The sequence below is a fragment of the Manihot esculenta genome, chromosome 16 (genome assembly GCF_001659605.2).
Source record: "Manihot esculenta cultivar AM560-2 chromosome 16, M.esculenta_v8, whole genome shotgun sequence".
In the NCBI taxonomy this organism is placed as follows: domain Eukaryota; kingdom Viridiplantae; phylum Streptophyta; class Magnoliopsida; order Malpighiales; family Euphorbiaceae; genus Manihot; species Manihot esculenta.
Genome location: NC_035176.2, coordinates 24,574,107 through 24,718,285, shown reverse-complemented (window position 1 = coordinate 24,718,285; position 144,179 = coordinate 24,574,107). Strand labels below are relative to the sequence as shown.

The 144,179-nt window shown below is 37.4% G+C and overlaps 5 protein-coding genes across 6 annotated transcripts; 3 read left to right on the top strand and 2 right to left on the bottom strand.

The window, feature by feature from the left end:
• The first annotated feature begins 48,911 nt into the window (after positions 1 to 48,911).
• On the top strand, positions 48,912 to 50,189 carry LOC110604108. Its single transcript, XM_021742208.2, has one exon. The coding sequence runs from the start codon at positions 49,100 to 49,102 to the stop codon at positions 49,994 to 49,996; it is 897 nt and encodes a 298-aa protein (XP_021597900.1). The 5' UTR covers positions 48,912 to 49,099; the 3' UTR covers positions 49,997 to 50,189.
• A 9,175-nt stretch (positions 50,190 to 59,364) lies between these two features.
• Positions 59,365 to 60,180, bottom strand: LOC122722090. Its single transcript, XM_043951746.1, has one exon. The coding sequence runs from the start codon at positions 60,178 to 60,180 to the stop codon at positions 59,365 to 59,367; it is 816 nt and encodes a 271-aa protein (XP_043807681.1).
• An 11,648-nt stretch (positions 60,181 to 71,828) lies between these two features.
• Positions 71,829 to 84,709, top strand: LOC110604116 (dehydrogenase/reductase SDR family member FEY). Of its 2 annotated transcripts, XM_021742215.2 has the most exons (8): positions 71,830 to 72,203; positions 73,324 to 73,444; positions 73,586 to 73,703; positions 78,754 to 78,890; positions 80,253 to 80,354; positions 81,331 to 81,423; positions 82,802 to 82,874; positions 84,115 to 84,709. In XM_021742215.2, exons 1-8 carry the CDS (start codon positions 71,980 to 71,982, stop codon positions 84,375 to 84,377), a joined length of 1,131 nt encoding a protein of 376 aa, XP_021597907.1. In that variant the 5' UTR covers positions 71,830 to 71,979; the 3' UTR covers positions 84,378 to 84,709. The 2 variants fall into 2 exon arrangements, with proteins under 2 accessions (XP_043807823.1, XP_021597907.1); XM_043951888.1 differs by lacking the exon at positions 81,331 to 81,423 and having other exon boundaries at positions 71,829 to 72,203.
• Positions 84,710 to 102,164: 17,455 nt separating this feature from the next.
• LOC110602919 (subtilisin-like protease SBT2.2) lies at positions 102,165 to 134,684 on the top strand. The gene is made up of 10 exons (XM_021740520.2): positions 102,165 to 102,805; positions 103,258 to 103,411; positions 103,651 to 104,048; positions 114,263 to 114,358; positions 115,432 to 115,504; positions 131,295 to 131,577; positions 132,339 to 132,670; positions 133,154 to 133,424; positions 133,514 to 133,795; positions 134,003 to 134,684. The coding sequence occupies exons 1-10, from the start codon at positions 102,591 to 102,593 to the stop codon at positions 134,428 to 134,430; spliced, it is 2,532 nt and encodes an 843-aa protein (XP_021596212.1). The 5' UTR covers positions 102,165 to 102,590; the 3' UTR covers positions 134,431 to 134,684.
• On the bottom strand, positions 116,964 to 120,613 carry LOC110602920. Its single transcript, XM_043951806.1, has 4 exons — positions 118,772 to 120,613; positions 118,548 to 118,681; positions 118,383 to 118,458; positions 116,964 to 118,270 (listed from the first exon to the last, which is right to left on the bottom strand). Exons 1-4 carry the CDS (start codon positions 120,441 to 120,443, stop codon positions 117,228 to 117,230), a joined length of 2,925 nt encoding a protein of 974 aa, XP_043807741.1. The 5' UTR covers positions 120,444 to 120,613; the 3' UTR covers positions 116,964 to 117,227.
• Positions 134,685 to 144,179: the final 9,495 nt, after the last annotated feature.

Genomic DNA, 144,179 nt, shown 5'->3' with positions numbered 1-144,179 from the left:
GTTCAAGAATTATGTGGAACCCAGGATGAACAATATGTCTTGGGGAGAGTTCGCCAATGAATTTGCAGGGTGGGCTTTTCCTGATAGCTCCAGGGAGATGAAAGTCATAGAGTTCGAACTGTTGCGACAGACAGATGAGATGAACGTTGATGACTTCACAGATAAGTTCCTGGATTTGCTTCAGTACGTGGGTCAAGCCTATGATACTGATCAGAAGAAGGCAAGGAGATATACTATGAGATTGCATCCCAGGTATGCTTCCTTGATTCTTCCAGCAGAAAAGGAGAGTTTCCATACCATAGTGGACGCAGCCAGGAAAATGGAAGCTAGTGCTAATATTCAGAAACAGTCAAAGGCACAGGCTTCGGGTTTAAAGGCCCCCGGTTCAGCAGCCGCAGGCAGTAAGAGATGGGATAGAGCAAAAGGAACAAAGAGTAAGTTCTGGAGTAAAGTGAAGTCAGGTCTGGGAATAGGTAGTGGCTCAAGCTCTGGCACAGCTCCAGTCTGCAGAAGATGCGGAAAACCACATGGCGGAGTTTGTCGGTTGGGATCTACAGCTTGTTTTAAATGTGGACAGGAAGGGCATATTGCTCAGGATTGTCCGCAGGTGACTTTTGCACCGTCCCAGCAGATGAGTTCAGGCAGTGTGGTACAGCCAGTTGTACGGCCAGCAGCTCCAGTCATGCCTCAGAGTAGTGGCAGAGGTAGAGGGAGAGGGGCAGCCTCTACTTCAGCAGCAGGTTCCCGAGGTGGAAATTCGGTAGCCCCAGCACGGATTTTCACTGTGACACAGGAAGAGGCTAACATGTCGAACACAGTGGTGTCAGGTAATCTCATCATTGGGTGTTCAGATGTGTATGCTTTGATGGACCCCGGTGCTTCTCATTCCTTTATTGCTTCGAGAGCCATAGAGCGTTTGGGGTTGATCAGTTCTGAGTTAGAGTATCCTCTCTGGGTCAGTGGACCTAAATGTGACCCATCAGTGGCAGTGTCAGTCTGTCGTTTCAGTCCAGTGTTTATAGAGGGTAGATACCTTTCAGCTGACCTTGTGGTTCTAGATTTGACGGATTTTGATGTCATTCTAGGGATGGATTGGTTATCTACATATAGTGCTACTTTGGACTGTAGAGAGAAGATAGTGAGTCTCAGAGACCAGGATGGGTCAAAATGTGTCTTCAGAGGAGACAGGAGAGGTACACCCAGAGGTATGATTTCAGCCCTTCAGGCTCGCCGTTTGCTTCGGAGGGGTTGTCAGGGGTTTCTAGCTCATGTGAGAGAGCTAGACCGTCAGGTTAGGGAACCAGCCGCAGTACCAGTAGTCCGAGAGTTTCTTGATGTTTTCCCAGACGAACTTCCAAGACTACCACCTGGTAGGGAGATAGAGTTTGAAATAGCATTGCTGCCTGATACCAGACCTATCTCTATTCCTCCCTACAGGATGGCGCCAGCAGAGTTAAAAGAGTTAAAAGAGCAGTTACAGGACTTGGTAGATAAGGGTTTCATCCGCCCTAGTACCTCACCTTGGGGTGCTCCAGTGCTTTTTGTCAGAAAGAAGGATGGATCCCTCAGACTTTGTATTGACTACAGACAGTTGAACAAGGTCACTACCAAGAATAGGTATCCTTTACCTAGGATTGATGATCTATTTGACCAGTTAGCTGGAGCAGGGTGTTTTTCTAAAATAGATCTGAGATCCGGGTATCATCAGTTGCGAGTCCGAGAGGCAGATGTGCCGAAGACAGCTTTCAGAACTAGATATGGGCATTATGAGTTCTTAGTAATGCCGTTCGGGTTGACTAACGCCCCTGCCGCATTTATGGATCTAATGAACAGAGTGTTCAGTGAGTTTCTGGATCACTTTGTCATTGTTTTTATCGATGATATTTTAGTGTATTCCAGAGATGCAGAGGAGCATGCCCAGCATCTGAAGATAGTTCTGCAGACACTGAGAGAGCATGGTTTGTATGCCAAGTTCTCGAAGTGTGAATTTTGGTTGAGGAGCATTTCCTTCTTGGGACATGTGGTATCAGCAGAGGGTATTGAGGTAGACCCCAAGAAGATAGAGGCTGTAGCTAACTGGCCCAGACCCACTACAGTGACTGAGATTAAAAGCTTTTTGGGACTGGCAGGTTACTACAGGAGGTTCGTTCAGGACTTCTCAAAGATAGCGGCTCCTATGACCAAACTGACTCAGAAAAACCAAAAGTTTGTCTGGTCAGACCAGTGTGAAGCGAGCATTGAAGAGCTCAAGAGGAGATTGACCACAGCACCGGTGTTAGCTCTGCCTGTGAGTCATGAGGATTTCACAGTGTTCTGTGATGCATCTCGAGTGGGATTGGGTTGTGTTTTGATGCAGAGTGATAGGGTAATAGCTTATGCTTCTAGACAGTTGAAGAAGCACGAGTTGAATTACCCCACCCATGACCTAGAGATGGCAGCAGTTATCTTTGCACTTAAGATGTGGCGGCATTACCTCTACGGGGTTAAATGCGAGATCTTCACCGATCACAAGAGTTTACAGTACATCTTGAGTCAGAGAGAGCTGAATTTGAGGCAGAGAAGATGGGTCGAATTGCTCAGTGATTATGATTGTAAGATCCAGTATCATCCGGGTAAGGCGAATGTTGTGGCAGACGCCCTAAGCCGGAAATCACTAGGCAGTTTAGCCCATATAGCAGCAGAGCGGAGACCAGTAGTGATGGAGCTTTACAAGCTCTTAGAAGAGGGCTTACAGCTCGAGTTGTCTGGTACAGGTGCGTTGATAGCACAGATGAGAGTGACACCTGTGTTTCTGGAGCAGATAGCTCAGAGACAGCATGAGGACCCTGAGTTAATGAAAATTGCCAGGACTGTTCAGTCAGGCAACAGTGCAGAGTTCAGATTTGACAGCAAAGGGATCCTTCGTTGTGAGAGTCGACTTTGCGTACCAGATCGTGTGAAGGAAAACATTATGAGGGAAGCTCATAATGCGAGGTATAGTGTTCACCCAGGAGCCACCAAGATATACCAGGATCTGAAAAAGGTCTATTGGTGGCCAGCCATGAAGAAAGAAGTGGCGCAGTTCGTGACAGCCTGTGAGGTTTGCCAGAGGGTGAAACTAGAGCATCAGAAACCAGCAGGAATGCTTAACCCATTACCGATTCCAGAGTGGAAATGGGAGAACATAGCCATGGATTTTGTAGTGGGTTTACCAGCAGCGTCCAACAGGATAAACTCGATATGGGTGATTGTGGACAGACTCACGAAATCTGCTCATTTTCTTCCAGTTCGGAGTACCTATTCTGTGGATAAGTTGGCACAGGTCTATCTAGATGAGATAGTGCGATTACATGGTGTTCCAATATCGATAGTCTCAGATAGAGGACCTCAGTTTACCTCTAGATTTTGGCAAAGTCTGCAAAGTGCGATGGGTACGAGATTAGAGTTTAGCACTGCTTTCCACCCACAGACTGATGGACAGTCAGAGAGGACCATCCAGACCATAGAGGATATGCTTCGACTATGTGTGTTAGACTTTGGCGGTTCTTGGAGGCAGCATCTACCTTTGGTGGAGTTTGCCTACAATAACAGCCATCATGCTAGCATAGGGATGGCTCCTTATGAAGCTTTGTATGGGAGGAAGTGCAGATCCCCTATTTGCTGGGAAGAGATAGGAGAGAAGGCTCTTGCAGGGCCAGAGTTAATAGAGATTACGAGTCGAATGGTGCCCTTGATCAGAGATAGAATCAGGATAGCTCAGAGTAGACAGAAAAGTTATGCAGACGTTCGCAGGAAGCAGTTAGAGTTCCAGGAAGGTAGTATGGTATTGCTGAAAGTGTCTCCGATGAAGGGAGTGGTTCGTTTTGGGAAGAAGGGTAAATTAGCTCCACGGTACATTGGACCCTTTGAGATTGTGCAGCGGATCGGAAATGTATCATATAAGCTGGATTTACCTGCTTCTATGGAGCGAATTCACCCGGTATTTCATGTTTCTATGCTACGACAGTTTATGTCAGATCCGAATCAGGTTCTGAGTGAGCCTGAGGTGGAGATTCATACAGATCTCACCTATATAGAGCAGCCAGTGCGGATTGTGGACACACAGATCAGACAATTAAGGAACAAGGAAATTCCAATGGTAAAAGTCCTGTGGAACCACCATAATCTCGAAGAGTGTACTTGGGAGACGCGGGAGTCGATGCTTCAGCAATATCCATATTTGTTTTGAGGTTAGTTTCCTCCTTTTTGTGTTTTTGTTTGTTTATTTTGGAACATTCGAGGACGAAAGTTCTTAAGGGGGGGAAAATGTAATACCCGGCGTCGGAATTCCTGTCTTCCGGTGGAATCCGGGATGTCAAAGGTCTCCAGACGGGTAGGAGTTCTTTGTTGTGTGTGACTAAGTGTTTTCCTGTGTTATACTGTGTTTTAAGGATAGTTGATTTGAGTTTGAAGAGATAAGTCTATGGAGACTTTTGCCAAGTTCGGCCGCCGAAGGTAAGTTCGGCCGCCGAAAGTGCCCAATGTTCGGCTACCGAAGTTCAGGTTCGGCCCCCGAATGTTGCATGGTTTTGCATGCGATTCGGCAGCCGAAGCTGAGTTGCTCAGCCAGCTGTTGTGCCATCCTTAGTCAGCATTTTGGACAGGTGTTGGCTCCAACCCCTGTCCAGAAGATTGGCCACGTCTCCCATGACTTATCTGCACCTCTTTACCAGCTCATGCAACGTTTTGGTGTGTGGTTAAGGTGTTTGAAGGTTTTGAAGTTCCAAAGTTCAAGGTTGTGAGTTTAGTGAGTTTGAAGAGAAGTTGATCCATTTTCTTTGTTCAGCCCGTTTCTCTTCTTGTTTACACGAGGTAAGTGACGATCGTGAACTTGTTTTCATGGTTTACAGAAGGTTTCGAAAGGTTTTGGGTAGAGATGCATGCTTAAGGTCAAAAGGATATTTTTGATGATTTATGCTTGTAAGCATGATTATGTGTTATGTTTGATTTGTTTGTTGGGGTGTTTAGGTAGTTTTGGACCCCTATGTTCATAGGAATTGAAGTATGCATGTTTGGCGAGGTGGAAGGGAAGGAGGAGCTTGTGTACCATCGGGGCTGAGTTCTGGATGAACTCAGGTTCGGCAGCCGAAGGTGCATTCGGCCGCCGAACCTCTTGCATGGTAGCTTTGACTGCCACAGCTTGCCCCCAAGAGTTTTGATGTTCGGCTCTGTTTGGGGGATTCGGCCGCCGAAGGTACCGCCGAAGGTTAGAGACTTTCGTCTCTGGAGTGCCTTGTGGCCTCCGAAACTTGCCCCCGAAAGGGTTCGGCCGCCGAACATAGAGATTCGGCCGCCGAAGGTGCTTGAGTTTCGTCTTTGGAGAGGACTTTCGGCCGCCGAACCTGCCGCCGAAAGTGTTCTGTCCAGCTTTCCTTTGCATGTTTTGCATGGTTATTAGAGTGAGTTTAAGGGGATTCTTGGGGAGGTTAAATAGAGTTAGTCATAAGCTAGTTTGGTCCCTCATGTGCGTCTATCTGTATAGGTACAGACCAGAGAAACCAGAGAGAGCAGCAGTGAGTTCTGCTCCAGAGCCTGCAGAGTCAGTCCAGTTAGCCAGAGGTGAGTGGAACTACACTTACTGCTTTTAAAGTGACCAAATGACATGTTTTAGCATCTCTCATGCATCATGATGATACCATAGGGTGATTGCATTAGTATCCACGACTCTGTTGCATTGCATTGTTATTTGATGATGTGAGTAAATGCTGAATGATCCCATAGTCACAGACAGGAAGTCCAGGAGCCTTTGACTACGCCCTGGCAAGTATAGAGAAGTCCAGGAGCCTTTGACTACGCCCTGGCAGGTATATAGTAAAGTCCAGGAGCCTTTGACTACGCCCTGGCAATGGTAAGTACAATGGTGTTATAGACACATATACATATATGACAGGAAGTCCAGGAGCCTTTGACTACGCCCTGGCATAGAGTTACTAGGACTATGTGGTGACAGGTTTACTCTTGATGTGAAATGTTTGTGTTATGACGCATTCCATGAGATCATGTTTTAATGAATTGTTTTACTGTTCTACTCACTAGGCTATAGAGCTCATCCCACTTCCTTAACCCCAGTTTTGCAGGTTCAGTGTACAGTGTACAGGGACAGTCCAGCAGAGTTCAGAGAAAGAGTAAAGAGACATGTATTAGTATAAAGTGGACATGTAATGTTAAAGAGATGTAATAGCTATAGATGTGCTTGACTTAGTAGTTGTAAATCTATTGTTCTGTACATGATCGGTATATGTATATGTTTGACTGTATGTGAAGAACCAGGCTCAACAGATATGAATGAACCCATCTAGAGCAAGCTCTAGTCAGGGGTACAGAGTACAGAGTACAGAGTACAGAGTACAGAGATAGTGCATGCACAGGTTAAGCCTTGGTTCAGAAAAGAGTTTTTTATTTTTCACAAAAAATGTATGATCATGTATGAGATTTACAGGTACACAGAGAGTATAGCAGGCTTGCTACGGGTTCTGGCGGCCTTAAGCCGACCTGAATCCTAGCGCCGGTGACGGTCCATTTTGGGATCGTTACAAATATGATGTTGGTGCGGATGAACATTGAATGATCCATTAGCCCTCGTATGTTATGACATGATATAATGATGATATGATATAGAAGTCCAGGTGCGCCTGCACTACGCCCCTGGCACTATGTAAGAGAAAGTCCGGGTGTGGCCTGCACTACGCCCCCGGCACGATTGGATATATATGATATGATATGGAAGTCCAGGTGTGCCTGCACTACGTCCCTGGCATGATTGGACTGTGTAGAGGGCCAAATGGTGACAAGTTCATCCTTGATGTGATTTGGTTGTGATGTGATGCATTCCATGAAAGCATGAATTTTAAATATAATGTTTTATTATTCTGCTCACTGGGCTCTAGTAGCTCACCTCACTCCCTTAATCCCCCAGGTTTGCAGGTACGGGCTAGTCCAAGAAGTCAGCAGGATTAGAAGTCATGTTTTATGTAATAGCTAGTTGTGGACATGAACATGATGTAATGTAAAACATAGTACAGTAATGTAATGTAATGATGTCTATTGAGGTTTATAGTTGTGCTTCACCCTAGTATGTTGGTTAATCCCTTTGTACATGGTATATAAAATGTTTTATCATTGTTTATGTAAACCAAGCTTATTATATGTTAAGTTACCCCATTGGAGTATTGATGAGGACTCCAGTGTAGGGTTGATGGTTATGCTTGAGTTGTGCATGCACAGGATAAGTTTGGTAAATGAATGTAAAAGTTCAAAATTTTTATGTATATGTTGACCATGTATGGGATTAAACAGGTATACAGGTTGTATGTGAGGTTTGCTACGGGTCCCGGCGGCCTTAAGCCGATCTGGATCCTAGCGCCGGTAGCGGTCCGATTTCCGGGTCGTTACAACAACTGAATAATGGTATATTAATTTGTTATATAGCATTTGAGACTACAAGTATTAATAGATCATGTATCTTTCTTTGGAACATTACTTCATTAATTAAATAAGCATATTCCTATATCTTTTTATACTGTAATTCTATAGCTATGTATGCATGAGATTTGTGTGTTTGTCAAAATATAGATGAAATATTTTGAAAGGTAAAGGTTTGGATAAACCTTTTTAATATTTATTTGAAATGAATTTATTTACATTATTGCTGTTAAAAATGTTATCTTATATAATTAAACCGTAGTCATAAGTTAATAATAACAATTTAAAATTTGATGCATTTATCTACACTGTCATAGCATAAGGCGATAGTTTTACTTATTGTTTTATTACGGATAAAAAGTACTACTAAAATTATATTTTTATTTAATATAAAATAAATTATTTATTAAAATATATTATTATATATAGTGAAAAATTAAATTTTTTTTACAATAATATCAAATTATTTTCAAAGTTGTTATCTTAATAATATAATATAATAACTTTATAATTATTGTTGTAATAGTGTTATATAAATTTTAAAATTAGTAGTGTAATCATATACCTCATATTTGGAATAAAGATTTTATGAAAATTTAATTTAATTCAATTTTTTTAATTTTTTATTTGAAATGAAAGAATTTAATATTTTTTGATTTAAAATTTTTCATTTAAAAAAAATTAAATACTTATATGATTTATAAAAATTTATTTAATTTTTTTTATAAAATAACTCAAGACAAATAAAGGTAGGGGCGAGCAGTATTCGGTTCAAATCGAAAAAATCGACCGAATCAAATTAATTTAAAATTTTGATTCGATTTTTTATTTATTTCGGTTCGGTTTAATTTTTAATTTTAAAAATTTTAGTTATTTCAATTCGATTGAGTTCGATTTTGATAAATAAAAAAAACAAAAAAAAACAAAGCGAACCGATTAGTGATAATAATATATTATTTTTAATAATATAGAAAAATTATATCATATTAAGATTAAAATATTTTAAAATATTAAAAATAAAAATAAAGTGTAAAAAATAAAAAATTTATTAAAAATTAAAATCAATTAAACCGAACCGAATCGAATCATATCAATTCAGTTCGATTCAATTTCTAACTAAAATCAATTAAATTTAATATTTATAAATACTAAAATTTTAATTTTTAATTTATTTAATTCGATTCGATTTTAAAGCAAATCCATCAAATAAGCAACTTCCTTCACAGCCTGATTCATCAGTATGTAGGCAGTCTCTTCAACTTACAAAACTTGGACCAAAAGAATTTCTGAAATTGACACTACAGGTTGTCAGATGATGATGTGTTTAGGTAGCAGAAGTGAAGAAAGTATGCACTATCAATACAAGAGGACCAATTTTCCTCTATCAATGGGTAAATAATGATTCCTTTCTTTCTTAAGTGTTTTTTTTTTTTAAAGGATCATTGTACTGAAAAAAGTTTCAATGGTTGGCGAAGGGTTTGGTCCACAGGTATCACATAAATATTGGTTGGCTTACCCCTTTCACTCCCTTTTCATTCTCTCCTCATGCTTACTATCATTAATACATCAGGGCTTGGGCTGATTGTACCTCAAAAATTAGGTCGCAGAAAAAATAACTGAAAATAACTTATTTTTTTAAGTGCTCTCAATACTAAAAATATATGAAAAATATTTTTTTATGTATTTTGGATATATATTTAATTATAATTCATCATTTATTTAGACTATAATTATTAATTAGTGTATAATTTTATATATTTTTATTTTATATAATATATAATATATCTAGCTATTTTGTATCTAAATTTATATCCATATTTTTGTATTTTTAATTTAAAAAATTAATAATTTAAACATAGAAATATACACATATTTCTGACATATATATGCTGAGTCTAGATAACATAGATAGAGGATTATATCAGCGGAGTTTGTGTTAAAAATTAATCAAAATGATATCTTTTATTGAATGTTAAAATAATAAATTTTTTATACGCTAAAACTTTAAGAATAAAAAATATATAATTTGAAATTTTTTTAATGAAATTTGGTATATTTAATTAGTGATATAGTTATATTTATATAAATCTTTATTAATTATATACTTTACTACTTTAAAAAAAAAAAAAAAGAGATGGAAGTTACATAATGGAGGCGGTTGTACCTTCAATGGGATAATGCTTTGTCCTATAGTTTGGCAACATTGAAAAATAAAATTAAATAAATAAATAAAAGCAAAGAGGGTCCTTATCAACCCAACAAAATTTAAAAATAAAAAAAAAAAACAGAATCATTTGAAATTTCTTTTTTAAAAAAAATTATTATTATTGATGTTCTGAAATTTGAAAAATAAGATTTACGGTGATTGTATGAGTTTGGATGAAGAAAAAGACGTTTTTTGCCTTTTATCTCTTTTTTTTTTCTGCTAGTAACGTCTAACTGCTTTTATATTATAGTGATATATGTCTCTGTCACTCAGATTCGTATGTACGGATGTGTCAAAGTCTCTCTTCACGTCAGGCGGCCATTTAATTTATTTCGACGCGCTTGTGAGTAAAATTGCGAGATTACTGGATCTGCCCTCTATTTCTTGTCACATCACCGGACTATGACTTTTTTTATACGAATCCATTCGCGTGACTTGTCCGATCTGCTTCACGTTACTGGACTGAAATACGCAATGTGCACTGGTTTGCTTAAGTAAGATCTGATAAATTTTTTATCAGCGTTGACCTTGTTTAGGTATAGAAAGTCCAGCGGTTATAATAATAATAATAATAATAATAATAATAATAATAATTATTATTATTATTATTATTATTATTATTATTATTAAAATGAGAGATTTTGATTATTATTATTATTATTATTATAATAAAGAGAGATGTAGATGGAGATACTTTTATTAAGAAGATGGAGATGCTTAGGCTCTCAATCCATTCCAATGACCAACTACCAAGAAGTAGCCCACCTCTTTTCCTTTATTCTGTTCCCTTCCTTGATTGATCATTATTTTACATATACTCTTGGCCGCAAGTGACTATCAAAAAAAATTATTTAATTATTAAAAATTATTAATTTAGTTTAATTATTCTACCGTTTCATAATTTTTATTTATTTTATTTTTTTATATATATTAAAAATATAATTTTTTATTAATTTTTTAATTATATATATTTTAAATATATTAAATTTTATTAAATATTAAAAAATATTTTAAAAATAAAATAAAATAAAGTAAAATTATAATAGTCAATAGTCTAAACTAAGAAAGTGGACCAGAATTTTAAAACAACTGAAAAAATAATAAAAATTATGAGATACATAAAATATTATTATTTAAAAAATTTCAGTCACACAAATTTTAAACTTTAATTTTGTTGATTATTTTCTATTTAATTTTACTTATAATTATATATTTAATTGAAATTTAAAATTTCAAATAAATAGTATATATTTTAGATTTAGTATTTTATATATATTTGATATAATTAATAGTCTTGGATTTTGAAATATTCTGCTTTGATTTTTCAATTAAATATTATTGCAGGTATTCATGATTGAATAATAAAATATTCTCATAGTGATTCACAAGTGCATAATGATGATCTAAGATTCAGAAAAATAGGGTTTTACAATGAGTTCTGTAAAATTTGAAAAAACTTAGACCTAGAGGAGAGTATTTCTCCTTTTATATGTTTCCTTTTGTCTGCTAGTGACGTATTAACAGAACGTGTATCATTGGACCACCTGTCCCTGCTACGTTGATATGGATATACGAGGGAATCAGATCTCTGTCCCATGCGTAACATCCCCTGATTCTCCCAGACGCGCGTATGGGTGGTCCCAAGTGAAGCATGGGTAGGTCTTCTTCCTGATTCCGGGCTGGGCCGAATGATATGATATGGGCTGAACCCGGAAAGGCTTTTATTCATCCGGCCCAAAGGGCTAGGCCGGCCTGATTGAGGAGATTGATGGGAGTCCGACCTTCAGGCTGAGTGGGCCGGACTTGATGCATGTGATGAGGCTTGAAGGCCCCTAGAAGAGGTGCTAGTGTCGTGGGCCTGGCCCCAGACCGGGGTGGAGAAATTCAGCGGTCATCAATTGCCCCTCTACCTTCTCATCAGTTATTGCCCGACTAATGAGGGGGTAGATATCAAGAGTAATAATGACCGCGCCGCCCAAGGATAAAACTGCTCAAAACATCTTTTTGCCTCTTTATTGTTTCAAATTTCACTTCCCGTCGGTCTTCCCAGAACGTTGGCTCTTCTCTGTTCTACTGCTTTCTTTGCTTCTCTCTGCTCACTTGCCCTAATCAATTTCCAGGTACGCCTCTTCCCTTGCCATGGATAGCTCTAGTCTCCCCGACGTCGTTCACCAGGAGTCTAGCATCACCCCGTCTAACATTAGAAGTTTCATCTCTAGGGAATATCTGGATACCCCTCTTTACCACATCAGGGCTCCTTACCGGAATGAGAGGATTGTTCTTCCCGATCCTTCTCCCCCTGGCTTAATCGACTCTCAAAAGGACGTCAGTTTGGTCTTCTTTATCAAACAGAGGGAGTACGGTCTGTCCTTCCCTTTTTCTTCTTTCTTCAAGGAGGTCTTTCAGTATTTCAAGATTACCCCTCGGATGCTAACCCCTAACTCCATTCTTTTCATGTCTTGCTTTGAGTCTGCGTGTCTGAGCTGGGGATTTACACCCACGGTTCATCTATTCGTCAGTTTTTTCAGACTAGTCAAAGTGAGCCAAAAATTTTATTACTTTGCCCCTCGCGGAGGGTTATCCATTTTCACGGGTTACAAGGACTCCATCAAGGGTTGGGTAGAAGGGTTTCTGGTGGTGGAGTTGAAGAAGAATACGGGATTGGCTTGGGAGCTCAATCTTGACTGGGAGGATGTCTCCCTGGGTTGCAATGACCTCCCCCAGTTGGGCCTTACCGAGCAGGTCGGGTTCCTTCGACTGACTTCTGTGGATAGGAAGTATGACGTCGAAAAGTGCTTGTTCGCGTCCAACCTTAGGGATATTAAGGACACGGGTATCTTATTCTATCTGCTTGCGTTAGTTTTTACTTTACGCGACCTTTGTTCAGAACTGTTTTGATTTGCTTTGATTTTTAATTTTGCAGCCTCCGAGGTGAAAATGGATTAGATTAAGCCTCCCAAGAATCTCATACTGTCTAGGGAGAGCATGGATGTAATACCCGGCTAGACGCCAGCATTGGAATTCTTACTTTCCGACGGAATCTCCGTTGGAATATGGAATCCGAGGATGTCGGAGGTTTCTAGAAGGGTAAAAGAAAGGTTTTCTCAAATGTGTTTGAAGTGTTTTAAGGTTTTGACTGAGAAAGGAATTGATTTTGAAAGAGAAAAGACCAAGGAGACCAAGGGGACAAATTGCAGGTTCGGCCGCCGAAGGATAAGTTCGGCCGCCGAACATTGCATGGTTTCACCCGCCGAAGGTGAAGTTCGGCTGCCGAACGTTGCATGGTTTTGCATGCAGCTTAGGCCGCCGAAGGAGAGGCGGTTGGCCACCTATAAAAGCCCCGTTGACCGAAAATGGAGTGTGTTTCACTCTCTTTTCGTGCAAGGGTAGGTTCATGCTCTCCTTGGGTTGTTTTCATGGTTTTTCTTCAAAGCTTTCATGAGTTTTCTCTTTGTTTTGAAGAGTTTTGAGCTTTGAGCAAGATTTGAAGTTTGAAGACTTGTGGAGCTTGGATTCTCCATATCTTCACGTTTGGGGTCACACCAACTCTTGTTCTTCAAGAGGTAAGTGTAGATCCGTAGTTTCTTTGATGTGTTATGAAGGTTTTATGGAGGTTTATGGGTAGAGATGCATGTTTAGGGTAAAGTGAGTTTTTGGTTGATTTGTGATCAAAGCATGTATATGTGTTTAGATGTGTTGTTTGTTGGGGTTTTAAGTTAGTTTTTGTAATACCCGGCTAGATCAGGCATCGGAATTCTTACCGGCTGGTGGAATTCAAGGATGTCGGAGTGTTCTAGACAGGTAAGAGAATAGTTCTCAAAAATTTTGAATGAGATAGGATGAGTTTTTGAAGAGAAAAGACTATGGGGACAATTGCCATGTTCGGCCGCCGAAGGTAATGTTCGGCCGCCGAAAGTGCTTTAGGTTCGGCTTTCGAAGGTCATGTTCGGCCGCCGAACGTTGCATGGTTTTGCATGTAGGTTTGGCTGCCGAAGGTGAGTCGGTTAGCCCTCTATATCAGTGCCTCTAGTCGGTGAAATGGATAAGGGTTGCCTTCTTTTCACTTTCTGAGGTGAGGCCACGTTTTCCATGAGTCATCTTCATGGTTTTATCAAATCAAGCAAAGGTTTGAGTGTTTTGATGTGGTTTTGAAGGTTTTGAGTTCAAAAGAAGAGGTTTGGTGGTTTGGTGATTTTGAAGGGGGGTTGCTCTAGATTTCTGAGTTCAGATCGTTCAGTTTCTTGTTATCAAGAGGTAAGTAAAGATTCTGAGCTTCTTTTGAGGATTTATAGAGGTTTTATGGAAGTTATGGGTAGAGCTGCATGTTTAGGGTTTAAAGTATGTTTTTGGTGTTTTGATGATGAAAGCATGTTTATGTGTTATGTTTGTTGTTTTTGTTGGGGTTGTAAGTTAGTTTTTGTAACAGCCCGAAAATCCGGACCGCTACCGGCGCTAGGATCCAGATCGGCATAAGGCCGCCGGGAACCGTAGCAAGCCTGACATAACCTGTAATCCTGCTTAATCCCATACATGATCAACAATACTCATAAACCTGTAAACATTTTCATATAACAACCAAGCTCAACCTGTACATAAACATAAACATATCATAAACCTCCACTGGAGCCCTCATCAAATGCTCCAATGGGGTAACTCATCATACATAAGCTTGGTTGAAACATAACCTCATATCTCATATCATAAAGACCATGTACATACAAGTGGGATTAACAATCTGTATTGGTCAAGCACAACTCTATCCTCAATATTCAAAATTACATAACATAACTTAAAACTCTTTTACATTACATCATAATACAATTTTCATGTCCACAATCTAACTATTACATAACATCACTTCATACTCTGGCTAACCTCCTGGTCTACCCTGTACCTGCACATCTGGGGTTAGGGGAGAGGGGTGAGCTATAAAGCCCAGTGAGCAGAATAGAGAAAAACATATATTAAATATTTCATGCTTCCATGAAATGCAACACATCACAAACATATCACATAAGGATGGTATTGTCACCTATAGTCCTCAACATAGTCTAATCGTGCCAGGGGCGTAGAATGGGCCTCACTGGTCTTTCTCTTACATACATAACATAACATAACATTCCAATATGCCAGGGGCGTAGAATGGGCCTCACTGGTCTTTCTCTTAACATAGTCCAGGGGCGTAGAATGGGCCTCACTGGCAATCCATACCGTATCATCATCATATCATACCATAGGAGGACTAGAGGATCATTCAATAGCCAATCCGCATCCACATCATATTATGCAATGCAACATATTCGTGAATACTAATGTAAACAACCTAAAATATATCATGGCATATATGATGCATGAACATGCTCCAAAAAGTTATATTTCATTTATTTAAAAACTTAAGGTTCATTCCACTCACCTCTGGCTGAAGCTCTACAGACTCTGAAGCAGCTATCTCACTGCTGAGGTCCTCGGTTCCTCGGGTCCGAACCTACACAGGTGGACTCCAATGAGGGACCAAACATATATAAACATAACTCTAATAAACTCCCCAAAAACCCCCTAGAACATCATGAAAACACCACATAGAAGTATGCATGAAATGGCTGAACAGGGCACTTTCGGCGGCACCTTCGGCGGCCGAAAGTCCTGGACAGATCCGAAAGTCAGGCACTTTCGGCGGCACCTTCGGCGGCCGAAAGTCCCAGACAGAGACGAAAGTCTCTTTTCGGGAGCAACTTCGGCAGCCGAATGCTGCCTCCACAAAAGAGGGTTCGGCGGCCGAAAGTCACTTCGGCGGCCGAACCTGAGCTTCTCCCGAAGGGCAGAAACTCAGCTCCTCTATGCACATTTTGCCTCCCAAGCTCAAATCATGTAAAAACTAGTTCTAAAACATGCATACCTCACATACATTACACCTAGGGGTCTCAAGCTATCATATACCCCAACTACAACACTTCAATCAACACATAAACAAGCTACATTGTTCATCAAAGCATCGAAACCCATAAACTCAACATATACCCTAACATGCATTTCTACCCATAGATCTTGCATAAAACTTATTTAAAACACATAAGGAGCTTAAGATCGGCTCTTACCTCTTGAAGATCGAGAGGGAGACGACCTAAACTTGGAGATCCACGAAAATGAGCTCCTGAGTTCCCAAAGCTCCAAAACTTGTTTCAAAAGCTTAAATCTTCAAAACCAAGGGAAAACAAGTGAAAATCTTGAAAGATTTAGAGGAAGAACATCAAAAATGGGTGAGGGGCGGCGGAAAGCTCACCTTGGCCGAAAATGGGGAAAACTCGCCCGTTTTCGGCTAAGGGACCCTTTTATAGTGGCTGGCCAGACCACGTTCGGGGGCCGAATGTGCCTCCGCATGCATGCCATGTTCGGCGGCCGAACATGAGGTTCGGCGGCCGAACCTGGACTTCCCTCACTCATGCTTTCGGGGGCCTAACGTGCCTCCAAAACGCATGCATGTTCGGCGGCCGAACTTGACTTTCGGCGGCCGAACCTGGGTTTTCCTCCAAAGACTTTTCATGTAAAAACTCATTAAATTTCATACTTAAAACATTGAAATACATGAAAACATTTTATAAAAACATGTTCTTACCCTTCTAGAGATTTCCGACGTTCGAGATCCCACCGGACGGTAGGGATTCCGATACCGGAGTCTAGCCGGGTATTACATTCTCCCCCCCTTAAGAACATTCGTCCCCGAATGTTCCTCGACTAGTACATAGCATAACAAACAACATAACATACATACAAAACACATAGAGACTAACCTTAAAAGAGATGAGGGTACTGCTGGAGCATAGACTCCCGTGTCTCCCAAGTGCATTCTTCTAAATTGTGGTGGTTCCAAAGGACTTTCACCATCGGGATTTCCTTGTTTCTTAACTTTCTGATCTGGGTGTCTATGATCCGTACTGGCTGTTCAACATAGGTGAGATCCTCTTGGACCTCCACATCAGGCTCACTAAGAACCTTGCTCGGATCTGACACAAACTTCCTCAACATAGAAACATGGAAAACCGGATGGATTCTTTCCATCGAAGCAGGTAAATCCAGCTTGTACGACACATTCCCAATCTTTTGCAAGATTTCAAAGGGTCCGATGTATCGTGGGGCTAGTTTACCTTTCTTCCCGAAGCGAACCACTCCCTTCATTGGAGACACCTTGAGCAATACCAGATCCCCCTCCTGAAACTCTAATTGTCTCCTGCGGACGTCTGCATAACTCTTCTGTCTGCTTGCAGCAGTCTTGATTCTCTCTCTGATGATGGGTACCACCCTGCTGGTGATCTCAACTAACTCAGGCCCTGCTAAGGCCTTCTCTCCAACTTCCTCCCAGCAAACAGGGGACCTGCACTTCCTTCCATACAAAGCTTCATATGGAGCCATCCCGATGCTAGCATGATGGCTGTTATTGTAGGCAAACTCCACCAAAGGTAGATGCTGCCTCCAAGAACCGCCAAAGTCCAACACACACATTCTGAGCATATCCTCTATGGTCTGGATGGTCCTTTCTGACTGTCCGTCCGTCTGTGGATGGAAGGCAGTACTGAAATCCAACCTGGTACCCATGGCACTCTGCAGACTCCGCCAAAACCTGGAGGTGAACTGGGGCCCTCTATCCGACACTATTGAAACAGGAACCCCATGCAGTCTGACTATCTCATCAACGTACACCTGCGCCAACTTGTCCACAGAATAGCCACTCCTGACAGGGATGAAGTGAGCAGATTTGGTGAGTCTGTCCACAATCACCCATATGGAGTCCAATCTGTTGGACGTCGCCGGTAACCCCACTACGAAGTCCATAGCTATATTCTCCCATTTCCACTCTGGAATAGGTAGCGGGTTAAGCATTCCAGCCGGCTTCTGATGTTCCAGCTTCACCCTCTGACATACTTCGCAGGCTGACACAAACTGTGCCACTTCTTTCTTCATCGCTGGCCACCAATAAACCTTCTTTAAATCTTGATACATCTTGGTGGCTCCGGGGTGAACGCTGTATCTTGCATTATGAGCTTCTCTCATAATGTCTCCCTTAAGCCCTATGTCATCTGGTACACATAATCTGCTCCCATAGCGGAGGATCCCCTTACTGTCAAATCTGAACTCATTATCTTTGCCCGACTGAACAGTCCTGGCAATCTTCACTAACTCTGGGTCCTCATGCTGTTTCTGAGCCACCTGCTCCAGAAACACGGGTGTCACCTTCATCTGTGCAATCAAAGTACCTGTACCAGACAACTCCAACTGTAGACCTTCATTCATGAGCTTGTAAAACTCCTTCACCACCGGTCTCCTCTCTGCCGTGATGTGGGATAAACTGCCTAGTGACTTCCGGCTTAGGGCGTCTGCCACAACATTCGCCTTACCCGGATGGTACTGAATCTTGCAATCATAGTCACTCAGCAGTTCTACCCACCTCCTCTGTCTCAAATTCAGTTCTCTCTGGCTCAAGATGTGCTGCAGGCTCTTATGATCAGTAAAGATCTCACATTTTACCCCATAGAGGTAATGCCTCCACATCTTGAGTGCAAAGATGACTGCTGCCATCTCAAGATCGTGTGTGGGGTAATTCAACTCATGCCTCTTCAGCTGTCTAGAAGCATAAGCGATCACCTTGCCATTCTGCATCAACACACAACCCAAACCTACTCTGGATGCATCACAGAACACTGTGAAGTCCTCATTGCTAGTTGGCAGAGCTAACACTGGTGCTGAAGTCAACCTTTTCTTAAGCTCCTCGAAACTCTCTTCACACTGGTCGGTCCACAGAAACTTCTGGTTCTTCCTGGTCAATCTGGTTAGAGGAGCTGCAATCCTTGAGAAGTCCTGAACGAACCTCCTGTAATAACCAGCCAAACCCAAGAAACTTCTGATCTCAGTCACTGTGGTGGGTCTAGGCCAGTTAGTCACAGCCTCCACTTTCTTGGGGTCTACCTCTATTCCATTCTCTGACACTACATGCCCCAAGAATGAGATGCTCCTCAACCAGAACTCACACTTGGAGAACTTGGCATACAAGCCATGTTCCCTCAAGGTCTGCAGAACTATCCTCAGATGATGGGCATGCTCCTCTGCATTCCTGGAATACACTAAGATATCATCTATGAAGACAATAACAAAGTGGTCCAGGTACTGTCTAAACACTCTGTTCATGAGGTCCATGAATGCTGCAGGGGCGTTTGTTAACCCGAACGGCATTACAAGGAACTCATAATGCCCATATCTGGTCCTGAAAGCTGTCTTTGGTACGTCCTCTTCCCTGATCCTCAACTGATGGTACCCCGATCTCAGATCTATTTTGGAGAAACAACCCGCTCCTGCTAGCTGGTCGAATAGATCGTCGATCCTTGGCAATGGGTACTTATTCTTGGTAGTGACTTTGTTCAACTGCCTGTAGTCGATACAAAGTCTAAGGGATCCATCCTTCTTTCTTACAAAGAGTACTGGAGCACCCCAAGGTGAGGTACTCGGTCGGATGAAGCCCTTGTCTACTAGATCTTGCAACTGTTCTTTCAATTCTTTCAACTCAGCTGGTGCCATCCTGTAGGGAGGGATAGAGATCGGTCTCGTTCCAGGCATTAACTCTATCTCGAACTCTATCTCCCTAGCAGGTGGTAAACCTGGAAGCTCGTCTGGGAACACGTCTAAGAACTCTCTGACCACTGGCACTGAGGCGGGCTCTCCAACCTGACTGTCTAGCTCTCTCACGTGAGCTAGATAACCCTGACAACCCCTCCTGAGCAGCCTACGAGCCTGTAGGGCCGATATCATACCTCTAGGTGTACCCCTTTTGTCTCCTCTGAAGACGACTTCTGACCCATCCTGACATCTGAACTTAACTACCTTGTCCCTGCAGTCCAAGGTAGCACCATGGGTAGATAACCAGTCCATCCCTAGAATGACGTCAAAATCAGTCAACTCTAGAACCACAAGGTCGGCGGACATGCATCTTCCCTCCACAAAAACTGGACTACATTGGCAGACTGACTCTGCCACTGACGGGTCACACTTGGGTCCACTGACCCATAGGGGACACTCTAACTCAGAGACCATCAACCCTAACCTCTGCACGGCTCTCGGAGCGATGAAAGAATGAGATGCACCAGGGTCCATCAATGCATACACATCAGAACAACCAATGATGAGATTACCTGCCACCACGGTGTTGGATGTGTTCGCCTCTTGCTGTGTCATTGTGAAGATCCTCGCTGGAGCTGACGGACCTTCACCTCTGAAACCCGCTGAAGAAGAGGCTGCTCCTCTCCCTCTACCTCTGCCACTGGCTTGAGTTGGTGCTGGAGCTACTGGCTGAGCTACACTGCCTGAACCTGTCTGCTGGGACTGTGCCATAACAGCTGCTCTAGGACAATCCCGAGCCATATGTCCCTCTTGCCCACATCTGAAGCAGGCTCTGGACCCATAGAGGCACACTCCCCTGTGTGGCTTACCACACTTCACACATGCTACATTGTCTGCACCTGAGCTCGAGCCACTTCCTAATCCCAGACCTGACTTGATCTTGCTCCAGAACTTGTTCTTCTTCTGCTTCTTGGTGGTACTGCTCCACCTCTTACTACCTGAACTTAAGGAAGAAGGATCCACTTTTCCCCTACCTGGGGTTTTGGAACCGGAAGGCTGTGCCACTGACTGCTTGACTTTTCCCTCGATGATAGCACTAGCCTCCATTCTCCTAGCCATATCGACTATGGTGTGAAAACTCTCTCTATCTGCTGACTGTACCAAGGAGGAATACCTGGGATGGAGCTTCATGATATACCTCCTTGACTTCTTCTGATCTGTGCTAAGGTCCTGCCCAGCAAATGGCAGCAACTCCATAAACCTGTCAGTATATTCGTCTACACTCATGTCATCAGTCTGCCTCAACTGCTCGAATTCTATTATCTTCAATTCCCTTGAACTATCAGGGAAAGCCCATCCTGCAAACTCATTTGCGAAATCCTCCCATGGAAGACTGTCCACCCTCGGTTTGATGTAGTTCTTGAACCACTCACGGGCCTTCTTGCATTTTAGGGTGAACCCAGCCATCTGAATGGCTCTACTGTCATCCGCCCCTATCTCGTCTGTTATCATTTTGACCCTTTCCAGATACGCAAATGGGTCATCACCATCATCATATTGGGGAGCACCCAGCTTCATGTAGTCGGTCATCTTGACCTTGCTCCCTCTGGATGAGCTAGGGTTAGGAGGTTGAGTAACTGGGGCTGCTGGTTCTGTAGGTGGTGGAGGTGGGGCAACATTTTCTGTGGTAGGGTTTTCTGGATTTGGGTGATAGGGTGGTGGTGGATACATAGGATACTGTGGGTATGGTGGGTAGTATGGTGGGTATGGCATCTGTGTGGGGTAAGGGCTAAAACTAGGGTAATCCGACGTGCCTCCCATCGAATACCCGGGGTGTTGCGAGAAATGTGGGTAGTGGGGTGGCTGAACAAATCCCGAGGCCTGAGTGCCTCCTTGGGACTCTCCCATTCCCTCTTCTGACATACTAACCCCCAAACTGCCATCCCTCCTCTGGTCCACATCCATGTCATCTCCCACATCTTCTGACATACCACCTTGAACTGTTCCTCGTACTGATCTGCTTCTTCCCAGATCTAAAGACCTTCTAGGGTCTCTCACTGCTCGGTCCCTGTTGGACCTGCTAGACATTGCCCTAGGCAATGCTGGAGGACGGGCGCTCATGCCCTCATCCTCAGGTGGTACTCCAGTCAATCTTGCTGATCGACGAGTTCCTCTCATCCTGTTTTCTGAAAAACAGTGCACATCACAAGCAACATTAGCATCATATGGTTCATGTGGGCACACATGAACCCGCATCACATACATCACATATCATAGTACATCATTAATGCACATGCATATTATCATGGCATTTCACATCATCATGCAAGACAGGACTCCACATCCTATCCTAGTGGACATGATCTTTCCTATTGTGCTTGACCTTCTATAACATCTATGAGCCCGACACTCTAGGTCCGACCATATGAACCTAGGGCTCTGATACCATTCTGTAACAGCCCGAAAATCCGGACCGCTACCGGCGCTAGGATCCAGATCGGCATAAGGCCGCCGGGAACCGTAGCAAGCCTGACATAACCTGTAATCCTGCTTAATCCCATACATGATCAACAATACTCATAAACCTGTAAACATTTTCATATAACAACCAAGCTCAACCTGTACATAAACATAAACATATCATAAACCTCCACTGGAGCCCTCATCAAATGCTCCAATGGGGTAACTCATCATACATAAGCTTGGTTGAAACATAACCTCATATCTCATATCATAAAGACCATGTACATACAAGTGGGATTAACAATCTGTATTGGTCAAGCACAACTCTATCCTCAATATTCAAATTACATAACATAACTTAAAACTCTTTTACATTACATCATAATACAATTTTCATGTCCACAATCTAACTATTACATAATATCACTTCATACTCTGGCTAACCTCCTGGTCTACCCTGTGCCTGCACATCTGGGGTTAGGGGAGAGGGGTGAGCTATAAAGCCCAGTGAGCAGAATAGAGAAAAACATATATTAATTATTTCATGCTTCCATGAAATGCAACACATCACAAACATATCACATAAGGATGGTATTGTCACCTATAGTCCTCAACATAGTCTAATCGTGCCAGGGGCGTAGAATGGGCCTCACTGGTCTTTCTCTTACATACATAACATAACATAACATTCCAATATGCCAGGGGCGTAGAATGGGCCTCACTGGTCTTTCTCTTAACATAGTCCAGGGGCGTAGAATGGGCCTCACTGGCAATCCATACCGTATCATCATCATATCATACCATAGGAGGACTAGAGGATCATTCAATAGCCAATCCGCATCCACATCATATTATGCAATGCAACATATTCGTGAATACTAATGTAAACAACCTAAAATATATCATGGCATATATGATGCATGAACATGCTCCAAAAAGTTATATTTCATTTATTTAAAAACTTAAGGTTCATTCCACTCACCTCTGGCTGAAGCTCTACAGACTCTGAAGCAGCTATCTCACTGCTGAGGTCCTCGGTTCCTCGGGTCCGAACCTACACAGGTGGACTCCAATGAGGGACCAAACATATATAAACATAACTCTAATAAACTCCCCAAAAACCCCCTAGAACATCATGAAAACACCACATAGAAGTATGCATGAAATGGCTGAACAGGGCACTTTCGGCGGCACCTTCGGCGGCCGAAAGTCCTGGACAGATCCGAAAGTCAGGCACTTTCGGCGGCACCTTCGGCGGCCGAAAGTCCCAGACAGAGACGAAAGTCTCTTTTCGGGGGCAACTTCGACAGCCGAATGCTGCCTCCACAAAAGAGGGTTCGGCGGTCGAAAGTCACTTCGGCGGCCGAACCTGAGCTTCTCCCGAAAGGCAGAAACTCAGCTCCTCTATGCACATTTTTCCTCCCAAGCTCAAATCATGTAAAAACTAGTTCTAAAACATGCATACCTCACATACATTACACCTAGGGGTCTCAAGCTATCATATACCCCAACAACAACACTTCAATCAACACATAAACAAGCTACATTGTTCATCAAAGCATCGAAACCCATAAACTCAACATATACCCTAACATGCATTTCTACCCATAGATCTTGCATAAAACTTATTTAAAACACATAAGGAGCTTAAGATCGGCTCTTACCTCTTGAAGATCGAGAGTGTAATACCCGGCTAGACTCCGGTATCGGAATTCCTACCGTCCGGTGGAATTTGGGTGTCGGAAACCTCTAGAAGGGTAAAAGCATGTTTTTATAAAATGTTTTCATGTATTTTAATGTTTTAAGTATGATTTTAAATAAGTTTTTGCATGAAAATTCTTTAAGGAAAAACTCAAGTTCGGCCGCCGAAACTCACTTTCGGCCGCCGAACATGCATGGACTTTGGGAGGCACGTTAGGCCCCCGAAAGTCTAAGTGAGGGAAGTGCAGGTTCGGCCGCCGAACCTTATGTTCGGCCGCCGAACGTTGCATGGATGCGGAGGCACATTCGGCCCCCGAACGTGGCCTGGCCAGCCACTATAAAAGGGTCCCCTTGGTCCGCACGGGCGAGCTTTTTCTCTCCCATTGTCGGCCAAGGTGAGTCTCCACCGTTCCTCCCTCGATCTCGAGTGTTTCCTCTAGATCTTTCATGGTTTTAACAAGTTTATAACTTTGTTTTGAAGATTTGTGAGCTTTGTGCAAGTTTTGAGTGCTTGGAGGTTCAAAGAGCTTAATCTCTCCATCTCCAAGCTAGGATCGCTTTCCTCTCGTTTCTTCAAGAGGTAAGGGTCGATCTTGAACCCTTTTTATGTTTTAAACAAGTTTTAGGTAAGATCTATGGGTAGAATGCATGTTAGGGTATATGTTGAACCTATGGGTTTTTGATGACTTTATGAACAATGTAGCTTGATTGTGTGTGAATGAAGTGTTGTAGATGGGGTATATGCATGTTTGAAACCCCTAGGAACTTGTATGTGTGTTTTGGTTGAGAAATATGCATGATCTATGGTTTTGGGAGGCAGGAGGTTCATTTGAACCAAGTTTCTGCCGTTTGGCAGAAACCAGGTTCGGCAGCCGAAGGGAGTTTCGGCCGCCGAACCCCTCTTGTGGAGGCAGCTTTCGGCTGCCGAAGGTGCCCCCGAAAAGAGACTTTCGTCTCTGTCTGGCACTTTCGGCCGCCGAAGGTGCCGCCGAACCTAGCTGAGTTTCGTCTCTGTCCAGGACTTTCGGCCGCCGAAGGTGCCGCCGAAGGTGCCCTGTTCAGCCTTTTCATGCATATTTTCTGTGATGTTTTCATGATGTTTTAGGGGGTTTTTGGGGGATATATTAGAGTTGTGTTTATATATGTTTGGTCCCTCATTGGAGTCCACCTGTGTAGGTTCGGACCCGAGGAACCGAGGACCCCAGCAGTGAGTGAGCTGCTTCAGTGTCTGGTCAGAGCTAACCAGAGGTGAGTGGAAACAAGCTTAATGTTTTAAATCAAGCAATTAAATGTTTTGAGCATGTTTCATGCATCATGATGACATGTAATAGGCTGATTGCATTAGTTCACGAATATGTCGCATTGCATTTTATTTTGTGGTTGTGGGTGAATGCTGTATGATCCAATTAGTCCACGAGACTTTATGTATGATATGACAGGAAGACCAGGACCCCATGCTACGGCCTGGCACGAGACTTTATATATGTTATGACAGGAAGACCAGGACCCCATGCTACGGCCTGGCACGAGGCTTTATATATGATATGACAGGAAGACCAGGACCCCATGCTACGGCCTGGCACGAGACTTATGTATGTTATGACAGGAAGACCAGGACCCCATGCTACGGCCTGGCACGAGACTATGTTGGGACTAATTGGTGACAGGTTCACCCTTGATGTGGATTGTCTGTGATATGATGCATTTCATGAAAGCATGAATTTTAATATGATGTTTTTAGTTTCTGCTCACTGGGCTTTTAGCTCACCCCTCTCCCCTAACCCCAGGTTTGCAGGTACGGGATTGATAGAGAAGAAAAGAAGAGAAAAGTCATATGTATGCAATAGTTAGAGTATGTGGACATGAAAATGATAAGAATGTAATGTAAAGTTTGAAACAGTTATGTTTATGTAACTAAGCTCATTGAGGATAGAGTTGTGCTTGACCATAGTATATGTTAATCCCTTGGTATGTACATGATCTTATTTTATGATGTATATGTGAACCAACTCAGCACAGGATATATATTGCCCATTGAGGCTTTGATGAAATCCCACAGAGGGATTAATGTTTATGTATATGATGGATATAGTGCATGCACAGGTTGAGTTTGGTGAATGAAGAAAAAGAAAAGTTTTTAATTCTTATGTATGTTTGTTGATCATGTATGGGATTAAACAGGTAAACAGGATGTATGTAGGCTTGCTACGGGTTCCGGCGGCCTTAAGCCGACCTGAATCCTAGCGCCGGTAGCGGTCCGGATTTCCGGGGCGTTACAGAGTGGTATCAGAGCCCTAGGTTCATATGGTCGGACCTAGAGTGTCGGGCTCATAGATGTTATAGAAGGTCAAGCACAATAGGAAAAAGTCATGTCCACTAGGATAGGATGTAGAGTCCTGTCTTGCTATAATGATGTGATATGTATGTGATGAGGATTCATGTGTGCCCACATGAATCATATGATGCTAATATTTGCTGTGCTATGTGCTGTTTTCAGAAAACAGGATGAGAGGAACCCGTCGATCTGCACGATTGACTGGAATACCACCTCAGGACGAGGGCACTGATGCCCGTCCTTCAACATTGCCTAGGGCAATGTCAAGTAGGTCCAACAGGGACCGAGCAGTGAGAGACCCTAGAAGGTCTTTAGATCTGGGAAGAAGCAGATCAGTCAGAGGAACAGTGCAGGGAGGTATGTCAGAGGATATGGGGGATCAGATGGATGTTGATCAAAGGAGGGATGGCAGTTTGGGCGTCAGTATGTCAGAAGAGGGTATGGGGGAATCCCAAGGAGGCACTCAGGCCTCGGGATTTGTTCAGCCACCTCACTATCCGCCCTACACCCAAAATCCCGGGTATTCGATGGGAGGTACATCGGATTACCCTAGTTTTAACCCCTACCCCACACAGATGCCATACCCACCATACTACCCACCATATCCACAGTACCCAGTGTACCCACCTCCACCATACTATCCAAATCCAGCAAACCCTACCTCAGGGGATGCTGTACCTCCATCACCACCAGCACCTACCGTCCCAGATACCCAGATACCTCAGCCTAGCTCATCTGGGGGAAGCAAGGCTAAAATGACAGATTACATGAAGTTGGGTGCTCCCCAGTTTGAGTCAGGTGATGACCCGTTTGTATATTTGGAGAAGGTCAAGATGATCACAGAGGAGATTGGGGCCGATGATAGTAGAGCCATTCAGATGGCTGGTTTCACCTTGAAATGCAAAAAGGCCCGTGAGTGGTTCAAAAACTATGTGAAGCCGAGGGTGGATAGCCTATCATGGGAGGAGTTCGCTAATGAATTTGCAGGATGGGCTTTCCCTGATAGTTCAAGGGAATTAAAGATGATAGAATTCGAGCAGTTGAGGCAAACCGATGACATGAGTGTAGACGAATATACTGACAGGTTTATGGAGTTGCTGCCTTTTGCTGGGCAAGATCTTAGCACAGACCAGAAGAAGTCAAGGAGGTATATCATGAAGCTCCATCCCAGGTATTCCTCCTTGGTACAGTCAGCAGATAGAGAGAGTTTTCACGCCATAGTAGACATGGCTAGGAGAATGGAGGCTAGTGCCATCGTTCAGGGGACAGTCAAACAGACAGTGGCACAAGCTTCTGGTTCTAAAACTCCGGGTGGGGGAAGGTTAGATCCCTCTACCTTGAGCGCAGCAGCTTCCGGCAGTAAGAGATGGGGTAAGCCCAAGGGTAAGAAGAATAAGTTCTGGAACAAGGTCAAGTCTAGTCTGGGGTTTGGCAGTGGTTCTAGTTCTGGGGCAGATAATGCAGCTTGTGCGAAGTGTGGTAGGCCACACAGGGGTTTATGCCGGTATGGGACGACGACCTGCTACAGATGTGGGCAAGAGGGGCATATGTCATGGCAATGTCCTAAAGCAGTTCCTACGGCACAGACACAGCAGACAGCTTCAGGAAGTGTGGCACAGCCAGTAGCTCCAGCTGCTACACAGGCCAGTGGCAGAGGCAGAGGGAGAGGGTCAGCCTCTTCTTCAGCAGGGTTCAGAGGTGAGGGTCCGTCAGCTCCAGCCAGGATCTTCACCATGACGCAGCAGGAGGCTAACACATCCAACACCGTGGTGTCAGGTAATCTCATCATTGGGTGTTCTGATGTGTATGCATTAATGGACCCGGGTGCATCTCACTCTTTTATTGCACCGAGAGCCGTTCAGAGGTTAGGATTGATGGTCTCTGAGTTAGAGTGTCCCCTATGGGTCAGTGGACCCAAGTGTGACCCGTCAGTTGCAGAGTCAGTCTGCCAGTGTAGTCCAGTTTTTATAGAGGGAAGATGCTTGTCCGCCGACCTTGTGGTTCTAGATTTGACAGACTTTGACGTCATTCTAGGGATGGATTGGCTATCTACCCATGGTGCTACCTTGGACTGCAGGGACAAAGTAGTTAAGTTCAGATGTCAGGATGGGTCAGAGGTCGTCTTCAGAGGAGACAAGAGGGGTACACCTAGAGGTCTGATATCAGCTCTTCAGGCTCGTAGGTTGCTTAGGAGGGGATGTCAGGGGTATCTAGCTCATGTGAGAGAGCTAGACAGTCATGTTAGAGAGCCCGCCTCAGTGCCTGTGGTGAGTGAGTTCTTAGATGTTTTCCCAGACGAGCTGCCAGGGTTACCACCTGCAAGGGAGATAGAGTTTGAAATAGAGCTGATGCCTGGAACTAGGCCTATCTCTATCCCTCCCTACAGGATGGCACCAGCTGAGATGAAAGAGTTGAAAGAACAGTTGCAGGAACTGGTAGACAAGGGTTTCATCCGACCGAGTACCTCACCTTGGGGTGCTCCAGTACTCTTTGTGAAGAAAAAGGATGGATCCCTCAGGCTTTGTATCGACTACAGGCAGTTGAACAAAGTCACCATCAAGAATAAGTACCCATTGCCAAGGATCGACGATCTATTCGACCAGCTAGCAGGAGCGGGTTGTTTCTCCAAAATAGATCTGAGATCCGGGTACCATCAGTTGAGAATCAGAGAGGAGGACGTGCCAAAGACGGCCTTCAGGACCAGATATGGGCACTATGAGTTCCTTGTAATGCCGTTTGGGTTAACCAACGCCCCTGCAGCATTCATGGACCTCATGAACAGAATATTCAGACCATACCTGGATCACTTCGTTATTGTCTTCATAGATGATATCCTAGTGTATTCCAGGAATGCAGAGGAGCATGCCCATCATCTGAGGATAGTTCTGCAAACCTTGAGGGAACATGGCTTGTACGCCAAGTTCTCCAAGTGTGAGTTCTGGTTGAGGAGCATCTCATGCTTGGGGCATATAGTGTCAGAAAATGGAATAGAGGTAGACCCCAAGAAAGTAGAGGCTGTGACTAACTGGCCCAGACCCACCTCAGTGACAGAGATCAGAAGTTTCTTGGGTTTGGCTGGTTATTACAGGAGGTTCGTACAGGACTTCTCCAAAATTGCAGCTCCTTTAACCAGATTGACCAGAAAGAATCAGAGATTCGAGTGGACCGATCGATGTGAAGAAAGCTTTGAGGAGCTCAAGAAGAGGTTGACTTCAGCACCAGTGTTAGCTCTGCCAACCAGCAATGAGGACTTCACAGTATTCTGTGATGCATCCAGAGTAGGCTTGGGTTGTGTGTTGATGCAGAATGGTAGGGTGATCGCTTATGCTTCTAGACAGCTAAAGAGGCATGAGATGAATTACCCCACACACGATCTGGAGATGGCAGCAGTTATCTTTGCCCTCAAGATGTGGAGGCATTACCTCTATGGGGTAAAATGTGAGATCTTCACAGATCATAAGAGCCTGCAGCACATCTTGAGTCAGAGAGATTTGAACTTGAGGCAGAGGAGATGGGTGGAACTGCTCAGTGACTATGATTGTAAGATACAGTACCATCCGGGTAAGGCTAATGTAGTAGCTGACGCCTTAAGCCGGAAATCACTTGGCAGTCTATCCCACATCACGGCAGAGAGGAGACCGGTGGTGAAGGAATTCTATAAGCTCATTGAGGAGGGTCTACAGATGGAGTTGTCTGGTACAGGTGCTTTGATTGCACAGATGAAAGTAACCCCCGTGTTTCTGGAGCAGGTGGCTCAGAAACAGCACGAGGACCCAGAGTTAGTGAAGATTGCCAGGACTGTTCAGTCAGGCAAAGATAGTGAGTTCAGATTCGATGATAAGGGGATCCTCCGCTATGGGAACAGACTATGTGTACCAGATGACATCGGGCTTAAAGGAGACATTATGAGAGAGGCTCATAATGCAAGATACAGCATTCACCCTGGAGCCACCAAGATGTATCAAGATCTGAAGAGGGGGTATTGGTGGCCAGCTATGAAGAGGGAAGTGGCACAATTCGTGTCAGCTTGCGAAATATGTCAGAGGGTGAAGCTGGAACATCAAAAGCCGGCTGGAATGCTTAACCCGCTACCTATTCCAGAATGGAAATGGGAGAACATAGCTATGGACTTTGTAGTGGGGTTACCGGCGACATCCAACAGACTAGACTCCATATGGGTGATTGTGGACAGACTCACCAAATCTGCTCACTTCATTCCAGTTAGGAGCAACTACTCTGTGGATAAGTTAGCGCAAGTTTATGTGGATGAAGTCGTCAGACTACATGGGGTCCCGGTATCTATAGTGTCAGATAGAGGGCCCCAGTTCACCTCCAGGTTTTGGCGGAGTCTGCAGAGTGCTATGGGTACCAGATTAGATTTCAGTACTGCCTTCCACCCCCAGACTGATGGACAGTCAGAGAGGACCATCCAGACCATAGAAGATATGCTCAGAATGTGTGTGCTAGATTTTGGCGGTTCTTGGAAGCAACATCTACCCTTGGTAGAGTTCGCCTACAATAACAGCTATCATGCTAGCATTGGGATGGCTCCATATGAAGCTTTGTATGGGAGGAAGTGCAGGTCACCCGTTTGCTGGGAAGAGGTTGGAGAGAGGTCCTTAGCAGGGCCTGAGCTTGTTGAGATCACCAGCAGGGTGGTACCCATTATCAGAGAAAGGATAAAGACTGCCACCAGCAGGCAGAAAAGTTATGCAGACATCCGCAGGAAACAGGTAGAGTTTCAGGAGGGGGATCTAGTATTGCTCAAGGTGTCTCCGATGAAAGGGGTGGTTCGATTTGGTAAGAAGGGTAAGCTAGCTCCGCGGTACATTGGACCCTTTGAAGTCCTGCAAAGGATTGGGAATGTATCGTACAAGCTGGACTTGCCTGCTTCTATGGAGAGAATCCATCCGGTTTTCCATGTTTCCATGTTGAGGAAGTTCGTGTCAGATCCGGGCAAGGTTCTTAGCGAGCCTGATGTGGAGATCCAAGAGGATCTCACTTATGTTGAACAGCCAGTGCGGATTCTTGACACTCAGATCAGAAAGTTGAGGAACAAGGAAATCCCGATGGTGAAAGTCCTTTGGAACCACCACAATTTGGAAGAATGCACTTGGGAGACCCGGGAGTCCATGCTCCAGCAGTACCCCCACCTCTTCTAAGGTTAGTTGAGATGTGTTCCATGTGCTATATGTGTATGTTATGTTTGTTTCTCTATGCATGTATTAGTTGAGGAACATTCGGGGACGAATGTTCTTAAGGGGGGGAGAATGTAATACCCGGCTAGACTCCGGTATCGGAATTCCTACCGTCCGGTGGAATTTGGGTGTCGGAAACCTCTAGAAGGGTAAAAGCATGTTTTTATAAAATGTTTTCATGTATTTTAATGTTTTAAGTATGATTTTAAATAAGTTTTTGCATGAAAATTCTTTAAGGAAAAACTCAAGTTCGGCCGCCGAAACTCACTTTCGGCCGCCGAACATGCATGGACTTTGGGAGGCACGTTAGGCCCCCGAAAGTCTAAGTGAGGGAAGTGCAGGTTCGGCCGCCGAACCTTATGTTCGGCCGCCGAACGTTGCATGGATGCGGAGGCACATTCGGCCCCCGAACGTGGCCTGGCCAGCCACTATAAAAGGGTCCCCTTGGTCCGCACGGGCGAGCTTTTTCTCTCCCATTGTCGGCCAAGGTGAGTCTCCACCGTTCCTCCCTCGATCTCGAGTGTTTCCTCTAGATCTTTCATGGTTTTAACAAGTTTATAACTTTGTTTTGAAGATTTGTGAGCTTTGTGCAAGTTTTGAGTGCTTGGAGGTTCAAAGAGCTTAATCTCTCCATCTCCAAGCTAGGATCGCTTTCCTCTCGTTTCTTCAAGAGGTAAGGGTCGATCTTGAACCCTTTTTATGTTTTAAACAAGTTTTAGGTAAGATCTATGGGTAGAATGCATGTTAGGGTATATGTTGAACCTATGGGTTTTTGATGACTTTATGAACAATGTAGCTTGATTGTGTGTGAATGAAGTGTTGTAGATGGGGTATATGCATGTTTGAAACCCCTAGGAACTTGTATGTGTGTTTTGGTTGAGAAATATGCATGATCTATGGTTTTGGGAGGCAGGAGGTTCATTTGAACCAAGTTTCTGCCGTTTGGCAGAAACCAGGTTCGGCAGCCGAAGGGAGTTTCGGCCGCCGAACCCCTCTTGTGGAGGCAGCTTTCGGCTGCCGAAGGTGCCCCCGAAAAGAGACTTTCGTCTCTGTCTGGCACTTTCGGCCGCCGAAGGTGCCGCCGAACCTAGCTGAGTTTCGTCTCTGTCCAGGACTTTCGGCCGCCGAAGGTGCCGCCGAAGGTGCCCTGTTCAGCCTTTTCATGCATATTTTCTGTGATGTTTTCATGATGTTTTAGGGGGTTTTTGGGGGATATATTAGAGTTGTGTTTATATATGTTTGGTCCCTCATTGGAGTCCACCTGTGTAGGTTCGGACCCGAGGAACCGAGGACCCCAGCAGTGAGTGAGCTGCTTCAGTGTCTGGTCAGAGCTAACCAGAGGTGAGTGGAAACAAGCTTAATGTTTTAAATCAAGCAATTAAATGTTTTGAGCATGTTTCATGCATCATGATGACATGTAATAGGCTGATTGCATTAGTTCACGAATATGTCGCATTGCATTTTATTTTGTGGTTGTGGGTGAATGCTGTATGATCCAATTAGTCCACGAGACTTTATGTATGATATGACAGGAAGACCAGGACCCCATGCTACGGCCTGGCACGAGACTTTATATATGTTATGACAGGAAGACCAGGACCCCATGCTACGGCCTGGCACGAGGCTTTATATATGATATGACAGGAAGACCAGGACCCCATGCTACGGCCTGGCACGAGACTTATGTATGTTATGACAGGAAGACCAGGACCCCATGCTACGGCCTGGCACGAGACTATGTTGGGACTAATTGGTGACAGGTTCACCCTTGATGTGGATTGTCTGTGATATGATGCATTTCATGAAAGCATGAATTTTAATATGATGTTTTTAGTTTCTGCTCACTGGGCTTTTAGCTCACCCCTCTCCCCTAACCCCAGGTTTGCAGGTACGGGATTGATAGAGAAGAAAAGAAGAGAAAAGTCATATGTATGCAATAGTTAGAGTATGTGGACATGAAAATGATAAGAATGTAATGTAAAGTTTGAAACAGTTATGTTTATGTAACTAAGCTCATTGAGGATAGAGTTGTGCTTGACCATAGTATATGTTAATCCCTTGGTATGTACATGATCTTATTTTATGATGTATATGTGAACCAACTCAGCACAGGATATATATTGCCCATTGAGGCTTTGATGAAATCCCACAGAGGGATTAATGTTTATGTATATGATGGATATAGTGCATGCACAGGTTGAGTTTGGTGAATGAAGAAAAAGAAAAGTTTTTAATTCTTATGTATGTTTGTTGATCATGTATGGGATTAAACAGGTAAACAGGATGTATGTAGGCTTGCTACGGGTTCCGGCGGCCTTAAGCCGACCTGAATCCTAGCGCCGGTAGCGGTCCGGATTTCCGGGGCGTTACAGAGAGGGAGACGACCTAAACTTGGAGATCCACGAAAATGAGCTCCTGAGTTCCCAAAGCTCCAAAACTTGTTTCAAAAGCTTAAATCTTCAAAACCAAGGGAAAACAAGTGAAAATCTTGAAAGATTTAGAGGAAGAACATCAAAAATGGGTGAGGGGCGGCGAAAAGCTCACCTTGGCTGAAAATGGGGAAAACTCGCCCGTTTTCGGCTAAGGGACCCTTTTATAGTGGCTGGCCAGACCACGTTCGGGGGCCGAATGTGCCTCCGCATGCATGCCATGTTCGGCGGCCGAACATGAGGTTCGGCAGCCGAACCTGGACTTCCCTCACTCATGCTTTCGGGGGCCTAACGTGCCTCCAAAACGCATGCATGTTCGGCGGCCGAACTTGACTTTCGGCGGCCGAACCTGGGTTTTCCTCCAAAGACTTTTCATGTAAAAACTCATTAAATTTCATACTTAAAACATTGAAATACATGAAAACATTTTATAAAAACATGTTCTTACCCTTCTAGAGATTTCCAACGTTCGAGATCCCACCGGACGGTAGGGATTCCGATACCGGAGTCTAGCCGGGTATTACAGTTTTGGACCCCTTTGTACATATACTTGAGTATATGTGTGTTGAGGAGTTGTGTTATACATGTTTTAGGTGTGGGAATGAATTGAGGAGCTAGGTTGTACACGAAGCTGAGTTCTGGATGAACTCAGGTTCGGCAGCCGAAGGAACATTCGGCCGCCGAACCCCTTGAGAGGTGGCTTTGGCTACCACAGCTCACCCCTGAGAGTTTTGAGGTTCGACTCTGGAGAGGACATTCGGCCGCCGAACCTGCCGTCGAAAGTGTTATGTCCAGCCTTCTTTTGCATGCTTTATGTGATTGTTCTAAGAGCGTTTTTGAGGGGTTTTGGGAAGTTGTTTAAGAGTTGTTTATGAGTTGTTTAGGGTTTGTTTAACACCTCATTCGAGTCCCTTTGTGTAGGATTGGGCCCGAGAGATCGAGGAGGTCACCCGTGTTAGGGGTTGCAGAGGTGAGTGGAACTAAATTTAATCCTTTTAATTGAGAAATCAAATGTTGTTTTAGCATGTTTCATGCACCATGATTATGCAATAGGTTGATTGCATTAGAATTCACTAATGTGTGCATTGCCTTATTTATTGTATTTGCGGACGGACACAGAGTTGGTTTCATTAGCCCTCATAGTAAAGTCCTAAGGAGCCCCATTGAGGGCCGGGCATAATAAAGTCCTGAGGAGCCCCGAGAGGGCTGGGCACAGAGTACTTTTGTACTATTGATTATAAAATAAAGTCCTGAGGAGCTCCTTCGCGGGCCGGGCACAGAGGGATTTTTTATTCAGTCCGTCTGGTATGTGATTACTTGTGAAGTGATGCATTTCATGTAAACATGTTTCGTATCTGTTTTTACTGTTCCTACTCACTGGGCTTTAGAAGCTTATCCCTTTCCCTTAATCCCAGTTTTGCAGGTTCAGAGTGAGCTGGGAAGTCAGAAACAGCAGAGTGTTGACTAAAGGATTGCATGTGAAATAGATTAGTATGGACATGATGTAAATTAAAGAGATATATGTAAAGGCATGTAATAGATAGTAAGATAGTGTGGATATAGTTTAATATGTGCTTTACCTAGTGTATGCTTAATCCCTTGTGTATGCATGTATCCTGTTTTAAGTTTCTTGATGAGAAATGAGTCAAACCAGGCTTAATAGATGTTGTGTTTCAAAAATTCCAGTGAAAATATAACTGTGAGGGAAGACAGGGTTTGATTCCCTTGACCCAAGATCAGACCGTAAGGGAAGACCGGGTTTGATTCCCGTGACTCTACGGACAGAGTTACTGGTGTAAGCCCTGAGGGCTATTTCAGATTGGTATATCTGATTGTTTTTAAGGTTAAGTCTGGTAGTTTTATAGAAAAAGATTGAAAAGCTAGTAGTCGAGTCGGATCATGTATGGGATGTTTGGAGTTCAGGTTAGGCTTGCTACGGGTTCTGGCGGCCTTAAGCCGATCTGGATCTTAGCGTCAAGCAGTTTGGGCCGTTACAGAGAGGTACCGGTTTTCGGGCTGTTACAGTTTTGGACCCCTTTGTGCCTATACTTGAGTATATGCAGGTTGTGGCAGTGTGTTTTGGGTGTTTGGAAGGTTTGGAAGGCTTGTTTGTGCATGAAGCTGAGTTCTGGATGAACTCAGGTTCGGCCGCCGAAACAAGGTTCGGCCACCGAACCCCTTGAGAAGGCTGTTTCGGCCGCCTAACCTTGCCCCCAAAAGATGGGACTTTCGTCTCTGGAGGGAAGGTTTGGCCGCCGAACATGCCGCCGAAGGTTGGTAACTTTCGGTTCTAGAAGGTCTTTCAGCCCCCGAACCTTGCCCCCGAAAGTTGAGACTTTCGGCTCTGGAAGGGACTTTCGGCCGCCGAAGAGGCCCTGTCCAGCTTTTCTTTGCTTGTTTTTCATGCATGCTTGAGGATGTTTTAGGGGGTTTTTGGGGAGGTGTTTATGAGTTGGTTAGAGTGTGTTTGGCACCTCATTCGAGTCCACCTGTGTAGGAGCGGACCCGAGGGACCGAGGAGGCCATCAGTGTTAGCTGTTGCAGAGTCAGTCCAGCGTCTGCTAGAGGTGAGTGGAACTAAACTTAATGTTTTAAATTGAGAAATTAAATGCTTTGAGCATGTATCATGCATCATGAGTATATGTAACAGGATGATTGCATTAGTAGTCACGACTATGATGCATTGCATTATTTATTGTTGATGGGGATGGACCTAGGCGACCTCAATAGCCCACGATCTGTTAAGTAAGGAAAGTCCTGTGTGAGTCCCCTGGGGGGGCCGGGCGCTGACAGAGGGAGTTTTGAGGTCATGTCCAATTCGAGATGTGAAATGTTTGTGTTGTGACGCATTTCATGAAAGCATGTTATTAATGAACTGTTTTCATTATTTCTACTCACTGGGCTTTTTAGCTCATCCCTCTCCCCTAACCCTAGTTTTGCAGGGCCAGAGTTAGCTATGGGATATCAGAGTCAGCAGAGTTATGAGTATGAGTTGGCTATGGTTTTGGCTATGTAATAGAGTAGTGGACATGATGTAAACTAAAGGATTAGTATGTAATGTATTGTATAGATATGTAATGTCATGTAATGGATAGAGTATTGTGCTTGACCCTAGTGTATGGTTAATCCCTTGTTATGCATGATCCTGTTTTATGTTTCTTGATGAGAAATGTGTGGAACCAAGGCTGACTTGTGATATGCTGACCCTAGGAGAGTGGGTTCTATGTTTTCAGACATAGTGCATGCAGGTCAAGCTTGGTAAGTGAAAGGAAGTTTATCAGTTTTTATGTTTCTGTTTGATCATGTATTGGATTTATCAGGTACACAGAGTTCAGGATAGGCTTGCTACGGGTCCCGGCGGCCTTAAGCCGACCTGGATCCTAGCGCCGGTAGCGGTTCGGGCCGTTACAGAGGGGTATCAGATTCCGGGCTGTTACAATGGACATTGCTCTTGATGCCCTCCTTGCTGGGCAATCTGTTGGGGAGGCTACGCAGAGGGTGGCCGAGGTTATTTCTTCTAAAATGGTTGCCCGACCTCCTCCTCCTCCGATTTCCTCACAAGCTCCTAGACCAAGCTCCCGACGTAATAAGTCGTCTCGGCCTTCTAGTCGCAGCAGATCGAGCTCAGCTCTCCGGTCCTCTCCAGCCCCCCAACCTCAACGTTCTACTGAGAGGGCGGAGGAGACTTCGAGAATTATTTCTGATGCGGCCGTGGGTGCCGGGCTGGCAAGGGCGGATCCCGCCATTCCTCCTGTGGACGCTTCTGGTACGGAGCTAGGAGTCCCCACTGTTGCTAAGGAGGGAGTTTCCAAGGTGGGGCTTGAGGTCCCCATTATCGAGGAGGAAGCTCCAGGGAAGAGCAAGGAGGTTATTCTTATTGACGAAGATGTCCTGGAGGCCCGTACTGGGGATGTTGGATCTGATCCTGCCAATGACGGGGGAGTCGCAAAAAAGGTTGGGGACAAACGTCCCGCCCTCCCTGAAACGTCTGCCCCAGCTCCTGCTCGGAAGAAATCCAGGGCCTCCAAGGGATCAGCTCCAGCTCTTCCTCCTATTGGAAAGGAAAAGGAAGCTTCCGAGGGATTAGCTCCTGCCCCCTCCCCTTTAAAGGGGAAAGATAGTTCGGTGGTACCCCTGTTGTCTGTTCCTGACAACGACATTTTGAACGCTGAGGACATCACTCACCAGTCTGCTGCTAGCGTTGTCGTCAAAATCATTAAGGAGCGGATGTTCGGCAGCGTTACGGAGGCTTCAGACCCACGCTTGCTTGCCCTTACTGGTCTTCTGGCCAGTTCTACTAGGGAGCAGGTTGCGTTCCGGTCTCGATCTCGGGGGGAGCTTGGAGATACAATCAGGGAAATGCTCTTGATGGTAAGTTACTCCCCTTTTTATTTTGGCGTGAGCTTTCCTGAACTCTTTATCGTGATGGTTGTCTTTTTGTATCAGGTGATGGGCCTCTTTATGGAGGTGGACGCTCGCGACCACTCTCTCCAGGAATCTGTAGACAGCCGGATTGAGGAGGCGCGCCTGGAGGAGAATCTATCTACAACCAGCGATGCTAGGGGCAACCTTGCGGCAGCTCGGGAGCATGCCAGGTCCCTCCAGATAGAGCTGCATACAGCACTGGAGGCCTTAAAAAGGGCTGACGGGAAGACTGTCGAGGCGCAGGAGCATGTCAAGTCCTTGGAAGTGGAGTTATCTCACACTCGAAGGGTTCTCGAGGAATCTAACGAGAGGGCAGCTGCCGCTGAGGTCCGCTGTGAAGAAGTCTCGAAGCAGCTGTCCTCCATGATGGAGATCCTTCGTGAAAAAGATGAGGTTGTGAGCCAAAGGGACGAGGTCCAGCGTCAGTGCGATGCCATGAAGGCCGATCTTAAAGGAGCTCAAGCTCGTTCTGAAAAGATGAAGGCCGAGAAAGAGGGGGCCCTAGCTCGGGTCGAGGTTCTCGAGTAGGAGCTGAGTAAGAGTTCAAATAGCATTAGAGATCTGGCCTCGGTGGCAGAGGAATCTAAACTTCTTAATCAACAACTCTGCCACGAGGTTGAGACTTTGGAGCATAAATGCTCAGCCCTGATCGAGGATGCCAGACTTGCTGAAGGCAGAGTCCAGCTGGAGTGCGAGAGGAGCTTGAGGGAGTATAGGGAGTCGGTTGAGCTGAAAGAGGAAATCCAACAAGCCTGTGAAGCTCACCTCAAGAATTACAAGGAGACTTGCGGAGTTCCAAGGCTCTGATGAGATGAAAACTGCCGTATGGAATAAGGGCTTCCGTATATTCGTTTCTGGGTATAATAGAGGTTTGAGGGCAGCTCGACACAATCCCACCACCCCGTTGGCTAAACTCCGTGCTGCAGAGGAAGACTCTGATGGCGAGGAGGAGCTTTATGGGGAGGACGACAGGCCTTTACACAAGAGAGCTTCTCGTACTGCAGCTGGCCCTTCTGAGGCAAAACCCGAGCTGGGGAATGACGATGCTGGGCCTCCAGGGCAGGAGATCGTGCCTTTCGTGGGCACTAGGGGGTCTGAGCCAGAAGGTGTTGCAAACAGCGATGTAAATAATGTAAATGTAGATAGTACAGAAGGTAATGTAGATGTTAATGTCCCTAGACATGTAAGTCCTTTAAAAACTGTCTTTCCTTCGGTGGAGTAGGCTATAGAGCAGTTTGTAATTATTTTCTTTTTTAACGGAGTTTGGGTTGTTTTATTTATTTCTCTGGCATTATTCGTACTTGAGCTGTTCCTTCCTTTACTTGTTCTTCCTCTCTAATTAGGCTACCTATTCTGTTTAAGCAGTCTGAGTTTGTTTAATTTCGCAGATTTGATAATGAGGTACTAAAACTGTGCCTAATGATCTTGGTAAGGCGTTGGCTTTACTGCTTTTTAACCTTTGCCCCTTCTTTAATCAGGGCTGACAGCTTAGCAAGAGACTTAGTCTCTTATTTGTAATCTTTTTTAATTTCACAACGGCACTCTAAATTTTATCCGAGCTGAATTTGCTTTGAGGTCAAGGTCCTTAAGCTGTATTTTTACAAATTTCGACCTCATTAGATTTTTATTATGAGCTCGATTATTAGGAGTTCAGTTTTTAGCAACTGATATAAAGTCTCCAATTATTTCACGTGTACAAGCTTGGGCGTGTAGCCCTCTATAACTAAGGCGAAATGTACTATGTACCTTTTAAGATGGTGCGTGGGTTTAGGCTTTTTGCTTTCAGTTCTGATTTGATGGGAACTGAAGCTGGGGTCTCGTCTGCTCACGCTATTGGATTTCTCCTCGGATTGCCCCTTTACCTCCTCAGTATTTATTATATGAGTGGTGAGGGGGTAAATCCCTGGACTTCATTTGTGATCGCGTGGCTTCATTTTTAAGTGATTTTACCTTTTCTCCTTGGGTCAGGGCTTCCTACTGCCCCTGAGTGTTTTATGAGCTCTTTGCTGCCGCGGAGTTTTATTAATGTTGAACTCGTTTTCTTGAGGTCGGCGTGGTGTTTTGGCGTTTTAGTGCCTGTGAGCCCTACTTTAGCCTATAAGAGGTCATACTGCTATATGATATAGGCGTTGAGGTGCCTTGGTTTAATCTTGTTATGTGCTGGTTACTTTGCGAGATTGGCCTTATTGGCTTTGTTAATCCGAGCTCTTTAGGGAGGTCGGTTTTTTAGCTTTTTATTTATGATCCCGTACCCCAATCTTTTATGTGAGGTCGGAACTTTTGTTTTTGCATGTAGTTGCTGTGTACCTCTGTGAGCATGTGATACTGGAAGATCTCTGGGGATCCTGATTTTTATTGCCCCGAGAGATCTTTGAGATCCTTGCCGGCTGTTTTTTGCTCCAGGAGATCTTTTTGAGATCCTCGTCAGCCGTTTTTGCTCCAGGAGATCTTACGGGATCCTGGCCGTTTTTGCTCCGGGAGGTCTTTTTGAGATCCTCGCCGGCCGTTTTTGCTCCAGGAGATCTTACGGGATCCTGGCCGTTTTTGCTCCGGGAGGTCTTTTTGAGATCCTCGCTGGCCGTTTTTGCTCCGGGAGGTCTTTTTTGAGATCCTCACCGGCCGTTTTTGCTCCAGGAGATCTTACGGGATCCTGGCCGTTTTTGCTCCGGGAGGTCTTTTTGAGATCCTCGCCAGCCGTTTTTACTCCAGAAGATCTTACGGGATCCTGGCCGTTTTTGCTCCAGGAGATCGTACGGGATCCTGGCCGTTTTTGCTCCGGGAGGTCTTTTTGAGATCCTCGCCGGCCGTTTTTGCTCCGGGAGGTCTTTTTTGAGATCCTCACTGGCCGTTTTTGCTCCAGGAGATCTTACGGGATCCTGGCCGTTTTTGCTCCGGGAGGTCTTTTTGAGATCCTCACCAGCCATTTTTGCTCCGAGAGGTCTTTTTTTAGATCCTCGCCGGCCATTTTTGCTCCGGGAGGTCTTTTTTGAGATCCTCGCCGGCCGTTTTTGCTCCAGGAGATCTTACGGGATCCTGGCCGTTTTTGCTCCGGGAGGTCTTTTTTGAGATCCTCGCCGACCGTTTTTGCTCCAGGAGATCTTATGGGATCCTGGCCGTTTTTGCTCCGGGGAGATCTTGTTGATCCCGCCGACCTTCTACCTCCAGAAGGTTTCTATGTTTCAAGGAAGTCTTCTGGTATCTATTCTTTTTCTTTGCCTGAGAGGGTTAGCACTCGTAATAATAGAGATAATCATTGCATTACTACAAGATGGTGTTATTCATGCTTTTATAATACAAGAATTTTCTTTTCACAAACATCCTAAGGAAAGTACCTTTGCTGCTTTACCAGCCTATTCAGCTTTTTGTTCCTCCAACGATCACATTGATGGTTCTGCTGGACCCATCGTTCACTGGCCCTGTTCCCTTTTTTCTGGATGTCTGCGCTGCTGGGTTCGAATGAGATCCTTGTCCTTCCGGTTTTTTTATAAAGTTCTTGAGGTGTCCCCTCTTTATTAGCCTCTCGATCTCAGCAATCAACTGGAAGCAGTCATTGGTGTCGTGGCCGTGCGTGCGATGGTATTAACAATATTTATCAGGATTTCGCTGGTTTGCTTCCATTTTCATAGGTCTGGGCCATTGGAGGAACTCCTGGTCTTGGACGGCCATGAGCATTTCGGCTCTAGAGGCATTGAGTGGGGTTAGCTTCTCTGGAACCACCAAAGGGAGTGGCCTCTACTCAGGGACCTGAGGAGGGAGAGGTCTTTGGTCCCTGCGTTCCCAGGGTGGTCTATACGGTTCAGGTCTCTTGCCATGCTTTTTCTCGTGTCTCTCCGGCCTTCCTTCCTCCGGTGCTTTTCCTTTATCTGTCGCTCCCCTGGCGAACCTGCTTATCACTAAGGCATCATCCTGCCTTATGTATTTTTTAGCCCGCTTCATTAGCTCAGCTAGTGAGGTCGGAAGCTTCCTGCTTAATGAACCAAAGAACTCGGCTGAGGTCGTCCCCTTCTGCATGGCTTCTACAGCCCTTCCTTCATCGAGCTCAGAAATTTGCAAGGCTTCCGTGTTGAAACGGGCGACGTATTCCCTGAGTGATTCATCTCTCCTCTGTCTGACCGTCTCCAGGTAACTCGTCTTCCTATCTGCGGGCACCCCGGCGATAAACCGGCTGATGAAGCGGGTGGCCAGATCTCCAAAGCTACTAATACTTCCTGAGTCAAGGCTATTGAACCACGCCCGTGCTGGCCCCGAGAGCGTCGTAGGAAATACCTTGCACATCAGGGCATTTGACAAAGTTTGCAACTCCATGAAAGTCTTGTAATTCAAGACATGCTCCCTGGGGTTCTCGGCCCCATCGTATGCGGCCATAGGCGGCATCATAAACTTTTTGGGGACAGTCTCTTGCTACACCCACTTTGAGAAGGGTGAAGAGGTGGGTAGGAGGGCCTGGTTCTGATCCTTCGTTCCTAGCTCGGCCAAGAGTTGCTCTTTCATCTTTTATAACTTCTGGTCTACACTTTCTTCTTCTCGCCTGGGCTTCCTCTCCTGGCGGCCCTCCTCTTCCCACGTCTCGCTCCCCACTCTTCCGGTGGTTCCGACGAAGTAGCTATCGACTTCATCGTTCTCTATCAGCTCCCTCACTTTCCTTCCATGAACTCGAGCTTCCGGCTCTTCCTCTTCTCCGACTCTCCTCCTCCCGTCTCCGGTTTCTTAGCTGACAGTTCTGGGGTGGTTGAAGGTAGGCTGAGGTTCGTTGGTCGGGGGTTCTTCTACCACCGGTGATGCGTTTGTGGGGGTGCTAAGGCCCCGTTGTTGCACTATCTGCCCCAACCAGTGGGCGGTGCTCTGTAGTTGGAGGGCCATGGTTTGGAGGTCTTGATTGGATAAGGTGGCGGCGGAAGCATTCTCTGCCAAGCTTAGCGAGGAGTTGAAAGGGATGGGTGTTTGGTTGTTTGGTGTTGTAGGACTAGAAAAGGAGAACTGCTGCCCCTCTTGGGCAGAGCTCAGATCATTTGGAGTGACGTTGTTTTCGTTGTGATTAGCCATTGTGGATCTCAGTGGGTATTTGTGAGAGTGGAACTCCGGCGATGAAAAGATCTCTTTCGTCCCCACAGACGGCGCCAATTGATGATCTGAGATCCAGAAAAATAGGGTTTTACAATGGGTTCTGTAAAACTTGGAAAAACTTAGACCTATGGGAGAGTATTTCTCCTTTTATATGTTTCCTTTTGTCTGCTAGTGACGTATTAACAGAACGTGTATCATTGGACCACCTGTCCCTGCTACGTTGATATGAACGTACGAGGGAATCAGATCTCTGTCCCATGCGTAACAGCCCCTAATTCTCCCAGATGCGCGTACGGGTGGTCCCAAGTGAAAGATGGGTAGGTCTTCTTCCTGATTTCGGGCTAGGCCGAATGATATGATATGGGCTGAACCCGGAAAGGCTTTTATTCATCCAGCCCAAAGGGCTAGGCCGGCCTGATTGAGGAGATTGATGGGAGTCCGACCTTCAGGCTGAGTGGGCCGGACTTGATGCATGTGATGAGGCTTGAAGGCCCCTAGAAAAGGTGCTGGTGTCGTGGGTCTGACCCCAGACCGGGGTGGAGAAATCCAGGGTCATCACATAACAATAACATTAATTCATGATCTTCTTTGCTAATCATGGTTAATAAAATATAATTTTAAATTTTAAAAAGCTTTTATTATCAAATTATAAAAAATTAAAGATAATTTGATAATTATGCAATATTTGTATTTTATTTAAAATAATTTGATAATCAATAATTGATTTTCCCTTATTTATAAGTTATAAAAAAAAAAAATCAAACTATTCCTCACATTAAATGTATTTGGTGTCTTCTCTTTGTCTTCTTTGATATTTATTTTCAAAAAAAAATATTTATTTAGCCATCAAATTTGTAAATATGCTAAGAAAAAGGAAAAGAAACCAGAGAAATCAAAATCAAAGAATTTCAGATTCTGTTTTCTTCTAATATGAATTATTATTTAAGTAATCATGTTTACTAATTATTTAATTCTCAACAAATTCATGGATTATTATTCTGTATTTTTCTGAATTTCTATATTCATTAATTAAATCAGTGAGACTCTCACATATTTAATCTGATAATAAATATATTTGAGTAAATCTGAGATATTTCAATTCTATCTTAAATTTCAATTCTCATTTCTAAAAAACAAATAGTGGGCTACTATTCAAAATCCACGTTTAATTTTTCATTGAAATTAGTTTAATGGAGAAATTAGAATACTGAATTTTGTGATTATTTAATAACTCCTAATTTTTATAACATGCTTTGTATATACTCTTTATATTCATATTTTATTTATTTATATATGATCTTTAATTATACATTCATTTATTATTATCATAAATTATTGAAATAAATAGTTTTTACTCTAATATTCTGAAATTAATTTTTAATTTTAAATAAAATTATATATATTTTTTTAAACAATCATCTTTCACATACACTTATACAATTTAATAGGTAACTTTTATTAACATGTATATGTATAAAATATACATTTATGAACAAAACATAAAAAAAAAATCAAAAAAATCAAAATAAATTACTATTACAATAATTTAAAAAATGTGATAAAGGCATCTTAATCATAGTAAATATCTTAAGCTATTCTCGTTATTTGGTCATAATAAAAATGTAGTAACAATTATATAATTAGAGAGATCGTATCTTAAGCAGCGCATACAAAGAAGTTTTTTTAAAATCGATCGTATAATTTATTTCGATCATGATCGAAATATGATGATAGGTTTTTTTATTTCTTTCACCTGCAGTCTCTGGTTCTTTGTTTTTAATAAAATTAAATTTCTTTTAGCCAATTCAAAACTCTACTAGTATTATGTCAGTATATATTACTTTATTATAAAAAATATATTATATATATAATTTCTTATTTAAAAAATATAAAGTTTATTCGTACATATTTTCTTAAATATTAACTACGTATATGCAATTTTTAATATAATAAAACACTAATTAAGAATATGTTAAATATATAATTTCAATAATATATAAAAGTAAAATTAAAATGAAAAAAAAAGCACATACCAATCTCGTCTTGATGTGCTTTCGCTGTAAAATCCATCCTCGAATATAAAAACTTAGGAGATTTGCCATTTAATCTATTTAGTTAATAAAATAATTATTTCGTAAAAATATAATAAAAAATTAATTTTTTTTTTTAATTTTTTTTTCTTTAAAAAAGAGAAGAGGGAGAGATTTCATCGATGAATAGAAAATATAAAAATATTTTAATAAATTTAAAAAAAAATAAAAAAATTTTAATAAATTTTTAAAAATATAGAAATTGACTTATTAATAATGACAATACTAGAGATTAAATAAAAAATTTTATTTAAGAATAAAATTGAGTTTTAAAAATTATCTCTCTCATTTTTTATTTTTTTAATAAAAAAAAATAAAAAAACTATTTTATTGACAGAAAGAAAAGATAAGAACATTTTTAATAAATTTCTGAAAATATAAGAATTGATCTGTTAACGGTGAAATAGCCAATGACTAAACAATAATTTTTTCTAAAAGCTAATAATTAAAATAAAAATTATTATAAAATATTTTTATTAATATATCTTTTAAAATTCACATGTATTTTAAGTTTTTTTTTAATGATTTTCCAATAGAAAATTAAATAAAAGGATAAATTGGTGAATTAAATAAATAAATATAAATATAACTAAATTAGGAAGAAAATAGGTTATTAAGAAGAATTCATATGTTTCTACTTTTTTATTATATCTTTTAATTTTTATTTTATGTTTAATCTATTTTGATAATAAAAAATATTTTTATTTAATACTATATTATTAAAATTTATAGTAAAGTGCTACTTAATTAAAGTTGTGAAGGTATAAATGTCTATTTATTACAAAACTAAATTTAGACTTTTAGTTTAAAAATTGTAAAATTACAAATAATTTTTTATAATTTTTTTGTACATCAATAATATTCAACAATTTTAGACATAAAATTTTTATTTATTAATTATGTATAACCATAAATTATCACTTTGTTATAAGTTTAATATTAAATTTTGATATGAAAATGTGTGTATAACAAACATTTTAATAATTTTTTTAAAATATAAATTAATTAACTTATAATTTTTTATAAATATTGCAATCATCAAAATTAATAATATTCGTTTCGTTTTATAATGTTTATTATTTGTTATTATTATTTTAAAATTATTGTTTACTTTTTCAAATAGTTAAAATATAAATTAATTATTATAACCTTATTTTATTTTATTTTTAAAAAATCTCTTAAAATATTTCATGTTTCTTGTTTTATAATTTTTATTCAATTATATCTTTTTTTAAATATATTAAATTTTATAAAATAATAAGAGATATTTTTAAAATTTTTTTAGAAATAAAATAAAATAAAATAAAATTATAATAATTAATTTATATGTTATTACAGGATAAAAAAAGAAAAGTATATAATAATTTTAAAATAATTAAAGAAAAAAAATAAATAAAAATTATAGGACGGAGTGAATAATATTTAATAAAATTTAATATTTTTAATATTAATATATTGAAAAGTTAATAAAAAAATTATCTTTTATAATATATATAAAAAATAAAATAAATAAATATTATAAGACAGAGCGAATAATAAAAATAAATAAATTGCATTGATTTTTTTTTATTAACATAATGAATAGCAATTGTTAGTTATTAGGGATGAAATGTATAAATTAAGTGAAGAAAACATGAGAGAAGAAGGGAGGCTCATAACAATAAATGCATGGTTAACCATAAATGCTTAGCTTAGGAACAAAGAATGTACCGTCCGGCAAATGGGTAGCCCAATCTTCCATGCTAAGCAAAAATAATGTTAAAATGCCAATTCAGAGGGAGGAGATGGACCCATCTGAGAATTGAAAATGATGCCCTCGCCGTAGAAGAAGATATTGCGCCGCCTGGTGGACTCCCACCACTTCCCACTAACGCCACCACTTCAGTGTTTCACTTTCAGTGACAACATATCTATAGTCTCCACATACCCTAATCTACTGCATTAGGCGCCGACTCCTCAATTCTCCCTATCCCTAAATTCACGCATGCATTCAATCTTTCTAACTTAAAAATCGGCTAAAATTAATTTTTAATTCATTAGAATAAGCTATGGTGAGATTTATATTTTAATTTTTTAATATTATTATTATTAATATGTTAATTTTTATATTTTTAAAAATTTATTAAAATATTTTTTATTTTTTTCTCTATCAATAAAATAATTTTTTATTATTTTTTTATTAAAAATAAATAAAGAATGATAGAATACTCAAATAAAATCTCATGGATCAAGGCGAACATTAACGCCTCTTTAAGTTTGCAACGAGGTTCAGTAGGTTTCGGTTGTGTAATCTGAAAGGATGATGGAAGTTTTGTGGCTGCTAGAGCAGACTCTTTTTATAGTCAAATGGATGCAAAGTGTGCTAAAACTATAGCATTCCGGGAAGTATTGAGCTGGAATAAAGAGTGTGGATGGGATCGAGTTTTTTTCGAATTGGATACGCAGGTACTTGTGAGGTCAATTAATTGTGTTTTGTTAGATGATTTATCGTTTTTTGACTTTTTGGTTTAAGATTGTAAACTGCTTTTATCTAGTTATGAGGAAGTAAAATGTGTTTTTGTTCATAGATCTGCGAATAATGTCGCTCATGTTCTAGCAACATCGACTCATTCTGAGTGAGTTTGGATTGATATCCCTCCTCCTCATATTGTTTGTTTGTTCTCTTTGAATTAATGAAATTTTCTTGTTATTTTAAAAAATAAAATAAAATCTCTTATTTAATTCTTAAATATTATTATTATTAACGAGTCAGTCTCTATATTTTTAAAAATTTATTAAAATATTTTTAACTTTTATATAAAAATAATTAATTTATTTATAATAAAAATATCTAAAAATTAAATTATAAATTTCCCAACATTATATTACTTATCCTTGTTAAGTTTTACTATATGTTAACGCTCTGTTTGGATAATTTTTAAGAGAGGAGAAGGAAAATAAGTAATGGAAATATTTTTATTTTATTTTTTTATTTTCAACTTTAATGATCGGATGAGTAAAGGTTGAAAAATAATATAATATTTATATTTTATAAAAAAAATATAAAATTCCTTTTTTTATTATTTTTTCTCCGATTTAAACTTGCTTAAACGGAAGATTTCAAACTAACTTTCTTAAACAGAAAATTTCATTCTAAACTAATTTGATTTGACTCAGTTGAGTATTGATTTTTATTTTTCATAGAATTAATTTTTTAATTTTAATTTGATTCAAAATTAAATTACTTCTCACAATAATCATTTGGACAATCTAATTATTCTTTTTATAATAATATAAAATTTCTCTAAAAATAAGGTACCTAAATAAAATTTATGATATCGTGAATAAGCATATAGCTTTATTTATCTAAAAATAATTAAAGAGACTGGAAATCTCACCGCAAAGATCATGAATTCTAGTGATTTTTTTTTCTACTATTAATGTATATCGCAAAATTCAAAAACTTATTTGATAACTTTAAATTAATTTAGATAATAAAAATTATTTTCCACTTAAAATTTAATATAATTATTATTTTATATTATCAAACTTAGTTTATATATATTCTTTTTCATAATTATTTAATATTTAATTTAAAATTAAATTTCATTGTTAATAATTAAAAGCCAATTATTATCTACTAAATTTATATTATCTTAATTATCTTTTTCGTATTTTACTAGTAAGGTATATCTCAAAATTTATATATTCCTTTACTAAATTTAAATTACTTTATATAATAAAAAATATTTTTAAATAATAATAATAATAAATTTTCCTTAAAAATCATTAGAAATTGTGTGCAATTCAGGTCAGGTCAGGTTGCTCAGTGGAAGTAAAAGCAGGGTACAATAATAAAGACTCTGTATATTGTGTGGTCGGATGGATTAAAGATCAGAGGATGCATCGGACGGTCAGGATTGAACCACAGGTTCCAAAGTTGTGAGGAATTTAACAATCTCTCTTAAACTAAATCTTCACACTCTCTTCCATTGCTCGTAGAGTTTCGGTACTTGAGTGTGTACCAAGTTCCTCTGTTCCCAAATCCACAGACCATAACAGCTCTCTCTCTCTCTGTTACATTCTCTGTAATGCTACTTATTGAAAAGCAATCTCTGTCTTCTTTCTAGATCTCTTTCTTCTTCCTTGAAAACTAGTAGCAGATCATGATCATTTCTCCCTCCATGGCCGATCTGTTTCAAAGCTCTGTTTTCAGCAGCAGGTTGGCGGGGGCTGTCTGTGTTGCAAAGTTGGTGTTGTTCTGTGCAGGGATCATATCCACTGTAATTTTCTTCAAAGTGGCTATAATCCCATTTGCATTTGATCTTGTTCTTTCTGCTTTGCCCAGGATTTGGATCTCTTTACGAAGCTGGTTAGCTCCTCCTTATATCTATATCATTCTCAATTTTATCATCATCACCATTGCTGCTTCTTCCACACTTGAGTACAAAAATGACAGGGACACGAAATCATCCTCTGGAAAAACCCAGTTTCTTTCTGCTGATAAAAGTCCAGGCAGTCTCTGGCATGACGTCGATGTTGATGAAGATGATGAAATATCACTGAACTTTGTGAAAACCATTAATCCATCTGTAAAGCTCTGCAGTTCCTCTGACTCTGGCTTGGCAGATTCTGGTAAAAAACTGCAGGTAGGAGAAGAGACGACTACTACTGCGCCGACGACGACGACCCTTGAACCGCCAGAAGAAGCAGAAGAGGACACGATGGAGGAAACGTGGAAGCTGATCATGGAAGGTCAAGGGAAGGAACTGTCACGGCAGTTAAAGAAAAGCGAGACATGGGACACACCTCCTCGTGCGGCGGTGGATACTGCTGCAGCAGCTGATCATGATGAGATTGATCCGGTTGCGTGGGCTCGGCGAGAGCTAAGAAAGTCGGAGACTTTCAGTGACAGAGCGTCATTAAGGAGGGAGAAATCGATGAGTCAGGACGAGTTGAATCGGCGAGTAGAAGCTTTTATCACCAAGTTTAATAATGAGATGAGGCTTCAACGACAGGAATCATATCAACAATTCATGAAGATGGTTAATGGAGGTGTTTAATTTGTAATTAATTAAATATGGGTTTGTTAATTCTTTAGTTTAGACAAATAATTAAAGTTTGGTGATTGAGTTTTGAATGCAGATTATGGAAATAAAATGGAAGTTTATGAATTTGGTATACCAAACTGAATGACGGAAGAGGTTAAAGAGATGGATTAAGAAATGAAAAGAGATTCCGTTTATCTTTATTCATGTCTTAATTATTATTTTTTTATATAATTTCTTAGGAAAATTACAATTTAATCCTTATAATTTATTAAAATCTATGCATTAGTCCCATGAAACCCACAAGGATCAAATCCCCAATCTAGAGCAGGTAAAATCTCAAGACTCATAGGGATTCGCACCTTATATGAATGACATTGATACTATAGTTACCCGATTCTCTTCATCCTCCTACGAATCATGTTCTGGATATAATGGTTTTGCATTCTAAATAATTGAAAGACCTAATTTGAACCATTAAAATAGAAATTCTAATAAAAAACGAAAAGATGGAAGGAAAAAAAAAATACAAATATGCATATGGTCAATACCATGCAAAGACGAAGCAAAAAAGAAAAGAATAAAAAAGAAGAAGAAGAAATACTAAGGAAAACTAAAAAGGATGAAAATACATTATAAAATATTTTAAGTGAGATAGTAAATTTAAATGTTAGTAGAATAGGTAACAATGTTAACTTGGGAGTATAAATTACTATTTTATTAATTAAACTTTAAAATATTTTTAAAAATATAACTATTATCAACTATTAATTATATATTTAAGAAAAAATTACTATTTAGTTTCTATAATATAAAGAAATTTATTAGTTAGTCGCTTGATTTTAAAAAATATATTAAAATATTTTTTACGTTTTAAAAAGTCTATTAATTAGTTCATCCGTTAATTTTATCATTAAATATTTTACTATTTAGTTTCTATCATTTTGAAAAATTTATTAGTTGGTCTCTCAAATTTTTAGTTAAGTAGTTAGTCCCTCTGTAACAAGGGCATTTTAGATTTTTTTTTTCAATACTTAACGGCTAAAACTAATGGAGAGACTAATTAGTAGACTTTTTAAAATATTAGGGACGTTTTAATATATTTTTCAAAATCGAGAGACTAACTAGTGAGTTTTTTCATATCATAAGGATTAAGTAGTATTTTTTCTATATTTAATTACATAAACATTATACTATAGGAAGAATTACTATTTAATCCCTATGGTATGGAGAAACTCACTAGTTAGTCCTTCGATTTTGAAAAATGCATTAAAATGTTTATATTTTATGCAAAAACTTAAGTTTAATTATAATTTTGAGGTGCTTGAAAATTTGATGCAAAATTTGGCAGAATGCAACCCTCTTGAATTGAAATGCATAAAAATTAACATTCTCGCTTAATAGGTAGAAATTACGTATGTGCTTGCTTTTTGTGCTTGCTTTTCGCATGTAATTTCTTAATAATCAAATTTATTTATGCAAAATGATTTGAGTAAAACTTACCATTCATTACTTGTTAGAGGTATGAAATGAAAGAAGTGAATTGGCTTAATGAACTATTGAAATGCTAAGTCGATAAAGTTTTGAACTATTTGTTATGAGTTTCACATCTTATTAATCTTAACATATGATATAGGTGTTTTGGCATGCTATATAAACACACAAAATTTACAGTACTGCTACCGATATATAATCTATATTTGAGGTTACATATCAGATATCTCATAAGCATGGCCACAAGCCCTGCTATCATAGTTTTAGCCTTTGAGCCTACCGTTTGACACTCTATGCCTACCGCTATAATTTCTTATCTACCTAAGCTGAGAACTTAATTAAGATTGATGCTAGATTTTTGTGAGATTATCGGTGAATGTTAACATGTTTGCATCTATTGCATACACTAAGCTACGGTGATTTGCTATGATTATAAATGTACAATAGTGGCAAAAGAAAATGATTTATTGATTCCGAAAGAAATTATTAGCATGCACAATGATACATATTTGCACTCCTATCTTATACTAGGAAGTTTGATAAATATGCTATATATCATGTTAACTACACTTTACATGCTTATAAATGTTTATTTAATTATCTATATACATAAAATATACTTATTTTATTTTATTATTTGTTTGCAATCACCCACTAAGTATTAACTCAGCGTGCTAGTTTTTACCTCATGTAGGTTCTAGATAAAGTAATCACTGTAAAGGTCGTTAAAGATCAACATCAGACATCGAGACCTTTATCATAATTAGTTATTTTGAGTCTCCGAGTCATTGTATAATTTTAAAATCTCACATTTACTTTTACTTACTTTATAAAATTTACATGAACTAGTTAATAACTTGGTAACTACACAAAGAAATGATTTAGTTTTGAAATATATAAAAAAGTATACTTTGTGACAATTTTTATCCAGTCTACACTTGGACAAGCCAAGAGGTGTTAAAGAAGGTATATATATTTACTTTCTCGACATGCACAATACAAGTAATTATTATTTCTCTATGATTATGAGATTCTTAAAACTGTTTGATCACCATAATAGTTATTCTTATTCAAATACCTTCCTTTCCTTTTACTTGAATTGTCCGAATAACTATTCACTTACACTTTGAGAAGATGTATGCAATTTTACCCTAATTTTTTTCCTTTCACTTTATATAAGAATTGAAGATATGTGTGTGTTAATGAAGGGAAATGCTATTATTTCTCTCACTAACAACCATGGGTATTTTAGGCATTAAAATATTTTTTTACTTGTACCTTTTCATAATATGTATGATTCAACATTCAATTAACGGAAATAATAATGGTAGAGATTATTTAATCTATTTAGTGAAATGTTAAGGACCCATAAGGTGGGTTTTGAAAATACAAGAATTGAAGTGGATTTTATTAAGAAGTAAACAAAATTTTACTCTTTAAAAAAATAATACATTATTTCAAATTGTGTAATATATTTAAGTTATACTGTTACGTTATTTGTTTAAAAACTAATTTATTTTTATATAATTAAACTATATAAACTAAAATATTGAAGTATATGAAATTACAAACATGAAATTGTGAATGAAATAAAGGAACTCTAACCGTATTTCTCATTGCAATGAATAACTTATTGGTTTTCTAAAATTATAAGGACTAAATAGTCTAATTTTAAAAATACAAAATTTAATGCACAAGTTTCACTAAAATAAAATATTATAATATAATTTACTCTAATTTTCAACATATCCATACCACCTTATTTTATCATCATTCAAAGCAATGCCTATTTATTTCAATCAAGAAGATAATTACTTTAATGGGTTATGTTGTCCTTGAACTTATAATATTATAATAGTATTGTCTCTAATTTATAATATAAAATCCACTAAACTTTTATTTAGAGAATAATAAACTCCTCTTGACCTCTTTTTACCTATTTGCTCATTAATTTGTTGTTGCGTCAAATATCAAAATAGAAATATTTTTTCTCTCTTTTTTATTCTATATCTCTCCTCTGTACTCAAGTACTCTCTCTCTTCCTTTCCTCTCATCTCTTCCACCTTAATTGCCAACAATATTCAAGATATGGTGATTTTTTAATGTCCGCCTTAACATCCAAGGCTAAGTTCACTAGGGAGCACCTGTATTATGGATGGTATCCATCCTATAATACTAAACTCCTTCACCATCTTTTTTTCTTTTTGAAAGATTTCTTTCGTAATTTGAGAAGAAAATAACAAAGTCAAAGAAAAAAGAATCATCAAATTAAGCTAAAGATCTAACCTACTTAATATAGTTTCCTTCTCTTTTACTTCATACTGCTTTTTCTTTTTTCTTTTTAGTTCAATTTGTTGTCAACTTTTCTTTGAAATTTATCTACAAAAATATCCAAGAAAACTAATATTTTTTTTAATTACTTATTTCAATTTACACCCATATTATGAAAAGGTTATTCAATTTACATCATTTTTCTGGGATTGATACATTTTGCCAACTTTTAAAGAAATTTATAGTACTCCTCGTGCTATGTTTGAATGTGAGGAAGAAAAATTTAAAAGGAAAATAAAAACATTTTTCTCTCATATTTTGTTTAAATTAGAGGAAAATAAGGGAGGAAGGAAAATAAGAATGAAAAATAATAAATTAAAATTATTATTCACTTTCTCTCCAAATTGGAGAGAAAATTGGTAGAAAATAAACATAAGTACCTTTTAATCTCTAAAAATTATTTATTTTAATTACAAATATAAAAGTTAAAATAGTTATTTTACTATTCAAAAAAGTTATTTCCTCCCTTCCTAACATCCAAACAATAAGAGGAAAGTAAATTTTTGTCACTATTTTCATTTTTATTCCTTATTTTCTATTTATTTTCTTTCCTTTCTAAAAGATATGCAAACAAGGGCTCGATTGCAATATTTCACCCTTGGTAGAGGCTAATTTTTCTTCGATTTTCTTTGTCTCTTCTCCAAACCATAAAGGACATGTTAAGGATGTGTGTGCTAGACTTTGGTGGTTCTTAAAGACAACATCTATCATTGGTGGAGTTTGCTTACAATAACAGTTACCGTGCTAGTATTGGGATGACTCTCTATGAAGTTTTATATGGGAGGAAGTGCATATCACCTGTTTCTTAGGAAGAAGTAGGAGAAAGGGCTTTAGTAGGGCTAGAGTTAGCAGAGATCACCAACAGAGTGGTGCCCATAATCAGTGAAAGAATCAGAACAGCTGTGAGTAGGCAGAAGTACTATACAGACATCCGTAGGAAGCAAGTTATCTTCCAGAAAGGAGATATAGTATTGCTTATGGTGTCTCCTATGAAAGAGGTATTTCGTTTCAGAAAAAAAGGTAAACTAGCTCCAAGGTATATCGGACCCTTCGAAATCTTGAAAAGATTGGAAGTGTATCTTACAAGTTAGGTTTACCTGCTTTCATAGAGAAAAGCCATCCAATTTTTCATGTTTCTATATTACAAAAATTCTTGTCAGATCCGAGTAAGATTCTTAGTGAGCCTAATGTAGAGATCCTTGAAAATCTCACCTATGCTGAGCAGCCAGTACAGATTGTAGACGCATAAATTAGAAAGGTGAGAAAAAAGAAAATTGCAATGGTAAAGGTTTATGGAATCATCATAATATAGAAGAGTGTACATGGGAGACCAGAAAGTCGATACTTAGACAGTACCCTCATCTCTTTTAAAGTAAGTTGTTAGATGGTTTTATCTGTTTCCTTCGATGTGTATGTTATGTGTTTTACATATATGGTTGAATATTCGAGGACGAATATTCTTAAGGGGGTAATAATGTAATACTTGGCTAAACTCTTGCGTTAGAATTTCAACTTTTCAACGGAATCTCTGTTGAAATTCAAAATCTCAAAATTGGAAACTCTAGAAGGGTAAAACAGATATTTTATAAAATGAATTTTAAGTATTTTAAAATATGTTTAAAAAAATGTACTTCAAAAACTTCAAGTTCGACCACCGAACCTCCAGATTCGGTTGTCGAAGATGGTTTTTCTAGCTTACCTATAAATAGTCATCAGCCCGAAAGAGAGAGAATTTCTCTCCATTTCAGGCAAAGGTCAATACAAGAAAAATTTCTTGAAATTCTGAGTTTTTTTTCTTCAATCTTCTCCAAAAAACTCACAATTCTTCATTTTGTTTTGAAAAATCAGGACTTTAAGTTTAAAACACTGCAAGCTCAAGGTTTTCTTTTCAAAAACCTCCTCCTCCTTCCTCCTCATTGTTAGAGAAGAACTTGTTCAAGGTAGACTCTAATTTCAGTCCGTTTATGTGTTTAACTTGTATGTAATATCTACCCTTGCATGTGAATCATGTGATTGGTTTTTAAGTATAAAGGTTTTGTTTATGGGCTGTTTAAAGAGACAAATTGTATCTTCTTGACTTGATGAATGCATGTTAAAGTTTAGGTTAGTTTTGAATAGTCCTTTATGTTCTGAGTTGCAAATATATGGATTTTAGCTGTTACATATGAGTTTGGTTGTATTTTAGGACCTGTTGACAGAAGAAAAAAATCGGATTCTGCATTGCAGAAGAACCCAGATTCAGCCACCGAACTTGCCTGTGAAGGCTATCCTTTAGGCTGCCTAACTTACCTTTGAAAGTTTGACTTTCGGATCTATAAGAGAACTTTAGGCCGCCGAAACTACAGTCGAAAGTCCCTTGTCTAGCAGCTTTCAGCTTGTTTTCTATATATTTTCATATATGCTTTTAGGGGTTTCTTTGGGTAGTTTAAAAAGTTTAAAAGTTATATTTGGTCTCTCATTTAAGTTCATTTGTGTAAGCTTAGACTTAGGAGATCGTAGAGCCCAACAGTAAGATAACTGCTTTAGAGTTAGACTTGCATTAGCCAGAGGTGAGTAGAACTAAATTAAACTATTATTTTAAAGAAAATTAAACGTTTTGAGCATGCTTATGCATAAAAAATGCTATGTATATATGATTAGGTTGTTTTGCATTAGAATTCACGAATATAATGCATTGCGTAATTATTTGTTGTTGTGGATAAATATTGGATGATCCACTAGCCTTCGAGCATATTATGATATGTTATGACGGATACCTTTTCAAAGTTCATAGAGTGTTTTATCAGTTTTCTTGTAAGGTATCCTATTTTGTAGATGACAAGCCTCCCAATGGTTATTAGGTGAGGAAGAACTTATTAATAAAGCATTCATCATTTCTTTTAATATTCTATTTTTTCTTTCCGCTACTCCATTAGATTCAGGTGAATAGGGTAGAGTAAATTCATGAATTATTCATTCCTTTTCACAAAAGTCATTAAATAAGATATATTCTCCACTTTTATCTGATCTAATCTGTAACGACCCGAAAATCGGACCGCTACCGGCGCTAGGATCCAGATCGGCTTAAGGCCGCCGGGACCCGTAGCAAGCCTAGCATACATCCTGTGAACCTGATTAATCCCATACATGATCAACAACATACATAAAAATTTGAACTTTTCTTTTTCATTCAAGAACCAAACTCAACCTGTGCATGCATTAACATAGATATTAACATTAACCCCACCTTGGAGTCCTCATCATAATTCATCCATAAACATTTAAGATCATGTATCTAAAAAGGGATTTACAACATACTATGGTCAAGCACACTTCTAAACCTCAATATCATCATTACATTACATAACTCAACATTACATTACAATATCCATCATGTCCACTACGAGCTATTACATGACTAAGACTTTACTCTATCCGACCTCCTGCTCTATCCTGTACCTGCAAACCTGGGGGTTAAGGGAGAGGGGTGAGCTAACAAGCCCAGTGAGTAGAACCATAAAAAAAACATGTTAACAAATATGCTCATATGAAATGTATCATAACTCAGACAATTCACATCAAGGGTTAGGTGAACTTGTCACCAAATAGTCCCAGCATCATTTCGTGCCAGGCCGTAGCATGGGGTCCTGGTCTTCCTGTCATATCATACATTACTTACCATTGCCCAGGGCCTCCTCTGAGCACCTGTCTTCGAGTCCCATATTCGTGCCAGGCCGTAGAATGGGGTCCTGGTCTTTCCTCAGGGACTAATTGGGTCATCCAACATTCACCCACATCAACAACAAAGAATGCGATGCAACATATTCGTGAAATCTAATGCAATCATCCTATTGCATAATCATGATGCATGAAACAATGATAAAAACATTTAATTTCTCCATTTAAAAGATTAAGTTTAGTTCCACTCACCTCTGACTGACTCTAACAAACACCGAAGCAGCTGAACTCACTACTGGGGTCCTCGGTTCCTCGGGTCCGAACCTACACAGGTGGACTCAAATGAGGGACCTAACATACATAAGCATAACACTAAAAACATCCCCCAAAAACCCCCTAAAACACCTTAAAACAATCAAGGAATTCATGCAAAGGAGGGCTGAATAGGGCACTTTCGGCAGCAGGTTCGGCGGCCGAAAGGCCCTCCAGAGCCGAAAGTCATGCACCTTCGGCGGCACTTTCGGCGGCCGAAGGTTCCCTCCAGAGACAAAACTTATGCATGTTCGGCGGCATCTTCGGCGGCCGAAACTCCCTTCCAGAGCCGAAAGTCCACTTTCGGGGGCAGGGTTCGGCAGCCGATTCATGCTACCACAGGCAGGTTCGGCGGCCGAAGGAGCCTTCGGCTGCCGAACCTGGTTTCTCCCAAAGGGCAGAAACTTGGTTCCAACATGCACAAACGCCTCCCAACTCACTCAAACATGCATTTTCCTATTCTACAACATGCATACTCAAGCATACAATCTTCTAGGGGCTTCAAACTATCCTAAACCCCATCTAGAACACATCAAACAACCCACATTATTCATAAACATACATAAACCCATAAACATAACAATCACCTAACATGCATTTCTACTCTATAGATCTTCATAAAACTAGTTTAAAACATGCAAGAAAGGTTGGATCTAAGCTTACCTCTTGAAGATCGAGAGGAAAGACGATCCTAGCTTGGAGGTAGGGAGAAATCCACTTTTTGGTCTCCAAGCTTCCAAACTTGCTCTTTTTGCTCAAATCTCTTCAGATCAACATAAAGCTTGTTAAAACATGCGAGATCGGAGGAAAAACATCAAAAACGAACCGTAAGAGAGCATGAACTCACCGTGGCCGAAAATGGGGAGAAAACTCGCCCGTTTCGGCCATGGAGCTCTTATATAGGGCTGGCAGACCACCTTTCGGCAGCCGAACGTGCCCCCACATCCCATGCAAGTTCGGCGGCCGAACCTTTGAGACTTGCGGAAGCCTAACTTGCCCCCCTAAACCATCCCACATTCGGCGACCGAACTTGAGGTTCGGCGGCCGAACCTGGAAATGCCTCCTTGGTCTTTTTCATACAAAACTCAATTTTCTTTTTGCTTAAAATCATTAAATACATTAAAACAATTTGTGAAAACATGATTTTACCCTTCTAGAGGTTTCCGACATCCGAGATTCCACCGGACGGTAGGAATTCCGATACCGGAGTCTAGCCGGGTATTACATAATCTTTTTATTTTTCTATTTAATTGATTTTCTACTTCAGCCTTATACAATTGAAACATATCAAATATTTCATCTTTGTTTCTAAGCAAATATACTTTAGTATATCTAGAATAGTCATCAATAAAAGTTACATAATATTTTTTACCACCTCTAGTCATAGTTTGTTTTAAATCCCCTAAGTATGTGTGCATTAAACTAAACAATTCAGATTCTTTATGTGTAGTTGAATATGATTTTTTGGTTGACTTAGATTCTACACAAATCTCACATTTATTTAAACATATATTATCAATACCAGATATTATATCAAGATATTGCATTTTTTTAATATAAGAAGCACTAACATGTCCTAATCTAGCATACTATAAATTAAAAGAATCAAACAAGAAAGCACAAGAAGATGCATTTTTATTTGTTATTACAGAAATATTGAGAACAAAGAGTCTCTGATTACAATAATATTTTCTAATAAAAATATCATTTTTAGTCGGTATAATTTTGTCTGACCCAAAAGACACCTTAATCCCAGCCTTTTCCAATAGGACTACAGAAATTAAATTAGCTCTTATATTAGGTACATGAAGTACTTCATTAAGTGCCAAGATCTTGCTGCCAGATGTAAGTTTAAGAAGAACTCTCCCTTTACCAAGAACACTTGCAATCCTAGAATCACCCAAATACACATGTTCTTCTCCTTTCCCCATTGTAGAGTAGGAGGTAAACACATTTCTGTTTGTACAGATATGCTTAGTAGCACCAGAATATACTACCCAATCTTGCACATTAGCTACAAAAAAAGTTTGAGAAATGACCGCAGCAATAATGTCATCTCTTTCAACTAAATTCACTTTTGGTTTAGGAGGAATGTCATTTATCACTCTTTTCCTCCAATGGGGTGCATCATGACCCGGCTTACCACATACAAGACAATATCTTTTCTTTTTAAAGATGGGATTATTAAATTTAGATTTGTAATCAAGTTTCTTATTTTCATACCTGTTATTTGATTTGTGCACTTTTCCTTGTACAAGGTTTGCTCTTGTAGCCAGCTCTTTACCTTTTGCAACTTTAAGTTCCCTCCTATTTATATCTTCAATCTTTGAGATGTCAGAAAAAGGTTTGGTGTATGAAGCAGCAGGCAGTGCAGAAGTAGAGACAGTGACAACATTTGATTTCATTTGTGTAAAGATAAATCCTTAAGATTATTGGAAAAATAGGATAAAATAATGAAACCTAAGTCGTGGTGAACACTGTCTTTAAGGATTTATTTTGTAATCCCCAATGATTAAACAGATTTTTCTGGAATTTAATTTTCAGGATCAGGACAACAAGAATTTATCTCTAATTTATAATCCAACAGAAAACACAGAGAAGAGAAAGAATAAAGTTGAAAAATGGGAGTTCTTATCTTTGTAAAGATGAAGGCTATTTATAATAGAAAAAACGACTGTTATATATGGTTATAAAAATCTTAAAATAATATAATAAAATCATAACGGTCAGATTTAATATTATATTTAAATCTCATAAATAAAATATTTAATGACCATAAAATCTTCAACGACCATAAAATCTTTAATGACCATAAAATCTTCAACGACCATAAAACCTTTAATAACCATAAAATCTTTTTGAAATCTAAACTAATTTTACCACAGTACCATCATCAATACAGTTAAACTACAATTCTATTTTTATTTATTGACATGTTGTCTTTATATACAGTAAGTACTGTCACCGGTATTAACCTATTTATATTTTCAAAATACAATTGTATAAAAAAATATTATAGTGTCAATATTGATTTCCCATACTACTCACATCAACATGCCATATTCATTACAGTCTCAACATTACATTCCTATCAACTAATAATATAAGAAACAGGCTACATATTAAATACCCTATTGCAACTGTTACAATGGTATAAAGACACATTGAGTTCTTCAAAATTTTGAATTCTTCCTTCAATTTAATAATCTGTTTTATTTGTTTCTCTTCGTTCTTGCTTAATTCCTTTACTCTTTTAGATAGCTCTTTATTAAGTTTTTCAATTTCTCCTATTTTATTGCATATTTCTTCTAAACTTCTTTAATTTTATCTTTCAATATACTTCTCTGAGAAAATCAGAACATTCCTGTCTCGTTCTATAAATAATGAGTCATAATATTGAAAAAAAGAATAGCATTCACCCATGGAATTCGAATCAATAGATAAAAAAAATTAATAAATCAACCACAAACAATTAAGAACTTCACAACAGACAACATTTATTAAGAAACTTACCTCCCAAGTTCTACGTCTACAAAATCTCGATTAAGATTTTTCATTGTCTAGATGTGTACATCACGACTCTCACACTATGTCTATATGCACAATGGAGTCAAAGTTTCCTTCAAAATTATGTACTCTTGAGAAATCAATTTTATATATCTCATATATATCAGCTATCAGTTTTGATTATTTTCAGAGAAATTTTCACTTATCTTTAGAGAAACTATGATAAGAAAATGATATAAAGATTTTAATCTTATATTAAATGCGAGAAATTTGATGTGGGGGTTAGGTATTTATGAGGGTGAGGAATTTAAGGGGTCGAAGATCTAAGGGGTTAGTGATTTTTTATTGTATTAATTATTTTAGATGCTGATTAGGACTAGTAGTGTGTTGCTTAGTAGGATAATAACGAGGTAAAGGTGTAAGATTTATTGTTTAAAATTAATGATGGGGCACAACAAAAATAAAGAGTTTAGTATAGGATGTATAAGTTAAAATTTTTTATTGGGTAATTTATGATTTAGTCCCTGGGTATTGCCATTATTAATAAGTCAGTCCATGTATTTTCAGAAACCTATTAAAACGTCCTTATGTTTTATTTCCGTCAACGAAATAGTCCTTCCGTCCTATTTTCCATTAAAATTAGATAAAGGAGGAGAGAGAAAATTTTTAAAATCCAATTTTACCCTCAAATAAAACCATTTATTTAGTCCTTGTATATTGTAATTATTAACAAGTTAGTCCTTACATTTTCAAAAATCTATTAAAATATTTTTATCTTTTTTCATATCTATTAAAACGTCCTTATTATTTTTTTCCATCAATGAAATAGTCCCTATCTTTTCTCACATCTATTAAAACATCCTTGTCATTTATTTAAGTCAACGAAATAGTCCCTCCTCGTCGTTTCTTTCTGTCAACGAAATCGTCTCTCCCTATATTTTTAGAAATATATTAAAACGTCCTTATTGTTTCTTTTTGTCAACGAAATAGTCCCTATCTTTTCTCAGATCTATTAAAACATCCTTATTATTTCTTTTTATCAACAAAATAGTCCCTATCTTTTCTTTCCTCTTCCTCCTCCTCCTCCTCCTCCTCCTCCGAAAAAGAAGAAGAAGAAGAAGAAGAAGAAGAAGAAGAAGAAGAAGAGAAAGAAGAAAAAGAAGAAGAAGGAGAAGAAGAAGAAGAAGGAGAGAAAGAAGAAAAAGAAGAAAAAGAAGAAGAAGAAGGAGAAGAATGAGAAGAAGAAGAAGATAAAGAAGAAAAAGAAGAAAAAGAAGCAAAAGAAGAAAAAGGAGAAGAAGCAGAAGAAGAAGGAGAAAAAACAGAAGCTGAAGAAGAAGAAGCAGAAGCTGAAGAAGAAAAAGGAGAAGAAGCAGAAGAAGAAGAAGCAAAAGGAAGAAGAATTAATGAAGAAGAAAAGGAAGGAGGAGGAGGAGAAAAATAATTGGGGGTAATTTAGTCTTTTACTATATTTTTAACGGCAAAAATAGACAGAAGGACTATTTCATTGACGGAGAGAAAACATAAGGACGTTTTAATAGGTTTCTGAAAATACAGGGACTGACTTGTTAATAATGGCAATACCCAGGGATTAAATCGTAAATTACCCTTTTTTATTTGGGTATATTTGTTAAAACGTGAAAAGTTCAAAATCTTTTTCCCATTATCTCTAGACCTGGACACGATCCAGTTCGGACCGTGAACTAGATTGGATCTCTTTCTCTAACTAGAATCAGAACTAGACCAGAACCGATTGATTCAAATTGGCGGTTTGATCTAATTCTGGTTAATTTTAATTTGAAATTGTATCGTCATATGGCATCCTGTGGTTGGATACTGGGTGAAAGGGCCAAGGGGTTTGGCACTCTTAGCATGCTGTATAGGTCCTGTAGGACTGTTTTTCATGTTTTTTAATTTTTTTTTTTAAAAAATTTCCTTCTATAAATATTCAAACTTTAGCTCATTTAAAATCATCTTAAAATTCTCTCAATTCTCAATCCAATTTTTTTAATTATCAATTCTCTCAATATTTTCTTCAAATTGAAATTATTGCATTTCTTTCGATATTTTTTTTTCAATGCGAAATCATCTCAATTCTTTCAAATCATTCTCATGTTTTCATAAACTTTGATACCTTATTTTCTTTTTTTATAATATAACACATTCTAGAAATTCATTAATGATAGTATATAAGAGTAAAGGGAAAATAACTAATTTTTCCAATCAATATATGTTTGATCTCTGTTCCAAGCCTATATGTACTAATAATTTTTATGAACTATTTGATAATCAGTTTGCTTTCACAAATTCAACAATTATTGGATTGCAGTATATAAATATAAATAATAGTAAAGATGAAGCGTCAATACTAATAGTGGAGCCAGTAATAAAGTCAACCCAATCAACATTAAAGTATAATATTTTTATTGTTTACTTGACTAAGATATTTATTAATAATGAAATTAAGGTGAAATAATCACCTTTTTAAATTTTAAATCAAAGGTGGATAAGTTCTCAAAGATATTTTCAAAATAAACATCTTAGTGAAATAAATGGTGATACAAGACAAATCCAATTTCAAAATTCGGAGATACACATATATTTAATATTTTAAAATATTTTGATACTTTAACTAAAGAAGAAATGACAAAATTAATAAGTATTGAACATTTATCTTTTTCATTTATTAAAAAATTACAAATTTACAAATCTTTTTTTAATTATTTTATATCACGCTATAATAAAATTAAAAATGAACAGATTCAATTGTTATTACAATTGAAACATATAGTTTCCATCTGTTTAAATACTTGGAAATATCATTGATAAGTTAATTCATATATGAGAATTACTTGCTATTGGATTGATAATAATCATATTATTTAAAAAATATTATTATGTTTTAGAGATTTTAATAAAAGACATTGTACAATAATATTATACGATTAATTAAAAATATTTGAGAAGAATATTCACTTTTAATATTTTTTGTATTGATTTTGATAATGTTTCAGCAAATACTACATCTATTGTATCTTTAAAAAATATACACCAATCAATTTTTTTGTGGTAAATTTTTTCATATTAGATGTGGATGCCATGTAATTAATTTATGTATACAAGATGAAATTATAAGTTTAAATCTATATATTCAACCTATAAAAAATATGTTAAGTTTTTTATAATTACATTTAAATGTTATGAGAGATTAGGGACATTATTGTGTAAATAATAGCACCAAACCCATAAAAATTTGCAACTAAATATTCCTATAAGGTGGAATTCTATCTATAAAATGTTAAATCAAACTTTTTCATATAAGAATTTATTACTTTCATTTTTGACAGTAGATTTTCATTATTTATATGTGATAAAAATAATTAGAATATTTGCAAAAAAAAAAATTATGCAAAATTTTACAAGTTTTAATAATATTACTAAAACTTTTTCTCATGTTTATTCATCAATAGCATAAGGAAATAGAGTTTATGAGAGAAGCGATATCGTATTCATTATAGAAGCTTTTATTTATAGAGGGATTTACAACAGATTGGTTACATATACAAATAAGTATTTGAATTTAAACTACAACTAATCTTCCGGCTAAGACTTCCATTGATGCTTATCACTCCTCTACAAGATCGGGGTGCCATCAAGAACACTAATCTTGGACCTGTTTGCAATGAATGACGGTCGAGGTAGTGGCTTTGTCAAAAAATCAGCTAACTTATCCTTTGTAGAAACATGAGCCACTCTTAAAGAACTTTTCTGCACTTGATCTCGAACGAAATGAATATCAAGCTCGATATGTTTCATCTTCGTATGATAAACTGGATTGTGACAAGTATATATCATTGATACATTATCACAATAAATTGATGGCACATTCAAAACCAAGGGAAACCTCAATTCAAAAAGCAAAGATCGAATCAATAGTATTTCTGAAGCAGTAGCTGCTACAACCCTATACTCAGACTTAGTTGACGACCTTACAACCGATTTTTATTTCTTTGAACACCATGAAATCGGAACACCACTAAGATACAACAAATAGCCAGTGGTGGAGACTCGATCAAAAGGATCACCGGCCCAGTCAGCATCCGAAAACGCATGTAAAATAAGAGAATGTTGAGGATGAATTAAAATGCTAAAGTCTATTATTCCTTTAAGATAACGCGACAGTCTTTTAAGAGTATCTCAATGAGACTGAGATGGACTTTACATAATCTATTCACTGCAAAACAAATACATGGTCTTGTCCAGATTAAATATTACAAAGAACCCACTGTTCGTCGATATGCAGCAGCATCAACAATCAATTTTGGATCAATTGTCTTGGACAGAACTGTAGAGGTGGCAAATGGTGTAGCCACTGGTTTTGCCTCCTCCATATTAGTAGCAAGAAGTTTCCTAATATAATGCTGTTGGGACAAAAATAATCCATGCTTAGTTGAAGTAATGTTTATCCCAAGAAACAAATGAAGTGGCAGCGGATCTTTGAGAGAAAACTGGTTGGCTAATTCAACCTGTCATTAAAAGACATTGTGTTTCCTGTGACCAAGAGATCATCAACATAAACTAAGAAATAATAAATAATAACATCTTTTCTATAAATAAACAATGAATGATCATTGCTGGCCTGTTTAAAATCAAGACCCAAAACACAATTTCGCAAGGCTTGATACCAAGCCCTTGATGCCTGTTGTAAACCATATAAAGTCTTTACCAACTTGAAAATATAATCTGGTTTAGAGGGATCAATAAATCTGATAGGTTGTTTCATAAATACCTCTTCCTATAAAGGACAATGTAAAAAGGCGTTATTAACATTGAGCTGTAACACATTCCATTTATTCATTACTGCAAGAGTCAATATAAGCTGTATAGTTGCTGGTTTTAGTACTGGACTAAATGTATCACCACAATCAATCCTGGGTCTCTAATTATAATCTTGTACTACTAAACGAGCTTTATACTTTGCAATAGAACCATCAGAATTTCGCTTAATTTGGAAAATCCATTTACATCCAACTAAATTCTGAGTTGAATCCGGTGGAACAAGAATCCATGTACCATTTTTAAGCAAGGCATTAAATTCATTTGACATTGCAGTTCTCCAATGTGAAAATTTCATGGCTTGAGTTACACACGTTGGTTCAAGATTATCGGGAAGAGGATGTTTGGACACTACATAAAGATGCTTAGGTTTGAAAATACTGTTTTGGGATCTTGTTCTCATGGCATGTGTTCAAGTAACCACTGGAGAAGTTGGAACAGATGGCTGAATTAAAGCATTACCCAAACTAGGAGAGGACTCAACTAAAGAAGGACTTAGAGCGAAACAGAAACAGGTGCTGGAGTGGTGGGCATAGGAAGCAGTGAAGGACTTGAAGAATCTGCAGTAGACTAAAAATAGTGATAAACAAGAGTCTAATTAAAATCAACAACAGGAGGTTTAATATGAGGTTCATACCATTTCGCAGACGACGGCGAAGAGAATAGATCAAAAGAACTAGGGAACTGATCCTCAACAAAAACAACATGGTGAGATATGTACATGCGTTTTTGACGAAGATCATAGCAATAGTAGGCACTTTGATTCAATGAGTATCTGTGAAACACACACGGAGCAGATTTATGAGCAAACTTATTTTTCATATATGGACGAAGATACGGATAACACAAATAACCGAAAACCTTAAGATTAGAGTAATTTGATTTACGATTAAACAATGTAAGATATGGAGACTTATAATTTAAGAGTGGTGTGGGCAACCTATTAATGAGGAAAACTACTGTTTGAAAAGCATAGGACCAGTATTTAGAAGACAAAGACACCGAATGGAGTAGTGTTAATCTTGTTTCGACTATGTGACGATGATGGCATTATGCCACACCGTTGTGTTGAGGCGTATGTGGTAGTGTTTTAAGATGATTTATATCATATGTTTGGAAAATTGATTTTAAGGCAACATACTCTCCTCCTCCATCTGTATAAATAGAGACAATTTTTGTCTGGAATGTATTTTCAACAAGATTTTGAAAAACTGGAAAAATAAACGAGACATCAAATTTAGACTTAAGAGGATAGAACCATACATATTTCATAAAATGGTGTACAAAAATTAAATAATATTTAAAGCCATCAATAGAAAAAATCGGAGCAGGGTCCAAAACATCGGAATATAATAATTCTAACGGTCGACTACTAGACAAAGAAGACACACCAAATGCGAGTCGATGACTCTTATTACAACGACATGAATCACACTCTATTTTATCAATTGCAGATACTGGTAAATCAAATTTAGATAAAACATTACTGAAAACTTTAAAAGTTGGATGACCTAAACGTTGATGCCAAAAGGAACGGGAAACACTAACACTATGAAATGAATGAGCAGACGAAGCAGAAGACTGAAGACATGACGTGAGATGGTACAAGTATCGCTCAATTTGACCCCTTTGTATGATCTCCCCCGTGAACAGATCCTTAACAAGAAAATAAAAAAAAAAAATTCAATAGACACATTATTGACCAAACAAAATTGTGAAACAGACACTAGAATTTCTTTGGCTTCGGGCACACAGAAAATATTAGTTAAAGAATAAGTTTTATTCAGAAAAGATAATACTTTAGAACCAATGTGTGTAATACACAAACTTGAACCATCAGTAAGATGAAGTTCATCCAACCCATCATACGGCTTGTGCAGAGATAAGTTTTGAAGATCATTGGTAGCATTATGAGTAACACCTGTATCAAGGACCCAACTAGTATAAGTACTCATATTAGAATTAACATAATGTGCATTCAGTTTGGCAAAAGTATTCTTGAAGAACACTTTGGCTTTAAAACATTGACATGCAATGTGTCCTGGCCGTTCACAGATTTAGCATACAATTTTGGACTGCCCAATGCCACGGTGGAATTGATTATCAGATTAGCGAAAACGAGATGAGCCATCTGAAGCAGGTTGGCCATGGAATCGAGAATTCTGTTTGAAACTTTGATTAAGCCCTTTGCAAACATTATTTGAAAAGATAGGAGTCGGATCAAACGATGGGTCTGTACATCGCAAAAACAGCTTATGTGCCAAGAGCTTGTCTTCCAATTTTGCAAAGGTAATGACAATACCATGAGCTCTAATCGCAGCTGCTATGTCTCAAAACTCCAATTCAAAATCATTCAACACATGAACAACAAGATCAAAATCTGAAACAGGACTGCCACAAAGGGCTAAATCATCATCTGCAGATTTAATGAGCTGTAAGTAATCAGAAACAGATTTATTTTCACGTTTTGCATAAGACAATTTTTCACGAAGAGACAAGACTCGTGTTGCTGATCGATTAGCAAATGAAACTTGGATTTTATCCCATGCTTCAGCAGAAGATTGGGCAGAAGCAATAACATGCATGACAGAGAAGCTCGTAGCGCCAATAATGGCTGCCAAAATTAATTGGTCTTGACAGCACCAATACTCAAAATCGGGATTAGTAATAGATGTTCCTGCAGATTGAATAAAAGGTGGAGGAGATGGGAAGGTTCGATCAACAAACCCCAGAAGATTATGGCCACGTAAAAGTGGAAGAATCTGAGCATGCCAGGTTGGGTAATTTTGAGAGGAAATTGAGATGCACTGAAAGAGATAATAAATTTTCCAGACGAATGAGGTATACTGGAAGAACCAGAAGAAGACATGATTGGATCGTAAAAAAAAATTTAAATAGCACACTTGTTTTTAATTGTATCTATAATATTGTGTCAACATAAAAAAATAATGAAGAAGATGATGAAATAAAAGATTGTATTGAAATAATGAAAACAAAATGGCTTAATATTTTAGACAAATTTTTGTAGTTTATCTTATTATTTTTTAATTTTAAAATTAAAATAATAGAATTTATAATTTATTAGTGGACTGTTATATCAAATTCAATGCATCCAAAATAGCAAATAAGGTAAGATAAAATGTTCAAAATATGTATGAGTTTTGGTAGCTGAAATATTAATTGCGACCTTCCACCGGAGAAAATACAAGTAATCAATAATCTACTGGTGCAAAGAGAGGTTTGCAATATTTAATGCAGAAACAAAAAAAAAAAAAAGGTTCAGAAGAACTATATAAATTAATTTATATATACTAACTTTGAATTTGGTAATTATGATGATTTAAATTTTTATATATTTAAGGGATAAAAATAATATGAATAAAATTTTTCAGTTTTATTAAAGTTGTAAAAGAATTACTAGAGGTCCAATATCAATATTCAATATTAAATGAAATGAAAAATATTTCAATATTAGTGCTTCAGCATTTAAAGCATAATGTTATTTAAATGATTAGATTAAAACTGAGGATCCTAATTAAGAACTTAAAAAATAAAAACACTTGGATAATTTTACAAATTAAGATATTACCCTATCATAAATCGAAGATATATGATGGAGAATAAATATAATTATTGTAATTGAATTATACGAGCGTTTGATTTCTCTAAACGTTATATTATGAAGATTCATAGATAACTTGATTATCAAATAATTAAGTTTAAACCTATTGTTTTTTTAAAAAGAAAAAAATTTGTAGTTATTTTCATTTAAATGTAATATTATTTCATTTATTTATAATTTACATATTTATTGAATTCTGCATAAGCTACATCACTTGGTAAATAAAATTTAGAATTTTCTTATATAGTATTCAATTTTATCTAAATTTTAGTTTAATTTTAAATTAAAATTGAATCAAAATCAAATTAAAATTGAACCAAAATTAGATTGAATTATTTAGAATTTAAATTCAACTACAAAAATTCAGAACTGTAGCCACTCTAAAATTAGACTAAAACCATCAAAAAATCAAAATTATTTTAAATCGAATTGATTTTAATTTGATTTAAAAAATAAATCAAATTGCTGGTTCTTGTTGCCGACCCAAAGCTGGGATCCATTATCTCTGATTTCTTTTGTTATAATTTTAATGAGTAAAATTAATCAAATGATTAATATTATAATAAAATTTCAAAGTAACATGCAATCACTAAAATTAAAAGGTAGATAATAAAAAATATATTTTTTTATGAACCTTTTTTAACTATGCATCATCTGAATTCTGAATTAAATTTAACTGAAAAAAATAAAGGGAGATTTACAATTTAGTCCCTGAATATTATCATTATTAATAAGTCAGTCTCTGTATTTTTAGAAACCTATTAAAACGTCCTTATCTTTTCTCTCCGTCAACAAAATAGCCCTTCCGTCTATTTTTACCGTTAAAAATATTGTAAAAGACTAAATTACCCCCCATTATTTTCTTCATCCTCCTCCTCTTCCTCCTCCTCCTCTTCCTCCTCCTCCTTCGTTTTCTTCTTCATCAATTCTTCCTCCTTCTTCTTCTTCTGCTTCTGCTTCTCCTTCTCCTTTTGCTTCTGCTTCTTCTTCTTCTTCTTCTTCTTCTCCTTCTTCTCCTCCTCCTTCTTCTTCTTCTTTTGCTTTTTTTTTCTTCTTTTTCTTCTTTCTCTTCTTCTTTTTCTTCTCCTTCTTTTCCGGAGGAGAAGGAGGAGGAGGAGGAAGAGGAGAAAAGAAAAGATGGAGACTATTTCGTTGACAAAAAAAAATGATAAGGACATTTTAATAGATGTGAGAAAAGATAGGGACTATTTTATTGACAAACAAAAATGATAAGAACGTTTTAATAGATTTCTAAAAATATAGGGAGTGACGATTTCGTTGACGGAAAGAAACGATAAGGAAGAACTATTTCGTTGATGGAAAGAAACGATAATGACGTTTTAATAGATATGAGAAAAGATAGGGACTATTTTATTGACGAAAAGAAATAATAAGGACGTTTTAATAGATATGGAAAAAAATAAAAACGTTTTAATAGATTTTTTAAAATATAAGGACTAACTTGTTAATAATAACAATATCCAAGAACTAAATAAAAGATTTTATTTGAGGATAAAATAGGATTTTAAAAATTTTATCTCTCCTCATTTATCTAATTTTAACGGAAAAGAGGACGGAAGGACTATTTCGTTGATGGAAAGAAAACATAAGATGTTTTAATAGGTTTCTAAAAATATAGGGACTGACTTGTTAATAATGGCAATATCCAAGAACTAAATTATAAATCTTCTAAAAAATAAAAAATAAAAATTTTTGATATATAAAATAAAATTAAAAATAAAAATAAAAATCGAATTGAATTAAAAGGTATATAGTTAAATTTATTGGTTTAATAGGTACTCAGTATCTTAAAAAAAATTAAATTAGATTAATTTGGATCAGTTTTGATTTTTGATTAATTAATTAATTAAAACTGAATTGATTCACTGAAAAATTAAGTTAAATTAGTTTGAGTTGATTTTGATTTTCGATTAAAACTGATTTCTGCTCGCCTCTCCTCTCGTAACTCAGTTACACAATGGGCTATTTGGTCAAACCGGTTGGTTTGGGAGAGTTGCCCCAAGAAGATAACGGCTCATGTGACCGGGTTGATTTCGGGTCTGTAAATAATTCAGAGACCTATTGCGTGCAGAATCTTTGCCTTTTGTCCTTGTTCTACAGCTCCTCTTAGCTTGCCTCTCGTCTTCCAGTTAAAGCATAGTCACAACTGAAACTAGAAAGAGAGAGAGAGAGAGGGAGTGTGTGAGAGAGTAGAGATCTGAACTCCAAGCTTCAAGGAATGGCAACGACGTCGTCTCAGTCAGCATCATCATCGTCAACGAAAAGGAAGGAGGGATTGGGGTGGATAGAGTGGTTAAGGGGATGGATGTATGTGATACACGAGATGCTCTTTCAAAGAATCATGGCTAGTCACTTGCAAAACCCTCTTCCTTTGCCTCCCGTCAATGACCTCACTTGCATTGTCACTGGATCCACCAGCGGTATCGGTTCTGAAATTGCCAGGTTTTTTTTTTTTTTATTTTCTTTTATTTCTTTCTTTTCTCTATATACGATGCAATCTTTGAATTTGCCTACTACATTGGACCTTTTTAGGATCCAATTTTCTATGGGATTTGCATTTCTTGACTTGCTAAATGCTATTTGTGGTAAAAAAATTTAATGGGTATTTCTTTTTTCTTTTGGGAATGGGTGAAAATTTAATGGATTGCTTCCCCATTTTGTGGGTTGAAAGTTCTTTTGTATTTGATGCATGCTACTTTATGGTTTTATGAATATTTGGAAAGAATCTGGAGTTTGAGCTCAGTGCCACTGCAGTAGCCATTTTTGGATAGCTTATACGAATGTGGAAATAGAATTAAGTAACTATAAAGATTAGCACACAATATTCTTTGCATTCGGAACGGCAGGAACTTTTATTGACAGCTCTTTTGTTAATATAAAGAATGTGGATGGCAACCTAAACTATAATGTTCTGCTCCAGTTGCTCCAAAAATTTTCTTTACTTGAGATAACAGTAAAGGTTAGATTTTGAAGGGTTTAAGAATTAAGTAAAATCTGAGAATTTATGTAAAATTAGTTTGCAAATTCAAAGTTGAGGGAGGGAGAGAGATGTTCTATGCTTCAGGCACAGCATTCTTTTGCTACAGGTAGAGCTAGAAGTGCATAATAAAATCCCAATGAGTTATATAAGCTTCTAAATTTCTGTAGCATTCATATTCGTTTTTCTATCAGAAAATTAGTGTTATAAGCATATATTTTATACTCTCAGATCTAAATAGTCCTAAAATTATAAGTAGTTAGACTCGAAAAGAATTAAAAAGATGTAGAGCTTGCTGCACTGACTAGGGAGACCTATAGGAAAAACATATGCATAAAGAATTACAACACAGTCATTTGTGTCTATATTTAGAAACGAAACTACAGTTGAATTGATTATGCTGATGTGTGTCATGTGATACATTTTGAGGTTCTGCTGATATGATATGCCTAAAACCTTTATATATTCATTTTCTTTTTAACCAAGGGCATCTGTGCTGAATATATTACTATTTAAACATTAAATCATTGCAGTACAATCTCTTGTCTTAATGGATCAGTGAACCTCTTTTCTTCTTTTGAATAGACAATTGGCAGAGGCAGGGGCCCATGTTGTTATGGCCGTGAGGAACACAAAGGGAGCCCATGAATTGATCCGGAAATGGCAGAATGAATGGTCTGGAATGGGCCTCCCGCTCAATATTGAGGTATTTGATAATTTCAGCTGATCGGTGATTCTTTTGCTAAAATGTACCTTTTGAATGAGAATTTGACTGCTGTACAGAGTAAAATAAAATATCTGTTCCTATAGCATTTGAATGATTGACATGAATCTCGTGGTTCTTAAGGTGATGGAACTTGATCTTCTGTCCTTGGAATCAGTTGCGAAGTTTGCTGAAGCATGGAATGCTCGTTCAGGACCTTTGCATGTTCTTATTAATAATGCTGGGATATTTTCCATCGGAGGTCAGTCTTTTTTAATGAATTCACCTGATCATGACTTGTGTCCTTTCCCCTCAAACGACTTTTTTTTTTAAAATAATTTTTTTATGTGGCTTCAAATTTGTATTTTTCACTACAAACCATATATCTTTATTACTGTGGTACGTGTATAATCTTCAGGCTAGTAAGTACATTGGAAATCTGTAATTTCTGACCACCTGTAAGTCTTTTAAATGAAATGATAATCTTTATTTGTCTGCATACATATCCGGATGTGAAATATGTTCTCAATCCAATTTATGCTTTCTTTTTGAAAATTTAAGTCAGTTGTAGAGACAGGTGGGAGGAATAGTGTTGGAGTTGGAACCCCTAATAGGGCAGTTGCAGAAGGACAGAAGAAGAAAGGATAGAAATTGAGAAGGAGAGGAAGGGAATTAGAAGGAGAGAGAGAGAATGAGAGAGAGAGAGAATTAGGAAGAGGAAGAAGTAACCTATATTTCTGGAATTTTAGAATGAATCTTTACAAGAAATATCTCTTCCTTTTATCGTTCTTTAGTTCAGGTTGTTGTCAGAGTGCCTGTAGCTGCTTGAAGTAACTGAAACTACCTCCAGCTGGCTATAACCACCGATAACTACTACCAGCTGACTATTTACAGCTGCTACAACAAATATAACTGGCATTGCACACTTATTCTCTCTCAAATCCACTCTACTACCTGCTGATTTTCTTACTTCTTGAGCTTCCTCCTTTGGTATGTGACAATACCTCCCTCAGCATCATCTTCTTGTCCCCAAGATCATGCAAATTCTGGAAGCTGGGCAATATAAAAGTCTAGTCTTCCCTTGTCACGTCATCAATAAGTAAGTTGGCCTACTGAATGACGCATTGCGGCACTTGTTCACATGATAGATAACTCTAGTCCTCCTAAGAACTTTCTATGGTACAAGTGTGCAACCATAAAACTATCTTTCTGCACTTGTGGTAATTGGGACGAAGTAACATTTGTTTGCAAGTTTCCATACAACTGGTGTTGTTAAAGGCGAAAAGGGGCGAGAGGAGGTGAGGTGTCCCTGCACAAAGGCGACACCTTAGTCCATTGAGGTGCCAAAGGCGACGCCTCACTGAAGCATTTTGTTTTTTTTTTTAATTTTAAAATGCTTTTAAACAACACAAGAGAAACCTTAAGTCTCTCCATCTCTTTCAATCAAACAGTATATAACACTTCCACAATAACCCAAATGCTAATTTCTTACTCTTTCTTGCTCCTAATGCCATCAACCAGGTATGTCTCTGCCTTCTCTCTCTCTCTTTCTCTCTTCTTCTTTTTCTTTCTCTTCTCTTCTCTCCCTGTTGGACCTGCATAGCAGCATGTCTTTTCTATTTCTAATTTTTCTCTCGTCTTCTCCCTTTTTTCCTTTCTCTTTCTCATCCTGTCCTCTCTTTGCTGGATCTAGCATAGCAGCAAATCTTCTTTTTTCTTTTCCTTTTTAAAATTTTTTTTTCTCTTCTTCTATTGCTGCAAATAATATATATATATATATATATATATATATATATTTGAATATATATATTTTTTTCCTTTGAATATAGGTGTTCATTGAAGTGTTTATATATATATATGTATATTTAAAATATAAAACAAAATTTTGGCTTTGTCGCCTTTTTTGAAAAAGCCGTCGTCTGCCTTAGTGTTGCCCTCACCTTGATAACACTGCATACAACTGGGAGATGTGTTGTCAACTCTAGTCTGTCTTTTGATTGGTCGCTATTTTCATTTGGTGCAAATTTTGTTGTCTCAAAGGCAACTTGGAAGAATACCTAAAGGGAAAGCCAAATCAAGCGAGACCGAACTCCCTTCAAATATGTGGTTACTGGTTATAGTTATTTTGAGAAGATAACTGTAATTTGTAGAAGGGAAAAATTGAGAAAGATATTTTATTGAATGGGAAATAATGCTTTTATACAAGAAGTGCTGGGCGGGAGAGTTAGCACTGCAATAGATTGTACAGCTCAAGAACTAATTAACTACTCTAATTAATTTTCAATTTATTCCTCTTCAAAACACATCGTCTTATTAATCCTGATCCATGCTGTTTCGTGCTAAGCTTGATCTGCGCCATTTCATGCTCAACATCATTCGATTTTGTGCTGTCTACATGACACCGTCTACTCTGCATTACTTAGCTCTGTGCACATACATGTATTAGATAAGGCCATATGCCCAACATATGGTAATGTTCCTAGTTTGTGTTAATGGCAATTGTCACTGCAAACAAGAGTTAAGAAAACATAAAGAAAATCCCTTTGAGGAGATTGTTCTTGAAATTTAGACAGCCACTGGTTAGTATTTTTTTTTTTTTTTTTTTTTGGAAAAAAAGGGGGCCTTGTGTAGATATCCTTATGTAATAAAATATGTTCATAATTTCAAGTGTATGAGTTGCTTAGAAAGTTGAAATTGATAAGCCTTAAGAAGTGTGAGTGTCCTTTTATTTTGCATATTGTTCTGCTTGCCTCCTTTCCTAAAGTGTATGATATTGATATCAATTATTAAGGTAATTTATAATATAATTTCTGAGATTTAATAGAACCCACAACTTAGTCTCTGCCATTTTAGTGAGAAATAATTTAGTCCCAAAGTTTTATTCTGTTAACAAAATAATCCTCTTGCTGGAATTCACTATCAGACTGTAACATTTTAGTTTTTTGATTTTCACTTTTTATTATAGTTTAATCCCTTTAGTTTTTATAATTTGTAACAATTTAGTCCTTATAATTTTAATATTTGTAAAAATTTAGTCCCTCTAATTTGAGATGACTTTATCAATTTGTAATTAGCCGACAATAAGTTTAACAGCAGGACTATTTTGTTAACAAAATAATAGCTCAATGACTAAATTGTTTACTATTAAAAAAGAAGGGGTTAAATTGTGAGTTCTGCTATATCTCAGGCACTAAATTGTTTGCTATTAAAAAAGCAGGGCTAAATATGATTTTGCTAAATTTCAAGGACTATACTGTAAATTACCCTAATTACTAAAGAGATAGAAGAACGAAAGAGAAAGATATGAACCCTCCTTGCTCGATTTGTGAAGCTAAAACCCCTATGAACTTTATGTTAATGTTTCTCTTATCATATCCTATATTGCATCTTTATGGCTGATAATGAACACGAATCCTTTTGACTCACTAGTAGTTAGACAATTGATAGTGTGATAGCGACATTAAAGAAGCAACAAACCTTTCATGTAGAGGCTATTCTGGTTCAGTATGTGAATGTGGTTTGTGTCAAAAGGATATTATGCCTGTAAAGTAATTTATCTTTTGCGTTATGAAGGTGATTTATACTGGTTGCACCTGAGCTCAATGAATCATACCATTGGGACTTCAAATATGACTACTACTGCAAAGTAATAGCTTCTGCTGCAAATTTATGGGCATATGTGCTTTATAAGGAGGGAATGTCCATGCATATATGCTAATTAATATTCTTGGTGAATGGTATGCATGCAAATGATGGGATGATAATGTAGCCTAAGTTGGACAAAGAGGAATCCGTCCTATGGAGAATACAGTGATGGATTGTTATAAAAATAATGCCTCCGAATGCTGTATTTTATTGATTGCTGTGTCATGGTGGCTGTTGCATATATGTATAGTTACTTTCTCCCTCTATACTGTTAGGTTTTTGGGCTATTTGGAATTGACTTTTTCATTGGTATACTATATCCAGACATGGGAAACTTTTGCTTGATCTGCATTGGAGAAAGTTTTGTCGGTAGATGACATTGGTATTGCGCTCTTTTTTTTGTTTATAGTCTTTTTATGGTGATGTCCTGCAAGTTTTAAAACAAGTTTTTGTATTTTAATCTTTGTGGGATAAAGCAGTTATCTTAAAATTTATGGCTTGTGCTTCGTGTACTTGAGGAAGTTTGTTGGAGTGTTATACAACAGAACTAGAAAGCCCTTTGTTTGCTTTTGTATCTGTGTTGATTGCATAGGAGGATATCTACTTCTTCTTTCAAATTTTTTTTTTCTGAAAAAATTGTTCATGGTGTCAAGGATATTGCACTTTTCTTTGCAAAGAAAAGGGGTAAAAAAGAAACTGATTTCATAAAATGGTGGAATTATAATGTGAATGTGCCCTTTGTTTCTTCTTATGTTAATTTGTGGGCTAGAATTTGCTTTTAAAGATCTAGGCTTTTGTCTGGTAAGTGGTCTGGAAGAGACAATGCAAATGACACACATTAAAGCAATATTTCTTGATGTACTTTATGTTTACTAGCAATGATGAATTTTATATTCGATTCTATTGCATTGTTTTATTTCTTGGTCCATTTGGAGTAAGCTTGTTGATAATATGAGTTTGCTCAACAAGTTTGGAATCTTATTGATTTAAATTTAACAGATCTGGAAGGAGAAAAGAGGCCAAAATTTTGTGAGAAGTGCTACTTTTATAGCAAATAGTAATTTTTTAAATATTTTTGCTGGAAATTAATGCTAATATTCTCAGGTTTTGCCTTTGTCTGGGTTTCTGCTTTCTAATGGGTTTCTATTTGAAGGGCTTTCAAAAATGTGTTTGGTGCCATTTCACATGATTTGATGGTTTTAAATTATTACTTTTCCCTCCAAATTTGTTTATAGGATACTTTTATCTTCTGCTAATTTCACTCTACAATATATTTCTTTTTTCTCTTATCTAAAAGGAAGTTGTTTGAACGATTTGTACATGAATAATTCAACAAAGGAAGAATGAAGGTGGCAGGTTAAGACTGCAATCAAAATGAAATTTCAATCCTTTTCCATGTTCCTGCTTTCATTGAATAATCTTATATTTTTATTAACAAATGGCTGTTTTAGGGACTCTTTTCACTGTTTTTGATGTGCTTGATTTAATATTCAGTGGTTAATAATTGTTGTCATCCTTGTTAATAACAACTGCTTATTAGTTACTGGGATTACTGTTTATTTGTTTCTGTTTATGTGCCTTATAGCTATTGAAGTTTGATATCCTTTTTATATCCAATTACAAAATTAGTGTGTCAATAACTGATGCTTTGGCTTTATTGTATTTAGAACCACAAAAGTTTTCAAAAGATGGGTATGAAGAACACATGCAAGTGAATCATCTAGCTCCAGCATTGCTTTCAATATTGCTTTTGCCATCCCTAATTAGAGGCTCCCCCAGCCGAATTATCAATGTGAATTCAGTTGTAAGTTCCACGGTTGATAGAAGTATATAATGCCTATTTTCTGCTGTATACATGATTTTATCTGTGCCTTTGGGCATTTGGGAAATAGCACTGACCATAGTTTGCTGAATGGTAGAGACTTGTGCATGGTAGATGCAATTTGTTGAATGTGCCTTTCACCATTTAATAGTATGTTCAGTAACTCTTGGAGGACTCTTCATATGTATGGACATAAATGAATTCTTTTTAAGATAATAATTTGTGGTCTCTTTCATGCAATTTACTAAAAGAAATAGTAATAGCCTTTATGTGAGGGATAAACCTTGAATAGTGAACAAGCAACCAAATATTATCAAAGCTATAACTAAAACAACGAAAGAGGGATGCTCAGTTAGTGCAAGTGAGAGGTTTTCAAAATTTATTTCAGATTACAGCTTAAGGGATCTTTAGTTATTACAATAAACAGCATGGTCTGGATATGATGTTGCCACAAGTACTGATAGATTTCTTATCCCAAGTGACTAAGTGAGGTGGAGGCTTCTTTCCCAAATCTCTTACAGGAGTTGTGTCTGATCAGTTTAACATTCTTGAATCAAATAAAGTTCATGGGGTGTCCACAACTTTTCACTTTTAGAGTAACTACATGATTTAATCAAGGATTGTTGGGTGAACTGTGATTTGGAGATTGAGATAGTTTTAAGATCATGAAGAAATTGAAGAATCATATTTGTAGTTATCTGTTGAGTTATGTAGGAAGAATCTGTCCTCTATGGTGTATTCTCATTTCTTCTTCTTCTTCTTTCTTTCTTCATTTTTTTTTCTCAATATAATTTTCTTTTTTTTATAAAGAATGGGAAGATGAGCATATGCTTTGAGTTTGTCATTGATCTTCCACATTCAGATAAACAACCATTTTCTTTCAAATTATAAGCAACAGAACACCTATAAACCAGTTGCAACCCAGGCCAGACTCAAAATCTCTTCCTGCTTCTCCAATTGCCAACCTTAACAAACTGCATAATTGTGTTAGGGAGAAGTCTACACCAAAATAAAGAGAACCATAGGCAACTCTATTTTCAGTTGTCATTGAATAATGGAGCATAATATGACTGATTATCTCTCTGTCCTGCTCTCATAGATGATGCCAATAAGCCTAACCTGCAGCCCTTGCAAATTGTCCACAGTGAGAACATTCGGGCTCTTGCTGCTGTCCAATAGTCCATCCAAAGAAACCAATATTGTACTTTTATTTGTTTGTTTTGCTTCTTTCATCAATTACTCCAATAGCTCATCATATAACATCTCATTTTTCTTGTATATTTTCTACACACCATCACATTTGCATGTCTGGCATTGGATTTAACATATTTATCTTGTGTGTAGATGCATTACGTTGGCTTTGTTGACACAGAAGACATGAATGTTGTGTCTGGAAAGCGAAAGTATACAAGCTTAGTGGGATATGCCAGCAGCAAGTTAGCACAGGTGCTCTTTGCAGATGACTCTTTATTGCCTTGACAGTTCAGTCCAGCTCTTTTTGCAATTTAATTTAAGACAATAAATGAAAATATTTCCTTTAACAGGGTATTTTAACATTTTTAACATTTGTGCATGTATTATGTTCTGGATAATGTGTTGTTAAGGCCTGCCTGAGGCACTAGCCTCAAGGCCTCCAGAAGCAAAAGGCATGCGATGTCACCAAGGGTGGTGCAAGATGCCCCTGGGGTGTGCCTCAGGCACATTTAACTCATCTTCATTTCTTTTCTTACTAACTTCTCTCACTGATATTAGCATAGCACCTTCTCACTGGGAAGATTTATTTTTCAAGACATTGGTGTCTTAGTAATTTATTTTTATTTTATTTGGATTACCAAAGTGTTGCTACTTGAATTCTTATATCCTTTAGTTTTATTTTATTTGATTTTGATGGATTGTTCCCATTTATTTACTAGTTAGAATTTGAATTTGCATATAGTATGGTTTTTATGAAAATTAACAATGTGATTGTTTATGAGTTTATATTCCTATTTCTAATGCACCACGCATCATTCAGGTGTGCACCTTGTGCCCCAGGACCTCTTTGCATGAACTTTGCGGGATGTGCCTCTATAACTATGCATATTAGCTGGCTGCTGCCTACATGCATATACATGCCAATTATAAACATGCACAATCACATAAAGGCCCTGTTTGTGAAGAAATGAACATTATGCTATCCAAACATCCTGTTTCTAGATTATAACTCCAATTTGATTTTAGAGAAAAGCATACCTAATTGTTGTTTTGAAATTAGTTTTCATTTTCACTTGAGTTAAAGTGAGCCAAACATGGAGATGGTTTAAAGATTTGTATTCCAAGTTCACTTTAGTTTCATTTCCAAGGTACTTGAATGTAAAGCAATGTTAAGTACTTGGGAATGTTAATGCAATGAATTTTAAACTTGGTGGCCATTGGATTGCAGGTCATGTTTAGTAGTGTTCTCCACAGGCGCCTTCCTGCTGAAGCTGGCGTTAGTGTAGTTTGTGTCTCTCCTGGAGTTGTCCATACAAATGTTGTAAGTCCCTTGGGGAAATTCAGTTTCTATTTTTATCTTGGGAAAGGACATCTCACATGTATTATGTTACATATGTGCAATTGTGTGTGCAATGTGTATATACAAGTGTACTGTGCCTATAAGTAGATATTTGTCAGATCATATTTTGAATGAAGTGATGCATATGATGTTGCTATTACTTCTCTGAAAAGGCTTTAAGGGACTATGATGGTGGATTATTCTGCTCTATAACAGTGAGCAAGGCTTTTACTTGCAAAAGAGACCAAGACTAGAGGTGTTTCTCCTATAGTAACCTGATCATGCAATTTTCTTTTAATTATTTTTATTGGTCCAACGAGTACAGCCTCTTGTTAGAACATCTTATTCTCCATAATATTTGGAAAGATGGATTCTGCTTCTTTTAGTCAGATATCTTCTATAGTGCTCTTGCATATTCGGTCAAGTCTATAGGGAACCAAAACCTTCATTAAGAACTTGTTTTGCATTGCTGTTGGAGCTAATGCTGAGAAAATCACCTCCTTAAACACGTTAATTGGAGGATATTAATAATTAGTTTAAAATTAAATTGGACATGTTCTAGTCATAAGAACTCTAACACTAGTAAGCAGTTTTTTTAATAATATCTAAAATGGTGCTCTCTTGCCCTTCTGACCTTTGCCCAAAACTGGGCCTAAATCTGGTGAGAGTACTGGTTGCTCATTTCGGTAAAGAAGACTTTAAAAGTCCAATCATTAATCACTTAACTTTTATATGTTATGTGAATATTGAAATTTTCTAAGGACCCCATCAATTCTTACTTCTTTCACTAGCTATATTTTCTATGGTTTGGATTTGCTTCTCCAATGCTGGTTTATGATTTTGATATTATCAAAGCATCTTGTCAGGTATTATTAAATTAAAGTTGTAGTTTTGTGCTTGTTCATATTTTAAAACATATATTAATTCTCAGAAAACTTCTGTAGATATGTTGATAGTATTTTTCATTTTTTAAAACACTTTTTGATCATGCAAGTCCATTTATTAGTTCTTTTTAGTATGCATCCGTTCGCCTTAACAGGTACATTCTTTTACTTTATTGTGCCAGTTTTATAGTTGCAAGTGCTCTTCATCATGATGCATAGACTGCATTATGAGAAACAAAATTAACTAAATATATATATCCTTGTGGGAAAGAATGAAGTCAGTTGAAAAATTTTACATGTTCATTACTTTTTTTACTTACCATTTTTTACAGACTTGATCACTCGGTTTTAGGGGTTAAATAAATATTATCTGTTGACTTAATTGATTCCTTTTGGCTTCATATTATTGGTCAGAACTGATTTCAAATAGTAATGCTGTTATCTTTTTCTTATGTTGGGACTTTTCTTAAATGCAGGCCAGGGATCTTCCTAGAATCGTGCAAGCTGCTTATCACTTGATACCTTATTTTATCTTTAGTGCTCAAGAGGGTGAGTGTCCCAAATGCCTGTGACCTTTTCAATTCCTTAAAATAGTGTTTGGTTCAATTTCATTCTACAAAATTATGTGGAATTTAATTGAATTCTGGATGGAATTCATTCGAAATGAATTCCATTGTTTGGTATGATACAACTTAAAATTTAGAATTGAATTGAAATCCACGTATCTCATGTTTGGTATGACTTTTTTTTGTCGAAGTTTGGTATGACTTCATAATTGACATTCATTTGCTTTCATTTTTTAGACTATCTTGAAGAGCAAGATTAAAAATTTTAATTTTGTACTCTATCAAAATATCTTATATTTAATAAAATAATAACAACTGACAAACATATACACCCATAAAGAATTTATTAATTAATATAAAATAAATTTACATGTTTTGGAGATTTACATAACAAAATAAATAGTGTCTATATTGAAAGCATTATAAGATATTATAAAGATAGGAAAAGAATAAAATACCAATATGGTTTTCTAGACATAGTAATAGTAAATATATAGAAAGCTACTTTTATAGTTTTTTATCTTTGTTGAATTCCACATCGCTTGTGAAAAGGGGTAATGTGCCCTTATACGAGCCATAGGCAATCCTCCCCTTAGCTAGTTTTTGGGGTGAGTTAGTTTTGACCCAAATTTAACATGGTATCAGAGCCTCCCATTCAATGTTGCGCCTCCCATAAATGTGTCATGCACTAGTAAAATTCTGGGCGTGATGGATGTGTTGAATTCCACGTCGGTTGTGAAAAGGGGTAATGTGCCCCTTATATGAGCCATAGGCAATTCTCCCTCTTGAACTAGCTTTTGCGGTGAGTTAGGTCTGACCTAAATTTAACAGAGTTTAATTAAATATAAGAAAAAGGATAATTGAGAAAATGTTATTTGATATGGGCATTGGTTAGTCCAAAATATATTGTTATGTAAGTTCTGATTGGAATTGGTTTTAGTTATAACTAATTCCATGGCATTGAATTTGGAGAATTGATTTCTAAACTTTTCCACAAATCAAATGAGCAAAACATGGTTTCAATTGATTCCACAGAATGGTGGGAATTAGAATTGAACTAAACATAGTACAAGTAACGATAACTTCTTTGGCATGGGATATTAATAGTGAAAAACAAAACGAATGGTCTCGCCATGATATTCTAAAAACGATCTTCAAAAGAATGTTTTATCTTCCTGCATCTTCAAATTAAGCTAAACATGTTTGACTTGCCATGAATTCAGGTTCAAGGAGTTCTCTCTTTTCAGCCACAGATCCTCAAATTCCAGAATACTGTGAATTGTTAAAATCAGATGACTGGCCAGTATGTGCATTCATCTCTCAAGACTGTCGACCAACAAATCCGTCCGAAGAAGCACACAGCATTGAGACTTCTCACAAATTGTGGGAGAAGACATTAGACATGATTGGTCTTCCTGCAGATGCAGTGGAAAGATTAATAGAAGGGGAAGAAATTACTTGCCGCTATGGAAATCAACAGGAGTAACATTATTTGCCGCCATCAAACAGGAAATTGCTAGTTCTTACCAGGTAGTCAACATGGAATGCTCCCAACTATTTGGGCAATTTTTAACATTAATTACAAAAGTGTTATTGTGAAATTAAAGTTGAATTACTTATTGTGGTGGCAGTTTAGTATTAGGCTTGCGTATGCAATGGTTCCAAAATTTATAAGCTTCTAAATTTACTTTGTATCCTCAGCAGGGAAATTATTGTAAATTACCACTATCAGAAGCTCTTTTGGTTTTCTTGAAGTTTATTATATAACCCTGGATTTGAATACAAAATGCAAATTTCAGTAGATTCTTGGCAGTTCAATTTTCTGTTCTTCAAACATGTGAACAAGAGCTGGATTGATAATGTTAAATTTGGATCAGGTCTAACTCATCTCTGTAGGAAATGAATGCTTATGGCTCATATAAAGGGTACATTATCCTTTTTACTGGTACGTGACATATTTATAGGAGACCCAATATCGAATGGAGAGACTTTTAATACCATGTTAAATTTGAGTTAAATTTAACTCACCCAAAAACTAGCTCTTGGAGAGTGTCTATAATCTATATAAGGGAACATTATCTATGAATAATTTATATTTTAAGAGGAAATTATTTTTTAAAATAAAAGGGTTAATTTACTTTTTGATTATTTTTGGAGGGTCAAAAATACTAAAAAATAAAAATAAAATAAAAATTGCAAAAACAGACAGAACCTTGACTTGCATTTTGAATAAATTGTTGTCCTACATTGGAAGAGGACATAGATTTAATACTAAATACACCGAATTAGCAATTCTTCTATTGTGCCAATTTTTCATTTTTGGATGGAGTTAGAAGAACTGCATCCATCGGTTTGAAATATGAATTAACCCCAACTTCCTTGAGAGTAAGCTATTCCACTTTTCTGATTCAAAGTTTTGACCAATGTGGAAAGTAATCATACTAAAAGGTAAGCATGCCAGCATATCTAAAAGGAAACAACACAAATTTTTATTTATATTATTGGGAGGGAATTGTAATTAGGGAAATTAATAAACATCACTTGAGTTTAGAGTTAAACATCCTGCTATGAACTTTCTCAAATCACAAATCAAGCATTTGATTCTGTTTTTCCTAATGTAGCCTTTTTAACCGTTGGATAAGAAATGATTTTTGATAGTCACATGGGGGTGGCAATGAATGGAAAAAGATTGTTATGATTTTAGAATCTGTTTCCTTTTTTGAGAATGCTATTTAATAGTCTCCACCTCTCCAACGTCTACTCTTTTTTTTCCTTTATCTCAACACTTGATAATGACAAGACCCACCACTTCCTCAATTTCTAATTTTTCCCAACATTTACATAACTAATCAATCCCATGTCAACTCTTTTGCATTTTAGATGAAAAGACTAAAATTATTAAAAAAAGACACCAACTAAAAACAGAGGTAGAGAAAAGAAAAGGTAAGGTGTTAAAGATAATATATAAATTAACTATTATAATATTATTTAATTTTTATTTTATTTTTAAAATTAATTATTATTCTTTTAAATGAATATTAAAAATATTTTTTAATATTAAATAAAATTTAATATTTTAAGAGAGTTAATTAAAAAATTAATAAAAAAATTATTTATTTTAATATGTGTAAAAAATAAAATGAATAAAAATTATAAGATATTGAAAGTATTATAATATAATTAAATATATTTTATAATATATATAATAAAATATATTTTCCTCCACTAACCTTTTAATTTTTTTATTATTTTATATCTAATAGTATATTTATATTATATTATATTAATTCAATAATATTATTAATAATAATTTTTTTATAATAAAATTTTTTAATTATTTTTATAATATATATTATTATAAAAATATATTTTATTATTTTTAGTATATTAATTTTGTAACATTAAAATTAAATAGTAATTTTTACATGTCATATTTTTTTTTACAAAATTTTATCATATTATATAAACAGTGATTAGATAAAATTAGAAGGATCTTAAGAATTAATAATTTAAAATTTTATATTTTTTACTTATGTAATTTTTAATTACATATATTATTCTCCTCTTTCCATTGGTTCTAACCAATCTTTTAATTCTATAATCAGTAATCTTATCCTCAGGCAGAACAATACTATAAATTTTATTTATTGAATTCCTGACTTTCACATAATTGTGGAAGCACTTAGTCTCAGAATAACCCTAAACTTTTATCTACAAAATTCTTCCTCCTCCTCTAATGTTGCAAAGGCTCTTTTCTCATCCAATAGATTCTAGTTCAAGGGATCATCTTATAGAGCTCTCTCCACTCCATGCTTTTGCAATTTCTATCCATCTCATAAATCTCAACTTTTCCTATTTAACTTTCTCAACCTTTTCATTACCCTTTGTTTGGATAGTTAGTTGTGAGGGAAAAATGAAAAGAAATTAAAGAGGAAAAATAAGAAAAAAAAAGAAGAAAACAATAGAAATGGAATTTACTATTTTTCATTTGGATAAATTATTAGAATAAAGGGGAGATGCAGTTGATTATTATGACAAGTTAAGAAATGAAGGCTTAAGTATATTACTCTTCGTATTCTATTTCTACCAATTTAGGGAGAAATGTTTTAAACTAAATACAAAGAGTTGAAAAATATGATATCTCGTCTTTATCATTATTTTCTTATTTTTCACTCTTTTAATTGATGTACAAACAAGGGAATTTAGGGAAATCAATTTTTATTTTTAAATTTTCTTTCTATTTCCTTTAATTCAAATGAAGCATTAAATTCATGAACAGATGTAAGCACAACCAACAATACCAAAAATGATGAGCTAGCATTGCCTCAAGAACCAATTATAAGATTGAGATTCAAGAGATTGAAGGAAGTATTTCAAGGATTCATGAAGAGATACATTGAAACTTTACAAGTTCATTTTGAAGTCGAAGAACAATCTGCCCATTTTAAGTCAATTAGGCTGAATGTGTCCTTATTGACGATTCAAAACTTTGTATTTGCATTAATAGATTCCCCATCACTAATTCAGTAGTGGGTAGTTATTTAGCAGTTGATAGTTAATGTAATACCCGGCTAGACTCCGGTATCTGAATTCCTACCGTCCGGTGGAATCTCGGATGTCGGAAACCTCTAGAAGGGTAAAATCATGTTTTTATAAAATGTTTTAATGTATTTTATGGTTTTAAGCAAGAAAGAAATTAAGTTTTGAATGAAAATAACCTTGAGAGGAAGACTCAGGTTTGGCCGCCGAACCTCAGGTTCGGCCGTCGAACATGCATGCATTTCGGGAGTGCTTTAGGCCCCCGAAGGCATGAGTAAGGGAAGTCCAGGTTCGGCCGCTGAACCTTATGTTCAGCCGCCGAACATGGCATGCATGTGGAGGCACGTTAGGCCCCCGAAAGTGGCCTGGCCAGTCACCTATAAAGGGTCCCCATGTCCGAACGAGTGAGCTTTTCTCCCCGTTTTCGGCCAAGGTGAGTTCTCCGCCGTCCCTCATCGATTTTGAGCTTCTTCCTTCGAATCTTCATGATTTTCTTATGAGTTTTCACTTGGTTTGAAGATATTTGAGCAAAAGAGCAAGTTTTGAAGCTTGGAGACCAAAGATGTGATTTCTCCCCATCTCCAAGCTAGGATCGACTTTCCTCTCGATCTCCAAGAGGTAAGCTTAGATCCAACCTTCCTTGTATGTTTTAAACAAGTTTTATGAAGATCTATGGGGTAGAAATGCATGTTAGGTTATTTTTGAGTTTATGGGTTTATGTTGAGTTTTTGAGCAATGTGGGTTGTTTATGCATGTTTGATGTGCTTTGGTTCGGGTTTAGGTTAGTTTGAGACCCCTTTATACTTGTTGGCTTGAGTTGCTTGTTGTAGAATAGGTAAATGCATGATGGAATGGATTGAGAGGCATTTGTGCATGAAAGAGGCTGAGTTCTGCCCTTTGGAAGAACTCAGGTTCAGCAGCCGAAGGAACTTTCGGCCGCCGAACCTGCCTGTGGAGGCCAACTTTCGGCTGCCAAACCCTGCCCCCGAAAGTGGACTTTCGGCTCTGAAAGGGAGTTTCGGCCGCCAAAGGTGTCGCCGAACATGTATGACTTTCGGCTTTGGAGGGACTTTCGGCCGCCGAACCTACCGCCGAAAGTGCCCTGTTCAGCCTTCCTTTGCATGATTTATGTGATTATTTTAAGGTGCTTTAGGGGGTTTTTGGGGAGTATTTTAGAGTCATGTTCATGAATGTTTGGTCTCTCATTTGAGTCCACCTGTGTAGGTTCGGACCCGAGGAACCGAGGACCTTAGCAATGAGATAGCTGCTTCAGAGTCATTAGAGCTTCAGCCAGAGGTGAGTGGAATAACTCATTACGTTTCAAAGCAAATAAATAAATTTTGAGCATGATATATACATCACGTATGCCATGAGATATACTAGGTTGTTTGCATTAGAATTCACGAATATGTTGCATTACATAACTTGATGATGATGTGGATGGATGTTAAATGATCCTTTAGTCCTCGTATGATATGATACGATGATGATACGGTATGGAAGACCAGTGAGACCCATTCTACGCCCCTAGCACTATGTTAAGAGAAAGACCAGTGAGGCCCATTCTACGCCCCTGGCACTATAGAATGTTATGCTATGTTATGTTATGTAAAGAGAAGGACCAGTGAGACCCATTCTACGCCCCTGGCACAATTGGACTATGTAGAGGACTATTGGTGACAAGTCCATCCTTGATGTGATTTGTTTGTGATGTGTTGCATTTCATGAAAGCATGAAATTTAAATTGAATGTTTATTTATTCTGCTCACTGGGCTTTATAGCTCACCCCTCTCCCTAACCCCCAGGTTTGCAGGTACAGGGTAGACCAGGAGGTCAGCAGGAGTAGAGTCATGTTTTATGTAATGGATAATTGTGGACATGATTATGATGTAATGTAAAAGTATAGTATAGAAATGTAATGTATTGATGCTTATGGAAGTTTAGAGTTGTGCTTGACCATAGTATGTTGTTAATCCCTTTTTGGTACATGATCTTAAATGTTTAATGATGTTTATGTAAAACAAACTTAATGTATGTTATGATACCCCATTGGAATATTTGATGAGGACTCCAGTGAGAGGTTTTATGTTATGATTTGTGCATGCATAGGTTAAGCTTGGTGAATGAATGAGTGAATGTGTAACAGCCCGGAAACCAGTACATCTCTTGTAACGGCCCCAAACTGCTCGGCACTAGGATCCAGATCGGCTTAAGGCCGCCGGGACCCGTAGTAAGCCTCTAGACATCCTGAACTCTAGATATAATCCCATACATGATCAGTATTTTCATAAAAACTTAAACTTTTTCAGAAAGCCTTTAAACTTTTTCTTTATTTCAGCTTGACCTATGAATAGAAACATAGAACTTCATACTAGATGAGTCATCAAGCTAGTTGTAAAAACATATCCGCTTTGGGTCAAGGGATTGAGACCCTTTCTTCCCTCACGGCCATACATACTTCAGACCATTAAAACATTTCATATAACTTGAAAACATTCTTAAAACATTTCTTTAACTTTCATATTGATCATGCAAAACCAAGGGATTTACCAACACTAGGCAAAGCACAACTCTATACCATACATCTCACATACTTTTCTTAGCTTGGCTCTATCTCTTATAACATACTCATTACTCTTTCCATTCATCATATTCTTTATATACATAAGGACCATACATCAAGTCCATCTATCATGTCCATAACTAAGCTAAACAAGCATACAAAACATACATAGCATTACATAACATATCATCTCTTTAACAACTTCCTTACATAACATCCTCTATAATCATAAACATACACATCAAGCCTTACTCAAACATAAACAAAACATAGCTAAGCTATTACAACCAAACATGGCAACCCATGCTTGAACCTCTTCTTTCCCATAGCTCTATCTGACTTACTCTGGCTTACTTACTCTGGCCCTGCAAAACTGGGGTTAAGGGAATGGGGTGAGCTACAAGAGCCCAGTGAGTAGAAACAGAGAAAACAGTTCATTAATTATGATTTCATTTTATTATTCATTATTTATTTTATTTTATTTCATTTTATTTTATTTTTCTTTTATTTCATTCTTTCTTTTATTTCATGCTTTCATGAAATGCGTCATATCACAACGAATACACATCAACCTTTCTTCCCCGCTTGAGTTCACGCTAGCAATCTCTTCCTCTTGCGGGTGATTTTAGAGGGTTCTCGAAACGTCCTTCCCCTCAGGGTTAGACATGACCCCAACATTCCCTCTGTCAAAACTTGGCCCCGAAGGAGCTCTCATAGGGCTTTCCTACATGTACTTGCCCGACTGACAAAGACTCATTGACAGACTTGTGGGCTATTGAGGTCGCCTTGGTCCACCCATCTCATCATATACACAGCAATTTATGCAATGCGTCATATTCGTGAAACTAGTGCAATCATCCTATTACATATAAACATGATGCATGCATATGCTTTAGGCATTTGAATTCCTTAAAATAAAAGATGCATTAGACATTTGATTTCTTAAAATAAAAGATTAGGTTTAGTTCTACTCACCTCCTGGCAGACGCTGACAGACTCTGCAACTGCTAGCACTACTGGCCTCCTCGGTCCCTCGGGTCCGATCCTACACAGGTGGACTCGAATGAGGTGCCAAACATACTCTAAACAACTCATAAACATACCCCCAAAAACCCCTCTAAACATCACTAAAACATGCATAGGAAACACCCAAGAAACGGCTGGACGGGGCACTTTCGGAGGCGCCTTCGGCGGCCGAAAGTCCCTTCCAGAGACGAAACTCGGGTAAGTTCGGCGGCAGGTTCGGCGGCCGAAACTCCTGGACAGAAACGAAAGTCCCTCCTTCGGGGGCACGTTCGGCAGCCTAAAGACTGCCTCCCATGCAGGTTCGGCGGCCGAAACTCCTTTCGGCGGCCGAACCTGGTCCCCTCTGGACGACAGGTCCGATTCTGCCAAGCCAAAAACCAAACTCAAATATACCCAAATCCTCACATACTCTCTCCCAATCATGCATACTCACTCCCACAAGCATAAAGGAGCATAAACTAACATAAACTCCTCAACACAAACATTACATAACATACATTGGGTATAAAACCCACATAAACCTTCAACATGCATTTCTACCCAAACTCAACCATCAAACTCTATAAAACTTACTTAAAACTTCATTTAACATAAGGAAAAGCAAGGATCTACACTAACCTCTTGGAGATCGAGGGTTGGTGTGACCCGAACCTTGGAGATGTGGAGGAAACTAGCTCCGGGGTCTCCAAGCTCCAAATCCTTGATCCACGCTTAAAACTCTTCAAAACCAAGAATGAAACTCATAAAAACCATAGAAGATGAAGGAAAACGTGAAATCGACCAAGGGAGGACATGAACTCACCTTGGCACGAGAATGGGGAGGAAAACTCGCCCATTTTCGGTCTGAGGCCTTTTATAGGCGACCGGCTGAGCCACATTCGGCGGCCAAACCAGCACCCTAAAGTCCCCCATGTTCGGCGGCCGAACTTGAGGTTCGGCAGCCGAACCTGGTTTCTGCCCAACTCAACTTTCGGAAGCCAAAAGTCCATCCGAAACCATCTCATGTTCGGCGGCCGAACATCACCTTCGGCGGCCGAACCTGGGTTCTTCCTCCTTGGCCTTTTCTCTTCAAAACTCAATTCATTTTCATTTAAAACCATGAAATCATGTGAAAACATTTTAGAAAACACATTCTACCCTTCTAGAGAGATCCAACACCCTAGATTCCGCCGGAAGGCAGGAATCCCGATGCCGGATTCTAGCCGGGTATTACAGAATGAATGAATGAATGAATGAATGAATGAGTGAATGAATGAATGAATGAATGAAAGAATGAATGAATGAATGAAAGAATAAATGAATGAGTGAATGAATGAACGAAGAGAAAGTTTTAAATTTTTATGTAATTGTTGATCATGTATGGGATTAAACAGGTATACAGGATGTATGTTAGGCTTGCTACGGGTCCCGGCGGCCTTAAAACGATCTACATCCTAGCGCCGGTGGCGGTCCGATTTTCGGGTCGTTACAGTTAACCAGTAGTGGATAGTAGCATAGATCATGAGTCTATGCATAATAGTGGAAAGTTGCAAAGGTTATGGGTCTTTATTTAGGTTATATAAAACATCTCTTTTTCCATATTATATACAGATTATTAATTATTCAATACAATTGATTTACGCGATTCTTCTTTGAGAGATTAAGAGAGATCTTGGTTCTTGATATTGCATCACGAATAAGGTTTGATACTAGCTTGTATGATTCTTATTCTTACTGCTCTTAAAATTAATCAGTTATAAGTGTTCTTAATTATATGTTAATTAAGGGTGCTTTAGATTGGGAAATTATTTTCTGAATTAAGTTCTTTTTACTAGGGTATGTGTCGTTTCCGTCTCTAATAGGCTGAGGTTCTGCATCAATTAGTATCAGAGTTAGGCTTAGTAATAATTTCTTAACTATCCTTTGTGTCTTTGTATTCAATTTTGTTCATTATTGACCGAATATATCACTTTGGTTATTTGGTGTATTTTCTTCAATTTTTCGTGATATTTCCGTTTGGAATACCTATTAGAGTTGAATTCATTGTTTAGTTATTGTTCAAATCGAATTTTACCTTAAATTCTTGTTTAGACGAAATTACTATCTTTAGTGATTTAGTTTGTGCTTTCTTCCTTAATTCGTATGCTCCAATTCTAATACTCTTAGAATAGTATTTATAGTATTTTACTTCTGTCCATATAAAAAAATTCCAAAAAGAAGAAAAAAAAAAGAAAAAGAATTTCTGCAACTTTGGGTCAATTGTTGAAACTTCATTATGATATTGATACCTATTGATATGAATCATATTTCATATATCTTGAATATATTTCTAAACTTGGGATTCGAAATACATGTTTGGGATAGGTTTATGGCCAATTTGGATAGTATTTTTCACAAAACAGCTATACTTAATAGTTGTTGTTTTAAGTGTCTATCTCGTTGGCTAGTTTTGAATTATTTTTGTTAAGTCAATATTAACATCATTTAACCTATGATCGCATGCTTAGAGAAACTTCGTGTTAAGCATATCCGTCTTGTCAATTTTGATTCTTAGTTTGTCAATTTGGTATCTTTCTGTCTATTAGTTTCTTACACTTAGTTTGACAAATTGCACATTGTTGAACATCAATTTACTCTTAGTACACGAAATCTCACTTTTGTGTGCTAAATCAATCCATTTGTTCATTTTGCTCAGTTTACATTTAGTGTTGTTTCCTATCTTTTTTTTTTGTTAGGTCTTTCTTTGCTTTCCTTGTTATTTGAATCATACAAGCTTGGCTTATTGAGTTTTTATTCTGAAGTGCACTTTTGAGATACCAAGTGAATGCTTGAAAGTTAAACACGTGAGTTGAGAGAATTGTAAATTTTTCTATAATGTCTGGACATAATACTGGTGATACTTCTGACCCAACGTTTGATCTTAAAGTTATGTATAAAGCTTTCATGGATAGCTTTCAGAAGCTAAATTTGAGAATGGATAACCTTAAGGACAACCTTAAATCTTCAAAGGGCAAGTCCAATCAGAGGGATGATGATACACATGATCCATCCTATGAAGAGGAAAATGAGGCACAATCAGCCCCTTTTCGAGCTAGAAGGTTTAATGATCATGTACCCTATGTAGATAATAATATGAACTCCATAAAGATAAAGATTCCAAGCTTCAATAGTAAGGCTGATGTTGATACCTATTTAGAGTGGGAGTGTAAAGTGGAGATGGTTTTTAACTGCCAAAACTATTCCTATGATAAAAAGGTAAAACTTGCTGCCCTTGAGTTTTCAGATTATGCACTAATATGGTGGGATGAGCTTATGAAATCTAGGAGAAGGAATGGAGAGTTACCCATTGCTAGTTGGGAAGAGATGAAGCGAATCATGAGGAAGAAATATGTACTTACTTATTACCATAGAGATTTCCATCATCAGTTGTAAAGATTAACCCATGGATCAAAATCTGTTGATGAGTATCATAAGGAGATGAAATTGCTCCTGATCAAAGCAAACATAGTGGAGGAGGAAGACCAGACTATGGCTTGTTTTTTGGTGGTCTAAATAAGAAGATTGCTGATGTGGTTGATTTGCAACCATATGTTGATTTGGAAGACTTAGTGAACATTGCCATTAATGTGGAAAGACAAAGAGACTGAAGTAGATGGGGGAGTAACAGGGCTACTCAAAACTCCAACAACAAATGGGGTTCCAAATAGAACACCAAGGCTAATCTTAAAAGGTTTGATAATCTTCAACTAAAAAAGGCACGTTACTTTCCAAAGAAACATCTAACTCTCATGGTAAAAATGAATCAGCCCCTAAATCTAATAGGACTAGCTAGAGATATTCAGTGCTTTAAATGTAAAGAGCATGGGCATTATGCCAGTGAATGTGTTAATAAACATGCCATGATAGTGAGGGGAGATGAGATAGTCTCCGAAACTGATTCTAATTCTGATGAAATATCACCTTTAGAAGATTGTTCTGATGTAGAGATAGAAGAGTATCCCATTCAGGGAGAGTCCTTAGTAATATTGCACACTTTAATTGTTTCTATTAAAAAAGAGAGACTTGAACAGCGTGAAAACATCTTTCACACTCGTTTAATAGGTAGTAAAGTTTGTTGCATGATAATAGATTCGGCTAGCCAAGTCAATTGTGCTAGTACTATTTTAGTTGATAAATTAGGACTAGAAACTATTAAATACGCTAATCCTTACAAACTTTAGTGGTTGAATGATAGTGGCAAGACAAAGGTAACCAAGCAATATAAAGTATCATTTTCCATTGGTAAGTATGTAGATGAGGTTACTTGTGATATTGTACCCATGCAGGTTGGATATATTTTGTTAGGTAGACCATGGCAATTTGATAGGCTTGTCATTCATGATGGGTATAGAAATAGGTTTTCTTTTACATTCCTTGGTGTAAAATATATACTTGTACTATTATCTCCTAAAGATGTATATGCAGATCAAGTGAAATTACAACAATATGCTAAATTGGGTAAGAGAGGTGAGATAAGTAAAAAGAATGAGGGAAAAGAGGTCAATTGTAAAAAGAAGATTTTGAATGGCCCAAAGGAGAGTGACTGCACAAGAAATGATAAAAATGAGAGATGTGAAGGAGAGAAAACATTAGTTAGTGTGGAGGTTAAAGGAGAGCTGAGTGAGAAGAGTGAAGAATTCAGCAAGTCTTCCTTTTATTGTAAAGAGAGAGAGTTGAAGAAAGCATGCTTAGAGAAGAGAGCTTTGATTATATTGCGTTTTAGTTCCAATTTTATGATTGAGACTAACCCTACAGATGAATTACCTAGTTCTTTTTCTAAGTTGTTGTAGGATTTTGCGGATGTATTTCTTGAGGAGGTGCCATCTGGGTTGCCGCCCATTAGGAAAATAGAACATCAGATTGATTTTGTCCTTGGAACTCAGATTCCAAACTGTCCAGCTTACCGAAGTAATCTTGAGGAGACGAAGGAATTACAAAAGCAAGTTGATGAGTTGCTAGCTAAGGGACATATCAGAGAGATCCTCAGTCCATGCACAATACCTGTTTTGTTGGTTCCAAAGAAAGATGGAACAATGCGCATGTGTATTGATTGTCGAGCGATCAATAAAATCACTGTAAAGTATCGTCATCCTATTCCTAGGTTAGATGATATACTTGAAGAATTACGCGGTGCTGTTTTCTTTACCAAAATTGATTTGAAAAGCGGTTATCATCAAATTAGGATGAAGCTAGGTGATGAGTGGAAAACTGCCTTTAAGACTAAATATGGTTTATATGAATGGTTAGTGATATCTTTTAGCTTAACTAATGCACCTAGCACATTTATGAGATTAATGAACCATGTTTTGCGTGATTACCTAAGTAAGTTTGTGGTTGTGTATTTTGATGATATATTGATTTATAGTCGAAACCTGGATGATCATATTAGGCATGTTGAACTTGTTCTACAGAAGTTGCGTGAACATGAATTGTATGCTAATATTAAGAAATGCACATTTTATACTGATAGTGTTATATTCCTAGTATTTGTTGTTAGTTCACGTGGAGTTGAGGTAGATACTGAAAAGGTTAAGACTATCCAAGAATGGCCTATACCTAAGAATGCTAATGAGGTGAGATCCTTTCATGGATTAGCAAGCTTCTATAGGAGGTTTGTTAGAGATTTCAGCACTATTGATGCACCTCTAAATGAGATCATTAAAAAGACTGTTGGATTTAAATGGGATAAAAAACAGGAACTTGCATTTAACACATTAAAATAAAAACTTACTACTGCTTCTGTTTTAAGGTTATCTGATTTTTCTAAAACCTTTGAAATTGAATGTGATGCTTCTGGGATTGGTATTGGTGCTGTTCTTATACAGGAAGGCCGACCCATAGCATATTTCAATGAGAAGTTAGGTGGCGCACATTTGAACTATTCCACTTATGACAAAGAGTTCTATGCACTGATTAAGGCTCTTGAAGTTTGGGAACACTACTTGCTGCCTAATGAGTTTGTGATTCATACCGACCATCAGTCTCTCAAACACTTGAAGGGACAAGGTAAGTTGAACAAGCGGCATGGTAAGTGGGTTGAGTATCTCGAAATCTTTCCTTATATGATTAAATACAAGCAAGGTAAAGAGAATGTGGTTGCTGAAGTATTATCTAGACATTATGCATTGACTTCCATGCTTAGTTCTAAGTTGTTAGGGTTTGAGCATTTGAAAGATATGTATGAGAATGATACTAATTTTTCTGATGTATTTAAGGCATATGAACATGGGGCATTTAACAAGTTTTATTTGCATGATGGATTTCTTTTTAGGGAAAAACAAATATGCATACCCAATTGTTTAGTGCGTGAGTTGCTTGTTAGAGAATCGCATTCAAGAGGGTTAATGGGACATTTTGGTGTGAAAAAAACTTTAGACATGTTGAATGAACACTTTTATTGGCCTAATATGTGAAAATATGTAGAGAAAATTTGTGCTCAATGCTTTGCATGTAAACAGGCTAAATCTAAGTCCTTGCCACATGGGTTGTATACTCCTTTGCCTATACCTACTGAACCTTAGACTGATATATCTATGGATTTTGTGATAGGTTTACCTAGGACAAAAAGAGGTAGAGATTCATTGTTTGTTGTTGTGGATCGCTTTAGTAAGATGACACATTTTATTCCATGTCATAAAACCGATGATGTAATGAACATAGCTGATTTGTTTTTCAGGGAAGTAGTCTGTTTGTATGGTATACCTAGGACTATTGTTTCTGATAGAGATTCTAAGTTCCTTAGTCATTTCTGACGTGTTTTGTGGGGAAAATTGGGTACTAAAATTTTATTTACTACTACTTGTCATCCACAAACAAATGGCCAAACTGAAGTTGTTAATAGGAGTTTAGGAACTATGCTTCATGCTATTGTGGGTAGGAACTTGAAAACTTGGGAAGAATGTTTGCACTATGTTGAATTTGTTTATAATCGTGTTGTCCATTCTTCTACTAGTTATTGACCTTTTGAGATTGTGTATGGTTTTAATCCATTAACTATATTAGATTTAATGCCTTTACTTTTGAACGAGTTGTCTAATTTAGATGAAAAAGCGAGGGCTGAAATGGTTAAATCAATACACATGAAAGCGCGTGAGCATATTGAGAAGCGTAACAGGATGTATGAGAAACAGGCCAATAAGGGTCACAAGAAAGTTGTATTCAGACCAAGTGACTAGGTTTGGATCCATATGCGAAAGGAGAGGTTTTCGAATCAAAGGAAATCAAAACTCAATGCACGAGGGGATGGATCATATCAAGTGCTGGAACGGATCAATGACAACGCATACATAATTGATATGCCAGGTGAGTTTGGTGTAAGTGCTATATTTAATGTTTCTGATTTGTCTCCTTTTGATTTTGGTACAGATTCAAGGACGAATCTTTTTCAAGAGAGAGGGAATGATGTAAGCACAACCAACAATACAAAAAATGATGAGCTAGCATTGCCTCAAGGACCAATTACAAGGTTGAGATCCAAGAGATTGAAGAAAATACTTCAAGGATTCATGAAGGGATATGTTGAAGTTTTGCAAGTTCATTTTGAAGTTGAAGAACAATTTGACCATTCTAAGTCAATTAGGCCGAATGTATCCTTATTGACGATTTAAAACTTTGTATTTGCATTAACAGATTCCCCATCACTAATTCAGTAGTGGGTAGTTATTTAGCAGTTGGTAGTTAACTAGTAGTGGGTAGTTATCCAGTAGTGGATAGTTATCAGTAGTGGATAGTGGCATAGATCATGGGTCCATGCATAGTAGTGGGTAGTGGCATAGATCATGGGTCTATGCATAGTAGTGGAAAGTGGCAAAGATCATGAGTTTTTATTTAGGTTATATAAAGCATCTCTTTTTCCATATTGTATACATATTATGAATTATTCAATACAATTGCTTTACGCAATTCTTCTTTGAGAGTTTAAGAGAGATCTTGGTTCTTGACATTGCATCACAAATAAGGTTTGATACTAACTTCTATGATTCTTATTCTTGCTGCTCTTAAAATCAATCAGTTATAAGTGTTCTTAATTGCATGTTAATTAATGGTGTTTTAGATTAGGGAATTGTTTTATGAACTAAATTCTTTTTACTAGGGTATGTGTCGTTTCAGTTTCTAATAGGCTAGGGTTCTACATCATAAAATTCTACCACAACTAAAACATCTTAGATGTTTTACATTCATGCTGTCAATATTCTCCTACAAATTTATTAAAATCTGGATGGACAACCTACATATTAAAAAGAAAAATGTGAAAGGCGTTTTCCTCTCCTTTGTCTTTCTTTATAATGACCGTCAATGGAAAATAATTAGAAATTCTTGCATGAAGTACCTCAAGCTCATATAAGCAATATCAACTAAGCATCTACCCAACTTCCTCCGAATTCTATTGGCTCTCTTCGAGTTATTACTCTAGGTAAAAGAACACCTTTTAGACCCTATACCAACCAAGCTAGTCTTTGCCACAAAATCAACCAACTCTTGAGTGTCGTCCCTTTCGCCTCAATTACTCCAATCACTTTTTTTTTGTCGAAAATTAAATAATTTCATTAAACTTGAATTTTGAGCCAAGCTCAAATACAAACATAGAAGACAGGAGCTAAAAAAAAATACAATCAAAGGCTTAAAAACAATACAAGCCCAAGACACCTAAAAACTCTAGCAGACATGTGTTGATCTAGAAGCCACTTGGTCGCCTGCTCAGCTTCGGCTATGGGATCTTCATTTCACAAAGGATCTTGAGAAGCCAAACTAAGAACCAAACCTACTCTGTTTCCTGGCTCCATCGCAATAACACACATTCAAGTATCAAAGTTGGACCTTTTCACCCAAGAATACAACTGTTAATCCTTAGCCAAGAGTGAAGAAAGGTGAAACTCTCCACTAGTGTCAAAAGGCTAAAATCCATATTGAAGAACTGAGAGACACGCTAATAAAAATGTTCTACAATGTGAAAGGCGATAAGAGCTACAGAGCCAAAGTAGATAAGCATGAATCGCTGCTGCAACGGAGAGGAGAACCAATTAGAGCTCTCAAACGACATTGTGAAGGTTAGCTGTCAAATATGTAGATCAAATAGAGACCATAGAAATGTCATAGTTTTTAACCAAAGGAAAAATTTTCTCTTGAAAAATAGAGAAAGAAGTTGATGAAGTATTGGGCAATGAAAGAAAAAAACAAATCCAAAAAAGAACCTAGATCTCCAAAAAAAATCCTCAATATGCAAACCAGATTTGGAACCAATAGAAATACAAAAAGCAATATGTACATTCAACTTGATAAAGGGAGGATAAACTCACTTGTTGAGTTGAGAAGGGAGTGCCACCCTCTACCCAACGGGGTAGAGGGAGACTACACAAAAGACAATAAGAAGAGGGACTTATCTCTAATAGGAAGGAAAACTAGAGAGAAAAAGTCTCTCTCTAAAACAAGAGAGAGATTCGTATATATTCTCTCAATTACTTCTTGAGCATTCAGTATAGCATTGAAATCACCCTAAATCACTTGAGCACTCAATGTAGCATTGAAATCACCCTAAATCAACTAGGTATTGTTAATTCCTTTCTCTATATTCTTAAATAGATTTTTACACTAAAATTTCTTCCATACACAAAAGACCACCACATAAAGGACCTACCATTTATCAATTTCACTGCAGTAAATAACTAGTAAATGCATATCTAAACTTGGATAGAGATTGCCTACGGATTAAAAATAATCGAAATTCTTCCCAAACTAACATGGTTATAGTTATCAATATACTCTCTTTATACTCTCTTAAATCTCCTAGCTCCTTTCCTAACTCGGCTTACTTTTAATTAAGAGAGATTTATAATTTAGTCCCTAGATATTATCATTATTAATAAGTCAGTCCCTGCATTTTTAGAAACCTATTAAAATGTTCTTATCTTTTCTCTTCATCAACAAAATAGTCATTCCGTCTATTTCTGCCGTTAAAAATATAGCAAAAGACCAAATTACACCCTTCTTTTCCTCCTCATCCTTCTTCTTCTTCTTCCTCCTCTTCTTCTTCTTTGGTTCTTCTTTTTCTTTCATTCTTTGTTTATTTTTCTTTTTATTCTTCTTCTTTAAGGAGGAGGAGGAGGCGATTCTTCTTCTTCTTCTTCATCACCATATTCTTCTTCTCTTTCTTTTTTTTTTCTTCTTTTTCTTATTCTCCTTCATTATCATCATCATCATCTTCTTCTTCTTTTTCTTCTTTTTTGAGAAGGGAAAGGAGGAGGAGGAGAGACTATTTCATTGATGGAAAGAAATGATAAGGACGTTTTAATAGATATGAGAAAAGATAATGATATTTTAATAAATTTCTGAAAATATAGAGACTGACTTATTAATAATAGCAATATCCAAGGATTAAATAAAGCAATTTATTTGATAGCAAAATTGAATTTTAAAAATTTTCTCTCTCATCATTTATCTATTTTTAACGGAAAAAAGGACTTAAAAACTATTTCGTTGATAGAGAGAAAAGATAATAATGTTTTAATAGATTTCTAAAAATTCAGAGACTGACTTATTAATAATGACAATACTCAAGAACTAAATAGTAAATCTCCATTTAATTAATCCAATAGCAATGGGCTTTCATAAATTATATATATATTTTTTTCTATTTTTATACTTTCACATTTTCATATTGATGTATCATTATCTAGTTATTTACCATTTCTAAATTAATTTATTTAATAAATAAATTTACTTCTATTTTGTTAATCAACGTATACAAAATTTAAAATCAAATTAGAAATGTTAATTTACTACTTCAATGGAAATCATTAATTGTAAATTTTTTTAATAAATTAGTTGACTAAAATTAACGAAAACAGATTTATATGCTTGTATCATTTTTATACCAATTACTAAAAAAAAAAAAAAAAAATTCACCTATCATTTATTTAATTTCAATAAAAAATATTATTTCTAAAAAAAAATGAAAAAGAAAAATGAATTTGCAGTAGAGGACAAAAAAATCCCCCCCCCCCCCCCCCCCCCAAAAAAAAAAAAACAAGAAAAAGAAAGTGAAAATGTTCATTCCTCGCGTAATTCTTTAAGCTCTGTATTCTCGTTCCAGAATTAGCTTTCCAGTAATTTATTATGCATGTAAAAATACATTTATTCTATGCATAATCCATAGCTGTAGAGCTCATTCTTCTTCTGCGCTTTCTCTCACCTTGTATTAAACTAAACGTTCATATTCACACCACCCAAGAAAGTTGCAGAATATTTCTCTACTGCACTCTTCCTATTAATACTTTACTCCTCTCTCTCTCTCTCTCTCTCTCGCTGAAGTAAGTTAATGGGTGCTTTTTCTCCACTAGAAACCCCTGTTTTCTCTGCCATTTCACTCCTCTTCCATGGGGGCTTGATGGACATCTGCAACTTTCCTTCTTTGTAACTGTTTCCCAATTCCGCTGAAGTGTCTCTGCATTTCTGTGTTTTGTTTTCTGGGTAACCTTTGTTTGGAGAAAAGGCTGGTGATTGAACCTAGAATATACGAGTTGTTGAAGACTTAATCGAACTTCCAGTTGTTTTGTAATGGCAGGCATTTGGGTGCATTTAGTGGTAGTTCTTTCCTTGGGGTTGTTTATGGGCATTTTGTGTCTGAATGATTCTGATAGTTTAAGTGCAGATGTGTACATTGTGACCCTTAAACAAGCTCCTGCTTCTCACTACTATGGAGAATTCAGAATGGAAACTAACGTGTTCAAGCATGGTTCCACTGATACTCGAAACAAACTGCACAGACCAAGGCACAAAATTCTTTCTCCTTTAATTTTTAGTAATCGCTTTGCGTTTTACTACTTGAATTTGTTGCTCTATAGTATGAAATTGATGTGCCTGTATGTTGTCTCCTTGTTTTGTTGATGCTGAAGAAATTTTGTTTATTTTGTCGCATGTAGCCTTTGTCGCATGTAAATTGTCTGCCTGGAAATTTGGAATTTTGCATTTGAAATTTTGTTTATAAATTTTTTTGGGTTTTATTTATCTTTTAAAACCTTTCCCTCTTAAACGGGGATATTGAGCTTGAATTGCTGAGTGCTTTCTAGAGTTAGATTTTTTCCCATAATTCACCTGATTGTTCTTTTAATTATGCTCTGTACTGCCAGCTATGTTAATATTTGGCCTTTTCAGGAAGATATGCTAAGCTGAGAGAAGCTTGACAAATTAAGCTTTTGATTGCCCTTTTTACTCTCTGTTTCAGGAATAATTCGAGTTCTCATCTGAATACTGGTTCTTATATAGCTCAAGTTCATGATTCATTATTGAGGAGGGTGCTAAGGGGAGAGAAATATCTGAAGCTATACAGTTATCACTACTTGATCAATGGATTTGCTGTTCTTGTTACCTCACAGCAGGTATATGCAGCATCATCATTCACTATCATGCAATTAACATAATTGTGCTGTTAAATAAAGGCAATGATATCATTGCATTTTTTTTTAATCCCCCTTTCTCTAATGTAATTTCTTGGCAACAGAACCAGTAAAATCTGAAAAAGTAATAGTTGCTTGCTGCTTTTTTGAATCATTGATCACTTCCAACTTCTGACCTTATGAAAAGGAAATGACCCTTTTTTCGCTGGCCAATTTCTAAGGCGGACAAGCTTTCCAGGAGAAGAGAAGTGGCAAATGTGGTTCTGGATTTTTCTGTTAGAACAGCAACCACCCATACACCACAGTTCTTGGGTTTGCCACAGGGAGCATGGGTCAAGGAAGGTGGATATGCAACTGCTGGTGAAGGAATTGTGATTGGTTTCGTCGATACTGGCATTGATCCAAATCATCCTAGCTTTGCTGATGATGTATCTGAGAACTCATATACAGTGCCTGGTCATTTTTCTGGTATTTGTGAGGTTACTCGAGATTTCCCCTCTGGTTCATGCAATAGGAAGCTTATTGCAGCCCGCCATTTTGCAGCTTCAGCTATCACCAGGGGAATTTTCAATACTAGTCAGGATTATGCTTCACCTTTTGATGGTGATGGCCATGGCACGTAAGTGCGGCTTTGCATTCATTTATTAGTTTCACTTGTTCCAATTGTCATATTTATGTTTTTTTTAACAATCAATCTTACAAAATAGCATCATCTCTCTCTCTCTCTCTCTCTCTCTCTCTCTCTCTCTCTCTCTCTCTCTCTCTCTCTCTCTCTCTCTCTCTCTCTCTCTCTCTCTCTCTCTCTCTCTCTCTCTCTCTCTCTCTCTCTCTCCAAGAATCATTCAAAAACCATGGAGGTCTGTCAAATTTCTCAAATCTCTCTCTCTCTCCGATATATATATATATAAGAAGTATATACGAATGCTTGATTGAGCCAAATTTTTATGATTGTATTTCCAGTACCATGAACATTGAAAATAATTTAAAAAAAATTATCCAGGAAGTATGTAACGACCCGAAAATCGGACCGCTACTGGTGCTAGGATCCGGGTCGACTTAAGGTCGCCGGGACCCGTAGCAAGCCTGCTATACTCTTTGAATACCTGTAAAATCCCATACATGGTCATGCATTTTCTGTAAAAACATAAACTGTACTCTGTACCAAGGCTTAACCTGAGCATGCACTATCTATGTGCAACAAAACCCCTTACTAGAGCCCTCACCATTGCCCCAGACGGGTTAAGACTCACACTGTGTTAAGTCTGTTTTTCACATTTATCAACACATTTACATAAAATAAACAGACCAAGCATACAACAGGGATTTACAATACAATTAGGTTAAGCACACAACTAAACTTTATACATCTCTTTATTACATGTCCACACTACGCTATTACAAAACTCTTTTTCTCTTCATGCCTTCTCTAGACTCCCCCTGTACTCTGATCCTGCAAAACTGGGGTTAAGGGAGTGGGATGAGCTACTATAGCCCAGTGAGTAGAACAATAAAATAAGTTATTAAACATGTTCTCATGGAATGCATCACATCACGAATAATTCACATCATCTCAGGTGAACATGTCACCAATAGTCCCGACATCCTAACCTCGTGCCAGGCCGTAGAATGGGGTCCTGGTCTTTCTCAGAGACTATTGGATCATCCACTATCACCCACACAACACAAATAGATAATGCAATGCAACATATTCGTGAGATCTAATGCAATCAACCTATTGCATAATCATGGTGCATGAAACATGCTAAAAGCATTTGAGTTCTCAATTAAAAGATTAAGTTTAGTTCCACTCACCTCTGGCTAACTCTGAACTGACTCTGCAAACTCTGAAGCAGTGCTCACTGCTGCTCTCTTCGGTTCCTCTGGTCCGTTCCTACACAGGTGGACTCAAATAAGGGACCAAACTAACTCAAAACCTACTCTATAATACTCACCAAAAACCCCCTCAGACATCCTAAAACAATCATGTAAAACATGCAAAAGAAGGCTGGACAGGGCACTTTCGGCGGCAGGTTCGGCGGTCGAAAGTCCCTTCCAGAGCCGAAACTCAAGTACTTTCGGCGGCACCTTCGGCGGCCGAAAGTCCTCTCCAGAGCCGAAAGTCCAAACTTTCGGGGGCAAGCGTAGGCAAGCTTAGGCAGCCGAAGCCACCTCCTCAGCACGTTCGGCGGCCGAACCATCCTTCGGCGGCCGAAGCTGGGTTCCCCAGTATGGGAGAACCTTGCTCTGCCTCACGCCAAAATTCTCCAATCTCACCCAAACACACAAACCACAATTCCTCAACATACATATACTTAAGTATATGCACAAAGGGGTCCAAAACTACCTTAAAACCCCAACAAACAACACAACACCACATATATACATACTTTTATCCAAAAAACACCAAAAACACTCTATTTAACCTAATCATGCAACTCTACCCATAAACTCCATAAAATCTTCATAAATCATGAAAAGAAGCTCAGGATCTTCACTTACCTCTTGAAAACAAGAAGATGAACGATCCCAACGTGGAGATATGGAGCAACTCTCTCCCAAAGTCTCCAAACTTCAAATCTTGGGTTTTTAGCTCAAAAGCTTCAAAACAACAATAAAAACTATCAAAACTTTGCAAGATTTGATGAAAACATGAAGAAGATCCAAGGAAAACATGGTCTCACCTCTGCCTATGCAAATGAACTCAATACTTATCCATTTGCCGACTGAGGGCCTTTTATAGGTGACTGGCCAGACCACCTTCGGCGGCCTAACGTGATCCCGAATGCCATGCATGTTCGGCGGCCGAACTTCACCTTCGGCGGCCGAACCTGGCTTTCCTTCCTTGGTTCTTTTCTTTCAAAAACTCATTTCCTTTTCACTTTAAAACTATAAAACATACTAAAATACTTTAGAAAAACATAATTCTTACCCTTCTAGAGCATTCCGACATCCTGGATTCCACCGGAAAGTAGAATTCCGATGCCGGACTCTAGCCGGGTATTACATTCTCCCCCCCTTAAGAACATTCGTCCCCGAATGTTTCTCAAACAATTAAACACACAAAAGGAGGAAAACTAACCTCAAAACAGATATGGATATTGCTGAAGCATAGACTCCCGTGTCTCCCAGGTGCACTCTTCTAGATTATGGTGGTTCCATAGAACTTTCACCATTGGAATTTCCTTGTTCCTCAGCTGCCTAATCTGTGTGTCAAGGATCCGCACTGGCTGCTCTACATAGGTGAGATCTCCAAGGATCTCCACATCAGGCTCACTAAGAACCTTACCCGGATCTGACATGAACTTCCGTAGCATAGAAACATGGAAAACCGGGTGAATTCTTTCCATAGAAGCAGGTAAATCTAGCTTATACGACACATTCCCAATCTTCTGTAAGATCTCAAAGGGTCCAATGTATCGTGGAGCTAACTTACCCTTTTTCCCAAAACGAACCACTCCCTTCATTGGAGACACCTTCAGTAATACCATATCCCCCTCCTGAAACTCTATCTGCTTTCGGCGGATATCTGCATAGCTTTTCTGTCTGCTCACAGCAGTTCTGATTCTCTCTCTGATAATGAGCACCATTCTGCTGGTAATGTCTACTAACTCTGGCCCTGCAAGAGCCTTCTCTCCCACTTCTTCCCAGCAAACAGGTGATCTGCACTTCCTCCCATACAACGCTTCATAAGGAGCCATCCCTATGCTAGCATAATGGCTGTTATTGTAGGCAAACTCCACCAAAGGTAGATGCTGCCTCCAAGAACCGCCAAAATCTAACACACACATTCTGAGCATATCCTCTATGGTCTGGATGGTTCTCTCTGACTGACCGTCAGTCTGTGGATGGAAAGCAGTGCTAAAATCCAACCTTGTGCCCATAGCACTCTGCAAACTCCGCCAAAATCTGGAGGTGAACTGAGGTCCTCTGTCTGACACTATAGATACTGGAACCCCATGCAACCGTACTATCTCGTCCACATAAACCTGTGCTAACTTATCCACAGAATAACTACTCCTAATAGGGATAAAATGAGCAGATTTAGTCAGTCTGTCCACAATCACCCATATGGAGTCTAATCTGTTGGATGCTGCCGGTAAGCCCACTACAAAATCCATAGCTATGCTCTCCCATTTCCACTCTGGAATTGGCAGTGGGTTAAGCATTCCAGCAGGCTTCTGATGTTCCAGTTTCACCCTCTGGCAAACCTCACAGGCGGACACAAACTGTGCCACTTCTTTCTTCATTGCTGGCCACCAATACACCTTTTTCAGATCCTGATACATCTTAGTGGCTCCAGGATGAACACTGTACCTTGCATTATGAGCTTCCCTCATAATGTCTTCCTTCAAACTGATGTCATCTGGTACACATAGTCGATTCCCATAGCGGAGGATCCCTTTGCTGTCAAATCTGAATTCTGCACTGTTGCCTGACTGAACAGTCCTGGCAATTTTAACTAACTCAGGGTCCTCAAGTTGTTTCTGAGCCACCTGCTCCAGAAACACTGGGGTCACTCTCATCTGTGCTATCAACGCACCCGTACCAAACACTTCTAGCTGTAGCCCTTCGTCGATGAGCTTATAAAACTCCATCACCACTGGTCTTCTCTCTGCTGCTATATGGGACAAACTGCCTAGTGATTTCCGGCTTAGGGCGTCTGCCACAACATTCGCCTTACCCGGATGATACTGAATCCTGCAATCATAGTCACTGAGCAGTTCTACCCATCTTCTCTGCCTCAAATTTAGCTCTCTCTGGCTCAAGATGTATTGCAAACTCTTATGATCGGTGAAGATCTCGCATTTAAACCCATAAAGGTAATGCCTCCACATCTTGAGTGCAAAAATAACTGCCGCCATCTCTAGGTCATGGGTAGGGTAATTCAACTCGTGCTTCTTTAGCTGTCTCGAAGCATTAGCAATCACCCTGTCATTCTGCATCAAAACACAACCCAATCCCACACGAGACGCATCACAGAACACTGTGAAGTCCTCATTACTGATGGGCAGAGCTAACATCGGTGCTGATGTTAATCTTCTCTTTAGCTCTTCAAAGCTCTCTTCACACTGGTCCGACCACTCGAACCGCTGATTCTTCTTAGTCAGTTTGGTCATAGGAGCAGCTATCTTCAAGAAGTCCTGAACGGACCTCCTGTAGTAACCTGCCAGTCCCAAAAAGCTTTTAATCTCTATCACTGATGTGGGTCTGGGCCAGCTAGCTACAACCTCTATTTTCTTGGGGTCTACCTCAATCCCTTCTGCTGATACAACATGCCCCAAGAAGGAAATGCTCCTTAACCAAAACTCACACTTAGAGAACTTGGCATACAAACCATGCTCTCTCAGTGTCTGCAGAACTGTCCTCAGATGTTGGGCATGCTCCTCTGCATCTCTGGAATACACTAAGATATCATCGATGAAAACAATGACAAAGTGATCTAGATACTCGCTGAAAACTCTGTTCATGAGATCCATGAATGCTGCAGGGGCGTTAGTCAACCCGAACGGCATTACTAAGAACTTATAATGCCCATATCTAGTCCTGAAAGCTGTCTTTGGTACATCTGCCTCTCTGACTCTCACCTGATGATACCCAGATCTCAGATCTATTTTAGAAAAACAACCTGCTCCAGCTAGCTGGTCGAATAGATCATCGATCCTAGGTAGGGGATATCTATTCTTGGTAGTGACCTTGTTCAACTGCCTGTAGTCGATACAAAGTCTGAGGGATCCATCCTTCTTTTTGACAAACAGCACTGGAGCACCCCAAGGTGAGGTACCAGGGCAGATGAAACCCTTATCTACCAATTCCTGCAACTGCTCTTTCAGTTCTTTTAACTCCACTGGCGCCATCCTGTAGGGAGGAATAGAGATAGGTCTGGTATCAGGCAGCAATTCTATTTCAAACTCTATCTCCCTATCAGGTGGTAGTCCTGGAAGCTCGTCTGGGAAAACATTTGGAAATTCTCGGACTATTGGTATTGAGGCTGGTTCCCTAACCTGACTATCTAGCTCCCTCACATGAGCTAGAAACCCCTGACAACCCCTCCTAAGCAAACGACGAGCCTGAAGGGCTGAAATCAAACCTCTAGATTTCCCCCTCCTGTCTCCTCTGAAGACACACTCTGACCCATCCTGGTCTCTGAGACTAACTACCTTGTCTCTGCAGTCCAAGGTAGCACTATATGCAGATAGCCAATCCATCCCTAGAATGACATCAAAATCCGTCAAATCTAGAACCACAAGGTCAGCTGGAAGGCATCTACCCTCTATGAACACTGGACTGAAGCGACAGACTGACACTGCCACTGATGGGTCGCATTTGGGTCCACTGACCCAGAGAGGACACTCTAACTCAGAGATCATCAGACCCAAACTCTCTACGGCTCTCGAAGCGATAAAAGAGTGAGAAGCACCGGGGTCCATCAAAGCATACACATCAGAACACCCAATGATGAGACTACCTGACACCACTGTGTTCGACATGTTTGCCTCCTCCTGAGTCACAGTGAAAATCCGTGCTGGGGCTACCGGACCTCCACCTCGGGAACCTGCTGCTGAAGAAGAGGCTGACCCTCTCCCTCTACCTTTGCCACTACTCTGAGGCATGGCTGAAGCCATCGGCTGGACCATACTGCCAGACGTCATCTGCTGGGATGGTGCCATAAAGGTCACCTGAGGACATTCCCGTGCAAAATGTCCCTCCTGTCCACAGTTATAACAAGCTGTAGATCCCAACCGACAAGCTCCTCTGTGTGATCTCCCACATCTCCCACAAACTGAACTATCTGTGCCAGAGCTTGAGCCACTACCAAATCCCAGACCAGACTTAATCTTGTTCCATAACTTGTTCTTTTTAACTGCTGCTTTTCCCCATCTCTTGCTGCCCGTTGCCGCTGTACTCTGAGAAGAGGGATTGAGCTTGGATCCTGAAGACTGTGCCTTAGACTGTTTAACTGTCCCCTGAATGATGGCACTTGCCTCCATTTTCCTGGCGGCATCTATTATAAAGTGAAAACTCTCTTTCTCTGCTGGAAGAATCAAGGAGGAATACCTGGGATGCAGTCTCATAGTATATCTCCTTGCCTTCTTCTGGTCAGTATCATAAGCCTGACCCTCATACTGAAGTAAATTCAGGAACTTGTCTGTAAATTCATCAACACTCATCTCTTCCGTCTGTCTCAACTATTCAAACTCTATAACTTTCATCTCTCTGGAACTGTCAGGAAAAGCCCACCCAGCAAACTCATTGGCGAACTGTCCCCATGACATGCTGTCCAACCTGGGTTCCATATAATTCTTGAACCACTCTCGAGCTTTCTTGCATTTCAGTGTGAACCCTGCCATTTCAATGGCTCTGCTATTATCAGCTCCCAACTTATCGGTTATCATCTTAACCGTTCTGAGGTACTCAAATGGATCATCTCTTGTATTGAACTTTGGAGCATCCAATTTCAGGTACTCTGTCATCTTCACTTTACTTCCCTCAGCTGAGCTAGGTTGAGGTGCTTGGACAACAGGGACTACTGGTTCAGGTGGTGGGGAAGGTACTATATCACTTGGCTCTGGGTATGCTGTACTTGGATGGGTAGGTGATGGTGGATACATGGGATATGGTGGGTAAAACTGAGGATAAGGCATATAAGGCATGTAAGTAGGATATGGGGCAAAACTAGAGTAATCCGACGTACCTCCCATCGGATACCCCGGGCCCTGTGGAAAGGGTGGATAAGCAGACCCCGAGGCCTGAGTGCCTCCTTGAGACTCTCCCATACCCTCTTCCGACCTGTCCATACCCATGCTTTCATCTCTGCTCTGGTCAACCTCCATAGCCTCCCTCACTTCCTCTGACCTCCCTCCTCTAACTGTTCCTCTTCTGCTCTCGTCAAAAGACCTTCTAGAGTCCCTTGACGTACCCTCCCTGCTTGTTCTCTGAGACATCGCCCTTGGCAACATAGGAGGACGAGCATCTGAACCCTCATTTCTTGATGGGACTCCAGTCAATCGTGCAGATCGACGAGTTCCTCTCATCTTAACTCTGGAAAACAACACAGAACATAGCACATTAGCATACCAATAGTACATATCCATAATGCACATGCATACATCATGGCATTTCACAGTATCAATAGACAGGACTCAACATCCTATCCTAGTGGACATGATTTCCTATTGTGCTTGACCTCCTCTAACCTCTATGAGCCCAACACTCTCTATAGGTCCGACCATATGAACCTAGGGCTCTGATACCAATCTGTAACGACCCGAAAATCGGACCGCTACTGGCGCTAGGATCCGGGTCGACTTAAGGTCGCCGGGACCCGTAGCAAGCCTGCTATACTCTCTGAATACCTGTAAAATCCCATACATGGTCATGCATTTTCTGTAAAAACATAAACTGTACTCTGTACCAAGGCTTAACCTGAGCATGCACTATCTATGTGCAACAAAACCCCTTACTAGAGCCCTCACCATTGCCCCATACGAGTTAAGACTCACACTGTGTTAAGCCTGGTTTTCACATTTATCAACACATTTACATAAAATAAACAGACCAAGCATACAACAGGGATTTACAATACAATTAGGTCAAGCACACAACTAAACTTTATACATCTCTTTATTACATGTCCACACTACGCTATTACAAAACTCTTTTTCTCTTCATGCCTTCTCTAGACTCCCCCTGTACTCTGATCCTACAAAACTGGGGTTAAGGGAGTGGGATGAGCTACTATAGCCCAGTGAGTAGAACAATAAAATAAGTTATTAAACATGTTCTCATGGAATGCATCACATCACAAATAATTCACATCATCTCAGGTGAACATGTCACCAATAGTCTCGACATCCTAACCTTGTGCCAGGCCGTAGAATGTGGTCCTGGTCTTCCTGTACACAACATAACTTACCATATACCGTGCCAGGCCGTAGACTGGGGTCCTGGTCTTCTACTCGTGCCAGGCCGTAGAATGGGGTCCTGGTCTTTCTCAGAGACTATTGGATCATCCACTATCACCCACACAACACAAATAGATAATGCAATGCAACATATTCGTGAGATCTAATGCAATCAACCTATTGCATAATCATGGTGCATGAAACATGCTAAAAGCATTTGAGTTCTCAATTAAAAGATTAAGTTTAGTTCCACTCACCTCTAGCTAACTCTGAACTGACTCTGCAAACTCTGAAGCAGTGCTCACTGCTGCTCTCTTCGATTCCTCTGGTCCGTTCCTACACAGGTGGACTCAAATGAGAGACCAAACTAACTCAAAACCTACTCTATAATACTCCCTAAAAACCCCCTCAGACATCCTAAAACAATCATGTAAAACATGCAAAAGAAGGCTGGACAGGGCACTTTCGGCCGCAGGTTCGGCGGCCGAAAGTCCCTTCCAGAGCCGAAACTCAAGTACTTTCGGCGACACCTTCGGCGGCCGAAAGTCCTCTCCAGAGCCGAAAGTCCAAACTTTCGGGGGCAAGCGTAGGCAAGCTTAGGCAGCCGAAGCCACCTCCTCAGCACGTTCGGCGGCCGAACCATCCTTCGGCGGCCGAAGCTGGGTTCTCCAGTATGGCAGAACCTTGCTCTGCCTCACGCCAAACTTCTCCAATCTCACCCAAACACACAAACCACAATTCCTCAACATACATATACTTAAGTATATGCACAAAGGGGTCCAAAACTGCCTTAAAACCCCAACAAACTACACAACACCACATATATACATACTTTTATCCAAAAAACACCAAAAACACTCTATTTAACCTAATCATGCAACTCTACCCATAAACTCTATAAAATCTTCATAAATCATGAAAAGAAGCTCAGGATCTTCATTTACCTCTTGAAAACAAGAAGATGAACGATCCCAACGTGGAGATATGGAGCAACTTTCTTCCAAAGTCTCCAAACTTCAAATCTTGGGTTTTTAGCTCAAAAGCTTCAAAACAACAATAAAAACTATCAAAACTTTGCAAGATTTGATGAAAACATGAAGAAGATCCAAGGAAAACATGGTCTCACCTCTGCCTATGCAAATGAACTCAATACTTATCCATTTGCCGACTGAGGGCCTTTTATAGGTGGCTGGCCAGACCACCTTCGGCGGCCTAACGTGATCCCGAATGCCATGAATGTTCGGCGGCTGAACTTCACCTTCGGCGGCCGAACCTGGCTTTCCTTCCTTGGTTCTTTTCTTCCAAAAACTCATTTCCTTTTCACTTTAAAACTATAAAACATACTAAAATACTTTAGAAAAACATAATTCTTACCCTTCTAGAGCATTCCGACATCCTGGATTCCACCGGAAAGTAGAATTCCGATGCCGGACTCTAGCCGGGTATTACAAAGTAGATCCAATTTTATGCCTAGATTACATATATAATTTGTTTCTCTTTTTCCCTTTGACTTGGCCAACTCCTTGTAATGGGTGTTATCAACCATCTTGATTTTCACAATTCCTAAGAAATTTTGTCTCTTCATTGTTCTCATCGACTAGTGAGCTATCAGATGTAGAAAAATTTGTTTAATTACCAACTTTTCTTTGTTGGAGACACTGATGTCCATGAATATGCTTGTAATTTTATTGCATTCAATTTTTCTAGTGCCATGAGCATTGTAATAGCAGAAAGTTTTTCTAACTGATTATGGAATGATGTAAATGATCTTAACTTTTTGCGTATCCTATTTTGTATGATATTGATGATATAACTAGTTAATAATAAAATAATTGTAATCCAGCTCATTTGGTTTCAAAATATGTTTGACAATATCAATCTTCATTGTATTCTTCAAAATGCAGCTAATGAATCTTACCATGATTTACAGGCATACTGCCTCTGTTGCTGCAGGAAACCATGGGATTCCAGTGATTGTTGCTGGCAATCACTTTGGAAATGCGAGTGGAATGGCGCCTCATTCACAGTAATTCTTTGTTGCTATTGTCATTTTCTTTTTCTGTCAAGATGTATTTCAGCTATATGACAAAAATTTCTGGTAGAAGTAATGCATAAAATATTGCTCAGGTCATACTAGCAATCTCTCACTTAACCATGTCTCTGTGGCATCTATTATCACAGTGAAAACGCTTGACATGGTGGGACATTTTCAGGGGAATGTGAAACAGCAGAATACACTTATTTGACCCATGATAACATCTTCCTTAGCTTAATCTTAAATTATATGTCATCAGGCTGAAATGTCCTATATAAATACTGCAAAAAGGCAACTTTGATAATTCATGAGGCTCTCTTTGATTGTACTTGCTAGAATTGTTGAGATTTTCTTAATTTAAGAAGGTTACTCTTTAATTTAGAGAAAGGGGATCTCATCTAATCCTGTTTTAATTCTAAAATTTACCACTACTTATAGGGAGAGGAATATTGAAATAATCAAGCCTTGGCCTGCTATTTGATTTGCTGGCAACTTAAGGCTCCACTTTTTTGGTGAGTCGTGAATGACAATATAAGGGTTTATGTCAATAGAATTCTGTAAACTTTTGGACTTATTGTCAATATTATGTGAACTTCTTTCTAAGGTTTTAGCTGATCAGGCCAATTATAAAGTCATTGGTTGATAATTTTCGTAACCAACTTGAAAGAATTACAGGGTCACTGGTTAAAAGGCAATTTAACATTTAGAGTAAAGGAGATGAGCAGATTGCATTCCACAAATTATGATACTTCTTGATGCTTGCTTAATATCAAAGGTTGATTTGCTATTATTGGTGCATTGACTATCTGATAGCTTTGGTCAAGGCTTGTGGAATAAAGTTTGTTCAGGAGAATTACTTAGTTTTGTAGTACTAATATGCTATGAAAGCAACTAACATGGTGAATTATAGCAGTTAAGTCCTATTTGGTATCCTCACTATCGGGAAAAATTACTCGTATTTTAATATATATCTTGCAAAATTCCTTGTTTTTATATTTCAAATTTACAATGTGGCTTTCTGCAGTAATTTATTTGGGTATTAAGTTGAAGTCCATCTTTTACAGTATTGCTGTATACAAGGCATTGTACAAGAGGTTTGGAGGCTTTGCTGCTGATGTTGTTGCTGCAATAGACCAGGTAACTATAGTTGGTTTGTTGCTGCAATTGAGTACAAACTGATGACATGAACAGAAACAAAGAAGTTCATACACTGTAATTTTTTTATGACATTCTACAAGATTGTGTATCAATGTGTTCTGAAAAATTTTAGAGAATTTTAGAGTATTCTTATATTTCACTCTTAATCTTTTCAAGTGATCTATACGACGAAGAATTATAATTAAATAGGAAGCAAATAATCAAAGAATAATTACAGAGATAATTAAGAATCCTAATCAAATCAAATCATATCTCTAGAATTAGCAAATAAGTCAACACTCCCCCTCAAGTTGTGCATAGATGTCGCACATGCCCAACTTGCAAATCAGATTATGGTAGATCTTATTGTTAAGCCCTCTAGTAAACACATCCGCAAGTTGCCCGGCGGAAATCATATGAACTAAGATCAAGACACCGTTTGGGAATTTTTCTTTTTCTTTTTCTTTAATGAAGTGCAGATCAATCTCAATGTGCTTTGTTCGATCATGTTGGACTGGATTTTATACTATACTGATGGCAGCTTTATTGTCACAATACAAAGTTATCTTGCCTCTCTCGAACAACCTCAGCTCCTCCAATAATTTCTTCAACCATAAAAGTTCACATACACTTTAGGCCATATACTTTGTATTCTGCTTCAGCACTTGACCGAGCAATACCACTTTGTTTTTTGCTCCTACAGGTGACAATATTCCTTCTCACAACTATACAGTAGCCAGAGGTGGATCTCCTGTCATATCGAGATCCTACCCTTTTAAGTATCTCAAGGTGTGAAGTACAACCTGCATATGAGTCTCGCAAGGGTCATGCATGAATTGGCTGACTAAGCTAACAACATAGGCTATATTCAGTCGAGTGTGAGAAATAATTCAGCCTCCACACCAATCTCTGGTATCTTCCAATATCCACGGACTCACCAGTTTTTGCTTGCATTTTGTGATTACTTTCAATGGAAGATTCTGCTGGTTTACACTTCAACATACCTGTTTTTTTCAAAAGATTCAGAATGTATTTTCTTTGGGAGATAAATATTCCTTTTTCTGATCTAGCCACCTCAATACTTAGGAAATATTGCAGATTTTCTAGATCTTTGATTTTAAATTCTTGAGCTAACAACCATTTGAGTTGAGCTATTTTCTCTTTGTCATCACCTGTCACCACTATATCATCAATATACACAACATACACAATAAGAAGGATGATCTTATCCTTATGATGTTTAATAAACATAGCGTGATTAACATTACTCTGTTGGTAACCAAAGGATATCATGGCTCTGCTAAATTTGTCAAACCAAGCTCTGGGAGATTATTTTAGTCCATGCAAAACTTTTTTAACCTACTCACATTTTCTTGTGTCTTCTCATCAGCGAACCAAGGAGGGATCTCCATGAATACTTCCTCCTCTAAATCTCCATGAATGAAAACATTGTTCACATCAAACCATGGTTTCAAATCGCGGTCGCGGCCGCGTTCGCGGTCGCGGTCGCGTGTAACGGAAACAGGCCTATAACGGTCATAACGTAACGGTAACGGCCTGTCGCGGCGCAAATTTTTTTAGAAAATTTGTAAAGTCCATGAAATTAAAATATATTGAAAGATATAACGAAAATTAAGTTATACAACTTATAAACAAGTACAAATATATTGAATAAACATAAAATACATAAAATTTAAACATTATATGTAGTAACTTACCTCAATTACCACCAGAATGAGCGTCTAGCAGGTTCTTGAGTAGATCCACCACCTTCATCTTGTGATTGAGAGCTTTGATCTTGATGATATTGATAGTATTGTGATGGATCAAAGCTGAAGAATGAACCCATACCAAATTGATCACTAGGATTGGACTGGGTTTGAGTGTGGGAGAATGATTGCTCTGACAAAGATAAATCAGAATACGATGGAGGAGGCTGATATGGATATGGATTTGAGTATTCCCATTGAAAATTTCCTCTATATCCATAATCACTAGTAGAGGTTGCTTCCATTGAAGATTCACTTGCACCATAAGTCCCATATCCATAATTATCTGCATCCATAGAACACTCTCCATGTGCAACACCTTTTCCCTTATCACTGCTACCACCAGAACCACGGGATCTGTGATATGTATGTTGCAAAGTTGGAGCTGGAGCTGGAGCTGGAGATGGAGATGGAGATGGACTATGCCTCTGATATGAAGAGGGATCATCATGTGATTGTAATGAACTAGTAGCTCCACGACCTTCACCTCTTCCACCCTGACCACTACCACCATCATCATCATCACTGGAACTAGATAGTATAAAAGAATCTTCAGGTTCAGCATCACCACTGCCTCCAATATTATGTCCATGAGTTGGAGCATTAACTTGTTGTGATTGTGATGGAGCGGGCTCATCCTCCTCTAGCCAAGGATTTTCTTCACCATCAAGTACAGGATCTTCCCTTTCCTCCAACCAAGGATTTAGTGGATCATCTTCCTCGAAAATGTAATCCAAATTAATTGGATTATAACTCTTTTCTAGCTCATTCTGACTCTTTCTGCTCAAATTTCTCAACTTCAGCCGCATATTGTAGTGAACAAAGACGAGTGCATGCAATTTTTGATACCGTAATCTGTTCCTCGTCTTTGTATGTATAAGTGAAAAAGTGCTCCAATTTCTTTCACAATTAGATGCAGAAGTGGTTTGACTCAACACTCTTACTGCAATTCTCTGTAGTTCAGGAGCACTTTCACCATAATGTATCCACCATTCAGCTGCATTAAAACATATAATAATTTTAATAATATAGGTTATTTTCTCAAATATTTGATTTTATATTTTAGAACACTAAAAATATAACATAATGTGTAAATCTTATATTTTTACCTGGATCAGTGAATTTAATGGCTTTTTGTGCTAAGGCGGATCCAAAACTCTCCATTTTATGCTTATAAAGTTGTGTCTACACCAATAAAAAAAATTATTTGCTTTATTATACTGCTAAAATTATTTATTAAAATTATTCAAGTTAGCTATATATTATATACTTACTTGGTTCAATGCATTGGCTTGATTTACCAAATCACTCTCTAGCCTTTGAATAACATTTTTAAGGCCTGCCATAATTTCACTATCATTTCCAATATCGTGTGGACCATACTGATATTGAGGATTCAAAAAATATCCTGCAAATCATAAAAATATTATTAAAATTTATAAGATATAGAAATTATTAAAGTATTAAGTATTAAGTATTAAGTTTATGTGCTTCTTACCAGCCGCATGCAAATCATGATGTAATTGAAAATTCCAACGAGCATCAATAATTTTCCAGTAGTCTATGTAACTTCTGGAATTTTGCTTAATGGCCAACTTTGCTCGTTCCATTGCTTCATATATAAATCCCATTGTTGGTTTTTCGTCACCATCCACTAATCTCAACACTTTAAGCAATGGCTCTTGAATTTTCATAATTTGCTCGGCTTTCTCCCAAAAATTTCTTCCCTCTCTATCCAAGCTAAGAACAATTTTCTTAGCTTCATAAGCTGGTCCACTGGTAGCCTGGCCATATTTACTTCCTATCCATTGCTCGGATTCAAACATATTTCTTAACCCCGTTCTACATCGAAGAAGACTCTCCAATGCAATAAAATTAGTTGCAAATCTAGTAATCCCGGGGCGAATTATATCTCGACCATCAGTGAATTTCTTCATGTAATTTACCACCCAATTATGATTGTAAATAAATTGGGTGATAACTTTTCCTTGCTCAATGACGGTCTTTATATTCTTCCTCTTTCCAAAATCTTCTAAAATTAAATCAATGCAATGTGCACTGCATGCTGTCCAATACAAATTTGGAAACTTCTCCATCAACTTTTTGCCACCAGATTTAATAGCAGCTTCATTATCAGTCACCACTTGGACAATTTTGCTTGGGCCAATTTCTTCAACCACTTCCTTCATGATCTTGAAGTAATATTCTCCATCTTTTCGCTCAACATTACTTGCATCTATGGATTTATGGAACACTGTTCCACGAGGAGAGTAGACTAGAAAATTAATTATACTCATTCTGGTTGGTCCGCTCCATCCATCACACATAATGGTAACTCCTCTTTCGTTCCACATGCCCTCAAATGAAGCAATATATTTCTTCATTTCTTTGTATTCATTTTTCAAATATACTTCAGAGATCTCATATGCTGAAGGTGGTGATACATTAGGTCCCACTTCAGCGGCCGTTCTGAGTAATGGCTTTGTCCATGGTGACTCAACCACACTGAAAGGTAATCTGTTGTGGATAACAAAATTACCAAAGGCTTTAAGTAACTTTTCTTTCTGTGACTTAAGCCATTTGGTTTTAATCTTTGGTTGTTTCAGACTTCTGTTCTTTTCTATTTCAATTTCAGCTGCTGCTAATCTAGAAGCAGGTGTTGATGTTTGCTCAATATATCTTGATGCTTCTCTACCTCTTTCACGAACGGTCGCTGAACGACTAATTCCCGAGCGAGGAGGAGCTTGATGGCTACTCCCACCACTTTCATAATGAGAAGCTCTCCTTCTATAAGTATCTTCGTCAAACTGCCGCATGCTTTCACGTCTAGCAATTTCTAGTTCAATATCTTCTTCGTCTGAATCTGAACCCTCAACTTCTGTCATCTTCATGATTTCATCTTCCAACTCCCTTGCCCTCTTTGCTTTATCTCTTTTTGCAGCTTCAAAACCCCTCAACATATTTCCCATATCTTTTTTTACTTGAGCAGAAACTTTTTGACAACCAGCAACTTGCCCTGGTATATTTGCCAAATGCTGCTTCAAACGAGTTATCCCCCCAGTTATTTTTTTACCACAAAAATTACACGTCATTTCTCCTTTTTTTCCTGTAGGAGTGGCAAAATTCCATCCAATATCTTGACTTGGTTTATCAGATCCCCCTCTCGGCATTTTCAAATTATCAAATAATATACTGTAAAATAAAAAATATATTATCAAATTAATGTGCAAATTAACTTAAACTCAAATTAATGTGTAAACAAAAAATATATTATAATAAAGTAACTTGTATGCTATAACTTATAAGTTATAACTTATAATTTATAAAGTTCATGAAATTAAAAGATATAATTAAAATTAAATTATATAACTTAATAATAAGTACAAATATATCAAATAAACATAAAATTCATAAATTTTAAACATTATATATAGTAATTAGTAACTTACCTCAATGAAAGCTGGAAATAAGTGTGGATTATGGAAGAAAAACACTATGGATTTATGGAAGAAGAAGAGAACTCTCTTTAGTCTTTATGCTGCTGCTGCTGCCTGCTGGACAGCTGGAGGCTGGAGTCTGCTGGAGGAAATGGAGAAGGACTGAAGCTGAAGGAGAAGTGCTACACTGCTACTGCTGAGGCTGCTGCTTGCTGGAGGCTGGAGGAAATGGAGAAGGACTTGCTGGAGGCTGGAGCTGGAGGAAATGGAGAAGGACTTGCTGGAGGCTGGAGGAAATGGAGAAGGATAAGAGACTCAAGGTGCTGGTCTACTGGATGAAAGAGAGGAGGAGAGAGTAAAGTAAAGGCTAAAGAATAAAAAGAAGAAGTAGAAAAGATAGAAAAACATTTTTGCAAAATCCAAATTTTGTTTTTCACGTGAAAGTTGAAACAGGCTGGACTGGAGGAGCTGCTGGAGTGCTGGACAACTTCTGCAAGATTCCTGGAGCTGCTGGAGTGCTGGACAACTGCAAGATTCCTGGTCATTTGCTGTAAAGGAAAGTAACGGCCGTTACGACCGTTACATAACGGCCGGTAACGGCCGTTACCGTTGCGTAACGGCCATAACGGCCGTTACGCAAACAATTTTTTTTTGCCGTTGTTCAAAGGCCGTAACGGCCACGGCTGCCTCCGTTACCTGTAAATAACGGCCGTTACGTTACGTAACGGCCGTTATTTGAAACCATGCATCAAACTGCTGTAAGTTTTAGTTCAAGTTGGCTGCACAAGATAATAGGACTCCGATTGAGTTTATTTTTGCAATTGGGGCAAATGTCTCTTGATAATCCACTCCATAGGTTTGTGTAAATCTTTTAGCAACCAATCTGGTTTTAAATCGTTTAATTGTACTATCAGCTTTGTGTTTTAGTGTGAACACTCACTTACAGCCAATAAGTTTCTTTCTAGGTGGAAAAATGATAAGATCTCATATCTCATTTTTGGTCAGTGCTTTCATCTCTTCAATCATTGCTCTCTTCAATTTATGATCTATAAGAGCTTCCTTCCAATCCTGTGGAAAAGACACAGAGAAAATAGATAAGGCAAAAGCTCTATAGGAGGGAGATAAGGATTCATAAAAAATAAAGTTAGAAATAGGGTGTTTAGTACAAGATCTGACCCCTTTTCTTTGTGCAATAGGTTTATCTAAATCATTAAAATATTCAAAAGTTGTGGGTAACTTACCAGAAGAAGATTATTAACTCTGAGTAGACTGCATAATGGCTTTTTCTGCCTTGTCTCTCCTCGAATACCTCCTCAAATCTGCCTTGTCCAAACATCCAATTCTCTCCCCCTTGGTTGGACATCTTCCCTTGTCTACTGGAACTCGAACTCTCTAGATAAACCATATCATTCAGAATCAATCACCTCTTCTTGCTCATTATTCTCCTCCTGAAGAGGTGAGTGGGTAGTACTGAAGTAGGGTTCAGTTTCTCGGAAGGTAACATCCATACTGACAAAGTATTTTCTAGATGGAGGGTGATAATACCTCTATCCCTTCTGTGTTAGAGAATACCAACAAATACACATTTAAGGGCCTTAGGATCCAACTTTCCTGCCATTCCAGTATTGACAAAGCAAATACACCCAAGTACTTTTGGTGGAACAATGTATGAATTCTTTTCTTGTAAAACCTCCAAATAGCTCATAAAGTTAAGGGACTTAAGAGGCATTCTATTGATAGGATAAGCAGATACAAGGATTGCATCTTTGAGTAGGTTCATGGTGAACATAAGAGATCACTATCTCCAATAGATACCTGTTTTTTCTTTCAGCAACGCCATTTTGAGCACTAGTATAAGGACAACTTATATAGTATACTATTTTATTGGTCTCCAAATAAGCATAAAACTTACTATCCATGTATTCTCTTTTATTGTCAGTTTTCAAAATTTTCATTTTAGTATCAAATTGAGTACAAATCATATTGTGAAAGGATTGAAAACAAGAAAAGACATCACTTTTAGCTTTAATCAAATAGACCCAAGTCATGTAAAGGTGACAAACCATCGATTACCAGATAAGGAGGCAGTTTGAGTAGGCCCCCAAACATCAGAATCAATAGTCACAAAAGAAATTTGGCTTTTATTATGACTCAAAGGATATGAGGTTTTCGTGTATTTAGCATACTCACAAGTATCACAAAATAAAGAACCAAACTGAGTTCTAGCAAACAAACTAAGATAAAGTTTTTCTAACACAAAACATGATGGATGCTCTAACCGCCTATGCCACTATAGTATTTCCTAATTGACATCCTTATTTTCTCCAAAACAAACTTGAGATATCAGAGAACCTGGATTACCTTCTAACATGTATGAGCCATCATACAGTCTACCATTGCCAATCCTCTTCCCTATGAGAAGATCCTGAATAATACAATGATCAGAAAAAATTCAAATTTACAATTAAGAACATTGGTGATAGCAGTGACAGATAAAAGGTTGACAGGAAAATAGAAAACATGAAAGACATATGGTAATTTAATATTGTGTGCACAAATACAGAACCTGTTTCGGATATAGAAGTAAAATAGTCATCAACAATTCTGACACTATCTTTGATTAAAGAATTAAAATAATTGAGAAAGTCTTTAGAAAAGCCTGTCATATGTCTATTCGCACTAAAATCAATAATCCATGAAACGGTATTAAGAGAGGAAACATTACCTGACTTTACAAAGTCCAGAGAAGGAAGATGTGTCAATATGAGATAGGAGGCATTTGAGACTGAATTACTCAGCAGTTGTTGTCTCCTTAAAGGACTCCTCCGCAGTTTCTGCTAAATTAACTTGAATTCTAGAGGTGCCTTGTTTTCCCCCACGGCCACTAGTGGGACGACCATGTAACTTTCAGCAAGTCTTTTTGGTATGCCTTGATTTTTCACAATAGTCACAATGTAGATCTTTCTCAGAATTAGGAGGCTGTAATATGCTCAAACTAGTAGCCAATCCAACCCTTTTGTTATAGGTTATAGGAAGTAAATATATTAATATAGGAAGTAAATATTGATACATGGGTCAGTTGCTTAATTTTAGGGATTGTATAATCATAGGCTTGATTTTCCTTCCTGTTTAGATATCATCTCTCATGTATAAATAGGTTGTAATCTCTATGTGAAATACAACAAATATTATCATTCTACATGGTATCAGAGCCTCACCCATAGATATTTAAAATTTTTTGGAGACTTAAAGCTCTATTCATTTGGGTTACCCATAAAGGATAATATTTGGATCTCACCGCACCCTTAGGAAGGAAGTCGGAGCGCCGGCGAAGCTTCCTTGAAGAGCCGACAAGCGTTTGGCCGGTGAGTGGGCCTCACGCTCCACCACAATGACCGACCGCAGTTCCACGTGCCAGCGCATGAAGGTGCGTCCCTGCTTCGACGCTACTCCGGTCACCATCGCTGGAGTCACCACACCGTCCCCTTGTTAGATCTGAGGTTTGTTTGCCGTTCGGGTGTTGGGTGGTGGTGTTTTTGGTACTATTCATATTCGGGCACTGTTCATCTGGCATTGTTCACCGGGTACTGTTCATGGGTACTATTCTTTTGATCCTTTGTTTATTTTGATTGTTTTGGGTTGGTTGTCCTTATGGCTGAAGTTAAAACCACAGTAACTGATGTGCTTCATGTGATGACTAAAATCACAGAACACAAATTAAATGGATTTAATTTTTTGATTGGAGTAAGACTATCCGTATTTATTTACGAAGTATTGAAATGAATGATTATCTTATAAAGGATCCTCCAATTGATGAAACTCGTAGAGATTGGATGAGGGATGATGCTCGTTTGTTTCTACAGATTCGAAATTCTATTCATAATGAGGGTGATTAGTCTTATTAATCATTGTGAATTTGTTAAAGAATTAATGAAGTATCTGGAATTTCTATATTCTGGCAAAGAGAATATTTCCCGTATTTATGATGTGTGTAAGGCGTTTTACCGAGCTGAGAAAAATGATAGAACTTTGACATCCTATTTTATGGATTTTAAAAGAGTTTATGAAGAACTTAATATATTGATGCCTTTTAGTACAGATGTGAAAACTCAACAAACTCAATGAGAGCAAATGACTATTATGAGCTTTCTTGCAGGTCTCCCTCCAAAGTTTGAGACAGCTAAGTCTCATATTCTTTCTGACTCTGAAATATCATCGTTACATGATGTGTTCACTAGAGTATTGCGTACAGAATCTCCAATTCCTTTACACCCCACTAGTGCCCTTGTTAGCCGCAATGACAGTGGCAGACAGAATAACAGAGGTGGGCAAATGGAAGGTTTTAATGGTGGTAAAGGATCTCAGTGTTCTGGGGAAACAGGTTCTATTTTTGACTCAGGAGAAATCATTTGTTATTACTGCCGCGAACCTAGACATACTAAGAAGACATGTCAAAAATTACAGAATAAGAATCAGCGCACACAAATGGTGCATATGGCAGTTGAGGCCCCTTCAGATCAGGGGATTTTGATATCTGCAGATGAGTATGCACAATTCACCTAATACCAGGCATCTCTGAAATCCTCTAATTCCTCCTCTATCACTGCAATTGTTGAATCAGGTAACTCTACTGCATGTCTTGTGTCTTCATCCTCCAAATGGGTTATTGATTCTGGTGCTATCGATCATATGTCAAGTAATTCTACCCTATTATCCAATCTTGAGTCTCATGTATCGGCTTCTTATGTTACTCTTGCTGATGGTACTAAATCTTTTGTCATGGGTTCTGGTCATGTCAACTTAATCCCTTCTCTTTATGTATCCTCTGTGTTATGTCTCCCTAAGTTCGTGTTTAATTTGCTTTCTATTAGTAAACTCACTCGTGCATTGAATTGTTGTGTCTCATTCTTTCCCGATCACTGTATTTTTCAGGATCTTTCGACGAAACAAATTATTGGTAAAGGGCGTGAGTCAGAGGGTCTCTACGTCTTGGATCAGCAACTACCTAGATCTATTGCATGTTCCACGCGTTTAACACCTTTTGATGTTCATTGTCGTTTGGGGCATCCTTCTCTCTTGGCTTTGAAGAAGTTATATCCACAGTTTCATTCTTTGTCTGTTTTAGATTGTGAGTCTTATCAATTTGCCAAACATCATCGTTTACCTTCAGTGTCTCGAGTCAATAAACGGGCTTCGTCCCCCTTTGAGTTAGTACATTCAGATGTATGGGGTCCTTGTCCTACTGTGTTTAAGTCGGCTTTAAGTACTTTGTTACTTTTGTTGATGATTTCTCTCGTACTACTTGGTTATTTTTAATGAAGAGTCGTTCAGAATTATTTTCTATCTTTTGTGCGTTTTATGCTGAAATTCAAACCCAATTCAATATTCTCATTCGTATATTGCAAAGTGATAATGCTAAAGAGTATCTCTCTGGGAAAATTCAATCTTATTTGTTACAAAAAATGATTCTTCATCAGTCCTCTCGTGTTGACACTCCTTCACAAAATGGAGTTACCGAAAGAAAAAATCGATATCTTCTTGAAGTAGCCAGAGCCCTCTTATTTCAAATGATAGTACCTAAATGTTTTTGGGCTGATGCTGTATCCACTGCTTGTTTTTTCATCAATCGCATGCCTTCCTCCATCCTTCATGGTGATATCCCTTATAACATTTTGCTTCCCACTAAATCTTTGTTTCCTATTGAGCCACGTATCTTTGGGTGTACTTGTTTTGTTCGTGATGTTCGTCCACAAGTTACTAAATTGGATCCCAAATCACTCAAATGTGTCTTACTTGGCTACTCTCGACGTCAGAAAAGGTATTGTTGTTTTTCTCCTTATCTGAATCGGTATCTTGTGTCTGCGGATGTAACATTCTTTGAATTCACTCCGGTTTTTCCGCCATCATCTGTTTATAACACCCAGGGGGAGGAAAATGACCTCTTGTTATACACTGTTCGCTTTCTGTCTCCTCAGACTACTACATCTTTCGCTCATGTGTCAGGTCGCCCTCCCATCTTTCGTTCATGTGTCAGGTCACCCTCCCATCTTTCATGTGTATTCCAGACGCTTAGAGGACTCTGACTCCGCTCCGCTATCTGCTTCTTCATCGACAGATCCTACTCCCACTGATCCTTCATTGTCTGATTTGGATTTGCCCATTGCTCTTTGCAAAGGTAAACGTACTTGCACTTATCCTATTTCATCTTGTGTCTCTTATGATCAATTATCCTCATCTTCGTTTTGCCACTGCTTTAGATTCTATTTCAGTTCTCAAAACTGTTATTGAGGTTTTGTCCCATCTTGGTTGGTGTGCTGCAATAGAAGAGGAAATGATGGCCCTTAACACTAATGGTACTTGGGAGTTGATGTCCTTGCCCCCAGGAAAGCGGGCTATTGGGTGCAAATGGGTGTTTGCAGTGAAAGTAAATCTTGATGGATCTGTTGCTCGCCTCAAGGCCCGTTTAGTGGCCAAAGGTTATGCACAAACTTATAGAGTTGACTATTCTGATACATTTTCCTCAGTTGCCAAGCTCGCATATGTTCGATTGTTTATTTCCTTGGCAGCTACACATGATTGGCCTTTGCATCAAATGAATATTAAAAATGCTTTTCTTCATGGTGAACTTCAGGAGGAGGTTTATATTGAGCAACCACCTGGTTTTGTTGCTCAGGGGGAGTCAGACAAGGTTTGTAGACTTCGAAAATCCCTTTATGGCTTGGAACAGAGTCCTCGGGCATGGTTTGGCAGGTTTAGTGAGGTGGTCCAACAGTTTGGAATGAAGATGAGTAAGTGTGATCACTCAGTGTTTTATAGAAATTCTGATGATGAAGTAATTCTGCTTGTAGTATATGTGGATGGTATCGTTATCACAGGAAGTGATATTGTTGGCATCACATCCCTAAAAGAATTTCTTAAAACACAATTTCATACAAAAGATTTGGGTTCATTGAAATATTTATTGGGAATCAAAGTTATGCGGTGTAAGAAAGATATCTTCTTATCTCAAAGAAAATATGTTCTTGATTTGTTAGCAGAAACCGGAAAATTGGGTGATAAGCCTTGTAGTGCCCCAATGACCCCTAACCTTCAACTTACCACAGAAGACAGTGAGCCATTTGCAGATCCTGAAAGGTATAGAAGATTAGTTGGCAAGCTGAATTATTTGACGTTGACTCGTCCTGATATTGCATATTCAGTGAGTGTGGTAAGTCAGTTTATGTCCTCCCCTACTGTTGCCCAGTGGGATGCTTTGGGACAGATTCTTTGTTACCTTAAAGGGGCCCCAGGGCGAGGCCTATTCTATGGTAACCATGGGCACTCAAATATTGAATGCTTTTCTGATGCTGATTGGGCAGGCTCGAAGGTTGATAGGGGGTCAACTACTGGGTATTGTGTTTTTGTGGAAGGTAACTTGGTCTCATGTAAAAGTAAGAAGCAAAATGTGGTCTCCCGTTCTAGTGCTAAATCTAAATATCGAGCCATAGCACAAGCCATTTGTGAAGTCTTATGGGTACGTCAACTATTGGAAGAAGTTGGGTTCACAAATTCGGTGTCTACTAAGTTGTGTGATAATCAAGCAACTATCCACATTGCCTCCAATCTAGTATTTCATGAGAGGACTAAACACATCGAGATTGATTGTTATTTTGTTCGTGAAAAGGTCCAACAAAAGATAATATTAACAGGACATATCCGAACTAGAGAACAACTAGGAGATATCTTCACTAAAGCTCTAAATGGGACTCGAGTTGATTATATATGTAACAACTTGGGCATGATTAACATTTATACTCCAACTTGAGGGGTAGTGTTATAGGTTATAGGAAGTAAATATTGATAGATAGGTCAGTTGCTTAATCTTAGGGATTGTATAATCATAGGCTTGATTTTCCTTCCTGTTTAGATACCGTCTCTCATGTATAAATAGGTTGTAATCTCTATTGTGAAATACAACAAATATTATCATTTTACACCTTTCAACTGATGCAGTATAGAGATAGCATGTTGACGATTTTCCTCCTATTGAACATGGGTGTGGGCCTCTTCTAGAGAAGGAAAAATTTTCCTCTTGTTGAACATGGGCGTGAGCCTCTTCTAGAGAAGTAAAAGGATTTTTCCCCAACACTTAGACCTAAATTGGATCATATTTGTTATTCAACTTTGCGAAAAAATCATAGACCCACTCTGTAACAGCCCGGCCCCGTACGACCGGCCCTGTTACCGCTCACAGCCCGTGACCTTCCTCTGGGCCCAGCCACTGTGAGCAGCTCTTAACATCCCTTCACCCTCACGGGTTCCAGGCAGGATTTGTCCCTCGGGGGAGCCATTACGGCCCGCCCTAGCCCGAGTGGATTTGGCCCAATTCCTTCCTCTGGGAATTAGGTCGCCTCCCCCACTGCTCGAACCCTTGACCTCCCACTTTAAGGGAATAGTCTGGTGGTACTCACTCTCACCAGACTATTCCCTTAAAGTGGGAGGTCAAGGGTTCGAGCAGTGGGGGAGGCGACCTAATTCCCAGAGGAAGGAATTGGGCCAAATCCACTCGGGCTAGGGCGGGCCGTAATGGCTCCCCCGAGGGACAAATCCTGCCTGGAACCCGTGAGGGTGAAGGGATGTTAAGAGCTGCTCACAGTGGCTGGGCCCAGAGGAAGGTCACGGGCTGTGAGCGGTAACAGGGCCGGTCGTACGGGGCCGGGCTGTTACACACTCCTTTTCAATCATTTTTAGAAATTTGACTATATCAGTACAGTCTATCTGAAAGTCATGATAGTAATCAAGTTCTTGCCATAAGTCACATAACTCAGAATAAAATTGAGAGATAGTGATTTCTCTTTGCTTAGTACCATAGATATTATTCCAAATATCATAAATTTGAGAATTATTTTTAATCTTGAAATAAGTTAAGGGCAAATCCTTTCATATATTTGCAGCAGTATCATATGACAAATAAGATTTAGAGATATGAGGTTGCATAGAGTTAAGTAATCATGTCATAACAAGACAATTATCCAAGTCCCATTGAGGAAAATCTGGATCACTCTCATTCGGTTGCTTCTTATTACCAATGACATAGTTTTGCAGTCCTCTAGTTTTGATAAACAACAAACAAGACCTTGACCAAGCAAGATAATTGGTTTCATCAAGTTTTACGAGACTAATTTGCAAGGAATTGAAACCTTTTTACCTCCTGCCATAGTAAAAATAAATGAACCATAGGTACCCAAGGTTGTACACACAAGAGAGCCTAACTAAATCACCACAGGACCAGGTAGTGGCACAGGATGGCCGGAAAGGAGGTCGGAATCGGCACTGGAGTGGATGGAGGGGCGAAGCAGTGTCGAGCTGATCTCACGTGCCGGGAAGGAAGAGCACGTGAGTCTCATGCGCGTGACTAGGGGTGAGCAGTATTCGGTTCAAATAAAAAAAATCGATCGAACCGAACCGATTTAAAAATTTAGTTCGGTTTTTTATATATTTCGGTTCGGTTCGGTTTTTAATTTCAGAAATTTCGGTTATTTCGGTTCGGTTCGGTTTTGATCAGAAAAAAATCTAAAAAACCGAACCGAACCGATTAGTGATAATAATATGTTTTTTCAATAATATAGAGAAATTAAATCATATTAAGATTGAAATATTTTAATTAAATTTGTAACTACTAAAAATAAAGTGTAAAAAATAAAAAAAATATTAAAAATCGAAACCGATCAAACCGAACCGAATCAGACCGGTTCGGTTCGATTCGGTTTCTGACCAAAATCAGTTCGGTTCGGTTTTCATAAACACTAAAATTTTGGTTTTCGGTTTATTCGGTTCGGTTTTGAACCGAACTGACTGAATGCTCACCCCTACGCGTGACTTTCTAGCGTCGGAGCTGAGCGGTCTGGCCGACGACGGTTTGACAATCCTCTGGGTGGCGGCGGTGAGATGTTAAAAGGTCCCTAAATAGAGTAGTACCAAAAAGGTAGATTTAGGGTTTTAGAAAGCCTAAAAAGCAAAAATTGGATTTAAGCCTTAAATAAAGAAAAAGCTATGATACCACGAAAAATTTTGTAGAATTTTAGAGTATTCTTGTATTTCACTATTGATATTTACAATTGATTTACATGACTATTTATACACAAAGAATTATAACTAAATAGGAAGCAAATAATCAGAGAATGATTACAGAAATAATTAAGGATTCTAATCAAATCAAATCATATCCCTAAAATCAACAAATAAGTCAACATGTTCTATGTTTCCATAGGCAAGTTTTCTACTTTCCTACTTTGGTATGAGAAGGGCACAAGTTTCATCAGGGCCATACTGCTTGGAAACACATTCTGCTTTTCCAATTTCTTGTAAATGATGACTAACCGAATACGCCTTGGCTTCTTAGAATGTTCCTGGAGTATAATTGAAATTTAATGCTTATTCTTTTCACTACTTTTTCCATGTGCTTGTACTTAGTTTACATGCACCTACAGCCAAAACTATTTATATTGAGCCTGTTTCTTGAGATCACATTCCTTCTTGAAGCCTTGCAATGATGTACTGACATGGATATCATAATACATACTAACATTTGTCATGAATTTTCAGGCAGCTCAGGATGGGGTTGATATTATAAGTTTATCAATCACTCCCAACAGGCGCCCTCCTGGTCTTGCAACATTTTTTAATCCCATAGACATGGCTCTGCTCTCAGCAGTGAAGGCTGGCATTTTTGTTGTGCAAGCAGCAGGCAATACTGGGCCATCACCCAAGAGCATGTCTTCCTTCAGTCCGTGGATTTTCACTGTTGGTGCTGCTTCTCATGACAGAGTGTATACTAACTCTATAGTGCTTGGCAACAATGTAACTATTCCTGGAGTTGGGCTTGCACGTAAGTTTGTTGTCTGAAGTTACAGCATTTCTTATCAGTTCCTTTGTTCCTGATGACGTGATGAATTTGAGTCTCTTGATCAAAGGTGAAAATATAAGGTGGTTAAACAACTCGAAATAGAAGGTGAAACCAGGAGGTTGAAAAGAGTGATCATAACCTTATAAATACTCCAAATAAATTAAGAGCCATCACTTGGTACCCATTAAAATTTGAATCTTGCATGTGAAGGAGTAACAAGAACGATCGCATGCCAGAATAATCATACAAGGAAAACATATTAAGAATTTTTGCTTTCGTGTTGAAAGCAAAAGTAGTACTGGAGTTCTGAATGTCGAGACATGCACATGATTGATTTGACGAAAAGTGAAGATGCATCAAAACAATCTCATCCTGTGCATTATGTTCAATGAATAGGCAAAGAAAATAAACAAATACTATGTTTTAAAATTATTGGTATTCTGCTTGTGTAGGTTTCTTTCCTTTTTTTGATGCATTCAAATATAAGAGTCTTAGTTATTGACCATGAATTGGTAGTTTTGTTTTACCAACCAGATATGCAGCGTCTATTTGGATGTACATTATAGACTTTAGTATAGTTTAAACCTTATGATTTATCATGCTTTCATGTACAGATTATAGAAGACCCATTACCCAACATGTACTTATCATTGTTCCTTACATATATCAAGCTATTTATCAGTCTAGTCCTAATAGTTGTGTACTTAGCATTGTAAGGAGATAGACTAACATTTGCTTTTCAGCGGGTACGAATAATGGTACTATGTACACACTGATATCTGCACTTCATGCTTTAAACAATGAGACAACAATTGCCAATGACATGTATGCGGGTGAATGCCAAGATTCCAGCAACTTGAACCAGGATCTAGTCCAAGGGAACCTCTTGATATGTAGTTATTCAGTTCGATTTGTGCTTGGACTCTCCACCATTAAACAAGCCTTACAAGCAGCCAAAAACCTCAGTGCTGCTGGTGTTGTGTTCTACATGGATTCTACTGTGGTTGGCTTTCGGCTTAATCCAATTCCAATGAGGATGTCTGGCATAATAGTTCCATCTCCTGATGATTCCAAGGTGAAGCTTTTGTGTCTCAGTATGTGCCGGCAAATGCATATGCTTTTTCTTAGTTTTGCACTTCAAAAATCTTTAATACTGTATGAAGAAATATGCAGGGGGAGAGAAAGTGAGGGGAAAGAAAACCAGCGGGAAAAGTGTTAAGAGGAAGAAGAAAATGATTTTCCTTTTAAACTTTTTTGATGAAATTCTAAAGGTAGAGGAAAAAAGTTTTATAATAGGTGAGGTTAGATTTTTGTTCCTCCCTTTTTTTTTTCAGAAAAGAATTTACAGGGCAAATGGTCTATGTTTAGAATTTCCTTCACTTTTCCTTCCAATTTGGAGAGAATTTGTTGGTGGTCTCATGTGCCCCTTTTCCACTCCCCTTTCTTGATTCCTTGCTTTCTTTTATTCCCAAATAAAGAAAAAGGAACTTCCTCATAGACACGCACACAGAGCAATGCTTAGAGAGAACTTACTAATGTTTCTTAATCCTTGTGGCAGATTTTACTTAAATACTACAATTCTTCTTTGGATAGAGATGAATTCACAGGGAAAATTACTAGATTTCGGGCAATTGCAAGAATTTCAGGTGGAGTAAAAGCTAACTACAATAGTTCTTCTCCTGTAATTATGTTCTACTCTGCTAGAGGACCAGATCCAGAAGACAGTCTTCTTGATGATGCTGACATTTTAAAACCAAACCTCGTAGCTCCTGGAAATTTTATATGGGCAGCTTGGAGTTCTCTTGGAACTGAATCAGTAGAATTTCAAGGTATGAATACACAGCGTAAACAATAATGATTCTATGTACAGATTACACACTTTTATCACCTACATTATAGCATGAACTTAATCCTTTAGGTGAAAACTTTGCATTGATGTCTGGAACAAGCATGGCTGCTCCTCATGTTGCTGGACTTGCTGCATTGGTTAAGCAAAAGTTCCCCAGTTTCAGCCCTTCAGCAGTAGCCTCAGCACTCTCCACAACAGCTTCTTTGCATGATAAGAATGGTGGGCCAATAAAAGCTCAACGTGCTTATGCCAACCCAGATCAAAATCAGACTCCGGCAACACCATTCGATATGGGCAGTGGTTTTGTAAATGCAACAGCAGCTCTAGATCCGGGTCTGATTTTCGATTCCAGTAAGTCGCTCTGAATTTATTAACTATGCTCTTCTCTAACCACTGAACTTTATTTTGCTCTTATCATATATGCCCTTTTGACATGGGAATTTTGCTTTTTGATGAATCTAATCACAAAGTATTGATCCTGCTGTGTTTGTTAACAAAGTTGTCGGATTTGCTTTGTACTTTTAATGAATATGAAGATGTATATGCTCTGTTTTGCAGGTTTCGATGACTATATGTTGTTTCTTTGTGGCATTAATGGATCTGGTCCTGTGATCTTCAACTATACAGGCCAAAATTGTTTGACTTATAATTCAACCATCAATGGCACTGACCTAAACTTGCCCACAGTCACCATTGCTAAGCTAGACAAATGTAGAACTGTTAAAAGAACAGTGGTTAATGTTGCCGGTAACGAGACTTATAGTGTCAGTTGGAGCGCACCGTACGGGGTGTCAATGAAGGTGATTCCGGCTCGCTTCTCCATTGCCAGTGGAGAGAAACAGGTCCTATATATAATGTTCAATGCAACTATGAACAGCTCTACTGCCAGCTTTGGAAGGATTGGAATTTATGGAAATCAAGGTCATGTTCTCAACATTCCATTGGCAGTGATTCTTAAAATCACATATAACACCACTAATGGCTGAGGATTGAGGGAAATTTTTTTTTTTTTATTTATTTTTTTTTTTTTGTGGAATGTGGTTTGTTTCCTGCTTTTTAGCTTTTTGTATTTTGTGTTTTTTGTCCTTTGCTTGTGAGATGTGTATTAACCAATTTTTTCATTCATGATGTAAATGCCAGAGCATTTGTGCTGCGGATATTATTAGTAAATAATGGAAAATTACTACTTAGTTCCTATAGTATAGAGAAATTAACTAATTCAGTCCTGTGTTGCCAAATATATACCTAAGTAATTTCTATAATTTTGAAAACTCAACTAAAAGGTTACCATTAGTGTATATGGTAAAAGTGAGAGAAGCTAATGGTCACAGTGTTAAAACTTAATAGGAGAATTTTTTAGTTGAGTTTAGAGAACTATAAGGATCAATTAGTTAATTTTATCATACTATAAAGATTAAATAATAATTTTCTCCATTAATAATCTTTCTTTATAGATTCTTGAAAATGTCTCCAAAAGATTTAACAATTTTTCATGCTTCATTTGGAATAAGCCGTTTATAATTGGCTAAATGGATAAAAAAAAATTAAATATTTTTTACATTTTATCAATTATAATCAATTCTTTTAATTTTTTGTCATATATATATATATATATATAATTGGTCTAAAATAAATTAGAGATTAATAAATGACATGTTTAAATTCATGCACTTATATCAAATAATATATTTAAACGTATATATTTATATCAAGTGCTCTGATACCAATTATCACGGTTTCAAATTTCAGCAATCACCTGGAATCGTGCGGCACTTGACTTGAACACCTTCAAGCCAAGTCAGCCTTAAGAATCATCCGATACCCTGTGAACATGAATACCCTAATTAGTCAAATTTTTATAAATGGACAACGAAGCCTACAGGCAGCATTCCATCAGAAGCCTCACAGTAGGCCCAAAAGATAAGAACTGAACATGAGAATTCATGAACAGGCTACTTATTTTATTATAGGGGCAAAATAGTAATTATACATTATCATCGATGCAATCGTTACAATAATTCTCACCTCCCTTGTAGACAGGTGGACGGTCTACAAGGAGTGAAGGCACAACTTGGATCTCCGTAGGCCTACGGTAGCCAACTGGGCCCAGCTCCAGCTGGTGGCCAACTAGTCACTCCCCCCTAAAGAGCCTTAGGAACAACTAGGCTTGTGGCAGGAGGAGACATCAACATGTCTCATATGACACCCCCCTAAAATAAATACATGAAAAGAAAATTACAACAAATTGTCTCGGCCATTATCTTCCTACTAATTTCTATTATTTTATCCCAATATTGCTTTCTAGGAATTCCAATGTTGGAAAATTACAGTTTTGATCCCTGAAAACTCTATGACCCTAACACTCCCCCACTTAAACGGTCGACGTCCTCGTCGACTGAGTTTGTTGGGGTTCTTCAATCTTTGAGTCCGACATTCTTAGGCTCGCAGTGTGATCTGATCCCAGTCCTGCTCAATTAAATTGTTAGACAGCCTTAATCCTTAGTATCTCCTCTCAATTGATCTCTGTGAACGGTTAGTTCTTAATGATGATGAGACTACAAAAGCTCTATCTTCTGGTGGTAAATGTTTTGCCCTTGATTCCTTAGACTACTGCAAATGGTGCGAGAAATTATTGCTTTACTTCTCTGCACGAACTTATTGCCTGAAGTCATTGATCACTGGTTCTTTTCTCCTTGACCTGTCTCGCCATTACTTGTTTTTAATTGTCGACCTTACTCTTTGCCTCAAAAGCACGACCCCATGGTGCAACAAATCTATCAACCTGTATACACTCATGCCATACGACATCATGATTAATCTGTAATAGTCTCAAAAGAAAGGTTAGTACTAACCACGTTAGAATCAAATACGAATTAATATAGCAAGTCATCTAGAATACAATACTTAATATATTTTATTTTTATTTTAAGTTACATTTTCGTATTTAATAATATTACTGATTAAAATATTCATAATAAATATAATTTATTATATTTATTATTACAATTTGTATATAACTTAAATTTTTTACTGTTTTAATTTTTATTATATTTTTAATATAATATATTAATTTATAATTAAAAAATTTAAAATTAAAAACTACCTATATTTTTAAAATAATTAATAAAAAATTAATACATATTTATTTTCTAATTATAATTTATTATTTTTTAATTACTATTAATATATCACCTTTTAATTTGCTACTATTTTCTAATATAACAAATACAATTTTTATTAATATTTATTGTCATTATTATATAACCTTTTATATCCTACTACTTTTTAATATATTATATTGTTAATATTGTAATAAAAATTTATTATATTTTTATTATTAAATTTTTTTTATATATTTTTTATTTTAATTATAAATATAATGTTAAAAATATATTTATAAAAATTAAATAAACGTCATATAAAAAGATGTTTGGATAATGTAAAAAGTTTTTACTATCTCACAGTATTATTATTTATTTATTTAATAATTTTATAAAATCATAATTAATATAATTTAATTACAAATATTCTGTATGACATAAATAATTATATAGAATAAATATATACAATTGAATAAAATTATTATAAAAAAGTACTAACCGTAATAAAACTATAAAATACTTAAAAGAATTAATCGAACTAATTGTATAAAATATTATCAAATTAAAATTTTATTAATTCAAATAATTATAAAATGTTAATAAATATAAATAATTAAAGTATAATAAAAGTAAAATTGAGATTCTAATACTCTAAATCAAGAAATTGAGATTCTAATAATCTAAATCAAGTGTTACAAATATTAAATAATTAAGTTATTAAATTTAAATTACTAAAATTTATTATATTAATGATGATAATAATTTTAATCTTTTTACTATCCATAAAAATATAATTTTCATTGTCCATTCTATATAAAACTTATTAGCATAATCTCTATTTCTTATATGTTTTTTCAAATGTCTCGTGTTTTGAAATTTTTTTTTTATTATTTTTTTAGCGTCTAGCATGGGATGTATGATTGTATAACTCTCTACAATCAACTCAATCTTGTTAAATAGATTAAAATTGAACGATGAGTCATCTAGATAGTTTGACAAACTTAAAAAGTTTTCTCTATTATCGCCACTACTGTTGAAATTTAATAAATTTTATTTTATTAACAATTTTGTTTCTCTTTAATTTTTTTTTGTTGTAATTGAATTTAATAGCGAGTGAATTTATGCTTAATTACTATTTTGAATTTAAAATTTTGAAGGAAATGTTTTATTTTTTTAATAAGCGGAGTGAATTTATATGAAAAAAAATATTATTTTATAAAATAATATCATATAATAGTAACATAAAAAAGTTTAATATCTGCATTATTATGCAGACAAACGATTAATTTATTTTAATTTTTGCTGCACTTTAATTAATAAGCTAAAAAATAGTTTTATATTTATGGATCCTACTCGGTTGGAGATTTATAGGACTACGTCTTTTCTTCTTTGCAGCTGCTTAACGCTAGCAAACCCATCTTCAGTTCCCATGAGAAAGAGTTTGGTTTTTGGAGATTGTAAGATGGGTTTATGATTTTGCCCACAAAGGATCAATGCCATTGGTGGTATAGAAAAAATATATTTGAAGATGAAAAGTATTTGATATGATATATTAATTGTGAATAAAAATATGGCTTATATAGCCAATAACATAACAAGATCAATGAACTAGACAGTTCAATAAATCACAAAAATCTCTATGATAAACTAATGTTAATTTTGATTTAGTATTCCAGTAATGCCTCTCCTAAACCAAACTTGCTCTTTACTCTAATGCTAACAATTAATTTTGTGAATATAGCCCCACCAAGTGGTTTGGTGAACACATCCGCTTTTTGTTCATCTGTTCTGCAATACTCAATGTGTACAATACCTTCATTCACTAGCTCTCTCAAAAAATGGCACTTGATACGAATATGCTTGGTCTTTCCATGGAGTTCTGGATCTTTTAATATTGAGATGGTTGAACTATTGTCACAAAATATAGTAGATGAAATATTTTTCAAATGCTTGAGATTCTCCAAAATACCGCGTAACTAGAGTAACTGACTTCTTACAAAAAAAGTAGCATCATATGGTGCTTCAGTTGTAGAGAGTGCAACAGTAGGTTGCTTCTTCGAACTCCATGCTATTGCTCTAGTTCTCAAACTAAAAATATAACCGGAAGTGCTCTTGTTGTCATCAACACTATCTGCTAAATTACTGTCAGTAACCCACAAGATCAATAGGAACATATGCTTGATAAAAAATACCATAATCAAGTATTCCTTTCACATGTCTGAGAATTCTTTTGGTAGCTTCCCAATGATTAAAAAATAGTTTCTCCATGAACCTGCTCATCGAACTTACACCATTTATTATATTAGGCCTCGTCGCTGTACATTAAGTTTCCAACTAAGCTTCGAAAAATAGTTTAGTCAAATAATTTCCCTTCATCCTTTTTGCTCAATTTCAATCCTGTAATGCAAGGAGTTGAAACAGGATTTGCAGTCTCCATTCCATTTTTTTTTTAAATTTATCTTGTATAACTCTCTTGGGTAATAAAAATTCCATTCTTAGATCTAATAACTTCAATCTCAAGAAAACAACGTAATTCACCTAAATCAGTCATTCCAAATTCATTCTTCATCGAAAGCTTGAAATCATCCAGCAACTTTAAATCATTACCAGTAAAAATTAGATCATCAACATAAAGACTTAAAAAATGAAGTCTCCTGCTGCATTGAATTCAGTTGTACAGTGTATGTTCCAATGGACATTTTTGAAATCTATTTTTCTCAAAGTAAGAATTTATGTAATCGTACCAAGCTCTCAGAAAGTGTTTTAACCCGTACAAAGCTTTTCTCAAGGTAGACTTCCACCTTAAGTACACCATTCAAGGATGCAAATTTTATATCCATTTGAAAAATCTTTCAATTATTTTGTGCTGCAAGAAAAATCATTAAACGAAGTATCGAGTCTTGATACAGGAGCAAACACTTCAGTGAAATCTTCCCCTTCTTTTTGCTTGTATCTCTTAGCTACAAGCCTCGCTTTGTGCTTGTTAATAGAATCTTCTGTATTTATTTTTGTCTTGTACACCCACTTAACACCAATGGATTTCTTCTCTGGTGGAAGCTGAGTAAGTTCCCAAGTTTCATTTTTCTTTTCAATGGCATTGATCTTCTCATTCATTGCTTTTCTCCATACCTCTTTCTTATTTGGTTCATCAAAAGAAATTGGACCTTCTCCTGTAAAGAAAGCAAAAAATACAGTATCATCATACTCAATAGGCTCCGTTGAGTCTAACGGCTCTTGCATGTTTCTCATTTTTCTTAAAGAAATTGTTGATGGAGATCCCAGTTGACTTTCTTCTTCCAATATTTCATGATCATTTGAAAATATGTCTATTTGTTTGCCTTCCGAATCATTGAAATTTTGAGCTTCATCAAAAGGAATATCTCTACTTTTCACAATTTTCTTTGTTTTGGAATTGTACAACTTGTATGCTTTGCTTCTTTCACTGTATCCAATAAAAATACATTTTTTTGACTTGTCATCAAACTTGTTTCTCTTTTGCCGTGGAAAAGTGAATAAGCAACATTTCCTAACACCTTTAAATGTTGAATGTCAGGCTTTCTTCCATATCATGCTTCATGTGGTGTACAATTATTCAGGAACTTTGTTGGAGAACGATTAATAAGATAGCCTGCACAAGAAACTGCCTCTGCCCAAAACTCATTTGGCAATTTTTTTCTCTTCAACAAACATCTCATACTTTCAATAATAGTTCTATTTTTTCTTTCACTTGCACCATTTTGCTGTGGCGTAAAATGAGCTGTCAACTCATGCCTTATGCCTTGTTCTTTGAAATAATTCTCTGCTTCATTTGCAATATATTCACCACCCTAATCCGTTCTCAAAGTTTTAATATAAAGCCCATTATAATTCTCCACCGCAGTTTTGAAATCTTTGAAAGCCTAAAATGCTTGTGATTTTTCTTTAAGGAAATAAATCCACAATTTTCTAGTGAAATTATCGATGAAGGTAATAAAATACCAACTGCCACCAAGGGACCCAATAGGCATTTTTCCACAAATATCTGAATGAATTAATTCAAGTGGTCTATTTGCTCTCCAACACGATTTTTTGGGAAATGGATTCCTATGTTGCTTTCCAAGTTGATATGGTTCATAAACCTCTTCAACTTTGTCAATTTTGGGCAACCCTTTAACCATCTCTTTGTTGATAACAACTTCAAACTTTCATAATTCAAATGCCCAAATATATCATGCCACAACCTGGAAATATTTTGATCAGCAGCAGCAAAACAAGATAACTTCATGGTCTTAAGATTGAGAGGAAATAAGTTATTTAATGCAACAGCATTTTGTGTAATAACTTGATTTCCTTTTGATATAGTGCATTCATCACTATGCATATATAAATCATAACCTTTCTTCATGAGGTGACTTTGTCTAAACCAGGAACATATTAAACTTCAGACATTTTTTCAATAACTCCTGATTTTGTTTTAAAAGAGATCTCACCAACTGCTTCAATTTTATAAGTACTGGCATCACCAATCATTACTTCACCATGATCAACTCTAGATAAATTGCAGAATAAATTTTTATTAACTGTCATATGCTTACTAGCGCCGCTATCAAGGTACCATACTTCATCAATGTTGCTGCCATGAGAAGCGATCAACAAAGTTTCTTTACAACTACTTTGATGAATTAATCCTGCTTCATTTTTCTTCTCATCTTTTTGTTTATGCCAGCATTTTGCAACTTTATGTCCAGGCTTGTGATAATAGTGACATTCAATATATCCACCCTTCTTTTGTTCTCTGTGCTTGTGCCAGCACTCTATAACTTTATGTCCAGGCTTGTGATAATAGTTGCACTCAATATAACCTTGTCCTCGACCTCTTCCTTTTTGTTGACGCTTGGAATTTGAGTTCTCATGGTTGTTATTTTGTTGGTTTTCACTGTATGGATTACTTTTTCCTTTTCTATAAGAGCTTGAATGTCCATATCCTCTGAAATTTTTGCCTTTGCCATGGTTGGGAGAACCATGCTACCTGAGATTTTAAAGCTTGATCTGGTTGTTGCAATGGAGGAAACAAGATTAATCTTTACCTCATGAGCTTTCAAAACTCATTATAGATCTTCCAAAGTCAAGCTTTTTAGATCTTTTGTTTGCTCAATAACTGTAACCAAACTGAAATATTTCTGAGGAAGAGATCACAGGACCTTTTAAACAACCCTCAGATCTTCCATTTCCTCACCATTTGAGGCCATTTGATTCACAACAGAACCAACTTTTGTAAAATAATCAGCAGCACTTTCATTTTTCTTTCGTCTCCAATTTTTCAGATTCTGATCTTAGAATTTAAAGTCAAACATTTTTAACTTACTCATCTCTTCGTAAGCTTTCTGCAGAATCTCCCACACTTGTTTTGATATTGTTGCTTTATGAATTTTCTCATATACCACCTTTTCAATTGTGAGATTAATTTGATTTAGAGCATCGGTATCCTTCTTTCGATTTTCAACACAATCTTTTTTTTAGCATTGCTTAATGCTCCTTCATTTTCAGGTTCAATGAACTAGACAGTTCAATGAATCACAAAGTTCAATGAATTATAAAACTCTAGATGATAAACTAATATAAATTGAATAAAACTAATTTTGGTTTAGTATTCCAACAGCCATCGTGCAGACAGGCTATCCTAAACTTACATATCCAACTGCTTCCTTAATCTCTTCTACTCCGGATCCTGCAACTGGTGCTCCTACATAAGAAGTTAAAAGATTTTAAAATTCAGAATTAGTGAACTTCCTCAAGCTATAAGAGAATCCCTTTTGCTATGAGGAAATTCCCACAATAAAGACAATAAGGGTGTATTTACTTATAAAAAATAGTTTTCTTTTTTCATTTTTTATTTCTAAAATAACTATAGTTTTCGTTTTATACAAAAATAAATAAATTAAAAAATTAAAAAACATGTTCATTTAGAGTAGTAATAATAAAAAAATACTCAAAACTTTTATAATTAAAAAATAAATTATTTATTTGTTCTAAAACTTAATTAGTTTTACTTTTTAATTTGTTCTATGTATTAATAATTTATTTTCTAATAATATAACTAATCTTAAATATTTTTTAAAATAATTATTTACTTTTTAATTATAAAACTACTATAGTATATTTTTTTGGTTATGAGAGAGTATTTGTTTTCAATTTGGAGAACTACTTAGAAAATAAAATTTTTTACTATAAAGAAAAATTGTGAAAAAATATCTTAAAATTATTTTTTCAAATTATAGTTAAATGTTATAAAACAGGAAAATTGATTTTCAGTTTTATATTTGAAAAACAAGCACATTTGAATACAAAACTCTTTTATAAAATTTTTCAAAAAATTATTCCAATTTTCTAAGGTCATAAAAGGCTAAGAAAAGAAATGACATGATTGGTTGATGGGTCCCTCCAACATGGAGGACCTATTATTATGATGTAAATGAATGTATATATTTAAAAAAAATGGAAGTAAAAATACATTGTACTACATTTAATGACAAACTCTGCATGCATCAGTTGAGAGCAAATCTCCTTTCAATTATATGAGTTTTGAGTGTTCCAAAGCTTGTAGCTCTGAGACAAAAATATTAAAAGACAGAGTTTATTTAGGAAGCGATCAAAATAGTAAATAAAATATTTTAGGTATTTTAATTTTGAATGCCACTACTTTTTAGTAGATTTCATTTGTAATATTTGATTTTGTACTTGCTATTTTTATAATAGAAAAATTATTTAGAATTCGGCCTATGAATGTAATTCAAAATTAAGTGTAAGTCAAGTTAAAATTATTGTATGCTATTTATTACTTTTTATATAGTATTTTATTTTCGCTACTTTAAAAGCGGTATTTCCCCAATAAGTAATATCAGAAATAGTTTCTTGTTTGAAGTACTACAAGAATAGAGGCAAGAACAATAGAATAATAAGTTTAAATGGTATGAACTACCACGCATAGGGAAACAAGATGCATGATCTTTTATTTGTGATAAAATTGCATTCGCCAGTATAATCAACAATCAAATTGAAGGATGAAAAAAATGAGGATTGGAAATTTGAGCATAAGCAGGTGTGTGGCTTCATCCGATAGTTTATAAAAAATAATGTGTTCAAATACTTCTGTCCTGAGATGCATGCTCAGTTGCTGTGGAATAAACTCGAGGAGTTGTATGTCAAAAATTGGTAATAATAAATTATTTTATTAAAGAAAGCTAATATACTTGAAATATCATAAAGACACTTATGTAGCAAATCACTTAAATGAGATGCAAGGGTATATGGACCAATTGTAAAAAATGGGCATGCATGTTGAGAACGAGATACTCATTCTTAGCTACTTGCTTCCTTCATTACTATAGTCTTAAGAGATTTTTGAAGGTCTCACTCATAAACTTTTCACTAAATGGTATAGTAAATGTGGAATATATGAAGAGTGAAATTTTAAACGAAGAGCAATAAAGATCATATAGTTATGCCTCTTCATCTCAGTCAGAAGTTCTTATTATAGAATCCAGAAGAAAAAGCTAATCTAAGGTTCAAAGCCTGGAGACAAGGGCAAAGGGAAGTTAAACAAGTATACTAATGTAGAATGCCATCACTACATGAAAAAAGGTCATATCAAAATA

What these genes read in the sequence shown, in the direction of transcription:
- LOC110604108 (XM_021742208.2), top strand. Translation starts at nt 49,100, where the DNA reads ATGATCATTTCTCCCTCCATGGCCGATCTGTTTCAAAGCTCTGTTTTC.
- LOC122722090 (XM_043951746.1), bottom strand. Translation starts at nt 60,180, where the DNA reads ATGAAATCAAATGTTGTCACTGTCTCTACTTCTGCACTGCCTGCTGCT.
- LOC110604116 (XM_021742215.2), top strand. Translation starts at nt 71,980, where the DNA reads ATGGCAACGACGTCGTCTCAGTCAGCATCATCATCGTCAACGAAAAGG. An exon ending in ATCGGTTCTGAAATTGCCAG is followed by an intron (nt 72,204 to 73,323) that starts GTTTTTTTTTTT and finishes TCTTTTGAATAG; the next exon opens with ACAATTGGCAGAGGCAGGGG. An exon ending in GAGTTGTCCATACAAATGTT is followed by an intron (nt 81,424 to 82,801) that starts GTAAGTCCCTTG and finishes TCTTAAATGCAG; the next exon opens with GCCAGGGATCTTCCTAGAAT.
- LOC110602919 (XM_021740520.2), top strand. Translation starts at nt 102,591, where the DNA reads ATGGCAGGCATTTGGGTGCATTTAGTGGTAGTTCTTTCCTTGGGGTTG. An exon ending in CATCTCCTGATGATTCCAAG is followed by an intron (nt 132,671 to 133,153) that starts GTGAAGCTTTTG and finishes TCCTTGTGGCAG; the next exon opens with ATTTTACTTAAATACTACAA. An exon ending in GGGTCTGATTTTCGATTCCA is followed by an intron (nt 133,796 to 134,002) that starts GTAAGTCGCTCT and finishes TCTGTTTTGCAG; the next exon opens with GTTTCGATGACTATATGTTG.
- LOC110602920 (XM_043951806.1), bottom strand. Translation starts at nt 120,443, where the DNA reads ATGCCGAGAGGGGGATCTGATAAACCAAGTCAAGATATTGGATGGAAT. An exon ending in TCATGATTTGCATGCGGCTG is followed by an intron (nt 118,682 to 118,771) that starts GTAAGAAGCACA and finishes TATGATTTGCAG; the next exon opens with GATATTTTTTGAATCCTCAA. An exon ending in AAGCCAATGCATTGAACCAA is followed by an intron (nt 118,459 to 118,547) that starts GTAAGTATATAA and finishes TTATTGGTGTAG; the next exon opens with ACACAACTTTATAAGCATAA.